Source organism: Budorcas taxicolor, chromosome 3 (assembly GCF_023091745.1).
Source record: "Budorcas taxicolor isolate Tak-1 chromosome 3, Takin1.1, whole genome shotgun sequence".
In the NCBI taxonomy this organism is placed as follows: domain Eukaryota; kingdom Metazoa; phylum Chordata; class Mammalia; order Artiodactyla; family Bovidae; genus Budorcas; species Budorcas taxicolor.
In genome coordinates, this window is record NC_068912.1 from 28,965,505 (window position 1) to 29,096,343 (window position 130,839).

At 38.7% G+C, this 130,839-nt stretch overlaps 3 protein-coding genes across 6 annotated transcripts; all 3 read left to right on the forward strand.

Moving 5' to 3' along the window:
* Window positions 1–2,445: 2,445 nt before the first annotated feature.
* Window positions 2,446–37,734, forward strand: CSDE1 (cold shock domain containing E1). 2 transcript variants are annotated; one of them, XM_052636483.1, is made up of 21 exons: window positions 2,446–2,582; window positions 9,533–9,925; window positions 16,887–17,033; window positions 18,662–18,860; window positions 20,373–20,482; window positions 20,881–20,973; window positions 21,598–21,695; window positions 24,047–24,128; window positions 24,411–24,539; window positions 24,649–24,774; window positions 25,379–25,591; window positions 27,268–27,408; window positions 27,499–27,663; window positions 28,706–28,813; window positions 29,390–29,565; window positions 30,184–30,296; window positions 31,291–31,410; window positions 34,158–34,336; window positions 35,166–35,329; window positions 35,882–36,014; window positions 36,431–37,734. In XM_052636483.1, exons 3-21 carry the CDS (start codon window positions 16,896–16,898, stop codon window positions 36,476–36,478), a joined length of 2,535 nt encoding a protein of 844 aa, XP_052492443.1. In that variant the 5' UTR covers window positions 2,446–2,582; window positions 9,533–9,925; window positions 16,887–16,895; the 3' UTR covers window positions 36,479–37,734. The 2 variants fall into 2 exon arrangements, with proteins under 2 accessions (XP_052492443.1, XP_052492444.1); XM_052636484.1 differs by lacking the exon at window positions 20,881–20,973.
* Window positions 37,735–37,892: 158 nt separating this feature from the next.
* NRAS (NRAS proto-oncogene, GTPase) lies at window positions 37,893–47,654 on the forward strand. The gene is made up of 7 exons (XM_052636810.1): window positions 37,893–37,983; window positions 38,477–38,604; window positions 40,663–40,841; window positions 42,805–42,964; window positions 43,608–43,731; window positions 44,052–44,093; window positions 44,199–47,654. Exons 2-5 carry the CDS (start codon window positions 38,494–38,496, stop codon window positions 43,725–43,727), a joined length of 570 nt encoding a protein of 189 aa, XP_052492770.1. The 5' UTR covers window positions 37,893–37,983; window positions 38,477–38,493; the 3' UTR covers window positions 43,728–43,731; window positions 44,052–44,093; window positions 44,199–47,654.
* Window positions 47,655–59,339: 11,685 nt separating this feature from the next.
* Window positions 59,340–81,970, forward strand: AMPD1 (adenosine monophosphate deaminase 1). 3 transcript variants are annotated; one of them, XM_052638269.1, is made up of 15 exons: window positions 59,340–59,465; window positions 65,269–65,449; window positions 67,225–67,390; window positions 70,420–70,585; window positions 73,422–73,641; window positions 74,105–74,234; window positions 75,289–75,483; window positions 75,769–75,900; window positions 76,596–76,759; window positions 78,624–78,750; window positions 78,933–79,096; window positions 80,194–80,314; window positions 80,980–81,153; window positions 81,323–81,433; window positions 81,795–81,970. In XM_052638269.1, the coding sequence occupies exons 1-15, from the start codon at window positions 59,345–59,347 to the stop codon at window positions 81,951–81,953; spliced, it is 2,331 nt and encodes a 776-aa protein (XP_052494229.1). In that variant the 5' UTR covers window positions 59,340–59,344; the 3' UTR covers window positions 81,954–81,970. The 3 variants fall into 3 exon arrangements, with proteins under 3 accessions (XP_052494229.1, XP_052494227.1, XP_052494228.1); XM_052638267.1 differs by lacking the exon at window positions 59,340–59,465 and adding an exon at window positions 63,989–64,180; XM_052638268.1 differs by lacking the exon at window positions 59,340–59,465 and adding an exon at window positions 63,989–64,143.
* The last annotated feature ends 48,869 nt before the right edge of the window (window positions 81,971–130,839 follow it).

Here is a 130,839-nt window from a genome sequence, read left to right on the forward strand (position 1 = left end):
TCTATGCTTTTCTCTGGCTAACTGACAGATGTTATGGTTATTACTTTTAGTGTGGAGCTTAGCTTGTCCACATAATTCTTCTGTTAAATGCAATGTTGACATTTTAAAGGGAAGCATTATATTAAGCTTTCGCCCTATTCTTATTTAAGCTCTAATAATTGCTATTCTTATATGTTATTCTCAAAAAATCACTTTAACTGTTTGGGGGCTTGCTGATGAATAAAAGTTTTGGATTTTGGGGTTCTAAGATGAAGTCTTATTTGCATTCCTATAGAAGTAATATTCTTTATGAAAGTTTTTGCTCTAACTTGTGTTTTCCTGTTCTGAAATTTTGAATAAAATTCTGATTATTATTCCTTAATGGACTTAATATCTTCCCCAAATCTGTGATTATCCTTTTGTATAGGAAATGATTTTCCAAGTAACTTCACAAGCTTGTGCTTTAATTAACTTCAGTTAAAAAAAAATAAACATGAAAACATTTTGTATTTTTTACTTGGCTTCAAAATTAATTTGAATAAATATTATTGCCTTAAAATGTGATCTAAAAATGAAACCTATCTCTACCTAAAAATGAAACCTATGAGTAGTACTTGTAGAAAGACTAAATCATTTAAACCAGTGACTTAAATCAAATTACTCCATCTGTTACTTTTTTTAATGCTTGGAAGCTAAAATATATGCTTCTGGGTTTATACATATTTGCATGTCTTAAATATAATTTGATACTAATTGTGGATCAAGAGGGAATATAAAGGCAATTGAGGTGTACCAGAATAAAGACGATAAAATGGTTTCAGGTCTTACATGGTTTAAGATCTTTAGAAGTTACGTGTGACGGTAGAAATTGAGAGTTTATTCTCATTAATAGGATTTGTACTTATAGAATTTAGTGAGACTACTATTTTTTACATTTTCCATTGCTGTGATATTTGAGACCTAATTCTACTTTTAGCCTGGCTTCACATGACCTTATTTCTAGTGCAAGAGCCCAGAGCAGTTTCTCTGTAACATTAGATTAGAATATCCAAATGGATCTATTACTGGGGTGGAGAAATCTCAATTTAAGATTCAGACAGAGGAAACAAAACAGCTAGTCTGATGTATTTACATTCTGTACTTCCCAAAAGAACACTCCACTTTCTAACTTCTTACATTGTTGTTCAGTGCTATTCATTCAACAAACTTTCGAAGGTTGTCTTTGTCAGGCATTGTCAGGATAGAGTGATGCAAAGATGAATGTCACAGGCCCTGTTCTAAAGTATCACTAGCTAGTATAAACTAGCAAAAACAGAGTGAGCTTTCATAAAAGCATTGACAGTGCAGCCTGGGAAAGCTGGGGTGGGGGGCGGCGGTGGGGGTGGGGAAGCTTCAAAGAGAAGGGGCATCTTGTGGGATAGCAGAAGAGCTGGAGAAAGCATCTTTGAACATCGGAAGTAAGATACTACCTCCTCTTATAATCCAAGGTTACATACTCTCATAACACTGTGCACCTCTCCTTCATTGCAGTTATTTCAATGTGTATGTTCAGATTTTGGTTTTGTGATTAAATGATGCTAGACTGAAAGTTCCTTGAGGACACCACAATGTCCATTTGTTGTTACTATTATACATCCCAGCGACGACACATATAAGATGCAGGACAAATAAGTATTGAGAGGGAAAATAAAGTGGGTGGGCAAATTCTCAGAAGCATGACTGGTCATTTTTTATCCAATGTTCTCAAGTGAGAGAGCCACAGAATGTGAAAAGCATTCCTCTCACCAAAGGGGACTGCCTGATCTTTCACAAGGTATAATTCATTGAACTTTTCTGTGGCCAGAATTAACATTTCCCTCCTACCCTCTCTCCTTATGAGATAAATCATCCATTTACCCAGATTTCAACCTTTTGGTTACCAATTCAGCCCCTTGGATCACACTATGAACACCTTCCAGTAACTAGAAAGGTCAGTTGAAGGAGTTTAATGGCCATGATACCTCGCTCACTGTCTGTTGCAAGCAACATAGTTTATGGGAGATAAAGTTCTCAGGGTGTTCAAATTAGCTTGCTAAAAATCTAACTCTATACTAAATAAAATTCCAGTCTAATGTAGCAGACAAGAAAGCCTCCACTGTGAGAAAAATGAAACTGCGGTTTGGGAACTTCTGGATTATCGCTGAGGAAAGAGAAATCCTTTATATGACATTTCTGATACGTCCTCCAAATTGTTCTCCCTGGAGGTTCACCCTGGTCTCGCAGCCTAAAGCATATTCAAGTTCGCAAATATCAGAGACACCGAAAGTCACCCGACACCCCGCCCCGTGCGTCCCAGTGGAGTCAGCAAACAGAGATTGATTTCCGCAGCTCAAGGGGGAGGAGATCTAGAGGAATTTTGACACCACCTCCGTTGTGGTTAAGCACAGCGCACTGGCTGGCGTCATTCAGCCCTCGTGCGCAGGCGTACTAAGGATACACTCCCCCTCCCCTTCCTGTGCACGCGCTCGGAGCCTGCAACTCTCGCGAGAGAAGCGAGATTTATTCCTACGTACCGGGCCGTGCTGCTTATGGCGGCGCTGGAGAGGGGGCGCTGAGCTGTTGGGGTGAGTACGACCTCAGGGTCCAATTGGGGGTAGCAGGAAGCCAAGTTAAGGGCGGATGAAAAAATCAAGACAAATGGGAGAGACCTTTGAGTCAGGGTGGGCACTCCTAGAGCTCCGGATAGATAACATCTCGCCCTGAATCCCCACCCCGGGCTTTTCCACCCGTCCCCCGTTCAACTGTCTAGGCCTCACATCAGGCTGTAGAGCCGAAGTGAAGATTGGAGGCCAGGCGCCAGCGCGTGGTGGTGCTGGTGTCTAAAGTGGGGGGAGGGAGCGAAAATGGAGGCTCCGACCGCAGCCAAGATGGAGGCAGGGGTGCGGGGCTCGGGCGCGGAGGCTGCTGGGAGTTGTAGTCTGGCTGTTTCCCCCTCTGCTGCTTGGTGGGAGAAACGAGAACTACAAGTCCCGGCGGGCGGGGCGAGGGGGTGGTGGCGCGGTCCTTTGTGTGAGACTGGAAGAGGCGGAGGCAGAGGAGAGCGGCCTACTCTGACTCTGGACACTATAGTTTCTTAGCCATCACCTGCTTGCGGATCTGCCTGCCAGTACCAGAGCGCAGTGCGGCAGTGGCCCTTCCTTTGTGTATGAACTGAGACCCCGCTCCATCTAAGTTGCTTAGAGACACCTCCTTTCTTCGGCCACTTCTGGCACGCTAGCCCAGCCAAAGTGTCATCTTTATTGCTATTCACCCGGAGCTGTTTATCTTCGGTCTCAACCCCAGCTTCCCCGTCTAACCCTCTCCTTTAGCTTCTTGAGAAAGAGAAGCCTCTGAACTTAGGCACAGGGCTCTCACCCCGCTAATTCTGGGGTTAAAACAAACTATTTTGAGAGCTCAGTGGCGTTCTTCTTACCACCTTCTCTGGTTCTTATGGTGTAAGAGCCTGGCCCATATTGTGCAATGAAAGGCTGACTTCGTCATTCTGTGTAGTTTTTTTAGAGCTCTGGTCGCAGACACTTTGAGGTTCTTACCATTCTATCCTAAGTAGGAAATCTTATTGCCACTAAGAAATCTTAGTTCTTTGTGCTTTAAGGTTTTCCTTTGGAAACACCCGGATAGCTCCTCCCTTGCTTAACTTACAAGTAAGGCAGGGAACACTCTAAAACAGCCTTCATTCCGCAAATACAAAAGGCTGAACGTTGTTGTCCGAGGTAATTTCCTTGTTTTGCACCTACAATGAGCGAAAGAATGTGGTCTTCTTAAACAGTTGGTAGACAAGATAATAAAGCAGGAGAGGACGCCCAGAGATCCTGTGATAGTTAAATCTTGGAATATTTCCTGTGAGAGATCAAGCTTTTTATCAGGATGGTGTGAACTGGCAGCTTTTGACTAGAGCTATTAATCTGTAAAATGTAGAGATCAAATTATTGGCGCAAATATTAAGTTACTCTGTTTAAAAATGCTGAGTAATTTTCATTTTGAGTTTCTAGAAGGTGAGCATTTTCAATACTACATTGAGGGCCAGTATAATGCCTTGTGTCATTTTGGTACTAACCAATATTGGGTATTCATGGTGTGGGTCAGGAGGGGGTTTATATACTTAAGCAGGCATAGGCTTGAGTCATAAAATCTTGAAAAATTTTCAACCTTGTTTTGTTTTTTTCCTTTTAGCCATAGGCCCGAAATAAAAGAGATGGTAGTGGTTTGAGTGATTTTGCAGCTGCTCTGGATGCTTACCATCGAGATGAGTATTTATAGCAGCTGAGTTGAAAAGCAAAGCATTTGAGGCGCAGAAGATAGGTTTTCCTTTTTTGTAAATAAGTTCTGACTTAACAGGTATGACCTTTAGAGTTTGGTTGAAAATTCTGGTAAATTCCTACCAAATAAAAAATGAGAATGTGAAAACTGACTTGTCCTGCTTTATCTTACTCCTATTTTCCCTTCTCTCCACTTACACACGATGTAGGGCCAACATTTTTAAGATTATTTTTTTCTTTCAAATTGTAAAATACAGAACAGAATTTACCGTTTTAATCTTTTTTTCAAGTGTACAGTTCATTAACATTAAGTTCATTCACATTGTTTTGAGGACCATACTTTTAACAAGGTAGTTTAAATATGGAAATGCTCTGTGGACACATTTTTAAGGAGTTGAACTTGAGGACTGTATTACAAAATAAAAATCTTGATCTTGTAAAATACAAGGTATTGGTTTATCATCTTCTTCTCAAAAAACAAAGTGGGAACTACTTTGAGATCTTTAACCCAAACTGTCTTATGGAGAGCTCTAACTTGTAGAATTTTTCATAATAGAGAATTACAGCTAGAAGAATTATAACTATTCTTTAAGACTTAATAGCTGGAATGTCTTCAGTGGTGACATTGCTGTGTTGGGAGTAACTTGTTTTCTTGAATCCCATCATTTCTTGCTGTTAAATACTTTCTGCCAAATTACGATTTTTAAAAATTTCTTTGTCTTGTATTGGAGTGTTTTCCACTTGCATGTGTGAGTGTCTAGTTAAAAAACTGAATAATTCAAAACTTTTTTTCCATTTACCTAGATGTTTCTCTTGTGCTACATTATTTTAGAGGTATTAAACGGAGTATGGTGCATTGAAAGATTATTTTGGGAGCATTATATGTCCTTTTATACTGAGGTAAAACATTAATGTATAGTTGAAAATAAATTCAGCAATTTATTCACATTGAACCTGTGGACTATCCATTGGTTTGCAGTTGCTGCTGGTATATAACCAGTTAGTTGTTTGGACTTCTGCTTCTTGGATGTAATGATAGTAAGTGTAAACTGCCAATTGCAAGCTCTTTCTCTGGGCAGGTTTGCTACGTACTGCTGCTTCTTATCAGCGAAGGTCTTTGGCCAACGGCCTTACATTTGCTTTTGCTTTATTGGGCATGCCAATGCCTTTTCCCCGTAATTAGTCTATACCTGCCCTGGCCAGTGTGGTAGCCACTAGCTTTGTGTGGCCTTCATGCCCTTGAACTGTGCACAGTTCTGAATTGAAATGTGCTGAAATATAAAATAAGCATTCAATTTCAAGGAATGTTAAAAACATGTCAGTTGCCTGTGGGAAGTGATGACATTCGGATTTGGCTAAATAAGATAATTAAAATGAATTTCACTGGTTTCTCTCAGCATTAATATGATTACTAGGATATTTTTAAGATCCATATATGACTTGTACAATATTGCTGTTGGACAGTGCTGGTCTGCACTGTTCTCATGTTTGTGTCTGGAGCATTTCTTCAGCTTCTTTCCACACTGCCGTTTGTCCTATTTCAAAGTATTAGTGTATATAAAAGAAGTTAAGTGATGGGAGGGTATAATTGTAAGTGTCTAGTAATCACAATTGTTTCTACTACAGTGAACCTATACAAAAAGATAGTTGCAGCAATTTGATATTCTTTTATTTCCACTCAACATGGTGATAAATTGTTTTGAGGGAGGTAGTTATCTAAATTTTTATCACTTTCCTTAGATCCCAAAGTGAAACTGAAAACTTATATAAAATTAAACTTGTCTTGAGTTACTGCATCAAGAAATATGAAGTGAGGGGAAAAAAAGAATTGTGAACTTCGGAGTTAAGGCAGGAATGAGTATTGGTCATATAAATCAACAGATAGCCTTTTCAGTTCCCTGCTGTCTATTTGGGTCTTTGCTGTTGTTTTCAATGAAACTAATTTGAAAAGAGTGGATTAGGTGGAGAGACTTATTAAAGACTGGTTTATCATTTCTTTAACATTCTTCCCAAGTGAATGCTGTACACACTTTGAGTATAATTTGTCAAAATGATAAACTAGGTTATATGATAACATTTTAGATGAAGTAATGCTGTAAAAATGTACTGGTTCAGCATATGTATTATTTTAGTACCTACTATGTGCCTGGCTTCAGCTAGCTCTTTGAGATAAAGCAGGTAACTAGAGGAGACAGTAAATAACAAGACAGGTGATGATAATTTTAAGGAAGGTGAAATAGGGCATGACTGTTTGGATTTTCAGTTCAAGTAAAAGATTTGGCGTTAATTGCTAAAACAGCAAGGCATAGTTGTTGATAATTAGTGGTGATAGTGTTCCCATACAGAGCAAAGGGAAAGAAGTTAATTACCTAGTGGTCAGGAAGACTCTCAGATCCACATTTAAATTTCTCCTTAGTTTTTGCGGGTTTTTATTTTTTTTTTTTTGGCCACACTGCAGTATGTGGGATCTTAGTTCCCTGAGCAGGAATCAAACCCACGCCCGCTGCAGTGGAAGCAGAGTCTGAACCATTGGACCGACCACCGGGGAAGTCCCCTAGTTTTTAAAATTAGTGCTCTGTATAGCAAGTGTCTGGGGGGCAGGGGGGTACACTTAGGATTAAAGCAAAATTATTTGTCAGTACCACCCATGAATCTAATAATCTTGGCATGAGTGAATAGCCAGTTTATTTCAATTCCAGGTGGATGTCTGTCTTCAAAGAAGAGGTTACTTCTTGGTTGGATAATTAAGACTATCCAATTCAGTAAAAATAAAGTTTTTTGCAGTTGGTAGAACAGTATACCAACTTGAATTGTCTTTTGCTTATTATCTATCATTGTCTTTTTGCTATATTAGTTTCTGCTGTGGAAAGTTAGCAGTACCTAGTAAGGTGCTAAAGTGGGCTGTGGTAAAGAAATAAACTTGAGTTTGTCTCTCAGAAATTTGAAGCATATTAAAGGGACATGATACATAAACCTGTAAACCAAGTGCAGAAATGATTTGGTACCAAAAAGAATGATGCCAGCAGTGGGAGTTATTGCCTCCTTTAGTGGGAATTAGATAATCTGTGCTAGAATGGTCAAGAAGGGATTTTTTTTTTTTGGTAATATTTAAGATGACAAAATATATACTTTGTGGCAAGACCCATATGCACAAAGACTAGAATTCAGAAATCTCCCAAGAGTTATGTTTTAAGAATTAGGAAGGAAAATGCACCAACCTAGAAGAATTGGAGAGCAGAAGAAAGATGTAAAGTAGAACAAAAAACACCTTGAGTGGTGGTGGTTAAATGCTGGCTGGAAGTCAGAAACACCTTGGGGAAATGGGTGGAGGAGGAAAATATCCCAGTGTCTAGGACCTAACCCCAGTTAAATTCGAATCTCATGTTGGGATCCAGGCTTTGATTCCCCGCACACCCCCCACCCCAAGTTGTCCGGGTGCGTCGGATTTGCAGTCAGGATTAAGAAATTCCCATTTAGAGTGCTGGGAAAGTCACTGAGGTTTTTGTTGAAGGAGATGAGTGAGATGAAATTGGAATTTTAGGTCAGTCAGTCTGGTAGTGTTACATGACAGAATGTGGGAAGAGTTGATACTGAAGTTAGCAAATGTGTTGTCTGACTGGATAAATAGGTCATTGAGAACAAAAGATGAATATAAAAGATAACTTGAAACATTGATAAGACTTGCACCATTGGGTGTGTAGATGGAGAGGGAGGACTCGAGGGTCATTACAGAAGTGGCCCTGAGTCAGGCCAGTCAGATTACTGTTTGAGTGGGGACTGGACATAGGCTTCCCAGTGATTTGAGAACCATTGCTCAAAGAAGTGTCTAGTCTGGGTAATAGCTGAATGATCCAAATAAAACTGAAAGATTGAACAGATGTAACATTTGATATTTGAAGTTACAGTATAAAGTCATGGAATATTTACCCAATGGTGGTAGATCAGCTGTTACTGACTTTTCATTTTGCATTGTAGAAACTGAAATTCAGGGAGGTAAAATAACTTTGTTTGTAGCATTTACTGGTGATTAGTATTGTGCTCTCCTCCTCTAAGCTGTTTTACCAGCTCTGACCTCACCTTGTAGTCATTCTGATTTCTGATGTTCTTCAAATATACTGTCCATTTCTCCACATATCTAAAACCAAATCCTTCTTTACTTTTCCCTGTATGTCATTTTGGTTAACAGCGACATTTTAGCTAACATTTGAGGCACTGCAAAATAATCATTTTTGTACAGCTAATAAAAGCACTATTTTGTGGTGAAATAGAGATTTCATTTCTCTTTTGTTTTCTTCTCAATTGTTTCTCTTCTCAAGACATTTCTTACCTGCTTATGGCAACAACTCAAATGAGATGTCTGTTTCCTTCATGAAGTCATCTCATAGGATTTCAGGACTTCATACTGTTTCATCAAGAACTAACGCTCTCTGTTTCTTGTTATATATCAAGTTGAAATGCTTCATAATCTGGCTCTGATACATCTGTCACACCATATATCTCATTTTCACTTTAACCCAGCACTCTGTTCTAGCCAGGCTAGTCTATTGATTCCTCTGAAACAACAAACCACACTTGTAACAGTCATTCACAAATAAAGCTATAGAAAATCAGGTATAGAAAATCAAATACATGGTCTCTGCTCTCAAGGGACTTATGATTTAATTGCATATTCTGGTTTGGTTTATGTTGTAGTTTACGCCTAGGATACTCAACTGTTTTCTTTTTCTCAAAAATCTGCCTATTTCTCCTAATTAAGCTGAAATAATGCCACCTCTTTAAAAGCCTCTGACCATGTAGCTTTAATGCCCAGCTAGTGATGAATAAACCATAAATAGTATTTCTCAAATAGTATGTCAGTAGTAGATATCCATATATTAGTTGAGCAAATTAATTTTGGACATTCTGTCCTAGGATCTAATTTTTTTCTCATGTGTAACTCTGTTTTCAATAAGAGTATAAATTCTCTGATGACAGGAAATTCGTATTGTCCACAGTTCATAACACAGTGCTAGGTAGTTATAAAACACTACATTAAGTAGAACATTATATGACTGAATTTGTGGGGAGGGCATATCAATAAAGAATGTGAAATAATTTCAGGGTTTGAGTGTACAATACCACAAAAGATATCCATTAACACTTGAGAGATTGCTTAAGTGATGAATGTGTATGCCTCCAAGTTTTCTGCATTGCTTGGTTCTAAGTTAATGAGATGAGCTTTTCTGTTTTTACTTAATGTCTTAATTTCTTATCTCTAGTATGAAGTGTAACAGAACAGACTTTACCACCTGAAACTGCTGCTTCAAGTTCAGATCAGGCAAGGAACAAACCTCGAAACAACCAACAAGACCAAAGAAGAGTACACTTAAGTTGAAGACACAACACTTGATCTGAAACAAGAAGTTTGTGCCTACTCAACAGCTTTGAAAGAGCACTTCCCAACGCTGCTAGTAGTCTTTGTTTTCTTCAGTGCTGTGCTGTGACATTGCCCGGTGCAGCAGCAGTTGTATTCTTTATTAGCTTGATAGATCGTTTTCTCTCGCTCTTTTTTTTTTTTTTAATACTAGCAACTTTCATTCTTTGAAACGTCTGCTGAAAAAGAAGAATCAGCAAATACTACTGAAAGTGCAATATTTGATTATCACTGCGAGGTAGGTTTATCGTTTCCTATTGGCAAGAGTTAGTTTATAATTCTGGATTTCCTAGTTATTTAGTTAAGTATAAAATCTTAATCTACTCGCTTCTAAAAGTATTCTGAAAACAGTTTATATTTTTCAACTCTTTGTCTGAAAATATCAACACTAGTTTATTTTATTTAACTTAATTGTCTTTTCTTAGATGAGGACAGTATTTATGGCCAGAACTGGGATTTTTTTCACCCAAGATGATATTTATTCATATATGCAGGTCTCTTAATTTGTTGGTCTCATAGAAAGAGAACTCCATTGGTACTATTTAGAAATTAGGGCTTCAGAAAGGAAAGCCCCTTGCAGTCTTGTTTGAGGTAATCTTGGGTAAAGAAAATCTGCAGGAAAAGGGATGTTTGAAGGTGAGTAGTACTTTGTTAAGAGAGAGAATGGTCTTTGGTAGAGATATAGAGATAACTGAATGAACCTATCTGGGGAGATCTGAAAGCCCATGATGTATATTGAGTAGTCCGTTATGAACAGAGTAGAGAATACAGTTTTATGGGGCAGAAAGAGTAACTGGAAAGGGATGCTTGCCGGACAGTTCTAGAGGGCCCACTATATTTGGCTTTATTCTTCAGGAAAGATACCAGCTGTTTATAAGCAAGGACTTAGTGGATTTTGTAGTTCAAACCTGAAATAGTTTATTAATTCAGATTTTAAAGTTATATATTCACAAGTGTATCTTTAAAAGACAAACGATACTGCTTTTAAGGGATAGGTTGACAACAGGAAGATGTGTTACAAACAGTGGACAGAGTGGAGGGAAGATAAAAGCTAGGGTAAAGGCTGAGAAAAAGGTAGACACTGCATGTTTTAATGGTAGAAGTAATAGTACTGGTGACCAGTTGAATGTGAAAATGAGGCTGGAGGGAATTAATTTAGTCTATCCAGTTGTCCAAGTTAGAAACCTTTGTTCATAGAAATAGAGAAGTTCAAGTGGGGACTTGTGGAAATCTATTTTGTTTGTAAGATAGTAATCTAAAGTTGAGGAAATATTGTAGTATGAAATGCTCAACAGTGGTGGTTTGGGGGAGGTAGGATTGTGAAGAGCAGTTGTTCCTTTTAAATCTTTAGTTTCTAGATTTTCTGAAATCAGAAATAAAGACTTGGAATTGAGAAAGGAGTCATCACTTTATAGGTAATTCAGGAAGAAATGCCAAAGAGAAGAATGTTTAAAGAAGTAAAGGTAGCCAGGAAGGCAGACCAAGGAAGATAATTCCGGGGAGCACTTGGTAGTAATCCTTGTGTAAAATGCACGCTTTTCTGGCAGCTCAGTGGCGACAAGCTGCCAGCAGTGCAGGAGGCGAGGGTTTGATCCCCGGGTCCGGAAGATCACCTGCAGGAGAAAATGGCTACCCATCCCAGTATTCTTGCTTGGGAAATCCCACGGATGGAGGAGCCTGGTGGGACACAGTCCGCGGTCACAAAGAGTTGAACACGACTGAGTGACCGAGCATGCATGCATTGATCAAATAAGATGGGGAATGAAAACAGATCATTCTTAGATTGCTGTCTTACAAAAGCTTCATTACTGTTTCAAAAAGCACCTGGACCCATATCTACAATTTATTTAAAGGTTGAAAGCTTAATTGTGGTAATCACCTTACTGTGAACCAGCATTATTTCTTAATTTAGAACTACCAGTAATACCAATTTATTTAAATTACCCATAAACAGACATTTAGTTACTTAGTTTTAAGGCTATTTTACCACTTGCTTTTTCTGTTTGTTTCTTCCTCCCTCCTCGTTTGACTTTTTAAAAATAATTTTAGACTGCTACCAGTTGTGCTGAGTTAGATAAAATAATGGAGATTGAAATTGCGCAGCTTTTATCTTTATTCAGAAGGGTAAAAGACAAGATGCTAGAGCTTTGGTTGCCTTGGCATGAATTGTAGAAATGGATTTAAAGTAGAAATGCTTTTTGTCTAATCTTTGTATTCTTTTTACTCTAGTAAGCAGTTTCGTTTATGATACATAGGCTAAGTACTAATACAGTAAGTATTTACAAACAGGCAAATGAGTGGGGATACTGACATTAAAACATGCTCTCATTGCACAGTTGTGAATTCCAGTTAAAAGGAGTGCAGCTAACGAAACAGATTTGGCAATGCAGTAGATCACAGATGCTTTTTAATTTAATTTTTATTGGAGTATAGTTGGTTTACAATGTTACATTGGTTTCTTGCTGTACAGCAAAGTGAATCAGGCATACATATACACATATCCACTCTGTTACAGATTCCCTCCCCATTTAAATCACCACAGAGCATTGAGTAGAGTTCCCTGTGCTATACAGTGGGTTCTCATTAGGTATCTATTTTATATTCAATAAATAGTAGTGTATATATATGTCAATCCCCGTGTCCCAGTTTATCCCACCTTCCCTACTCCCTTGGTAACCATAAGGTTACTCTCTATATGAGAACCACGTTTAAGAGATGTTTTTTTTGTTTTTGTTTTTTTAAGACAGTTTAGAGTAGTACATAATTAGGAGTGAATAAATATTGAAGAATGGGATTGACCCTGAAAAATACCAAAAAAGAATAAGGTTTATAAGAAGTTTGATTGACATGTAAAGATAGACGTGGATTGTTTGGGTGAGTATTTTGATCAAGACAGTTGAAGATGACAGAAGGAAAGCAAAGCTAGAAACATTAAAAGAAAACTAAAGCCCCCAGTGAGTAAGGTGACAGGGTAACTTGCTGGAGTGTGCTAGTAGTTAATGGAGACCCATGACCAGGAACTTCACATGTCGTGATTGATTTTCAAAGTCAGGTGTGCAAACTTTCCAGCTTGCTCTTTGTCCATATCAAAAGTCCAGGAGCACAAAATAAAAAATTTTCAGCAAGGTTTGACAGAGTATCTCATGATAGCATAGTGGTCGGTATGTAGAGACGCAGATTGCACAATAAACACTAAGAGACTTTGAATAATGGACTGATTTCCAAAGGGGTCTCCGCATATGTGCTGCCAGATTCTATCCTCCATTTCAAGACTTAGTAACAAGTAGTTACATGCATATTTATGTATAAGCGTCATTCCAGGCTTTTTGTATGAAGTAACTAACCCTGTTAGGTTTGTTTTTTCTTTAGTAATAAGTGATCAGTTATAAGAAATAGGAGAAGGAGAAAACCTGATTTTACGGATTTATTAAGAAGTAATATAGAGGATTTTTCTTCCTAGTTAAATGAAGTTACTGAAACTTTTTAGTCTACAGAATCAAGAAACATAATCACTCAGCACTGTCTGTATTATATTATTGGTCACAGTACGATAAGAGAAGTAGTGGCATATACCTCAGTGGATAATTATTTAGAACATACCCAGAACACAGCAGTTAGTCTGAAAAACGGTTGCGTTCAGAAAACTGAAAGGAGCAGAGGAAGTTAAGGGAAGGTATGTTTAGATTAAGAAAACAGTCATTTTCTAAAACTGTTGTACAGTGAAATAGATTGGGGTTTTTTTGGTAAGAGTTTTATTTGAATATTTGCTGATTTCATTCGGGCAGTGGCAAACTGGAAGTGGTAAGGAGTGCTCCTACAATAGGAGCAGGGGAGAAGACTTACAGAGAAAAAGTGAAAGCAAGGATGTTGTTATTGTTTGTAGCTTAAAGCCCAGTTGTCTGTGATTAGGTGACCTTGGTTTATTTTTGTTTGTTTTTTAATTTTTAGTGGAGTATAATTGCTTTACAATGTTTAGATTTATTATATTGCAAAGTGAATATATTTAGAAATATCCCCTCTTTTGTATTTCCTTACCATTTAGGTCACCACAGAACATTGAGTAGCGTTTTCTGTGCCAGTAGGTTCTCATTAGTTCTCTATTTTATATATAATATCGATAGTGTAAATGTGTCAATTGCAGTCTCCAATTCATCTGATTCCTTTCCCCCTTGGGAAAGGACTACCTTTTCTAAACTAATTCGAGCCAAGCAGACTAGGTTAGGAAAAGCAGAGAAACAACTCAAGAAATGTTGCAAGAAGAAAAAGTCTAAACTTGGACTTGGCGATGTCTGTTTGTTCTGTTCACTACTATACAAGTAGAACCTAGACCAGCACTGTGACATTGTAGGCACTCATCCTGGTTTAGTGCCTATAGCAGTGGTTAGGAATGGGAGTGGTGGGGTGAGAAGGGAGTACTGGATCCTGTTCCCGTTTACCAATTTTACCTCTGTGCCCTTAAAACGCCCTCCAAGTATTTTCTTGTCTGTGAGTATTAAAGTAGATTTTCATGGTCTTTTCCTTTTTAAAATACCAGTTGAAATCATATAAATATTTTTTGCCATTGTATAAATTACTGTGATTTATTGACCCGTTGTTAAACTTTAGATTATTTCTAGAAATTTGTTATTAAAACATTTTAGTGAACACATTTGTACATAAAGCCTTGTCCGCGTTTCACATTTCCTCAGGATAGATTTCCTGCAGTAGAATTATTAAGGAAAACACCCCCATGTTTTGGTACAAGTGGTTAAATTTCAGAAAGATTGCACCAGTTTACCACCATGGAAAAATATTAGCGTTTTCTTAACCTACTTTCTCAATATTTTTAAATCTTTTCTTTGGTAGTTTGATAAATGAATAATTTGCTTTATCTGAATATTTGCTTGCCACAATTGAAGCTTACATATTTTGTCTTTAATGAGTAATCTTTTAAGACTAATTTATTTGTCTTCCACAGTTCAGCAAATGAGTACTTCCTATGTGCTAAACACTGTAGCACTGGAGATTTAGCTTTGAACAAAAAGTCCCTGTTCTCATGAAGCTTATATTCTAGTAGTTTAATTCTTAACTGATTTGCTTAAATTCTTTAATAGTACACTTACATATTTACATGTGCTTTTGTTCTCTTTAGGTTTGAGTATAAAAGTTTATACTTCTTACATAATCGAATATAGATCCTTTCCCTTGCACCTTTTTCTTTTGACTTTAAATCTAGAAAGTCCCCTTTCCAAAATCTTTATAAATACACGCATTTTTATTTAATATTTGTTAAGACATTTAACAGTTCATCTGAAATATACTTTTTGTATGCTATGAGTTGAACAACTAGATTTTTCCACCTATTTTTTTAAAAAGCCAGATAACATTTATATACTGGTTCATTCCTCTCACCACCACCTCCTTTTTTGTTGTTGTCTTTAATTTTTTATAAATAAGCATCTGTTGCTGAGCTACCTGCTTTTTCCATTGAATTTCTTTTTTTATGTAATTGTTTGGTTTTATGTTTTTTCTTTTTTAAATGACCTACCATTTTGTCTAATGGTGTTTTCTTTAAAGTTTTGTTGGTGCTTGTTTAAAAAAGAATTTAAGTATACTATTAGGAATTTTATTAAGGGTTAACGCACTGTCTTATCTAAAGTTGCTTGAATAATACATGGTTTTCCATTTTTTAAAAGTAGTTCTCAAATTGGATAAAGGGTCGAGAAAAAACTTAAGATACTAGGAGAAGAGAGACGTTCTGTTTTGATGTATTCATCTAAAAGTGTGATGAGACTCAAGCAATACAGCCTAAATTCCAGTACCCTCCCTGGGGAACAGTTTAGCCTTAGAAGGAAATGACAGCTGTAATCCCTTCTGATTCTGGTTCACTTTCCCTTAGGGTGAGAAAAATGAGTTACTACCTCCTACGTTTAGCTAGACTGCTAAGACTGGAGATGTGGTTTTTGCAGCTTGCTGGCCTATGTATTATAGATGATATCATTGCATTCTTTCTTCAATGGTTAGAACTATAGTCTAAACGTGAAAAAAGCAGAGATTGAAAGTCATGATCTAAGTCAGTGATGGTGAGATAGTGGTTTTCAAATTAATTTGAAAATGTACATGTGTATATCTTTATAAATTGTGTGATTATACTTTACTTGCATTACAAAGCAGTGGTACAAATAGGACAAAGATAAAATAAGCAGTATTATAAAAGTAGTTTACCTGTTAACAGAAACTTTCCAGCCTCACTCAAAATACGTATCTGGATGCTCAGTTTGTAAGTGTTTAATTTAAAAATTTTATACTATCATGAATTAATATCTAAGGCACAGTATGGATTTTGTGTTTTATCACTACTATTGCTGGCATAAGTATCACAGTCTTGATCTTAGTTTTTTGTGAGACTTGTCAGATCTCATTAATGGGGATTTATTTCATAATGTGGAAGTACAAGAACTAATGCTCGGGTTAGAAGCGTTGGCTCCCAGTAGTCTGCCTTTGCTTGCTTATCAGCATTATCTTCTGTCTAAGATTCTTCTCTAGGAATCTTTCTCAACACTTTTTCTATTTGTGCGGGCAGTTTAATTAAACCAAATAACTAAATTTGTATGTGCACTTAGTTGGGAAAATGTAAATTTAATATGCTGAAAGTAAATAAATGAGGGCTTCACTGTCAATCTCCTGTGAGGCCCTCCACTCAACCTCAGAATGCGTTATGTTTGACCTGTGATCTGATCTGACAAAGCAGTTCAGCCAAGCCTTTTCTATAAATACCTAATGAGCATTTAAAAAGCTAATTGTTATCTCTGGACAAAATATATTTATTCTAGTTAAGATTCTTCCTACACACCATTGAATTATCCTGTGTATAACCTTCTTTAGGGAGACAAATGATTGAGAATATTGGATTCTGTGTGAAGTTGGGAGACATTTTGAAGACTTTGGGCTCAATTGTCTGAGTGTAGCAACTGCCAGACTTACAGCATCTTAAAAATTGTTAATGTTGTGGATTAGGGATTAAGTAAGTGCTTTAAAAAATGTATTTCAGTTTGACCTTTTAATGTTAATGCTATAATTTATTTTGTTGATAGAAATCTGGTTAAATGATTTCTATTTTGCTAGAGTAACCTAATGGTAGAGGTAAAGATACGCAGGTTGACTGTCAAATGTGTGTTAAATTGTTACTTAGTTATAAACATTGTGTTATGTTATCACAGCTGTTTGAGATGGAGAACCTTTTTACTGTGTCATCTGATCCTCATCCCCCTCCTGCAGCCCCTCCTTCACTTTCTTTACCTTTATCTTCATCTTCTACCTCATCTGGGACTAAAAAACAAAAGAGGACCCCCACGTATCAGAGATCTGTAAGTCAGGGAAGCAGTCATTCTAGCTTTTTTCTTTGTGTTAAGAGCATGACTAAGAAGCGTCACTCAGTTCGATTGAAATACCCTGCAAACTCACTTTCTAACTTCCCTAAGCATTTCCTTCACCTTCAGTCTTGAAAGGTAAGTTTGGTAGTTTAGGGCTTGCTACTCAGAGGGTGTCCAGGAAGCAAAAGCATTGATATCCCCTTGGGAATTTGTTAGAATTAGATAATCTCAAACCCCTGCCAGTGAGTCAGATTTTGTATTTTAACCAGATCACTGGGTAACTTCACTTTGACATGCCCTAGTTTAGAGTCTGTGTTGTGCATATAGTTTTGAATCCTCTGTCTTTGACTTTTGCAGGTCATTTAATCTCAGTGTCTATTTCATCATTAGTAAAATAGGGACAGTATTACATTCTCCTGGGGTTTTGTAAAAACTAAATGAGTTAACACACATCCAGCACAAAACAGTGTCTACCATGAAAGAACCGGAACTAACCACCTATCAATGTGATGGCTTTGTTTTGTATGATTTGGCTATCCCACACAGTGTTTAACTACTTGAAACTTGGGTTTATCTTTCTATAATTTCAGTGGTCTTTTTTTCCTAATGAAAAATATTCTTAATGCCCAACATCAAACAAGTGAAAGTGCTTATGAGTCAAATTTTCAATGAAAGGGTCTAAAACTAGTTGTAAAGATGTGGGTATGTTGCTACAGATCAGTGATAGATCTAACCTTCCCTAGGGATTTTGTCCTGTGTCATGCTTCACTTAAATAAAATGAAATACCCACTGTGATAGACAGTATCAGATGATTAGATAGGTCCCAATACATTGCATTTAAATAGCCACTCTTTTACTGTAAGAGTGTTTTATTTTGCTTTATCCAATCATAGAAACAAATGACAGCATTTGGAGATTTCAAAGGTGTCTGAAACAAATGAAAAGATTTCTTTTAATTGTGCCTATGAAGTGATTGATGATTTTAGGATTGAAGAGCTTTTGTTGCCTTGAAGTTCTTAGAAAACTCTTGTCTAACTCACTGTTTTCAGTCGTCTTCCATTAAAAGACCTGAGCATGCATGCATTTTCTAGTTTGAAATAAATATTGCATAGAAGGTTTCTTTTATTCTTTTTACTAACTTAAGTAATTGCCTCCAAGATGCATGGCTTAGCAAATAGCATCAAGGTTTCTATTTATCTTTCAAAATAAGTATTAATAAATTCCTTAATGATATGTCTTGGTAGTTTGGTTTTCCATCTCTTGAATATTAGTTACCTTTGTCTGATGTTGCTTTAGTAATTTAATTAAAGGCAGATTTTACTTATGTGGTTGTTTTGTCTTAATATTTAAACTCCAGAAATTTGATTTGTGGGAAGTGAAAATCCTACCATAAATTGGGACGGTTCCCCAAAATAATTTGAATTACTTCCTCTGAAATGTTTTATTGGCTAAATTAACATTTCAGTAATAAAAACACATAATCTTCCCTTTACTTGTATTACCTTTATTTTCTTTGCCTTTTCATATTAAAAAAGTTTAGTAATTTGTTAATCAGACGTGGTATGCTACAGAGAGAATGTACAGATCTGTATGTATTGAGTTCTTTCTCTTTTTAAAACAGATGAGCTTTGATCCAAACCTTCTCCACAACAATGGACATAATGGGTACCCCAATGGTACTTCAGCAGCACTGCGTGAAACTGGGGTTATTGAAAAACTGCTAACCTCTTATGGATTTATTCAGTGTTCAGAACGTCAAGCTAGACTTTTCTTCCACTGTTCACAGTATAATGGCAACCTGCAGGACTTAAAAGTAGGAGGTAATTTGTCGGTTCTCCTTTTTATAAAACTGATCCCAAATTTTTCTTGCATATCAACTTATTCCTGACAGTGCTATGGTTTTGGCCTTTTCATTGTACCAATTACTGAAGTTTGTCTATATAAATCAGCAGAATCCTGATTTCGCTTGTGGTGGTGATCTTTTTGAGGGATGAAAGAGTTATTGAGTAAAAGATACCTTTGAATATTTTTTAAGTAAATACTTGGTAGATTTGTTACTCCCCATAATAATGATTGTTTGGCTATTAGGTTTTAAGCCAGTAAAATATTAAACTTTATAATGTTAGTTTTAATTGTTTTGCCAGGTCCTAGTTTGTGTAGTAGCTGAAAAAAAAAAAACAACTCTTAACGATGTCACCATTGAACTATATGGAGATTCATTTTGGCTGACACCATAGAAATTACTTTCATGTGTAGAAAAAGCATGGCTTATTAAAGGACTGAAGTTACAGGGTCTCTGTGTGTTTTAAAATATCTTTGAGAAAAAAGAGCAATAGTTAACTCATTACTGACCAAGGGATTTTTGCAGAACCAGTGTCTGATATTTTTATCTTGACTGGCCAGAAATTAATTCTGTTATTTCACTAACACGTAGTGGGTTATTATGTTCAGTAGTTAACACCTGACACACCTGTAAAGGCTTCTCCAGCACCATGAGTTTCATTTTCACTTTCTGTATCAGAATCGGTCACTAAGGATTTTTGTGTTTTTGTTGTGTTGTTGTGTTTTGTTGTATATATGTCTCTCAGATAGTGAGGGAAATAATCTTTGTAAAATTCACCAAAAACATTCTTCACTCAAAATTCTGCAGTGTCATTTAAAAAATTTTTTACAGGGATAAACTTGCATTTATTATATACACAGGGTTGGCACAAAAAGCAAAATGAATGATAAGAACAGTCGTAACTTGTGTAATGAACCTGTGATAGATTTTAAGATCTAATGACTTTGAACAGTGATGTTGATTATCTTTCTCTAAAAATGTATTGATACATCTCTGGTCAATAATGTGTTAACGTGAATATTTGGCATTCCAAATATTGTACAAGAGTGTTGTATTGGTTAATCCTCATTTTACAGATGAAGTAAGTAAGGGTGTAGAGGGATTTTGGTGGAGGGGGGAGGAAGCTTGCCAAATCATATCATTATGTTGCACCATTTGTAGTATGTGTAAGTGCCATGAAAACTAAGACTGAGATATGACTAACTTAGTCTGAAGCAGTGGTTCTGAAACATTAGTGTGTATCAGAGTTACCTACGAGTCTTGTTAAAACATAGATAGCGGTACCTGATGCCCAGAATCTGTGTTTGAGTAAGTCTGGAGTGGGCCCTGAGAATTTACCTGTCTGCTATGCTTCAGGTGATGCTGCTGCTTCCATTAGTCCAGAGACTACACTTAGAGAAAAAACTCAAATGCAGCATTAAGTTTAACTTTAAAGTGAGATACCATTTTACCAAAATTAGTTCAACAAATATAACACTCTTTATTTTAGATGATGTTGAATTTGAAGTATCATCTGACCGGCGGACTGGGAAGCCCATTGCTGTTAAACTGGTGAAGATAAAACAAGAAATCCTCCCTGAAGAACGAATTAATGGACAAGTTAGTGACTTTGATGTTTATATTTTCTTAGGGCCCTGAATTTGCTTATCTTTCACATTAGAAAAGGAAGATTCACCCCATCTCCTCAGTTTGCACGCAAGAGAGATATAGTATATAAAAGTTACTATTTTAAAATTATATCAGAAGCACTGGCATTTCTTGACCTGAAATAAAAATTTGGTCAAGAGTCATTTGGGTTTTTACATATAACCCTAAGTATATACTTACAGTCAGTTGATGTACTGTAAGTTTGAAATTTGGCAGCATGACATCCTCTGTGGATCATATTAAAATGCATCCCTATGTATAGTATAGAGGATATTAAAATTCAGTTTATATTGCACAGTGCTGCTCCTGAAATGATTAGCAATGGAAATTTTTTTTTTTTTGACTGGTAGGTTGTGTGCGCTGTTCCTCACAACTTAGAGAGTAAATCTCCAGCTGCCCCGGGTCAGAGTCCAACAGGGAGTGTATGCTACGAACGTAATGGGGTAAACTTGTGTATTTTTCTTAAACCTTTGCCTGATCCACCATGTGATCTATAAGCGTACTTTAAAATTCAAAATAGAAAACGTAAGCTGCAGTTGATTAAAAATCAGTTTTAAATTTGGTTTCAAAGAGGCTTTGAGTGCAGCATAATCAAAAAATTTAAAAAGAAAAAAAAATCCATAGGACTTCCAAGTGTCTTTAGCTTGCCCAAGTGTGACCTTAGTTAGAACATTAAGGTAAAATGCTTCTTTTACTTACTTTTTGGGGGGGTTGTGGGAAGGGATCTTTTTTCTGGTTCCTTTTAAGCACTAACTCCAGCTTTTTTGTTTGGAATGCCTTATATAAAAATTGTTTTTTTGAAATGTAACTACAGCCTCTGGGCAAATGCTTCCACGTGTTTAAGCTTTTTGAAGTTGGATTGCTGCTCAGCTGTGGACTCGCAGAAGTCATCAGCACCTTGGAGGGAAAGTGTTTATATGAATAAGTTAATGTACTTGTCAAAAAGTCGTTTAATTTTAAGAGATTCGGTTTTAAATGCCAGTTTAAGAAGTATTTAACAAAGTAAATCACATTATACAGTGAACATGCATCCTGCAATATAGTAATAATAACTTGTTAATTCACAGGAAGTGTTTTATCTGACTTACACCCCTGAAGATGTTGAAGGGAATGTTCAGCTGGAAACTGGAGATAAAATAAACTTTGTAATTGATAACAATAAACAGTAAGTTCTTTTCTCCCATTTAAGTGGATTTTTTCTTTTTGCAGTAAGAAGTTTGAAGTGAGTCAAAAACCTTACTTGTAAATCTGGATAATGTTCATGACCTTTTAAATTGTTATTCATCAGCTAAACATCTGAGCATTAGCTCTATGATAAGCACTATGCAGGGTGTCAGAAATAGGAGGATAATTAAAACATGATCAGAACTTTGAAGGATCTCTGCTGGAGACCAGTGAAAGTTTTGGCCAAACAGCAGTGCTTGAGGCACACTTTGAGATGAGGAGTCACTAGGGAAATGAGAAAAACATTCTGGGTAGAGGAAGTAGCGTTTGGGCAAAATGGCCGAAAGTTTGAGTTGATTGAATTGACTGGATCGTAGAAAGATGAAGTTTGAACTTTATTCATTAGTAACAGGAATCTTTGAAGGATTTTAATTGGGGAAGTATGGTTTCAATTGTTGGAAGTGGTGGGGATGGTAGGCTTTTGGAGAGTAGGGTTGCTCTAGACAAGAGGCAGAGATGTGAGAGTTAATATGAAAGATAAGGGTCTAATATGGATAGGCCAGTGGGTGGTAGGGTATAGAACTCAAATCACGTAAGAGAAAAAAAATGACCAAGTTTAATAACTTGATAGAGGAGTATATTAGATCTAAGGGAAGAGGAGTTCCAGATGCCATTTTTCTTGCTTAGGCTGCTAGACAGCTAATGATAGCAGTAACTGGACTAAGGTACAGCAGAAAGATAAAGGGTGGGAGAAGAATTATGCTTATTTTGGCATTTTGAATTTGAGGTGTCTGTGGGTGAAGATATTAAATATGTAGTTGTATGTATAGATCTGAACAAGCTAGTGACAGGCAGGAGATAGAGCTGTTGAATTCCTTGGCATAAGCAGTTAAGGAAAATGTAGTTAAGAAAGCCCAGTGATGGTTATTTTTACTTTAGACTGAAAAAGATAGATACAAGCACAAAGGGAACTTAAAAATAGGAGAAAGTGCTGGGAATGGACTTTGAATGGCAGTACAGAATAAAGTTCCAGTAGTGTGTGCTGAATTATTAGCCTTGAGCTTTACCTCTTGTAAGACTAGAAGAAATCAGATTGAGTTACAGGTATGGGTATTAGTAGTTCTAGTCTGAGGCCTCAAATTAATCTTAAGTAGGAAACTAGGGAATAGGGCTTGAGGTGGATGGGGAGCCAATGAAAGGGCTTTATTTAATCTTAATAAACTCTTGAATGTGCTAAGCTCTTGTACTAATTATTTATGTACAGTTGTTAATCCTCAGAACAGCCTTACCTAATAAGTCTTCCATGTGTAAAGTGAGGTATGTTCTCATAAAGTAACTTGCCTAAAGGCACACAGCTTTTAAATTGACATTTCAATCCCAAATCTGGTTCTAAATAAGACCTTTTCACTGTAGTGAGTTGCAAAAGCACAGGATTTTTCCAGCATCTTCTGTTACTCTGTTAAGTTTCTGAAATAAAAAGGACAATTGGGCTACACTTTGTCCATGAAGAATTAAGGGAAGTAATAGACCAATATCTTGGTCTGAAGATCTTTAAAAAAACAGCAACAAATACTCTTCCATCTTAGACAGTTTGTGCCATCTTTAAGGGCTTCCTGGTAGCTCAGATGGTAAAGAATCTGCCTGTAATGCAAGAGACCTGAGTTCGATCCCTGGTTTGGGAAGATCTCCTGAAGAAGGGAATGGTTACCCATTCCAATATTGCCTGGAGAATTCCATGGACAGAGGAGCCTGGGGGCTACAGTCAGTGGGGTCACTGTCAGATTTACATGCTGCTGCTCAAAGATGGGGACAGTTTAGCAACATATGACGTCTGTCTTTTCAGTGGAGGTGAATGTCACTTTTTAAAGCTTAGCAAATATCTCCTATAATCACTGCATTTACTCAAGGTTTCTTTGCTGTATAATTGATGAAATAGCTACTGAATTCAGTATTCATTGCAAACAGGACCATCTCTTATTTATCTGTTTCCCCATATGTTTGTTTGCAGTACATAATTCCTACTCAGTGTTTGTTCACGTAATGGCCTTTCTAAAACCTTAGCATTCCCCATCTGATGGCATCCAATTTGTGGACTTATTTTCAACAGCCCAAAAGGAAAATGGTTACATATATTTGTGCCCAGTTTCAAAAGCTAGGAAGTTTGGGCAAAAGTCCTTTGCATGTGAAGCTATATGAAAAGGATTGTGTATTAGGAAATCTTATATTAGTGATGATGCAAAAGTCTTGAGGGCTTAGAAAACTATTGTTTCTCTAAAGTCATATCTAACCAGATCAATGCATTTTCCACCCCTCTTTGTTCCCCACCATCCCCACCTGATTCTTTTTTTCCAGTACTGGTGCTGTAAGTGCTCGTAATATTATGCTGTTGAAAAAGAAACAAGCTCGCTATCAGGGAGTAGTTTGTGCCATGAAAGTAAGTGTCATCAAATTTGACAAACTTGAGTTTTTTTCTTTGGCTGTGTTGTCTTTCAAACCCAAGTCTTTTGATTTTCCTCTTTGTCTATCCTTTAAAAAATGTTAACTTTAAAAGCAATCTGGTTACTAATTCTTTAAAATGGCCATTTCATTGGTATTAATATTAGACTTTACCAAATAATAATGTTGCCGCTTAAAAGGCTTCTTAATTGTAAATTGTAATCATAAATATATATGCTGAATAGTGCATAATTTTTTTTTCATATTTGTTTGCCTCTAGGAGGCATTTGGCTTTATTGAAAGAGGCGATATTGTAAAGGAGATATTCTTTCACTATAGTGAATTTAAGGGTGACTTAGAATCCTTACAGCCTGGAGATGACGTGGAATTCACAATCAAGGACCGAAATGTAAGATAGTTAAATAACTTGATCTTTGACCTTCTTTTAAAGTAAGTAGTTAAAATTTATGAAACACTTGAAATGACATGTGTGCCCCCCATGTTCCCTTCTGGTTTAGGGTAAAGAAGTTGCAACAGATGTCAGACTATTGCCTCAAGGAACAGTCATTTTTGAAGATATCAGCATTGAACATTTTGAAGGAACTGTAACCAAAGTTATCCCCAAAGTACCCAGTAAAAACCAGGTAAATAGTCTTTTTTCAAGAGAGTCATCTTTTGCCTCATCAGAATGGTGTGGTATACAAAAGTTTTATTATATTCAATTAATGTAATTTTAAGTATTTAATGTGTAGAATTAAACTAAATAGGAACCATTGGTACATTCATGAATATGTTGTTTATTAGTTTGTTTTAGCTGGGTGATGTGGAGAAAGGGGCCAAAAAAAAATTGCTAGTTAGATGGGAGGGAAAACAATTCATGTGTGTGTGCTTGGGCCCCAGTTGGGCTTTTTTGTATGTATGGGGTCTGGGGGGAGTGAAGAGATGAGACCAGTGGTATCATTGTTAAGGAAATGTAAAACGTAAGAGATTGGTTTTTTTTTTCCCTTAGGTAAAATCTCTCAGTATCAGAGTGCAGGATCTTAACTGCAGTATCATGAGTTCATGGTTGTGTCATGTGACCCCAGAACACAAAAGCTTTCAAATTGAACATAGGTTTTCAACACCTTTTTTTCCTTTAGGGAATTATCTATTATAAATAACATGGGTTTACTGTGTGTTGTTCTTGTTTGACTTAGAACTAGGAAGGATGAGAAATCTCCAGCTAAAATAGTTTTTCCTTCTCATCAGAATGACCCATTGCCAGGACGCATCAAAGTTGATTTTGTGATTCCTAAAGAACTTCCCTTTGGAGACAAAGATACAAAATCCAAGGTGACCCTGTTGGAAGGTGACCACGTTAGGTTTAATATTTCAACAGACCGTCGTGACAAATTAGAACGAGCAACCAACATAGAAGTTCTATCAAATACATTTCAGTTCACTAATGAAGCCAGAGAGATGGTAAGTGTTAGACATTATTAGATTCGTATCCAATGTGGAAGGTAGGTGGGATGATGTTATATGTGAGTCTGTAATATGGTATTGAAAATTCTTTGAGGCATGACAATATTGAGTAGTTACCTTATTAAGGTGATTAAGAATACAGACGTTGACTCAATCTTGGTTTGACACCTAACTCTCCCAGTTACCTTGAAATAGATGTGAGAAGGTTTTAGAATGGAAGTTTGGAGAGGATGATTTCTAAGGTCTTTTGAGAATCAGTGCTTCTCTGGTCCTTAAATATGAAGACTGAGTTGATTTAAGTTCATCATTGTAGAAAGTAGATTTTTCCAGATTGTTCCATAAAATACTCCACAAAGTAGGTTTTGTTTTTACAGTAGGACTTGGAATTTTTTATTAGTGAATGTATGTCTGGAAATGATGCCAGTGTTGCCCAAACATACTTTTAAAGTTCAGCTTTCATGAATTAGTTTTATCAAATGTAATATACATTTGGTGCTGTTTATCGAGTTAATAGCTACAGCAGGGCGGTGGACTGGTCCTCAGCCTGTGAGGAACCAGGCTGCACAGGAGGAGGTGAGCAGCACGCAAGCCCTCTGCTCCCCATTGCTCGCATTACAGCCTGAACCCCCTTCCTTCCCCCCACCTCTAGGTCCTTGGAAGAGTTGTCTTCCATGAAATGGATCCCTGGTGCCAAAAAAGTTGGGGACTGCTATCTGTAATATTTCCCAGTGTTGTCGGTAGGACTGGATATGTTCAATGAAAATTGAAGTTTCTTGAGACTTTTTTAACCATTAGGAGAGCTGACCTTGTTTGACATTTGCAGTGTTTTCAGAAAAAAGTTTCTTAGATCTGTTTTGCTTTACAGTATGGAGAACATTGTTGAATAACTTGGTTGTCATCAGGATTTAGCGAGGATTAAATGTCAGAATGTAGCTTAGGCTATCTTCAAGACTGATTATAGAGTAATCATCTCTATAATATGTAAATATGCAATATGTAAGTCATTGGTATGTCGATAGTAATTGTGTTTCAGTAACTATTCATGTATCTGTCATGTTCAGTTATTCTGGATATAAGGCCTTTACAGAACTGATAATTTAATATGAAGGAGAAAAACCATGAGGATGAGACTTTATATAGTTTATTTTTCAAACCTAAATTTTAAGTCCTCCTGTGCCTAAACTCAAAAGATTTTTGAAATTGAGATTATAAAGTTGCCTTTAGTTGACTTTTGAGGTATTTGAAGTATTGTTCTGTAGATTTTTAATTTCTGGAAGTTACAGTGTCATAAAGCTTGGGCATTATTTGGAATCCATTATTTGCCACTTAGTAGTTATGTGCTTTGGGCAAATTGCTTAACCTCTTTCAACCTCAGTTTCCTCATCTTGTTAAACAGAATATTTTTTTGACAGTTGAAAATTAAATGGAATATGCTGCATACATTTACTTCAGAAATAATTTTTCTACTGTTTATTGGCCAAGGAGTAGCATCTGGGGAGTCTCAGTTACTTAGAGATTATTTTCTTGAAATCAGTGAATTTGTATTTAAATGGAAATTTTTAAATGTGGATACAAGATTTGGACATTTAATTTCCTAACATTTAATGTGATGATACTTCCAAACTTGAGTGTTGTCTTGACAGTCTTCACAGCCAGTATTATTTTGGTTTCAGGGTGTAATTGCTGCCATGAGAGATGGTTTTGGTTTCATCAAGTGTGTGGATCGTGATGCTCGTATGTTCTTCCACTTCAGTGAAATTCTGGATGGGAACCAGCTTCATATTGCAGATGAAGTAGAGTTTACTGTGGTTCCTGTGAGTAGTTTTTGAGAAAAGTATGAGCGGTTTTCTTGGTCCTTCCTTTTTCAGATTTAAGTTACTTTTTTTTTTTTTTATCATTTGTAGGATATGCTCTCTGCCCAAAGAAATCATGCTATTAGGATTAAAAAACTTCCCAAGGGCACGGTTTCGTTCCACTCCCATTCAGATCATCGTTTTCTGGGCACTGTAGAAAAAGAGGCCACTTTTTCGAATCCTAAAACCACTAGCCCAAATAAAGGCAAAGAAAAGGTAAGTTTTAATCAAAATGATTTTTGCAGTTTGTCTCTTCTCTTTAAAGGAAACCACTGTTCACACAATAATGGAGTGTTAGTCTTTCAGAATTCTCTATAATAGGAACAGTGAATCAATCTAAAGCAAAGTTTTTAATCTCAGCAATATTAATATTTTGAGCTGGATAATTCTTTGGGAAGGAGGAGGTGGGTAGCTTTTCTTTGTGTTTGGGGATGTTTAGCAGCATCCCTCACCGGCTTTTACTCACCAGAGGCCAGTATCTTTTCTCCCCCTGTGTGACAGCCAGACATGTCTCCAGAATCTGCCAAATGTCTCCTGATCACTCCCAGTTTAGAACCACTCATCTGAAATGATAGTGCTTGTCATCCAAGAAAGTTAAAATTTTGAAATTTTGGTAGACTCAATTCATACATTGGGACTCCCCATTTTTTAAAAAACCCACTTAATCTAAATATGAAGCTATCCATAAGATTATTTTTGCTCTTAAGTAACAGATTACGAATTGTATAGAAACAGGTTAATTCAAACAATTTTAAATGCTGCTGTAAAAGGTCAGTAAGGGATCTTTGTCAACAATTAATTCTTAAACTGACAGCATCTGGGACGATTTCACTAAGGACATTGATATTTAATAGGTGGAGATAAATGAGGAAAGGATATTCCTCACGGAATAGAGGTACAGATGAGAAAGTCTCAAGGTTTCTTTATAAATGTAGCACTAATTAATTTAACAGGAAGATAGGGCTTTTTCTTTGATTTCTGATTGGCTGTGAAAACTAGCATAGACCTGCCAGTAAGTTCTCCCTCTCAGCGTTAAAATTAGGATAAGACTTTAAGACCAAATGATACCAGATTGAGTTGGCCTTGAGTTAAGGTAAGACCATGTTTTTATTCATACGAAAAATATGTATTTTAGAGAACCCTAGATAAGAAATTTCTGCCAGTTCTCTGGCTCAGGATTCTATAGTAACCGTAATTGTGTTGATACTGTTTTTTCAGTACTTGATTCTTTTTCATTGTTTTCTGTCTGTATCTCTAGGAGGCTGAGGATGGCATTATTGCTTATGATGATTGTGGGGTGAAACTGACTATTGCTTTTCAAGCCAAGGATGTGGAAGGATCTACTTCTCCTCAAATAGGAGACAAGGCAAGATAGTTCTTCTTACTAGAGGAAGGAGAGGGAGGGAGAGTTAAAGGTCATCATCTTCATCTTAAATCCTGAAAAAATGGTTTCTTTAAATTTTATCAAGTTGTGCTACAATTCTTTTGTGCTTACAAGTTTAATATATGAACATCTTCCTATTTAAAAGCAGTTTACTCAATTAGAATAGGGTCCAGCAAGCTTTTGTTAAAAGCTTTTTGAGGAGTTAAGTGTTTAAGCATTAGATATGTCAAAAGAGTTACCTTATTTAAAATAAATCATATTGGTAAGAAAGTTAAAACATCAAAGTAAAATCATACCAAAGGTTTTTACATTGCGGTTAATTTTTGTTGTACTTGGTTGGAAATGTTTGGTTTCTCATTGACCTCCTTTAGAGAAAGTGAGATTTATAAGGAGTACACACTGGAGAGCAACAACTTGATCCTTGTGAAAAATGGAATGAGAAATAAAAGTAATACTTCTTTATTTATACAGACTATTAAAGTGGAAAGCAAGGTGTGAGGGAGTTGTCATTTCCAGTTAGTGTGGAAATGTCATAGTAAGCATCCTTATTTTTCACAGGTTGAATTTAGTATTAGTGACAAACAGAGGCCTGGACAGCAGATTGCAACTTGTGTGCGGCTCTTAGGTCGTAATTCAAACTCCAAGAGGCTCTTGGGGTATGTGGCAACTTTGAAGGATAATTTTGGATTTATTGAAACAGCCAATCATGATAAGGAAATCTTTTTCCATTACAGGTAAGGATTGCCTTTTAAGAACTCAGAGCTTCCATTCTTTGGCTTTAGAGTCAAAAATATAAATATTGGGTGGTTATGTAGTTTTTAATCTCAAGATTTCATATTGGTAAAATTTTGGCAGTATATACAGTTGTCTACCTCTATATAGAAAACATGTGGTCAAAAGATACAGGAAGACCTATATCTGCTTTGAACATTGTATAGGACCCTGTCTACTTCAGTAAAAGAGTTCTGTTTAATATGTTGCTATCAAGAGAATTGTGTATTTGATTTGGTATTACAGCATAGTGGTTAGCCATAGCCCATAGTGTGGGCTCTTAGAACCATACAGTTTCAGTTTGAATCCAGGCTTTGCCACTTAAAAGCTATGTAACTTTTAATATCTTTTTATTGAATGAAAATAACCTCGTAGCATCTTAGTTTCATTTTCTTAAATCTGGGGATTATGGTACCCCTTCATAGGATATTCTTGAAGATCATATGAGTCAGTGCTTAAAACCATATCCAGTTTGTAAGCACATCATGAATATTATAATAGAAGAAATAAAGGCTGCTTGCTCCCATTGATGTTTGTGGTAAATATTTATTCAAATGTCATTTCCTTCCCCTCCCCTGCAGTGAGTTCTCTGGTGATGTTGATAGCCTGGAACTGGGGGACATGGTTGAGTACAGCTTGTCCAAAGGAAAAGGCAACAAAGTCAGTGCAGAAAAAGTGAACAAAACACACTCAGGTAATGAATTGTGACTTCTGCTGCAGTCAAAGGCCTATTCTTTTGGTAAAAGGGTGAAGGGTAAGGTGGGAGAGGGAGCAAAAACCCTATTGTTCTAGGTCAGTGATCTCCAGGTGTGATCCCTAGACAACAGCAGCATCACCTAGCCACTTGTTAGAAATACATGTTCTTTGACCCCAACCCTACTGAAACTTTGGAGATGGGCACCCTGTTTTACCAAATCCTTCAAGTGATTTTGATGAACACTGAAGTTTGAAAACCACTGTTCTAGATTATTTAGGTCATTTTGAGTTTATTGTCAATTCAATATCTCTTTTTCAAAAATAACCCCAAGATAATCTCCAGGGGGTTAGCGAGGGAGGCTTTCCTCTGGAAGATTTATTTAAATAAGAATGAGTTCAAATGTGAAAAATAATGGGAACTTCAGAAAATTGTTGCTGTTTAGAATCTTTGATTTCTTGCAACTTCCTTTTTGGGTTTTATGTAATACAATTCCCCAAATAACACTTTCTCTTGATGTTTTTCTAGAGAAATGGGAGTTAAGAATGTTCATTCACTTTAACAAATACCTAGATGTATGCTGTGTTTTAGATACTAGGGGTACAGCAGTGAAGAAATAAGACAAATTGGCAAACAAGATGAGGGAAATACTATGTGTAGTATGTTCAGAAAGATAATAAGATAAAATAAGTTGGAGAAGTATATAAGTATTGGGGTTGCCACTACTTCTAGAGACCAGGGAATACCTCACTACAAAGGTGACATCTGGTCACCTGGAAAAGGTGAGAGAGTGAGACATGTTTAAATATGAATACTTATTAATTCTTTGAACATCTTTAATAAAGAGTTTAGAAGTATTTTAAGACTAGCAGACAACCAGCTAGCCCTGTATTAACATTTGTCCTGATGATTTTTGCTTTTTGATTTTTAATCCTATGGAATAGTATTTCCATATAATTATTGCAAAAGAGGTATACATGCTTTTGTTTTGTAGTGAATGGCATTACTGAGGAAGCTGATCCCACCATCTACTCTGGTAAAGTCATTCGCCCCTTGAGGAGTGTTGATCCAACACAGAATGAGTACCAAGGAATGATTGAGATTGTGGACGAAGGTAAGAACATCTTGATCATGTTTTGAAATTTGCCTTACCTTCAGAAGAGCGTGTCGAAGATTTTAAAATGTGGTGTTGCATTTGTCCTTAAAAACTGAATTAAGGAGAAGTGATTTATTTTCCTACCCATGCTTGGCTTTTATTTTTTTTTTATTTCTTGGAAATGAGATCAGCCTGGATTTATGTGAATAAATGACTGATATGTGAGCTACTGACTGAGTTATAATAGACTAAGAACAAAATCTCACACTAAAAATACACATTTAATGGTTGATAATCAGACATTGACAGTTGGCTGGGTTTAGTACAATTTTGTTTCTCTATTATTCATTGGTTATTTACATCAGTGTTGACAAAATGTCCTAGTAACTATTCAATTCTATAAACATTTTTGCTTCCTATAAAATTTTACTAAGTCTGTTACTTACAGGATACTGTGAGGATCCTGCTACTTGTCTCTAGGTCAGGGCTCCCTATTTTTCATTTTTCTGCCTTTTTTTCCCCAATCTTTGACAACTCCCTGAGAACTGCTGTAATGGCTTGCTCTAAACAGTACCAGAAAGACCAACAGGTTTGCAATAGAAATACAGTAGGGAATACTGGATGATTAATATAGCAGAATTACTATAAGGATGAGGTTGATAAGAGGGTTTGAAATGCCAACGAAAGATGATAGCTTGATTTAAAAAGAGAATAAATCTTGTGCCATCTGGGAATCACAGAAGAACATAAAGTGGAAAGAGCAGGTCATTTGAGAGAAGGAAATTAGCCTTGATGAACCTGTTCTTTTATCACATGAGTTCTTAGGAATTTCTTTATTCTGTGAAACCAGTATCCTCATATATGCACATCTCCAAATATGAGTTAACTTTATAGCAAGTCATCATTGAACTATGATGCCATGATGATTATCAAACCCTTAAAAGGGCCATGTGGGTGTGGGCAGCTAACTTTAACTCATGAGATAACATCAAAATACCCTTTTTCCTCTCCTTCATTTTCCCTTTTTACTTCTTTTTGCATTCCCAACCCCTAATCCACTTACTCTTCAACTTACTCTTCTTACTCTTCTTACACTTACACTTACGCTTTAGATACAGTCTAAAAGCAAGGTTTTGTAGAAAAGGAAACTTTCCTGAAATCACCAAGCCTAGAGTTTTTGGGACTATACAGATCACATTTTCCCCACTTGGTGGTGAGAACAGCTCTTTTAGGAAGACAGCTAACCTAATATAAGACCAGGGTTTCAGTGCTGGACAGACCTAGATCTGCACACAAGCTCTTCCACTTGCTAGCTGTATAACCTTAGACAAATTAAATCTTTCCTTACTCAGTTTCTTTATTTTTAAAATGAAGATAATATCTTCAACTTCAAAAGGTTCTATAAAGATTAAGTATGAATCAGTATAGTAAGTGTTTAATAAATGGTAGTTACTACCAATATCACTTAGTCTGCTGCTGCTGCTGCTGAATTGCTTCAGTCTTGTCCGACTCTGTGCGACCCCATAGACGGTGGCCCACCAGGCTCCTCTATCCCTGGGATTCTCCTGGCAAGAACACTGGAGTGGGTTGCCATTTCCTTCTCCAATGCATGAAAGTGAAAAGTGAAAGTGAAGTGGCTCAGTCGTATCCGACTCTTAGTGACCCCATGGACGGCGGCCCACCAGGCTCCGCCGTCCATGGGATTCTCCAGGCAAGAGTACTGGAGTGGGGTGCCATCGCCTTCTCCATCACTTGGTCTAGTTGTCTCTAATACTTCTGTATGACTTGCTCTATTGGCAGTGTCTCCTCAAAGTTTTTAGTTCCTCTCAGTTTGAAAAGAAAATCTTCACTTGCCTCTGTAATCATCAAGAGAATGGTTAAATGCATTCCCAATTTTGAAGCTACTTCTTCCATCTGATATTTTTACCCTCATTTCTACTTTTGTTGATTTAGTGAATTCACTATCCAGGTGAACTGATAGGTAGCTGATTGAACCCTTTGGCCTGGTTTTTATCTGTAGGCTGCCTTGACTTCCAGCCAACTTTTTATTCCAGGGCAAAGCTCAGCAAATAAGATGACTTGTTTTTATTAATAAAATTTCCTTGAAACACAACCACAGCTGTTCATTTACATACTGTCTTTGCTTTCTCACTGCCAACAGCAAAATTGAGTACTTGTGACAGAGACAGGATTCTGTAAGATTAAAATATTTACTATCTGACATTAAGAAAAACTGTGATGGGCCATCTAGGAGAAAAGTGCCTTAGGTTTGAGAGCGCCACAATCAGAACAAAGAAAGGAGGTGGAATGCCAAAAAGATTGTCTACATTGTGTTTTTGCTTGTGCATGGCTTGTTTAATGCCCAGGTGGGTATGGATCAGAAATGTTTTTGACTCGCTCATATTGTGCACTTGGAAAGAAGATAATCCAGTGGATCATGTGAGCAATCCATAGTGCTTTAAAATTAGGTAAATGAGATGGTAAGTGATAGTGTTGTTGGAGTTTTTCATTTTCCCTATAAACTTGGTTTAAAGCTGTTCATTAGCTAGTACAGTGACAATGAGCTACAAGTTTTCCTTCATTTTCATGGTAGTATTTAGCATTCAGGATTTTATTGAAGCTTTAAAGTAGAATTTCTCAGGTACTAAAAATCTTAGTGAATATAATATTTTTAGCAAATTATATATAAATTTATTAGGACCATCAACAGAGAGGGCTGTTGTGAAATATTAGCCTTTAGACTTTGTACCTGTTTCTCCCTACAGGGGATATGAAAGGTGAGGTCTATCCATTTGGCATAGTTGGGATGGCCAACAAAGGGGATTGCCTACAGAAAGGGGAGAGTGTCAAGTTCCAGTTGTGTGTCCTGGGCCAAAATGCACAGACTATGGCCTACAACATCACACCCCTGCGTAGGGCTACAGTGGAGTGTGTGAAAGATCAGGTAAGTGGTAATACCTCTGGATCCAGTTCGATCCTTTTATGAGTTGGTAACCAAACTTGAAAATTTTTCAGCCAAGCAGGAACCATCAACAGTCATTTTGTTTTTATTTTTACTTTATCTTCCTTTTCAATGATTTGAAGAGCTTATTAAAAACTGAAAAACCATATTTTAAAAATGGCAATAGTAGCAAAAGGAAAGTAAAAGTAGTACTAATAACTAACATAATGGGGAAAATGAGTTCAGAGTGAGACTTCCAGAACAGAAAGACATATTAACAGTTTTTCATACTTGAGCTCAGAGCTTCTTTAGTAGACCACACAAAGAAAGAAACCATGTATATAGAAGTTTTCATAAAATAAACTTTGGGCAAACAAAACTATTCCTGGTACTTAAGATCTCAGTGGAATCTGTGAGTCCTTAGAGAAGACTTTTTTTTAAAATTTCAGTACAGTGAATATAAACATTTTGTATGGCTGTTTCTAGTAATACCATAACCCAGCTTGATTTTGGAAGGGAGCAGAACAAGCATATGTTCAAATAACAACTTCTCTGATTTTGCTTAATTCAAAAGCTTGGTTCATGCATTATATGTAGGCACAAGATAACCTTTGTTACTCTGGCTGTGCTCGAGTGAATGGCAGTGATTTCAAAGATACATTTCTTCCCTCAGTTTTGCAGACGAGGCAGCTGAACTGGAGCATCAGCATTGACACCATGTTTTATAAATCCCCTTCTAATTAGGGTCATGCATTGTGCTTCATTCAGAGTGAGTTTCCTTTTCCCTCCTATGGTGTGTCTTTTTTACACTACTGTCTTTTTAAATTTTCAGTTTGGCTTCATTAACTATGAAGTAGGAGATAGCAAGAAGCTCTTTTTCCACGTGAAAGAAGTTCAGGATGGCATTGAGCTACAGGCAGGAGATGAGGTGGAATTCTCAGTGATTCTTAATCAGCGCACTGGCAAGTGCAGTGCTTGTAATGTTTGGCGAGTCTGGTGAGTTTGTTGTTCATTAGTAACCTCCTTTGACTGTATTTTAACTTTTGTAATCTCTGCTTTATCATGTTTCTTCACTTTCCACCACTGCTTTGTGTAATTCGCTTCTGCAAGTTTCTGGTTATTTCTTCATTGTCTACATTTCATAGTTTACCATTTCTGGCACTATTTTGTTTTAATAACACCATTAACATGAGAGGAGTTAAGAGTCTCTGGAAATACTTCTTCATATTTTTCCTTTTCTATGGTTTTTTTTCATACCCAGTACCTTGTTTTATGTGTCTGTAGAACTGGTCTTTCTGATTGTGGACCATTCTAGGGATGAACCTTACCCAAATGATTCTTTCAGCTCCTACACAGTAATAAACCTTGAGTTGGGAATAAAAAGATAAACCAAGTTGTCTGTCCTGTCTTGCTAGCCATTTGGCTAGGTGAGGCAAGAGTCCCCCCTCATTAACACTGAGTCACTTGGGTATTAGGTAGAAGACACATTCTGCATGTACTTACTTCTCACCAAGTGTTGCTTATTCTCATCTCTTGACTTTCTTATAGCGAGGGCCCCAAGGCTGTTGCAGCTCCACGACCTGATAGGTTGGTCAATCGCTTGAAGAATATCACCCTGGATGATGCCAGTGCTCCTCGCCTAATGGTTCTTCGTCAGCCAAGGGGACCAGATAACTCAATGGTATGAGGGCATACAAATTTTAGTGGGGAAATGGGGGCAACTGATAAACCAACCTACTACTTGAGGTCCTATTTTAGTATAGCTCAAAGGGCTTAATTTACGAAAGTGCTTCAAGTATCACTATCATAATCAGTTAGGATTCCTGCCTATTGGGTCAGCCCCTAACATAATGGTTACTTACAATAAGAGGAACATTTCTGATACTTTGAACATAGTTTAGGTAATAGATCAGGAAAGCTTACTATAGATTTCCTCCTCTGCAAAAGAATTGGTGGTGATAGAGTAAACTTTGGTATTATATATTAATATCACATATACATACATGTGATATATATATCATGTTACATTTTGGGATTGTGAATGTATCATGATTGTCACACACCTGGTTCATTAACTGCAATTTTATTTCTTCACAGGGATTTGGTGCAGAAAGAAAGATCCGTCAAGCTGGTGTCATTGACTAACCACATCCACAAAGCACATCATTAATCCACTATGATCAAGTTGGGGGGATTCTGGTGAAGGGTTCTGAATATCTCTCTCTTCATCCCTCCCAAAATCTGGAATACTTATTCTATTGAGCTATTACACCAGTTTTAACACCTTCCTCGTGTTATGTTTAAAAAAATAAATAAATTTAAGAAAACCATTTTAAAATTATGCACAGTTGCAGCCTGGAAAACTTAAGGTGGCGCCTTATAGTATCAATTTTAGGAGCTTTATTTGGTGCATTTAACGCAACTGGTAATTGCAAAATCCACTCCGCCTGTGTAAGAGAAAAATATAGACTGTTAACTTGTTGGCCCTATGAAATTCTGCACTTGATAGTTAGTATATACTCTACCTTCATTACTTCTGGCAAGATTTCTGCCTTAGCACTCAGTTGCATTCTTCTTCCTTTTCTGTTTATTACGCTTTAATTCTGAGGACCATATGAGGGTAGAATATATTAAAAATTACCAAAATTTGTATAGGCAAACCATTTCCTTAAGTTGATGGCCAAATGTTAAAATGTTATTTTTCATATCATTTATAATCTTGTCACAGTCCACTTAACAAAGTTTGGTTAGATTTCAGTGAAAATTATCTTCCAGAGTAGTTTTTTTTTTTTTTTTTCTGGCATGGGGGGTGGGTAACTTTACTACAATTAGTATGTATGGTGCAGAATTTCATGCAAATGAGGTGTGCCAGCAGTGTGATAATTTAAACGTATTTAAACAAAAAAAGACGAATGCACAAACTTGCTGCTGCTTAGATCACTGCAGCTTATAGGACCCAGTTTCTTTTACTGATTTCAAAACAAAACAAAAGAAAAAAATAATAAAAAAGTTGTGCCTGAAATGAATCTTGTTTTTTTTATAAGTAGCCGCCTGGTTCCTGTGTCCTGTAAAAATACAGGCACTTGACCCTTGGTGTAGCTTCTGTTCGACCTTTTATCACGGGAACGGATTGGTCTGATTTCTTGGCCCTCATCTTGAATTGGCCATATACAAGGTCCCTGGCCAGTGGACTGAAGGCTTTGTCTAAGATGACATGGGTCAGCTCAGGGGATGTGGGGGAGGGTGCTTTTATCTTCCCCGTTGTCGTTTGAGGTTTTGATCTTCTCTGGGTAAAGAGGCCATTTATCTTTGTAAACACATAACATTTTGCTTTCTCCAGTTTTCTGTTAATGGCGAAAAGAATGGAAGCGAATAAAGTTTTACTGATTTTTGAGACACTAGCACCTAGCGCTTTCATTATTAAAACGTCCTGTATGGGAGGGGCGGGTCTGGGTGCGGTCTGCCGCGTGACTCCTGGGTCAGTGGCCCACGTGGCCGGGGCGGGGACTTGGGCGCAGACTGATTACGTATCGGGCGGGGCCGGAAGTGCCGCTCCCTAGTGGGGGCTGTTCATGGCGGTTCCGGGGTCTCCCAACAACTTTCCCGGTTGTGGTCGTAATCTATCCGAAGTGGAGGCAGTGGAGCTAGAGGTAAGGCTCCGGCGTGTGTAGCGTTCAGCTTTCGAGCCTAGTGATAATTCCTTGTTGCCAAAAATCGAGCGGAATCTACGAACTGGAAACAAAGGCCCTGGGCGGGGGTGTCCTTCGATTTGAGCCCTACGGGGGAGTTCTCTGGAGAAAGGCGGGGAGCGGGGGTTACTAAGAAAGGGAGACAGCCTGGCGGCCGTCCCCCAAAACAGAAGATTTACAGGAGTAGGAAGGGGGGTTTCCTTTACCTTAGTCTGAGGGCGGGGCCCAAAGTCTTGAAAACGAGGGTGAGGGTAGCTGGAAGATTAATCCAGAATTCTGAGATCCACAGTAACCTGCAAGTGTTTTTGCACTCCTGAATCACTTTGAGAACCAAGTGGAGATGAACGTGTACGGAACCAATCCATTTCAAATTCTGGTTTTAGTTACTGTTGATTACAGAAAGCTTTGAAGTTCTGTGATTCGCCAGTTAACCCTAATTGCTCCTTTCCCACAGGTTCTTGCTGGTGTGAAATGACTGAGTACAAACTGGTGGTGGTTGGAGCAGGTGGTGTTGGGAAAAGTGCACTGACAATCCAGCTAATCCAGAACCACTTTGTAGATGAATATGATCCCACCATAGAGGTGAGGCCCAGTGGTAGTCCGCTGACCGTACCTCTCTGTTTCCATTTAGTCTTACCCGTTCCCTTCCCCGTACCCTTCAGCTGTTCTTTAGATAAAGGAATGATCAGAAGAGAAAAAGTAATTTGGGGCTCTGTGTTTAGTAATACAGTAAATTAAGCTTTTTTTTACATGTTTGTGGGAAAGAATTCATTTTTATTAGCTGCTGAAGATTTTATAAAAAGTTTACAATTTTTATCGTTTTGTAAACTGTTGCAAAGTCATTGTTGAACTCGTTTAGTTTCTTCATATGATAGCTCTGTTAAAAAGAACACAGGTCATAGTATAAATATCTGAATAATAGCAGGAAGGAGAAAAAGGATTGAGAGAGCTAGGTGTTTCTTACATAGTTGGAAGCAACTGAAACTGTGGGTTGAGGTAGAAAGAACATGAGATTTTGAGTCACTGTGCCTTGGAGTACCGTCCTATTTTCAGTTTTAGTTATGTGATAGTGAGCAATCACTCTCTTCCTCTAGTAAAGTACCATAAATTTGTCTTGCCTGACACACAAGCGATGTGAAAAATCAAGTATGTTAAATTTTTGTGGATGCTGATGCAGTGTAATTATTACTTATTTAAGGATTCTGTTGTGTTTGTAGGAGTTCATGTTACAGATTGATTTCAGTAAGTGGTATCTAAAACCTTTTACATAAATAGTTTGTAATCTTATTCTAATCCAATTTAGAAATGTAAAACTCTAGAGATTATTTTAATCCACACCCTGGTCTTTGTACTACCTAACCACTAAGTGTTTAATGCAAGCTATCTCTAATATAGGCATTTTTAAAAATTAGTCCTTGGCAAAATTTTATTTTAGGCTTACCAGCTTTAGTATTAATGGTTATAACGTTTTGATGTTTTTCAAAGTTTTATTGGTTAAAAGATAGTTTACATAAAGTAAGTCTTATAGCTACAGCTCAGTGGCTTTAAATTTGTGTACACCGTGCAACCATCACATAGATAACAATATAGACTGTTTCCAATGCTCAGGAGAGTTCTCTCATGCCCCTTTCTAGTCAGTAAACCCCCTTGTCCTGCCAGGAAATAACCACTTCTCTGACTTGTGTTATCCCATTTTAGTTTGACTAAAACCTATCTTTATCATTTTAATATTGCTTATTTCCCTAGAACACACATACACTTGACCATATTTCATGCTTCAGGGAAATTTTGGCGATGTGAATTCTCTGTTAATTTGAAAGTATATTACAGTCCTGAAATGCAGTAAGTTACTGAGGAGCTGTTGAATAGGCTGGCAAACTGTGTTACACACTGTTTCTGAAGCCAGATCTTTAGTGTGTGATGACGTTATTTTCTTTGAATTCCCAGAACATAAACATTAAAAAAAGTAAAAATTTTGTGTTTGAGCCAAATTGATTTTTTTTAATATGATCTGAGCATCTCTTTCTTCCCAAAGAAGTAGTGTACCTTAACCTTGTTTGGAACTTTCAGGAATTTGATTCATGAATATTTGAAAAATACTCATGGGGATGAATATTCCCAAATATTCATGATAACAGTCTGTCATGATGAGAAAAATAGTTTGGTATTATTTTCTGAAATAAATGATATTTGTGTATATAATCATGAACACAAAAGACACTGTATCTTAGGGCAGGTTATAATTGGTGGAGATATGTTTAGAATAGTAAATTGACAATAGACAACTCAAACGAGAGAAGTGCAGTTCATACTTCAGTGAAATACACTGTGAACCTAATCTCTAGTCTTATCTGCAATAGAACTATCCTTTGAATTACCAAGTTTTCTTCATCTTTTCCAGGAACAGTGACCATATTTTCTTTTCTGCAGGCATATAACATTTGGGACTTCTTCCTAGGGTGACCTTAAGTACTTTCTATGTGATTATGTATATATTAGCAGTTTGAGGGACAAAGCAAAGAGACAGAGTTGGACTTGATTAGAGTTTATTTAACCTTGGCAGTAGCATTGCATTCCCTATGATTTTTAATAAAAATGGAATCTCCCTCTCTCCCTACCCTCCCACCCTCCACACCCCAGGATTCCTACCGAAAACAGGTGGTTATAGATGGTGAAACCTGTCTGTTGGACATACTGGATACAGCTGGACAAGAGGAGTACAGTGCCATGAGAGACCAATACATGAGGACAGGCGAAGGCTTCCTTTGTGTATTTGCCATCAATAATAGCAAATCATTTGCAGATATTAACCTCTACAGGTACTAGGAGCATTGTTTTTTCTGAAAGGATCATCTTTAAGTGTGTTCTGAAGTTTTGGGGTAGGGATGAGGATACCACACTAGGGAAGATACAGATTTTTAATTATGAAAAGAATTTCTTTTAGGTTGTGGTATTGGGAACCTGGGGTTATTACTGAAAGTTAATACTGGGATTTGTTTTACATAATCTACTTTGGCTAGAATGCATGGTAATACATGCATGGGGCTTGCTAATGGTAGTGATTTAGAGCTAGAGGCTTTGTTATGAGAGATCACAAAGAAATCTCGAGAGCAGAAGATCCCTCTGAAAAACATTCTTCAGTAACAGAGACGGTAACAGGAAAAAACAAATGGGGAGAAGGTAGATAAAGATAAAAGCGGGACAAAGGAATGTAAAGATGGCCTTTCTGCACAGAACCTTTAACTTTCAAAGCTCGGTTGGACCATATAAATTCTGGTATGACATTCTTATTTTACAGAAGTAAAGTTCAGAAGGAGGTTTGTTAGGTTTCATAGTCATGATTGTTATTAATAGACCCAGAACCAAAAACCCAGGGCTTCTATTTCTTAGACCTATGTTTTTTAAGCAGAATAATATAGTGGTTAGGAATATAAACTCTGCCTGGGTTGCAGCTTGGCTCCATCATCTCTTAGCCATGGAAGTTTGGGACAAACTACTAAATCTCTGAGCCTCCTTATCTAACAGTATGAAGATAGCGGTACTTACTCAGAGTTGCTGTGAAAATTAAATTAGTTAATAAATATGGGAATCCCTCAGAACAGTGTTTGCCACAGAGTAAACGCTACGCAAGTGTTCTGCTGCAACCTTGAGTCCTGGTGTACACTCCAACCATATGAAGATGGCGACTCTCAGAAACAAGTCCAAAACTGGTTTTCTTCCCCTAAACCTATTCTACTTTCCATTTTCTCTCTGGAATTAATAAAGCACTGAATAAAATGCTCAGCACTTGGCAAGCACCTAATATTTGCTAAATTTCTACAAATCATTTTCCTCTTAAGCTCTCTTGCATTATCCCTTCACATAGGGTACTGCCGTCACCCCAAACAAAGCTCAGTTCTGTAGATAGCCAGTGAAATGGATTTCAAGTTCATGATTGTGTGTGTAATTCAAAGGGAGAGTCTAGACCAGGGCCGTGCAGTATGGTAGACACAAGCCATTTGTGGTTTTTCAAATTGAGTAGAATTAACAATTCAAGAGTCAGTTCCTTGGTCCCACGTTAGCAACTGACTTTTCAGGTGTTCAGTAGCTTCATGTGACTAGTAGACATAGCTGGACAGGGCGGCTGGAGAATGTTTCCGTCATCATGAAAATACCCGTTGGACAGGGTTGGTCCAGAGAATCTGGAGCAATAGTTTCCACACTGCTGTGTCTTGTGTCTTGTCGTTGAAGAGAGTACTATCAGTTGGGAGTTTCAGATCTTTTAATCTGCTGTTAATAAGAGCAGTTATAGTGTGTTCTAATTTATATCTTGGACTTCCAGCTGTAATTTTGTTTGAAGAAAATGTTTGGACACCACCCATCCAGAGAAGTGGATAGACTGTCTTTCATTAAATACTGTCATACTCCAGGAATCTTCGAAAAGTTATTTGGAGGCAGTAAGCTTTACTTTTTATACTTCAGACCTTAATCTAGAGTGTGGTTTTGAGTTACCAGTTAAATCCAGAGCCCAGCTCTTCAGAGAATCAAGAAACCTAAAAGGGGCCTGTGTCAAGATAGAAAGTGAACTGGTACTTGGCTTCCTTGTGGCTATTGCATCAAGTCTAAACCAGTCTTCTTAGTATGCAAGTAGTTAAAAAAACAACAACAAAAAAATAGGGAAACGCAATACTAGAAGCCAATAGGTCTAGCTGAAGTTTGTTAGATTCTATTTTTTACTTCAGACTATTTATTCCTTCCTAAAAGTTTATTCTTATGTTACCATAATACATTCCCTTCTTTTAGGGAACAGATTAAGCGTGTAAAGGACTCGGATGATGTACCTATGGTGCTAGTAGGAAACAAGTGTGACTTGCCAACAAGGACAGTTGACACAAAACAAGCCCATGAACTGGCCAAAAGCTATGGGATTCCATTCATTGAAACCTCAGCCAAGACCAGACAGGTACAGTACAGCTTTCAGCATCTGGCAAGGGCTTAAGGCAGAAAAAGTTTGACTGATGGACTCTTTGCTAGAGATGTGATCTACATTCTTTGTTATTTGGGTTGGTTTTGGTTTTGTTTTGTTTTTTATGAATTTGACTGCATCGGGTCTTAGTTGCTGCATGTGGGATCTAGTTCCCTGATGAGGGATCAAACCCTAGCCACCTGCATTGGGAGCATGGAGTCTTAACCACTGGACCACCAGGAAAGTCCCTGGTTGGGATTTTTTAATAGATTACTATTTTTTTTAATCTGCAGTTTAAACCCAAAATAAATTTATTAATATTCTGATCTGGTTTCTTTTTTACGCCTGCTTTAACATGCACAAGTATTTCTAAATGAAGACCCTTGATTAAAGATACTTAAAACATTAGTCCTTTCTCCATCAACACCAGCTACTGTTTAAGGTATAGGTGCATGAATGTCATTTTTGCAAAAAGTGCTGTTTGCATATCAGCCTGCTAATGTGATACAGTAGGAATGCTCAGCCTATTTTTCAGCTAGTAATTGAATAATTGCAATTTTAAATCCACATAAGGAAATACAAATTAGAGCTTACAACTTGGGTTGTGTAAGCTGTCTTTATCATTCTCTCTCTTTTATAGGGTGTTGAAGATGCCTTTTACACACTGGTAAGAGAAATACGTCAGTACCGAATGAAAAAACTCAACAGCAGTGATGATGGCACTCACGGTTGTATGGGGTTGCCATGTGTGGTAATGTAGCAAGGTGAGCGAGCGCATAGTCTCTTGATGGAGGTAGAAGTACTATTTAGGCAATTGGGAGGAGTATTGCTGTGATCTTTTCTGTGTTGCTATTTAACTGAGAGTTTCACCTCACTTAAAAATCTAAAATTAACTGCTTTCCTTTTGGCAGCCTTTCTGAGAGTACTGCAGCCTAAACTGTTTTAAAAACATATAATTATTTTACAGACAGCGTTACCTTTTCAATAATATTGGAAATTAGAAGATTTTGTTTATGAAAGAGAATACCGGAAGCGTAAAGGATCACTATTTGATGATGACATGATGTGTTTTCTTTTCTCATAGATACTTTTAAAGTTCTCACATCAGAAAAGAGCCACTGTCAAGGTAGGGCAAGTTTGGAAATGAATGTATTATCATTTATGTTGATTTCATAACTTTGTTTTTCCAATATTCTATGTGCCATTTATACAGATTCCATCTTTATTTCAGCTGCACTGACACCCTGGTCCTGACTTCCCTGGAGGAGAAGTAGTCCTGTTGCTATCTTCAGTCTCAAAAAGAAGCTCCTGCTATTTCCCCAACTCTCAGTAGATCAATAGAATATTCTCTGTTTGAGAAGTTCTCAGAATAACTACCTCCTCACTTGGTTGTCTGACCAGAGAAATGAACCTCTTGTTACTCCCAGTATTTTTCCACCCTGGGTTCTCCCCCAGCACACACAAACACACCTCTGCCACCCAGGTTTTTCATCTGAAAAGCAATTAATACTCTGAAACAGAGAACCAAACTGTAGAAACATGAAATTCTGTAGAAAACAATGTCTTGAGCTCTAAAGTAGCAACTGCTGGTGATTTTTTTTTTTTTCCTTTTTATTGTTGAACTTGGAACTATGTTGGTTTTTGGAGAAATGTCATAAATTACTGTTTTGCTGAGAATATAGTTAATGATGCTCTTTGGTTTGTTTGTAATGTTATCATCTATATTCTATAAACTGGCATCTACTCTGTATTTAGAAATACAAAAATGAATACTGAGCTTTTGAGTCTACCCTCATCTTCTCAACTTTCTTGCAATTAAATGTAACTTTCACGATGAAGTGCCTTTTTCCTGGAAGTGACTTGTAGACTTCCTTTACAATACTTCAGTGGAATAGATGTCTCAGAAACTGTTATACATGAAAATGAATGTCTGAGATATGTCTGTGACCCATCTAGCTTTGAGGGAAAGATACACCAATATGATAGCAGATGCCATTTCTTACATCTATAAAGTTGATTTTCTGGAGACCTATTTTGGAGCTCTCCCGAGAGAAAGATGAGACTAAATGATTAGGAATAATTTCACTTAATTTTTACCTAACCTCTACTTTTTTTTTTTGGTAGTTTACTACCTGCAAAACATATCATTTGTTTCCTTTTAACTTAGAGATAATCTAATGTTCAATGAACTTCCATTCATATTTTAATTTGGATCATATCAGGAAGTCTACATTTGCAGGTGTTCAAAAATTGTAAAAGTGTGACGCAGTTTTATTTAATAGCTGTGATCAATGATTTTCATGCCTCAAATATGTTAATAGACACATTTTCACTGTATATCATGGTATTAATAATTATTGATGTATATAATTGTCCTTGGTCCCCTTCTCTGTTCGTCACCTCATGGCAGTAGCTTGATTAATTATTTCAGCTGAGTAAAGCATGGTGCTAATAGACCAGGGTCACAGTGTCAAAACTTCAGTGAGCCAATTAGCATCACAGAGAGAGAAATTCTTTCACATTTGCTCACGATTAACTCCAGCTAATAGTTTTGCCAGATGTGTGTGGTTAGTCCTGCAAGGAAAGGAGAAGTCGGTTAATACAAATTCTTAACCAGGACTGGAAAAACTTGTTTTCCTGAGAAGGGTCAGCTTAGAAGTCTTTATCTGGACTCTATTTTTAGCCACATGGAAATCAAATTAAGCTGATCTTTTTTCTCAAGTTTTTGAGAGTGAGGATGCCTCAGATCAATATTTTTAAAATATTCTTTATTCTTACGTCCTTTTAAGGGTTTAAAACAACGTTGAATAATTAGTCTGGGCATACCAGGTAGCAAGCTGATAAGTTTGTGCTGAACTAGAAATAGCCTTTGTATTGAAATTGCCGTTTTGAGAAGGGATAGAAAATATAATTAATAATTATGAGAATTTGGAGACTTGACTTTTCTATTTGCAGATAATATCCTGATAATTCTAATAAAAATAGCCTTGGATAACTTTTGATAAAAGAATCGTTCCAAAATGGCCACTTTCTGTTCTCGTCTTCTAATGTGTACTTACTGAGGTCCTCTTCTAATAAGAGTTGTCATTTATTAAGCAAATTCTACATTGCCTTGAAATGAATTTGGAAGAGAAGAAAAAATCATACTGTACCCAGAGAATGAAAAATCCAGAGAATTGTGCTCCTTAGTGTTAATTCTGAAGCTTTCGTAGTCCACACCCATAGACAGAAACTCTCTGCCACTTTGCTTCTGCTTCTCTTGGAGCATTGCTCTGTCATTTCCTTGAGGATAGACTGAGGCTTGTCAACTCGGTTGTATTGTCCTCCTCCTCTTCCTCTTGTCTGTGTGAGTGACAGTGTGACTCTTACTAATGTCGGATGCGGGGAGGTGGGGGGGAGTAGCTCATTTTAGGCTCTTGCACCCTTTACTGGTGTATGTTTCTATCTTTTAGTTTTCTCAAGTATGTTCTAAGCACAGAAGTATCTAAGTGGGGCCAAAATTCAGACTTGAAAATGTCCTTTTAATAGCTTAAAAAGTTATACACTTTGGTGGGAATTTTGGCACTATAGAGTGACAAACTTTTAAACGCTGAATAACTTCAGTTAGTGTGTTATAGTTTTTAGAATATGTTTGTGATTGCTGAAAACAATTATAGTTTACCTCAAAATATGAAAGTCTCTTTCCCCAAGTTAAGTGCCTGGCCAGCTGTCATAAATTGCATATTACTTTATGTTTGTTCGTTTTTTAAAGGTTGCACATTCAAGATTGTGAAAATAAGGTGTTCTGTCCGAAAGCTACCATGCCTGTCTGTAAATGAATCCGTTGAGTGCTGTACTTGTTCCAACAGCTTACTACAGAATGCTACTTGGTAATATCATACTTGTTACAGTGTTCACTTCAGAAGTGTAATAGGTGAAATGATCCTAGGTATGTATTGTAGTGGGCCCCATGTTTAGTCTTTCATCATCCTTTAAACTGCTGTGAATTTTTTGTCTTGACTTGAAAGCAAGGATAGAGAAACACTTTAAAGAGATACTTTGGTATTTTTCCATTCCAGATTTGGTGAGCATAGTTATATTTTGCTTTACATTTACAGTCATGAACTCTTAAGCTGGCAGCTACAACCAAGAACCAAAAAAGGGTGCATTCTGCTTCTTGTAATTCATCTCTGCTAATAAATTATAAGAAGCAAGGACAACTAATTAGCGAAACTATTTTATTTGGGTGGTTTCTATAAACAAGGGACTATAATTCTTAAACATTATTTTTCATTTTTGCTGTTTCTTTAAGAAACCTAATGTGCCACGACATTATTTTAAGGTGTTTCTTAAAAGAATTGTTTTTAAAAGTGTTCTCATTTTCAGAGTAATTGTAGATATATTTCAAAATATAACTGATAATTTTTAAAGGCCTGAGTACTGACCTAAGAAGCAGTTGTGTGAATTCTCTGGGGGGAAGGGAGGAGCTCAGTGAAAGCTGTATGACTTTTATATTTCTGTGCCATCAAATAAAGGTAAAAATGTCTATTGTGCAGTTCTGCTGTTCAAAAAGAAACTATTGGCCTCCTTGGCCCTAAATGAAAGGGCTGGTATTTTAAGTTGACTATTTTATTGTAAATTAATCCATCCTAATTTTTTAAAATTTGGTTGAATGTTTCCTTGTTAAATGTTTAAAAAATAAAAACTGGAAGTTCTTTGCTTAGTCATAATTGTTTTTGCCACTGATGTGCCTTTATTGAAAGTTAATATTAAATTCAGACTTTGGATGTGATGTTTGGACTATATTGGAAGGTCTGAGTTCCTCATTTTGTCAGTATAAAATAAGTCAGAGCCTGCTTTAGTATGTCAAGTATGATTCATAGCTATATGTCAGATTCTCACACATTAACATGAAATGCTAGAAACTACCATTGGATCTTTTGATCTATCTTTGTGCTATTGCACAGTCTACCAATCTTGGTAGTTTTGTTTTTTTTTTAATTGGAATATAGTTGCTTTACAATGTTGTGTTAGTTTCTGCTGTGTAGCAAAATGAATCAGCTATACGTATACATATATCCCCTCCCTTTGGATTCCTTTCCCGTAAGATGTGCGCTATTTTTGATGGTTGTGTAAGATTCCACTATATGAATGAACCATAATTGATTTACCTAGTTGTCTGTTGATGGATTGTTAAGTCATTTCTGGTTTTGGGGGGGGCAGTGTGTTGGGGAAGCTATTATAAATAGTGCTGAGATAAACATCACTGCACACATACCCTTGGTTACATCTTCCAGTTTTTCCTTAGGATAAATTCTAAGAAATCGGATTGCAGATTCTGAGGTTTCAAGCCTGAGTCTTGGTGTAGTTTTGAGAGCCAGAGAACATGGGTTCCAACTATAATTTTGCTCCTCTAGCCAGTAGTTTCCTCATTTTGCAAAATAGGGAAGTTGAATAAGGATATTACAGATTTCCCAGTCCTAATTTAGGAGATATAAAAGAGTGATTTCAAATCTAGACTTTTTCAGTCAATACCAGAATACAGCGATTATGAGGACCTTGGTTCATTCTACCAAAGACATCAAATTTATTTTCACTTTTTTTATTTAAGGCAGAGATGTGGATCATTAGTATTTGACTGATTTAATCTTATGGAAACCAAATTTAAGCAACAAAATAATGTTTCTAGCTACTGGGATGAGTATAAATACTTTAGATTGTAAAATGTATATGCCAAACAGAATCATAGACTTGGTATATCTAAAACAGGTTTCCCCCTGAGTCAGTTACCTATGCCTCACATCAGATGTTTTGTTCTAATATTTGACCCCCAGATAACTGAGAAAGAGGAAAGAATATTGTCTTACTGATGAGAGCTGCTGTTTGCTTAGCAAAATGAAGCTATAGAAAAGATAGACGATGAAAAAGCTAAGGAAACTTGTTTATTTGGAATATAGGGGGACCTCCCTTATATCTCTGTGCTGTTAAGGTTTCTATTCTTAGAACTAGCAATTCTCAAGGTCATTAAAAGGTCAACAGTTGCATGAGTTATTTGATATCCATAAATACATGTAAAGGGGCCAGGAGGTCATGCTAGTGATCATTTTGCAAAACCACTTAGGACACATTTCAGATTATGTCCAGCCCATGACTTGAGAGCATGGAGAGAATCAGTGTCTAGTATCCAAATGGAAGGGTATGCTTTTGTAATGCTCCCATTGTACTCTGGGCAATGAAATGTGGTCTTACACCTTAGTAAAGGAAAACTGGAACTCTGGGAGCATCCTAGAACATCCAAAATACAGATAAATAGCCTTTGCAGTGCCAAAGGGAGTATCAATGGTTCAGATTCGGGAACTGGAAGTAGACCTAGTGGATTAATCATTCTTATCTGGAGACGTTGCGTTCATGATTTACTTGGCATTTGCACCGAAATAGTTTACTTATTAACCTATAGTGGAGAGAGGGGAGGTGTTTTCAATTTAATGTTTAATCTCTTAAGACTAGCATAGATACAGATTGCCATCGGTTTGTAGGCGTCATATAAAGAAAACGGGATAGTGCCTGCAGTATTGGGGGTTAAGGTGATGATAAATGTTTCTGAAGACAGAGGCAGCTACATGCCTAACCAGGGAGGATGTGGTTGAAACTGAGCAGTTGCCTGCTAGAGCCTTCAGATGCAGAATGCTGAAATACTATCCTGGTTAGGACAAGCAGTCTTCTAAGAATAGCTCCTGTGGATGTGAGAAAATTGGCACTGCTGACACTTTCTATAGGAGCTCGAGATGTGTGAGTTCTGTATGATACTTGTCTGGGGGAAAACGGCACGTTGTTAAAGTCCAAAATGAAACTCTAGCATAGCCTATGAACTGAAGTTACCAAGGTCTGTGTCCCTGTCGCTGCCTGGTTCTATAGCTTATTCTCTGACATTTCCTCTCAGAGGACCAAGTTCAGGTTCCACTGTAAGACAGCCATGTGGCTTGGTAAGTTTTCCTTTTCACTTTTTCACTGGCTTGGTAAGTTTTCCTTCCTAATCTACTTAGCAGGTTTTTATTGAACCTACTACGTGCCTGGATGCTGCGCTACTCTGAGTGTACAGCAGTGAACCAGATAGACTGTCTCATTCATTTTGTATTGAGAAGAGATCTCAAAAACAAACATTTCTTAGTTGAAATTTGGTGATTATTTCAAAGGAGAACATTGTTCCCTGAGACACAACTTGTCTAGCCTCGCTGATCCAGCTGCCACCCACATGACACTGCCCAAGGTCACCTCCTTCCTAATTTTTCGGAGAATAATCAAGGCTACCCAAGAGGCACTAGAACCTGTCTCAAGCTTCATTGCTTCCTGAGTCTCTTCTTTTCAAGTCAAAGCTCTCAAATAAGGAAATTGTATATTGCTTCACAGTTTCAAAGTGTCCTTACATGCATCTTGTTAAACCTCCCATAAAAGCCATGTGAGAGAGGAATGGTCTTTTTATACTGATGTAAATCGCATAAAAATAGATGGATCTACTCCAGATAATAACCCTTGAACAACACACATTTGAACTGGGCAGTTTGCCTTATACGCAGATTTTTTTCGATAGTAAGTACAGTACCGCACAGTCCAAGGTTGGTTGAGTCAAGAATACAGAGGAACCATGCACACTGAGGGCCGACTGTAGGTTATAGGTGGGTTGTCAACTTCGTGCAGAGTGGGCGCCCCTAAGTCCTGCGTTGTTCAAGGGTCAGCTGTAGTTTTCAAACCATGCTGCTCAAAGCCCTTGAAGTATCATAAAGGAGATGTCTGAGAAAGCCTGAGTGGGTGGGGTCTCCTCTTCCTCCGTTGTCCTTCACCTCAGGCTCCATTTTCATCAATTTTGGGATTTGGGGTGTTTGGGGTTTTTTTTTTTGCATATTAGCGAGATTTTATTTTTATAGGCTTAAATATCAAGAATGACAATTTTTAATTTACCTGAAATTTGGTATGAAATGACCTCATCTTTCAAGTAGTTTCACTAATTTTATAATAGTAATAGAATCTGCCTTAAAAAATTGAAAAGGATTAAAAACCACATGTAGAATTGCAGTTAACCTTTACGCAAAGTTAATCACTTTAAAGTTTTGTTATTGTTGTTCTGTCATCTTTAGTGACAGATTCTTAGGCACAGAGTCATAATTCATATGCACACTGTCATCTCTGTGAAAATTTTGTAATTTTTCACAAACCATCTAGTTCTGTACCTTATTCATTTCACTTAATAATATAAATTCCAACCTTTTCTATGTCAGCATATTTATAGCAACATCTTTCTTTTGAAAAGTATGTAATACTATATATAACCTCTCTACTGACAAATATATAGGCTGTTTATTTGATGATTTTCTCATATCAGATATCATTATATTCAACATATATTTGCCAGCATAGGCATGGAGCAAATTCCCACAAAATAGTTGTTTGTACGTGCGTTTTTTGTTTTAATACGTATAGCCTTACTTTTCCTCCAAATACTTTTTAAAATCATTTATTTCTGGCAGTGCAGAGTCTTTGTTGTTGAGTGCAGGCTCTCTAGTTTCGGTGAGTTGGGGCTGCTCTCTGGTTGCGATGCCTGGGCTTCTCATCGCAGTGGCTTCTCTTGCGGAGCACAGCTCTTGTGCATCCCAGCTCAGGAGTCGTGGTGTGTGGGCTTGGTTGCTCCTCGGCATGTGAGATCTTCCCAGACCAGAGATCGAACCCATGTCCCCTACACTGGCGGTAGATTCCTAATCACTGAACTACCAGGGAAGTTCCAAATAAGGTTTTATGAATAGATTCCTTCCAACAGCACATGAAAGCATGTTTTATCCCAGACCTTGGGCAACTCTGGGACGTATCAAAATTTCAAACTCTCACCAGATCAATATGTAAACTGTGATATTTTGTCTACTGTCCTATTTGCATTTCTTTATCAATATAAGCATTTTCATCTTTTCGTTTTAGGCTTCCATTCAAGATTTAATTTGAACATTTCATAATTAAATGTTTAAACACCCTTCGACTTCACCGGTCTCCTCCTACAACCATCTGTCAAGCTGGAATCACTAGTCACATCCGCATGTCTAGGTACAAAACCAAACACTCTGGGCACAGTTATGGTCATTGCACAACTAAGCAAGAGCGAGGCCATATATAACACCATGGTTAAGACCCCTGACTCAGGAGCCAGAAATCCTGAGCTTAAATCCCACCTCTACCACTTAATAACTTATGAGACCTTGGACAAGTCAGTCTTTGTACCTGAATTTCTTCAACTGTAAAATGGAAGTAATGATACTTCCTCAAAAGATTACTGTAAAAATTAAATGCATTAATATATGTTAAAAAAACAAAAATACCTCAGAACAATGCTAAGCATTGTTGCTACTGCACAGACCCCAGGGCATGCTTCCCGTTCTCCTAACAGAACACAGTATACTGTGACGCTTTGATTGCTTTGTTAAAAGCAAATTGCTGAATTTTCTTTCCATTCGAGAGACAGAAGACAAAGTCAGTTTGTCTCATGGAAAAGGATGAATCTTACAAATTTGACTTCTTCATTTTTAGGCATGTGTGGGAAATTATGACTGACAAAGAGATGAGGCTGAATCCAGTAAAATACCATAAAATTTCATATTTTGATTATGTTCCAAACTAAAACTCATCCCTTAGGTTTAAGTTAACTTTCACACACCTTTAAAAGGTGACCAAAAAAGTCCACAGTTAAAAGTGTTGTTATATTCCAAACCAGAGTTGTGAGGAACTCAGAAGTGCTGCCACTGAAGCAGTGTTACAAAGGATTAAGCTTATCCTGAACATTTACTATGGTACCCTGAGCCCTATAGAACGCTTTGGCACCTGAACTGTGAGTGCCTGTGAGGGCATTGAAGGGGGTGAGGTGAAGAGCAGGTTGGAAAGGGCTGGGAGCTCCCTGCAGGTTTTGCAGCAGGGAGGGAAACCAGCTATAGAATAGAAGAAGGGATTTCTGGACAAAAGCTGTGCACATAGCTGTTAAATGTCTGTTACCTCCTCCCTGTAGAGCCTCAGATTACAGGTGTCTCTAACTCGATAAAATACAAGAAATCTCAGCTTTAAAAAATAGTCTGTAAATCTGTTACTTGGTACTCTGAATGCTTTCCATTGGAATAATGTTCTAAACGATGGGAAGAGTGAGCTCCAACGAATGTAGCCATGATTTGGCTGAAATATTTCACATTAACAATTTCTAAAAGACATAAAATAGTTTTCTTTTGCTAAAAAACTAAAAAAATTAGATGAGACATTTATATACCAATACTTGAAGAAAAAGCAAGTTTAATTACAGAAAATGAGTAGAAAGATTTGTCTCATTTAAGAGGACATCTGGACATTTTTATTTAAGGGCTATACATGATAATAGGACCAGATTATGTTTTGTTTTAAATTCATTTTTTTTAATGATAAAAATACTTGTTCATGGTAGAAATTGCAAATAAGACAAAAGAAAAAACAATCGCCATCATTCCACTGCCCAGACAGAACACTTGTATAAGTTGTCCAGGGTGTTTTCAGTGTCTGTACTGATAAATAAATTAAATGTCTTTCTGGGACTTGCCTGGCAGTCTGATGGTTAAGACTGTGCTTCCACTGCAGGGGCCGTGGGTTCCATCTCTAGTCAGGGAACTAAGATCTCTCATCCTGCGTTGTACAGCAGATAAACACAGAGGTGGGAGAAGAGGCCCTGGTGAACAGCTTCCAGTTTCCATACCTTTTCACATGCAACCTTGTAGCCATGCTCAGCACTCACCCATTCTGCAGTCAGTGATCAAGCATGGTAAGGGTACAGAGTTGGACTGGTTCTGCTCAATCCTGAATTCCTACAGTGGGCAGTCTTTGTGGGAGGTCCCCATTTGGCTGGCTAAGATTTTCTCAGACTTCAGTCTGAGGCTCGTCAGTCCCAACCATACTGAACTAATTACAGTTCCTTAGGTGGGTCATGAATTCTTGAGTACATCCTTGGGACTTCTCTGGTGGCGCAGTGGATAAGAATCCACCTCCAGTGCCGGGGACACAAGTTCAATCCCTGGTCCACCCTGGTCCAGGAAAATTCCACAGGACGAAGAGCAGCTAAGCACTTGGGCCACAACTACTGAGCCAGCAGTCTAGAGCCTGTGAGCTACAACTACTGAGCCAGCATGCTACAACTGCTGAAGCCTGGGTGCTTAAAGCTACGAACCCCAACAAGAGAAGCCACCAAAGTGAGAAGCCCTCGCACTGCAACACAGAGCAGCCGCCGCTCACCACAACTAGAGAAAGCCCGCACAAAGCAACGAAGACCTGGTGCAACCAAATAAATAATAAAATGTTTTAAAAAGTGCATTCTGTGAACAAGGGACTGGACTGTAAAATAGGTGGATTTATAACAAATATCTGAAGAAGCACCAATGGAATAAGAGCATGAAATAGCAAAGATGGTCCCATAGGTTCAAGGAACCTTGTTTTCTCTCTGCTGCTGCTGCTGCTGCTGCTAGCGCTCCATAATCATGAGGAAGTCTACTCAAGAAGTTCTTCCATTCATATGGATAGAGTCTTTGATGATAGAGTAGATAAGTGTTGCTGTTGCTGCTGCTGCTAAGTCGCTTCAGTCGTGTCTGACTCTGTGTTACGCCATAGACGGCAGCCCACCAGGCTCTGCCGTCCCTGGGATTCTCCAGGCAAGAACACTGGAGTGGGTTGCCATTTCCTTCTCCAGTGCATGAAAGTGAAAAGTGAAAGTGAAGTCCCTCAGTCATGTCCGACTCTTTGCGACCCCATGGATTGCAGCCTACCAGGCTCCTCCGTCCATGGGATTTTCCAGGCAAGAGTACTGGAGTGGGGTACCATTGCCTTCTCCAAGAGAAGTGTTGGAGGTATCTAAAAATCTATACTACCAATCTGAACAGTTCTGAGAAATGATCTACTCCTGTCCTCCATTATATTGATAGAATTGACTGAAAACCATCTCTCATCATTAGAAATCACCTTATTTTGTTTCACAACATCCATTACTACCTGAAGTATTATCTTATTGTGCATTGTGTACCAGAATATAAGCAGAGGGCTTTTCTTTCTTGTTCACTAAATGCCAATGCTCAGCACAGTGTCTAGTTAGGTTCAAAAATTGAGGTCACACTCCTGGTAAGAGGAGGAGACGGAATTGGAACTGAGGTCTTGTTTACGTTAACCACTTAAATTTGGTCTTCTTAAGTGCCCAAGAAATTTGTTGAAACAATGAATGAAGAGTTAGCAAATGTTTTTGAACTGAAAATATAATGATCAAAATTATGTTTCATCAAGGTATAGTCTGGCAGCATTTTTGCTGGATTGAAGGGAAAAACAATTAGAACCTATTGCAGTCATCTGAATTTGAAGTCATTCGTGTTACTCAGAATTACATTGGTTGCTAGTAGCTAAAAAAGAACCCTGACTAATCAGTGGGTAAAACAAATTTATTTTTCTCATATGTTAAGAAGTCTGGTAGTGGGCAGTCCAGGGCTACTTTGGTGGCCTCAGGACACTCTGTCCCTTTCTTTCTGCTCAAGCGTTCTTCACATGTGGCTTTTGTCCTGCTTGTAATTTGTGTTATGACAACGGTTGATTTGCCCTTACCCTACTCTAATATTTTCTTATTATAGGCAGGAAGAAGAAGAGCAAAAGGCAAAACATATGCCAACTGAGTTGGCCTCTTTTATTTACTTATTTTTTTAATATTTATTTTTATTGGAGAATAATTGCTTTATCACGTGGTTACTTTCTGCTGTACAACAGTGAATCAGCCATATGTATACATATATTCTCTCCCTCTTCAACCTCCTTTCCACCCACCTACCCCCGTTCCACCCCTCTAGGTTATCACAGAGCATCAAGGTGTGCTCCCTGTCCTATATGGCCTCTACCCACTAGCTATTTTACACATAGTGGTGTATATACATCAGTGTTACTCTCTGAATTCATCCCACCATCCCCTTCCTCCACTACCCTGTATGAGTTGCCATTTTTTTTAAGAGCTTTCCCAGGCAGCTGACCCAGCAATTCTGCTATTCTATTGGTCAGACTGTGTCACATGGCCACTCTCACTGCAAAGAAGTCCAGCAATATAGTTTTTTGGCTGAGCGCATTGATAACACTTGTCAACGTTAGTTAACTTTTGTTAATAAGAAAAAATAGAAATGATTTTTGAACAGACAACTAGGGTATCTGTCACACACAAAAAAATGGGAAAATCAGAGGGCAACAAATAAAGGGAAGAGTCATTTTAAGGGGAAGCAGATTTGAGAAGGAGAATGTTTGGTTTGGATATGTCAATTTGTCAGTTCCATTGGGAAATCCAGGTGGAAATGTCACACACACACAGAGTTCAAAAGGAACAAAAAATATTTTGGTTCAGTAACAACTTTGTAATGTATTCTACTGTTGTTGATTGAAAGCAGAGGATGGCCAAAAAGCAAAGCTACAAAATGGTCTCTTTTGCAGACAAAGAGGCTTATTCCAGCTTTCAGTAGGAAAGCAAAGATAAAAGATTATTCAGTTCAGGCCCACAATTCTGTTCCAGATCCGAAGTTCCACACTGATATTACTGTCTTTAATACACACTGTTACAATTTCATAAATTCTGCTGAGTCTACCAAAGGACTTTATTTACCTAACAGTAATTGTCGCAGTAAATATTGCAAAGATATTGCAGGTTTTGTTCCAGAACACCACAAGAAAGTGAGTATAGCATAAAGCAAGTCACACAACCTTTCTGGCTTCCCAGTGCGTGTAAAAGTTAGGTTTACAGTATCTTATAGTCTTAAGTGTGCAGTAGCATTATGTCTGAAAAACAATGTACATATCTTACGTTTAAAATACTTAATTGCTAAAAAGTGCTAACCATCACCTGAGCCTTCAGTGAGTCTTCATCTTTTTGTTGTTGGAGGATTTGCCTCAACGTTGGTATGGCTGCTGACTGATCAGAGTGGCGGTTGCTGAAGACTGGAGTGTCTGTGGCAATTAAATAAAACATTAATGAAGTTTGCTGCATCAATTGACTCTTCCTTTCAGGAATGATTTCTCTGTAGCATGTGATGTTATTTGATAGCATTTTACCTACAATAGAGGTAGGAGGTTATATCATTTACATCTATTGTTTAATATAGCCACCTTCATTAAATACTTCGGTATATCTTCTGGATAACCTGCTGCAGCTTTTTCATCAGTATTTGCTGCTTTACCTTGTGCTTTTATGTTATGGAGACGGCTATTTTCCCTTAACCCTCATGAACCAATCTCTGCTACCTTCAAACTTTTCTTCTGCAGGTTCCTAATAAATCTCAGCCTTTGTAGAATTGAAAAAAGGGCCTTACTTTGGATTAGGCTTTGGTTTAAAGAAATGTTGGGCTGGTTGGATCTTCCATCCAGACTAAAACTTTCTACATATTAGCAATGAAGCTGGTTTTCTTTCTTACCATTCATGTGTTCACTGGAGAAGCACCTTTAATTTGCTTCAAGAACTTTTCCTTTGCTTTCACAACTTGACTAACTGTTTGGCACACAAGGCCTGGCTTTTGACCTATCTCAGCTTTCAGCTTTTCTAGCTTTTGATTTAAAGTAAGAGACATGGGACTCTTCCATTTACTTGAGCACTTAGAAGTCATTAGGGTTATTCAGTGGCCTAATTTCAATATAGTTGTGTCTCAGAGAATACCAAGGCCCAAGGAGAGGGAGAGAGATGGGAACCAGCCCGTCAGTGGAGCAGTCAGAACACGTACATTTATTAAGTTCTCATTTTATATGAGCGTGGGTTAATGGTGCCCCAAAACAATTACAATGGTAACATCAGAAATCAATGATCACCAAACACAAATAATAATAATGAAGTTGGAAATAATTACCAAAATATGATACAGTGACATAAAGTGAGCAAATGCTATTGGATCATTGGTGCCAGTAGACATGCTCCATGCAGAATTGCCACAAAACAATTTGTAAAGCAAAGCACTATAAAATGAGGTCTTCCTGTATTTAGGTGTAACCCGGACTTTGTGTTATTGTGAAAGGAGCATGAGATTTTGGTCCAGAGAGCCTTAGCTTTGCATTAACAATTGGAATGCTTTGGGCAGAATACATCTCTCCTCAGAGCCTGAATTTTCTCATTTGCAAAATAAAGGTAAGGTACTCCTTGCCTTACAGGGTTTTAAGAACCATCAAATAGATAATATTTGATAAGTGCTTTGGATACTATAAAATGCTATATGTAAGAAGGTTGTTCTCTTTGTAACAATATATTTAGTGAAGGTACCTGAGCACTCTAGGCTGCAGTTGTGTTTCCATAAGATTTGAAGTAGGATTTCCCTGGTGGTAAAGTGGATAAGAATCTACCAGCCAACGCAGGGGCTGTTGTTCAGTCGCTGAGTCATATCTGACACTTTGTGACCTCATGGATTGCAGCACGCCAGGCTTCCCTGTCCTTTACCATCTCCTGGAATTTGTTCAAACTCATGTCCGTTGAGTCAGTGATGCCATCCTCTGTCGTCAGCTTCTCCTGCTGCTTCCAGTCTTTCCCAGCATCAGGGTCTTTTGCAGTGAGTCGGCTCTTTGCATCAGGTGGCCAAATTGTTAGAGCTTCAGAATCACTCCTTCCAGTAAGTATTCTGGGTTGATTTCGCAGGTTCAATCCCTGATCTGGGAAGGTCCCACATGCTATGGAGCAACTAAAACCAGTGCTCCACAACTGCTGAGCCTGAGCTCTAGAGCCCACGAGCTGCAACTCCTGAAGCCTGTGCACCTAGAGCTGGTGCTCCACAACAAGAGAAGCCACCACAATGAGAACTCTACACTGCGATGAAGAGTAACCCTGCTCGCAGCAACTAAAGAAAGTCTGTGCACAGCAGGGAAGACCCAGTGCAACCAAAAATAAGCAAATACTTTTTTTTAAAGATATGAAGTAAATTTACCACTTATTAAGTAAATTCTGTCAGGTGAATTTCTGCTAAGTCAGGGATATATCTTACAAAAGTGTGTGTGCGTGTTGAGAGCTTGATGAATGTATCAGCATATTCACCAACCACAGATGGCTGTTCTCAGGACTGAAATCCTGAGAACCTTGACTTTCCAGAGCCTGCAAGACTTCGTTGTGTTCTGCTAGGGTGGAAAATAGTCATCAGTGGTCCAGTCGAGAAGAATACTACGCGTTGAAAGAATCCAATCCACAGGAAGATTTAGAGATTGCAGTGCAATTCTTGGCCTACCACAGACATCTTGCGTAAAATCCCAGGGTAAACACTGAAGGCTTCACCTGTTATTCACTGTCAGTGCCTAAAGCTATAAATAGGTCTACAGCTCGTCTGTCTCCTTTTAGAGGAGAAGGGTCAAATTACAGGGGCAAAGCAGAATAATAAAATGAATGTCAGCGTGTTTTACAGTGTCAGTCGGTCGTCCGTCCAGTGTCGTGTCTCTTCCTTTCTACTGTGCTGCCCCAGCACACAGGATCCCAGCACAATGCCTCTGTTGAAACTTCCAGGTAGGTGTGCAGAAGTGTTTGGAGAGTTCAGTTCTTTTGATATGCAATCGTTCCTTTAATTATCATTTCAGGTCTGGGAATCCTTTATTTGGGGTTCATAGTATTTTTAATTAATACACTTCAGGAAGAGACAAGACAAGGTTTTCAAAGGGTTTCTGGTGTTTAGTTTTAGGAGGGAGGTAATCTAAAACTGTGTCATGTAGTAGCATCCTTGATGATCCTGATGGAAAACTATGTAAGAGATTGATTATCTAATCTGTTAGTCTAAACAAAACCTGTGCTGCCACACTTCCGAGAAGGGTCATAAATAATGTCTTTAGCAACAGTATTAGCTGAAAATCCTGAGAATAACAGCAGTTTTAACCCAATCTGTATATTCTGATGGTTCACAATCCAGGTTTACACACAGAATAATTTTCAAAATAATAATAAGAGTCTTTTTCATTATAAAAGTAATACACGATTCATGTGAAATAAAAGAAACTTCACTGAAAAATAGAAGTAATAAACACTCATTTAGAGAAATTGGGAAATCTAGAAAAGAAGTAATTTTTTTAAAACCCACAATCCCCATCATCTAAAGATAACACTTTTAACATGTTAGTGTTTTTCTTTCAAACTATATTCTTTGCAAGTGTAAAGAATTAAAAAACACACTCACAGTTGAGATTATATTATACACGTGACTTTGTATCCTGTCCTTTTGGCTTCACATGATAACTTAATCATTTATCATAGTACTCTAAACTCTTCCTAAACATCTCTTTAAATGGTTCTATAATAGTTCCAATTTTCTTAACCAATCCCTAGGTTCTCTATGATTTTTTAAGTATAAATATGCTCTGACAATAATATTCGTACCTAGGCTTTTTCCTCACTAAGGTTTATTTCAGTAGAATAGATTCTCAGAAATAGCTGCTTGGTAGGTGTTACTTGTTTACCAAATTATCTATTTTCATTTACTTGCTACCAGCATTGTATAAGATTTTCCATCCCTCTTGATCATGTTTTTAAAAATCACATTTTACAAAGAGGACTTCTTTAAAATTATAAACATAAATTTAAAGAGAGAAGTTAGAAAGGAAAAGAAAATGAAGAAGTATATGATGACTACATCCCCAGGGTTTTCTAATGGCAGCAAGTTGTAGAAAAATGGAAGAATGAGCTCTAATAACACATCCCACCACCCCCCTTCCTTGTACCAACCTACCTATTTCTATTCCAAAGCACTGATTAGTAGCCATGATTTCTGAAAGTTGTTCACATATTTTATCTTGTTCTATTTTACTTCATACAGCTGAAGGAAAACGTGAGTATCTGGGGCTATTTTCTCTGCCATTTGCCAAAGTATCAATATTTTAAGGATACCATTCTTTAATTCAGAAATATGAATATTTTTCAGCAGTGTTTATTAATGATATCATTGAAAACCAACAAAGATTTATAATGACCATAGATCTTCCAAAGCATAGCAAATGAACTCATGGATTTTCCTGACTCAAAAAAAAACACACAAAAACCTACATTTTTGAAAAAGACGCTTAGACATTAGCTAAGGGGATCTACTGAGTCCTGCCTTAGTAAACCCTCTCATGGTGAATTTTTGTGATCAGATAACATAAAATCCCATTTTTAAAATAAAATTGTAATTTTTTATGTACACTACCTTCCATCTCAGACTTGTCCTTTGACCGACTAAGAGTACTCATGATGCCTCTGAGTTCCTCTGAGATGTGATGTGGCAGATGAGAGGCCTACGACCCATCTTTCCTACATATTAATAAAGCACTGCTGAGAAATAAGCATGTTTTTCTGGACCTGTTAGGTGAAAAAGCAAGCATGATATTCATTTTCTCAAGAGTCTTGCACTTCCCATGTTAATAATAATAATCCCCAACTTCTGCATAGTACTATGCAGTTTCTTGTTTAATGTTTATTAAACAAGTCTCTGAAGTTGACATTGTTATTATTAACATTCCTCTTTTATAATGATGAGCATTGAGGTTCCTAGTGATGCTATGATTTGTCCAAGGCCACCCAGCTGTCACAGATACTTTTCCCCACTTGTAGCCCAGGGTTCCTTCTGCTTCACCACTCTTGTTTCGGTCCTCTTACCTGCTGCTGCTGCTGCTAACTGCTTCAGTCGTGTCCGACTCTGTGCGACCCCATAGACGGCAGGCCACCAGGCTCCCCCGTCCCTGGGATTCTCCAGGCAAGAACACTGGAGTGGGTTGCCATTTCCTTCTCCAATGCATGAAAGTGAAAAGTGAAAGTGAAGTCTCTCAGTTGTGTCCGACTCTTCACAACCCCAGGGACTGCAGCCTAGCAGGCTCCTCCGCCCATGGGATTTTCCAGGCAAGAGTACTGGAGTTGGGGGTCCTCTTACCTATACTCTATCTAAATGTGGATGTCCTAACATCAAGACATTGCCACTCAGATGTTCCATTATCTCAAACATGCTCAAAAAAGAACTCCGCGATTATCTATACAAACCCAAGGGAGCCCATAAATTAGGTTGTCACTCAATCTTATCTACTCACCTTTTGAAATATCAGTTTCACCTTTTTCTTTCTCTAATCACCACCACTCCCTAAAGTATTTTTGGAAGGCAGAGCTCTTGAATTAGGAATCAAATTTCAGCTGTGTTACATGAAGGTAAAACAATTGGTTGATTTAGTGGAAGGAAATATCAATGGTATAATTTTTGGTGTTAATGTAAGCTACTTCTTGAGAGTAGAGTTTCTACTTTTCGACTGTCTATAGTGACTTAGGGAGATACAACCTTAGTAAAAAACAGTGTTTAAAGACATGAAACAAATAGACGTGTGCAGTCCCAAATAATGGATGCTTGTTTTGGAAGAGCCAAATCTCAAGCAAGTAGGATTTGGTTCTTGGGGCTCTGTTTCCATACTGTACTTCCTGAGGCCTCCCAAAGCTCTGACACTGACCCATCATGACAAATCAGTTGCACACTCATCTTCATCCTCCTTCTCTTCATCATCATAGCCAACAGGCCTATTTCCATTTGCTCTGCATGGTGCATGAAACCTCTTCTGACTTCTGCTTGTCATTGGTCCTTGAGGTGCATGTGCTTGCCTGTGACGCTGCGGGAGGAATGATACTATTTCTGGGAAACAGTTGGCTGTGGGATGGGGAGGCAGTCTCAGGCCATCAAATGCATCTACTTGGTGTTTTGTTTGTTCCTTCGTGGATCATGGCGCTTGCCAAAACAGTAGGCGTAGCATCCAACGATGCTTTTCAGTTTCAGGAAGTGCTTGAGTTTAATGAGACAAATAGATGCATGAAGTTCAGCCAACACAGTGGGCTTCTCCATTACTCTGCTGTGACGAGCCAGGTTTGAAAACTGGCTGACCTGACTGTTAGAGTTGGTGAAGTTAGGAGTCAATTACTATCATTTCCAGTGTATGCTTCAGCCTATACTAAGCCATACCATTTATCACTTTCTTAATAACCCAAAGCGAATTCGAAATACCAAATATCTGTCTGATCAATGGTACCGAATCATATCATTCAGTTTAATCTGGTGTTTTATTTTCCTTCAAAAAATGCTTTAAAAAAGCGTTTTCGTAGACATTATCTCACCTGATGTCACAAGACCCTTGTAAGGTTTGTAGGTAATAGTATTGCCACTGTATAGATAAGGAAACTGAAGCAGAAGAAGGTGTAGGAGTTGGTAAGTACCGAACAGTATTTGAATACATTACACTTACCTAAGTTATAATTGGAAATGTGTTATTTTGGAGACTTGTATAGATGTCAATGGGGCAAGAGTGGGGGGATCTATCTTTATGCCTGCAGTTTGCTTTGTTATTACATAAAGAATGTTTTTGTCTGCTACTATTGCTCCAAATATCTAACTGTATGCCATTCTCATTATTTGCTTCCTGCTCTTTTCTGGAAGTACCAAGAGATTTTTATAATTATTGGGTTGACTAGAAAGTTCATTAAGGTTTTTTCCTGAGATCTTATTGGGCCAGCTCAATATCAGAGGTAATGACTACTCATACGGAAACAATTGGGTATCTGGAAAATAGAATGGCACTTAACAGAAAAGCAGATACTTGATGGCATCACCACCCTATACAATAAAACTGGTTCTCTTTTCTCCTAAAAGTCTTGGGGTTGTTCATTGCCAAGCTAAAGATCATTCTTCCACCCATTGAAAGAATGGGAAAATTACAACATGTAAAAGTAAACTTGGCATTCCAAAGATCATTTATTATGGAAGCTACATGTCCACAAGAAATGGGATTCCCAACACTGGGCAGTAAATTTTGGTAACTCCCTCCCCTGACATCACCAAGATGTCAGGATTTGAAAAAAATGAGGTTGTAATGTGTGACAGCAACACAATTTCTGTCTTAGGAGGAAGAAAGGCTCTAAAGTACACATTTATTTCTCAAAACTACTGATATCACTGGCTCTCTTTAGTAAGAAAACACCAAAGATCAACAACCCTACCACATCTTTATTTTACTTGTTTATTTGTCCATGCCCTGCAGCATGCAGATCTTAGTGGCTCAACGAGGGATCAAACCTGTGCCCCCTGCATTGGGAGCCCAGAGTCTTAGCCACTGGACCACCAAGGAAATCCCTCCACATCTTTAAAACCATCAGAAAAATTCTACCAACCTAATGGGAAGGACTATGCTTCAAGGTTACTATGAAATCAAACTTAGTCCCACAAGAAACAGGTGATCTTAGGTGCTAATCATATAAGAGCCCAATCCCATCTTTCAGTTCAGTTCAGTCACTCAGTCGTGTCCAACTCTTTGCGACCCCATGAACTGCAGCATGCCAGGCTTCCCTGTCCATCACCAACTCCCGGAGTTCACTCAAACTCACGTCCATCGAGTCGGTGATGCCATCCAGCCATCTCATCCTCTGTCGTCCCCTTCTCCTCCTGCCGCCAATCCCTCCCAGCATCAGAGTCTTTTCCAATGAGTCAACTCTTCGCATGAGGTGGCCAAAGTACTGGAGTTTCAGCTTTAGCATCATTCCTTCCAAAGAACACCCAGGACTGATCTCCTTAGAATGGACTGGTTGGATCTCCTTGCAGTCCAAGGGACTCTCAAGAGTCTTCTCCAACACCACAGTTCAAAAGCATCAATTCTTCAGTGCTCAGCTTTCTTTATAGTCCAACTTTCACATCCATACATGACTACTGGAAAAACCATAGCCTTGACTAGACGGACGTTTGTTGGCAAAGTAACGTCTCTGCTTTTGAATATGCTATCTAGGTTGGTCATAACTTTTCTTCCAAGGAGTAAGCATCTTTTAATTTCATGGCTGCAATCCCATCTTTAGGACCCTCCTAAAGTGTGCTGTGGGCTTCCCTGGTGGCTCAGACAGTAAAGAATCTGCCTGCAATGCAGGAGATCTGGGTTCAATCCCTGGGTCAGGAAGATCCCCTGGAGGAGGAAATGGCAACCCACTCCAGTATTCTTGCCTGGGAAATCCCATGGACAGAGGAGCCTGGCAGGGTACAGTACATGGAGTCACAGAGAGTCAGGCACGACTGAGCGACTAACACTTTCACTTTCAAAGCCTGTTGTAAGTATCTGACTTGTGATTCTGAGAATGAATTTCCTAGCTACCCACACAGAAACCCACTAAAGAGAAAATAGGCATTAAGCGCCATGAAGTTTCTGGCACACTTGTCAGAGAGTAGGGCAGACATGTCTCCAGGGCAGTCCTTAGCACTGTGCCTTACATGTAGCAGAAACCGTTAGATGAGTTCTGAGAAAGTGCTTGAAGACTAACACATGAAAACCTCTTCTAGCTATTGATGATGCAATGCGTAGCTTTGCTGAAAAAGTGTTTGCCTCTGAAGTCAAAGATGAGGGAGGCCGCCACGAGATTTCCCCCTTTGATGTGGATGATATCTGCCCAATTTCTCAACATGAGATGTTTGCTCACATGTTCCATCTGGAGGCTCAGTCCACCCCTACAGAAGGCAGGAGGTAAGCGGTGTAAGGGGAACGCTTCGTACCCTGGGACACATGGAAGGGGAAGTGTCAGGACCAATGGTTCATTCTGAATGATGATTCAACTTGGAGGAAAAACTCTGCCAGAACTAAAAATCCCCCCATCCACCCAGACACACATACACACAAACACACTATATCCTAGGGCAAAGTGATAAAGACTAAAAAAGAAGAAAACAGTGGCCTTCCTACCTTCATCCTCATCTGCCTTTAGTTGAAGCCTCCCTATCCACCCAAGCCCTATCCAGGTGGCTCAGTGGTAAAGAATCTGCCTGCCAATCCAGGAGACATAAGAGACCTGGGTTTGATGCCTGAGTTAGGAAGAACCCCTGGAGAAGGAATTGGCAACCCACCCCAGTATTCTTGCCTGGAAAATTCCACGGACAGAGGAGCTTGGTGGGCTACATACAGTCCATGGGCTGCAAAGAGCTGGACACAACTGATCTCACACACATCCACCCGAGCAAGAGGAAATGATCTACCATGGGATTATAGTGATTATTCCAAAACAAAGTGGGGGATGGCTGCTGTGCACACATTCAATTTCCGCACTATCAGTGTAGAAACTGGAACTCAAGAGCCTCATCTTCAGACTCTGTTCTTAGTCAACCTTACTGCTGTGCTCCCTGACAAGAATCCTTCTCTCTGGCTAGTCTGACCTCCTCCAGGCCTCAGGGATACAGCCCTTCATTTTTGCCCTCATGTCCTGCCCATCCTATGCTTGCGACGGACCCATAGTTAATACCTTCCCTGAACAGATCCCTCTCCGCAAACTCTGTTTTCCCTTATTTGAATCACTTTAGCACTCACTACCTGTTGCTGTGTGCCACAGTTTAGTCTTCAAACTTACTACTGACCACTTACTTGGAACTCCCTCCTCAGAGCACTCGCCTCACTACCCAACTCCCCCTTCCCAGCCAGCTTCACTGGGAAAGATTGTTCTGCTGTCCTTCCCTTCTTTTGATGTCTTTAAGGAAAGAACGGGCTTCCCTGGTGGCTCAGCTGGTAAAGAACCCACCTGCAATGCAGGAGGCCTGGGTTCGATCCCTGGGTTGGGAAGATCCCCTGGAGAAGGTAAAGGCTGCCCGCTCCAGTATTCTGGCCTGGAGAATTCCATGGACTGTATAGTCCATGGGGTTGCAAAGAGTTGGACAGGACTGGGCGACTTTCACTGTCACTCTCAAGGAAAGAACAGTAATCCACCTCCTTTAGTATCCCCTGTAAGACCTAACACAGGGTATGTGCCAAAGTAGAAACTTAACGCAGACATGTTGATTTGAGGAAGTAACATTGAGTCAGCAACTTAAAAGTTCCAGGTACTGTGCTAAGCATTTTCTAGACATTAAATCCCACAGAATTCCTATAGAGTAGACATTAACACACATTTTTTTAGATAGAGAGACAACTTCACAGAATTTAAGGGACATGCACAAAATGGCACAGGTACTAAGTGACACGGCCTGTGCTAATGCAACACCCAAACTGGCTGTTCTGCACTGTGCAGAACAGTGTCGTGCTGGGAGTCTTCTGGTATATTCCCTAAGGCCCACTATTCCCAGGAAAGAGGAACACTTAGGTGACACCTCCTTCCATTTGGTTAGATCGTATTCCTGACTTCCAGCCCACATGGAATTTTCACTGTTTGTCTTCAAAATAAAATTGTTTCAAAATGATAAAACATCAAATTTATCACTATGAAACTCCCAATGAAGATAAAGTGAAATCTTTTTCTTTTTCAATTTCAAACTCAGAAAAAGGCGCTTCTTCGGACGGAAGACTATTAGTTTGTCCGTTCCACAAACTGAAACATCTTCCACCAAACTGTCCCTCATCGATGAGTACATTTCTTCGTCTCCCACCTACCAGACTGTGCCTGATTTTCAGAGAGTGCAGATCACTGGCGATTATGCCTCTGGGGTGAGTTGCTTCTTGCCTCCCAGATGTAGCTGCTGGGAGATACTCAGCTTGATTGTCTCAGCTTCTTTTCTTCCTCCCCTTCCTTTTGAGGAAGATGTTAGCTCACTTGCCCTTTGTTATACTTCATTATCTCATTCAATAACAATATGCTATGAATTCAGGAAATATTTTATTTTACTTATTTTTGGATGCGCTGGGTCTTCATTGCTTTGCACAGCTTTTCTCTAGTTGCAGCAAGCAGGAGCTACTCTTCATAGCGGTGAGCAGGCTTCTCCTTGTAGCTTCTCTTTTGTGGAGCACGGTCTCTAGGCACAAGGGCTTCAATAGGTGCAGCACACGGGCTCAGTAGTTGCAGCTCTTCGGCTTAGATGCTCTGCAGCATGTAGACTCTTCCCATATCGGGGATCGAACCCGTGTCCTCTGCATTGGCAGGCGGATTCTTATCCACTGTGCCATCAGGGAAGCCCAGAAAATTTTACTGAAGTATTGCTGATTTACAATGTTGTGTTAATTTCTGCTGTATAGCAAAGTGATTCATATATATATATATGAACATACTTATGAATATATATATTTTTCCATTATGGTTTATCACAGGTTATTGAATATAGTTCCCAATGCTATACAGTAGGATCTTGTTGTTTACAACATGCTGTGACATATTGCTATTTTGCTTTGATCATCTCACATAATTTCTCTTCCTTTATCTCATTTGCTTGCCCATGAGAATATGCAGTAGAATGTGGTTGCATACTGTGTGTTACAGAAAACAGTGGACAAATTTTGGCAAAAGAACCAGCGAGAGTAGCTACTGATCTAGTCTCACTGAGGTATCATAAAGCAAGACAGGGAGCCTCAGGAAGGCATGGAGGCTCTTGGTGGAAACATGTACCCAGAGCAGAACTTGGATGGATAGAAGGGCTGCAGGTAGCATAAACCAATCAAAGAAAACAGCTCAGGAGAAAGAGAGGGGAAAGAGGAAAGAAGCATGGAGAGACTGAGAAAAGAAGATGAGAGAGGGGTTAGAACATTCTCATGGGGTTATTGTTCTTCCACCAACCGTCTTCTCCAATTTCACTGCAGATGCTTACACAGTAGATTACTATTTGCAACAGATACTAGTATGCCACAGCGATAGTAAACTCATGTTGCAAACAACTTGATCTGCCTGTCCTGTCCAGAACAGTTGTTCAATTAATAAATCTTTGCCACATGAGCTTGCAGAATCAGCATCATATTGGTGAAACTTCTGTTTAGCCATCAGTCTATGCTCCAAATATAGTTTTAATGACCAGTCCTAAGCCCTCTTATCATGTAACTGACCCACTTAATGTCAGTCCCAAGATATTTAAAAGTGACAGAGCAATCTGAGACAACCTAAAGGGGTGGGGTGGGGTGGGAGGGGAGTTTAAGAGGGAGGAGATATATACATACCAATGGCTGATTCATGCTGATGTATGGCAGAAACCAACACAACATTGTAGAACAGTTATCCTCCAATTAAAAATAAACCAAAAAAGTGACAGAGCAATGAAATGGACACTGTTTTTGTTTATTTGTTTTCTGTGTGGTAACATGGGTGCTCTACAAGTGGCAGAAATTTTAGATGCTAGATAATTGAAATGAAATGTTTGGTAGCAATTTGGAAGAGTCCAAAGTTCCATAAAACCACCAATATTAAGAGACAAACTTGATCCCTATGTGCTTAGTGGAAATGAAAACAGGAATGAAAAGAAAGAAGATGAGAAAAAGGACAAGGTTCACAGAAGTCGGGGAGTAGCTTCTCCTCCTATAAAAGCTGGAAGGCACCTGAAACCTTGGCCTAGAGTTTTTAAAGAACCAAGTATGTGGCTACACCTGTTGGCTGAAGGTGGCTAAACTGTTGAGCTGCACTTCACCTGGTCATGGTCTGTACCTGACCGTGGTCTTCACCTTCACAACTGAACAGAGAGATAAAGGGGAGAATTAGAGTTCCCAAGGCCACTCATCCCAGATAAACAACAATTCAATGTTATCAGTCCTTATTGAGCACCTTCTCTGTGCCAGGCACTGTGCGCTAAGTGCTGAGATGCAAAGGTGAATAAGATCCAGCTCTTGTCCTCAAGGAGCTGATCAGTAGTCTGTTAGATGGCAAAGAAACAAACATGCCCTTGGAAGCAGATCCCTTAGACCTAGTACCCCTGTCAGAATCTCTTGGCTAAGGTCAGCAGGTCTTTAAAAAGAATTCAACTGTTTAGGATCAATAGCTGGACCTCAAACCATCAGGGGCAACCTTATGTTGGGGTTGGTCCCAGAAAGTCGTCAGGCTCTGATTATGAGCATGCAATGATTTCAAATTACAACTTCTTGGGCATGCCAGGCCTGGCCGGGAGTCAGGTATGGGGCAAAAGAAATAGACCAGTTTAGGAAATTTGCTGCAGTTCTAAGAAATTTTTACTCTAAAATCTTTCTATTTGTAATTCCAGATTAAATTTTCTTTGAAACCATCCCAAAGAATGAGTTCTTACAGGATGATGCTCTGTCGGTCTCTAGCTACAGAAAGCAGTGTGTGCATGGCAGGGTTTGAAGGCCATGTGACACCTTATTCCTCCCCCAGTATTTCCCACACTGACCAGCAAGTGGTTTGAGTTCTCAAGTTTGACCAACTTTGTCTTTCAATTGAGGTACTATCTTCAGAAGTGCATACTTATAATGTTTGTCACCGGGAAGAAGTATTTTCCGTGTTAGAATGGGTTCTTTTCATCATATTTGTTGGATGATTGCTTATATCTAACAAAAACCAAAAACAAACACGGGACTTCAAGGAAAGACTCATAGGACAGATATGCCTTGGTAGAAATAGAAGAGCTAGAAAAACTTCTGAACCTGCTCCTGGAGGGAGACCCAGGGTCCAAGTCAAGTGGGAAGCAGCTGGGTGGGCAGGGGAGGCTCAGCAGGGCCAGCTCACCAGGAGAGCTGGGAGATGCCAAAGACAAGCTTTACCCAATTCTGCAATTTTTATAGGTGCTACTCTGAAATTTTCTTGGTAGGTTACAGTTGAAGATTTTGAAATGGTTTGCAAAGGTCTTTATCGGGCATTGTGTATACGGGAGAAGTATATGCAGAAGTCATTTCAGAGGTTTCCAAAAACCCCTTCCAAGTACCTGAGGAACATTGACGGTGAGGCTTGGGTAGAAAAAGAGAACTTCTATCCAGGTAAGTAATTTTCTTATATAATTTCTGGAATATAGTTTGAGGTTTAACTTGTTATTGTTCAGTCGCTCAGTCATGTCCAACTCTGTGACCCCATGGACTGTAGCCCACCAGGCTCTTTTGTCCATGGGATTTCCCAGGCAAGAGTATTGGAATGGGTTGCTGTTTCCTTCTTCAGGAGATCTTCCTGGATCAGGGATCAAACCCAAGTCTCTTGCATTGGCAAGCAGATTCTTTACCACCAAGCTACCAGGAAAGCCCTTAGGTTTAACTACTAATGATTAAATGTGCTCCCATGGTTTTAAGTCTAAACCATAAGTTCATGGTTTATAAACTTAAGGTTATAAGTATAAACAGTTTGAAGTATCATAATCATCTTCGGCTCCATCCTCTCTTCTGCCCCAAAATGCCCAATTATCTGATTCAGTCTGTACAATATCTCTCAGAACCTCCTCTTTTCACCATTCCCCAAGCCTAAATTTAGGCCCATATTTCTCTTTGTCTGGCTCATTGCAGTGGCTTCTTAATTACTCTGTTAAATGCTAATCTTGTTCTCTCTCAGTTCATCCTCACTTTGGTACCAGTTACTATAACACAAATCCGAGCACATCCTGCTCCTGACAAAAAGTCTTTAATGCCTCCTCCAACAAAGTGAAGTCCAGTCTTTAGACTGGCATCAAGGCCTACACCACATCTGGCTTTCTTCTGTATTGTTGTTGTTTTTTTAATTAAACAAATACTTTTTTTTGGCCATGTTGCACAGCATGTGGGATCTTAGTTCCCTAGTCAGGAATCAAATCCATGCCCCCTGCAAGTGTGGAGTCTTAACAACTGGACTGCCTGGAAAGTATCTATCTTTTATTTGTCTATTACTTATTTATTTTTGGATTTGCACACTCAGTTCGGTTCAATCGCTCAGTCGTGTCCGACTCAATCTATTTATAAACTTGCCTTCTTTACGCCTTTGAGCTTTTTGTTCTGGTCGGAAGCCATTTAGCTCAGCACATTCCTGCGCCTGTGCTGTCTCCACGCTGCTCCCTGTGCCCCACTGGCCTTCCCTTCACTTGTTACTATGTGTCCCCGTATCCAGATCCAATGTCATCCTTCAAGGTATTGCCCAAACATGATCATTTCCTGCCTTCCTCTGGATAAAAATAAGCTACACGTTTTGACTTTCCATAACATTTTATTTACATGTCTCATTTTTGACTTTCTGTCTAGTATTAAGTACATATTTAAACATCAAATTTCAATAATTTCACAATTTAATAATTTATATAGTATAATTATATCATGATTTATGTAATCAATTCCTATTTTTAAGCACTTACATTTCTGACTTTTAAAAATTTACTTCCAACAAGGTTACAATAAGCATCTTTATCATTAATAAATCATCTTTGTGCAGTTGCTTTTTAATCTTTAGGATTAGGCTTCTAGAATTGAAATTTCAGACAAGGCAAATATTTAAGGTTTTTTAACTATCAAACTATGTTGTTAAAGATTTCCAGTTCTAGAACCTCTTCTCTTTAATTCCTTTTATTATTAAAATCATATCAAACATGTATCCAGTTTGATAACTGGATTGGTTTGTTCATCTTCTATAATATTGACATTTAGGTTGCTTGTCTCACCTTTGTTTCTCCTAAATTGCATTTTATATCTCTAGTATATTTAAGTGCAAGTATTTGAAAGTTGATATTTGACACAGTAATGTACTATTTTATTTCTTTCGTGTTCCTTATCTCTCAGCTTTGTGTAGAAAATATGCAAGCTTTTTCTTTCTATATTATTTTTCTTACTCTGACCTTTTAGTCATCACTTGCAAACAGCAGATTTTCTGATGTCTTGGACACATACTTGTTGAAAGTAAAAGGAGTGCTCTAAAGGCTATAACAATGTGGAATTTGTCCTCAGCTTTCTGAGGTTGAAATTGTTAGCAGTGGAAAGAAGGGGACTTTCATCCACATTATCCCTTCTCAAATCCTTTAGCAAAAATTGCATGTGCTTTACAAAGTGGGAAATATAAGTAAATAAGAATTATGTTTAGAATTTATTTTATATTTCCATTTGTATTAAAACCACTCTAGATGGAGTACAAAGGATTTTAGGGCAGGGAGACTATTTTGCATGATACTATGAAAGCAGATACATGTTACTATTCATTTGTTAAAATTCATAGAATGTGCACTACCAAGAGTGATCCCTAAGGTAAACACTCTGGACTTTGGATAATAATAATGTGTCAGTGTAGCTTTGTTGATTCTAACAAATGTACCATTCTGACTGAAAATATTGATAGTGGGAATGCACGTTTGAGGATAGGGGTATATGAGGACTCTGCACTTGGTGCTCAATTTTGCTGTGAACCTAAAACCACTCTAAAAAATTAAGTTTATTAAAAAATAGCCATTCTAAATAAAGACCGATAGAGACGGTTTAAATAAGGGAAAAGTCCAAATTCCACTTTTTAACTCTATTTTTATTTCTATGCAATCATCTCATATGTTAATAAAATACTCTATCAAGAAGTCTTTGATAAACAAGTTTATTAAATAATTAAAATGATTTGTAAGTAATGTAGCAAATTAAACAGCATTCTAAAGAACTTGAAAATCATTTTTGCACTAGATAAAATGTTAGGCTTATTTTATACTACTAAATTGGTCACATTTGAAAAATAATGTAAAAATGAACTTTAGCTTAGCTTTGGATAATTACAACTTAATGACGTATAGAATTCCAAACAAATGAAATCTTATAGTATTTAATTTTGGCTATTTTTATGTGGTCATTCATTCTATATGCTGATATATTATTGTGTATTTCATTGAAAAAGTCTTTACCCCTCCTATGAAGAAGGGAGAAGACCCTTTCCGAACAGATAACCTCCCAGAAAACCTGGGTTATCAGCTCAAAATGAAGGACGGTGTGGTTTACGTCTACCCTAATGAAGAAGCAGCCAGCAAAGATGAGCCCAAGCCACTTCCTTACCCAAATCTGGACACCTTCTTAGATGATATGAATTTTTTACTTGCTCTAATTGCCCAAGGACCTGTGTAAGTGTTAAGACCTAAACTACTGCTACTGTTACTACTACTGATAGTAAGACTAAGGATTTATGAAGAGCTTACTATGTTCAAACACACATTAAATGCTTCATATGCATTGTTTCTTTCACTCTTCATAATCATTGTATGAGGTGGATATTTTTTATAACTCTAGATTAATAAGCTGAGACTTTGATGAGTTGAGTAATTTGCCCAAAGTCACACAGGTGGCTAAGCCAGAATTTGAACCCAAATCTTCCCTCATTATCATTTATGTCCAACTTTGATGAAAAGATTAAGTCCTTGGAACCCAACACTTTTCAAATTAGATGAATGCAGAATAAGTCAGTTTCATTTGGAAACAAACATAATTGTTTGTGATAAAGGTGATAAGGGTACTGATGGTTTTGAAATTGACTGTGTTCCTTAAATGTCTGAAATTTTTTACAATTAGTGATTTAATTTTTCACAGTAAGACCTATACCCATCGGCGCCTGAAGTTTCTCTCCTCCAAGTTCCAGGTCCATCAGATGCTCAACGAGATGGATGAGTTGAAGGAGCTGAAGAACAACCCCCATCGGGATTTTTACAACTGCAGAAAGGTAAACATGTTTGCTGCTCAGAGATCATTCCTGGACAAAAACATTAATGCAATTATTTCTTGAACAGGATAAGAAAGATACTGTTTTTCTGATTAATGTAAAATTTCTACAGATTCAGAGGAATTTAGTGAAAGCAAATAGATTATGTCTAAAAGATGCAAATGCCTTTCCTACTGTTTTCCACATAGACAGGGTTACCACATTATTGCCATAAAAGTTATACTTGTCAGCAAAAACCAAAATAACAAAAACAAATAAAACCTCAAAAGCCACTCTTCTAGGATTTAAAAGGTCTTCATTCTAGTGTTTTTCCTTCTACTTCCTGACTGTAAAACATTGGGGGAAGCGATTAAATATTTCTGAGTTTTGGTTCCCTCATTTGTAAAATTGGAAAATATATCTGCTCAATCTAGCTCACAGGAGGATTGTGAATATCAAATGATCCAAACCTTGTGGAAAACTAGTCAACTACAAACATTTCAAAGACGTGCTCTGATCATTTAAATGATTGCAAGGACGTGGGGGTAGGAAATATATGAACAGAGATTTGGGACCAAATCGTGGCTCTGTCATCCGTATAAGCTTGGGCACACTGCTTAATCTATCAAAACTTCCACTTATAAAATTGTTCTTATAAAAATACCTAACTCATAAGTGTCATCTCTGTACCATGAATGCATTATTTCAATCCTTTCTCCTCTTGGGGCTGAAAACTCTGGCAACTACTTCACTTCTAGCTGTGTCTCAGGGGTAGAAAATTGTCCCCAAGAATTTTGTGTGGATCAAATGCAGGAAGTAAACTGGATGTTACAGATATGCAAGAGAAGCAGGCAATATTATTTCATCCAGCCTAAACGTTCACATTCTTACAAGGGCACAAAAAGGTGCTATGTATTCATTCTTGGTTGAACCTATACCAACTGTCAGGTCACACCCCTATCGTTTACTCCTTTCTCTTAGCACAGCGGGATTTGTGGGCACTGTAGCCTCTAACAGAGCAGCATAACGAAGCGTTACGGATTGTTGGTTTTTCTTGACCTGAATGTACACACAGGTGGACACTCATATCCATGCAGCTGCTTGTATGAACCAGAAACATCTACTGCGCTTTATTAAGAAATCTTACCAAATTGATGCTGACAGAGTGGTCTATAGCGCCAAGGAGAAAAATCTGACCCTAAAGGAACTTTTTGCTAAATTAAAAATGCATCCCTACGACCTGACTGTTGATTCTCTGGATGTTCATGCTGTAAGTTGATAACGTCAGTTTCATCTAATACTCAGAACCCACATGCATTTCTCCTACAAACACTCCCTTCTCAGAGCTCTTTTAACCATGTGGGCTTACCGCGCTGACAGAAAGAACCCTTGCACAATTTCAAGGTTCTCTCATTGTCAGCTATCCTGTATTCCATTCTTGGAGCCCGAGCCCTTGCCCTCATACCAGGCCCCGGTTCCTTGCAGTCATTCCCTAACTCTCTGTGTCCAGGCAGCTCTGATAAGGATATACTTGTGTTCTTGTTTCCTGATGCAGGGACGTCAGACTTTCCAACGTTTTGATAAGTTCAATGACAAATACAACCCCGTAGGAGCAAGTGAGCTACGGGACCTCTACCTGAAGACAGACAATTACATTAATGGGGAATATTTTGCCACTATCATCAAGGTGAGGGGGAACCAGCCAGATCTACGGTACCTGGCCTGATTCTTGGGGAGGGGGAAGAAGAGAGGGAACGAAGGAAGAAGGAAGGGGGGAAGGAAGCAGGGAAGAAGAAGGGGAAGGAGGAAGGAGGGGGGAGGGAGAGTGCTATCACTTGGGTCAGGCACTACGCAAATGAATGGGGTCATTTCTTGTGAAACATCCACTGTAATGATTTTTGAAGACCTTGATTCCAAGGACAGAGAAGCTGAGGGTGTGGATTTGGGATTAAGGCCCTGGTTCTTCTAGACTTTTGGAGTTGTAAGTTCGAGAAGAGTCAGGATCAGAACCTGCCCTGATCTTCATGACACTTGAACATTAGGAGGCAGGAATGACAGATGCAGTTGGGAGATGTGTGTTTCGGAGATAAGGGTCATATGAAAGTTGATTCGTTTGCAGCAGTGCCTCAGGATCGCATCATCTGTAGTCCGACGCTTTCTCTCTGTGGACTCCATCAGGTCCCATCAGTCTTCCATTGCAACTAGATGCCCCTCACCTCTCGCTCTCCTTAAATCTTAACCTTGATAGTTCTCCTCTGACTTCCTTTCTCATGACCTCTGTTCTTCTTAGGACCTCTGGTTCCTGTCCCTAGACCCCTAAGATTCCTCTCCCTAGACCCCACAGGTATCGACTCCTGAGGGACTCCTCTCTTGGCTTTGCAGGAGGTAGGTGCAGACTTGGTGGAGGCCAAGTACCAGCATGCCGAGCCCCGCCTGTCCATCTATGGCCGCAGTCCTGAGGAGTGGAGCAAACTCTCCACCTGGTTCGTCCAAAACCGCGTCTACTGCCCCAACATGACATGGATGATCCAGGTCCCCAGGATCTAGTACGTAACCACTCACTGGAAACCCTAAAGCCTGCCTCATCCCACCTGCCCTCACCTCCTCCACACGAACAAAGGCCAGGCAGCACATCTGGACAGATACAAACTTGGTTGACAGCACTCTGCTGGGTCCCCGGTGGGTGCCTGGTTTTGTCCACTCTAGGTTTAGCACTTTTAATCACAGACAGGAGTTAGGAAGATCATTTCAGTTCAGTTTTCTAACCAGGTTGTTTTTTTAAACAGGGCACTTGATGCAGATCACAAAATAACTTACTAAGAATGATTAAAACTTAGCTAGGAGAAAAACTACGTACAGTTTACTATACGTTTTTTTTCTCTCGGTCCTCTTCTCTGTGTCCAGCTCCTTCTTTCCCAAGCACATCTGTACTGGGGTGTAGCTTTCTTGTATCAGAACTTCAACTACTGTCTGCTGATTATCTCATCTACGAGTGCTCAAGTTCTCTGTAATCAATGAATATTTATCAATGGTATTATCACCTGCTAATTACTCATTGCCTTCAGGAATATTCATATCACTGATCTTCTATCTAACTTAAGTGTTGATGTATTGTCTGGCCATCTGCCTCTGTGTTCTGTGTGTCCTGTGACAATGTAGAGCTTTATCCTCTGTCTTTACCAAAAAAAAAAAGAAAAGGAACAGTTAAAAAAATTATTGTTTATTATTTGATTCTTGGTTCCTCTGGGTCTTCGTTGCTCTGTGTGGGCTTTCTCCAGTTGCAGAGAGCAAGGGCTACCCTCTAGCTGCAGTGCATGGGCTTCTCATTGGAATGGCTCCTCTTGTGGCAGAGCACAGGTTCTAGAACATGTGGTCTTCAGCAGTTGCAGCATGTGGGCTCAGGAGTTGTAGTACATGGACTTAGTTGCCCCAAGGCATGTGGAATCTTCCTGGACCAGGGATTGAACCTGTGTCCCCTGCATCGGCAGATGAATTCTCATTCACTGTACCACCAGGGAAGTCCCCAAAGAGTAACCTTTTGAATGGAGTAAAACTTCCTGTCTAATATCATTAAGACAGAGAGGCAGTAAAGTGTGGTGGTCAGAAGCGTGGGCCCTGCCCCTGGGCCGGCTATACTTGAATCATGACTCTACCAGTTACTAGCTGTGTGACCTTTGGCAAGTTTCATGACCTCTCTGTGCCTTAGTTTCATCATCTTTAAAATGGGGTCATAAGGGTACCTAATTTATTGTGTTGTTATGAGGATTAAATTAGCTAATACTTCTGACCACTCAAAAGAGTGGGTGGCAAATATTGAGTGCTATATAAGAGTTTGTTAGATTGCCTCTGGCTACAGCACATCAGAGGTGTTCCTGATAAGCATTTCATGTTCACCATCTTGTATACCACACAAAAAAAAATCATTGACCCTTTCATGACATAGTTCCCATGTTCTTCATTCTCTGTCTGGTCTTAGCTGTGAAGATTAATTTTTTTTTTTTTTTGTACCACAGAGCATTCGTAGAAGATACAGTATAGGTGCATGTGGTCCAGCAAGAAATTTATACCTCCTATGCCAAACCTAAGGTCCCCTGGAGAAGGAAATGGCAACCCTCTCTAGTATTCTTGCCTGGGAAATCCCATGGACAGATGAGCCTGGTGGGCTACAGTCCTGAGGGGTCACAAAAGAGTTAGACATGACTTAGAGACTAAACAACAACAAATGTCAAACCCAAACTGAACCCTTCTTTATGGGTAACCAAGAAGAAGGTACCAGGGTGGACCTAAGATGGAAACACTAGGTCTTTTCTTAAACACGGCATTTTGTCCCTTTGCTTGTCTTTGGCCTTTGCTTTGAACTATCAGTCCCCAAATCATCTCCTCCTAAATTCTCTTCATTCCTGCCTCTAGTGATGTGTTCCGATCTAAGAACTTCCTTCCACACTTTGGAAAGATGTTGGAGAATGTTTTCATGCCAGTGTTCGAGGCCACCATCAACCCTCAGGCTCACCCAGACCTCAGTGTTTTCCTCAGGCACGTAAGTATGACCCTGTGGGCCTTCCTAAAGCTGCACATGAACCAGCCTGCGTACCTAGCCATGATGAATTCTTGATGCTTATCTCTGACGTTTGGTCCTTGCCTCTGGGAGCTGAAAGTCTGTCTGAGGGCTGGGTCTCTGCATTCAGACTAAACCCATTGCCTGCTCATTTTTCCTGACAGATCACGGGCTTCGACAGTGTAGATGATGAGTCTAAACACAGCGGCCACATGTTCTCCTCCAAGAGCCCTAAGCCCCAGGAGTGGACCATGGAAAAGAACCCATCTTACACTTACTATACCTACTACATGTATGCAAACATCATGGTGCTCAACAGCCTGAGAAAGTAAGTAGATGAGAACTGGAAAGAGAATCTATCTGACACACTTCTTTCCTCATACACTTGCACCCTCGGTGGTTGAGGGATGCTGCCAGTTGGCCCAGAGAAGAAATTTATTTCCCTTGACTTTTTCTTCAGTTTCCTTACTTATCTGGGGAGGGGTATGGACATTTTGAGTCTTCCCTGGTGGCTCAGATGGTAAAGCGTTTGACTGCAATGCGGGAGACCTGGGTTCAATCCCTGGGTTGGGAAGATCTCCTGGAGAAGGAAACGGCAATCCAATCCAGTACTCTTGCCTGGAAAATCCCATGGATGGAGGAGCCTGGTAGGCTACAGTCCATGGGGTCACAAAGAGTCGGACACGACTGAGCGACTTCACTTTCCTATGGACATTTTGGCATCTTCAGTAACTTTCACAATTCCTTTTCTTTGAAGTTTAGGAATCTACACTTATCACTGTGCAATTTATGATAAAATTGCATACATTTTGCCCATCTTGGTATATCTGAGCAAGGAAGAAATATAGGACTATTATAAGGGGGTTTTCTGGAAACCTTTCCCCCCTAAAGTGTGAGTAGCAGAAAAAATGACATGGTGACATTGGTAAACTTTGGGTGGTAACTGAAGATGTTTCTGTTCAAGTGATCAAATCTTAACTTTCCTCCATAACCTTATATCCTATATTGCCTCTTTTTCCAAAAACTCTGTGTTTTAGAAAGTGTTTTTGGGCTTCCCAGGTGGCTCAGTGGTAAATAATCTGCCTGTCAATGCAGGAGATGCAGGTTCAATTTCTGGGTTGGGAAGATCCCGTGGAGGAAGAAATGGCAACCCACTCCAGTATTCTTACCTGGAAAACCCCCAAGGACAGGGAAGCCTGGTGGGCCACAGTCCATGGGGTTGCAAAGAGTCGGACACAACTGAGAGACAAAGCAGCAAAGATTATGAATCGGAATTGTCCGGTTTGCTGAATCCTTTGGATGCCCCACTCCCTTTCAGAGTGTTAATTTTTCCTACCAGATTTTCTGTAAATCACTTTAGGCCCAGAATGGTTGTCAGGTTCTGGTCAGTCACCTGTGATTCCTAAAATAGCTCCATCTCCCTAGGGAACGAGGCATGAACACGTTTCTGTTCCGACCTCATTGTGGGGAAGCTGGAGCTCTCACTCATCTCATGACAGCATTCATGACAGCAGATAACATCTCTCATGGCCTGAATTTAAAAAAGGTGAGTTGGAGGCTCTCTTCTCAACCTTAACTTCTATGTGGGAGCAAGAGGGATAGCTTTTTCCTCCTTATCATTTTGTCACAAGTCATTATCAACACTGGGATCAAAATAAAGGAGAGCAAAAAATATTTTTGAGATTATTTACTGCATTTCATTTTACAGTGGTCCGGAGAAGTGAAGGAACTTGCTCAAGATTACCTAGCTAGTCAGTGTCAGGGAGGGGTTAATGCAGATCTTCTACTTTTCATTTTAGAGCTCTGACAAGGGATAAATGCGAGGCAGCTTGGCCTACCTTCAACTGGTTTTTGCCAGATTTCATGTTGTAGCATGTTTCGAAATGCCTTTTTTGAGAGTCAGAACTTTCTTGTAGAGAAAAAAAAGTTTCACGGTGAATTCTTTTGCCTAAGATGGACCATTAACTTAGACAATTAAAACTTCAACAATTTGGTTTGACTCAATGTTTCTGAAAACTGATCTCATAAATTTATTTTAAATAGTATTTAGATTTAAAAACTATTCTTTTTTTTTTTTTTACAACAGGATTTAAAGAATAGGTGATAATTTTGTTGAAAGCCAAAACCTGAAGTAGATCATGGGGTTTTAAAATTTCTAGTTTGCATACCTTTTCCAATATTTTAAAATATTTTTTCACTTTTCCTTTTCAGAGTCCTGTGTTACAATACTTGTTTTTCTTAGCCCAGATTCCCATCGCTATGTCACCATTAAGTAACAACAGCTTATTTCTAGAATACGCCCGAAATCCATTTTTAGATTTCCTCCAGAAAGGGCTAATGATCTCACTGTCTACAGATGACCCAATGCAATTCCACTTCACCAAGGTACACATATGGAATTTTGAGCAATACAAGTATATTTTGCTGAACTGTTATTTACCATCTAGAATTTTAAAGTTGAATCAATGATATTTCACTATTCTTTTGTGCAGGATATGTGTTATTTCTTTTAATGCATCCCTTTTTCTTTCCCTCTTTAAATAAATAACCCAAGGAGCCCCTAATGGAAGAATATGCCATTGCTGCACAAGTCTTCAAGCTGAGTACCTGTGATATGTGTGAAGTGGCAAGAAACAGTGTTCTGCAATGTGGAATTTCTCATGAGGTAGACCTGCCTTTGACTGATTATCCTTCTGAGTCTGGAATTTGGTAACCTGAATATTAAAAACTTAGTTGAAGAAACACTTGTTGAAAAATTATTTCAGGAATCATGTGCAGTTACTATGGACAGGGTCTAGAAAGAATTATTCTTTCTCTGGCCAGGACCTGTGGGCAAGGAAGATAAAATACACTTATTTCTTAGCAGATCATGCACATTGAGGCACTGGATGAGTGTGCTTAGCGGTTTATTGTTTGCCTCTTGCCTGCAGCTAATATAAGGAAGGAATCTTTGTGGAGGATGTAATTATTGTCCATATCAGGGTAAAAAAGTGACAACAATCATTCTGTTTCCTTTTTTCTTATAGGAGAAAGCAAGGTTTCTGGGCAACAATTACCTTGAAGAAGGCCCTGCTGGAAATGATATCCGAAGGACAAATGTGGCCCAAATCCGCATGGCCTATCGCTATGAAACCTGGTGTTATGAACTTAATTTGATTACTGAAGGCATTAAATCAGGAGAATAAAACAAACAAAATAATGACATGGGTGAGATTTTCATTGTAAGGTATAAATAGCAATGGTCACTAGTTAACAAATCCCTACTATAAGCCGAAGATTGTATTAGATGTTGGTCCATTGACATTATTTCATTTAATGCTTTGCACAACTTTATAGATATTATTGTCCCCATTTTGGGGAAAATAAGTAAACTGAGATTAGTAACCTATATAAGGATATGCCTAGTAAGAGGTCAGAGAAGACAATGGCACCCTACTCCAGTACTCCTGCCTGGAAAATCCCGTGGACGGAGGAGCCTGGTAGGCTGCAGTCTATGGGGTGGTGAAGAGTCGGACACGACTGAGCGACTTCACTTTCACTTTTCACTTTTATGCATTGGAGAAGGAAATGGCAACCCACTCCAGTGTTCTTGCCTGGAGAATCCCAGGGACGGGGAGCCTGGTGGCCTGCCGTCTATGGGGTCGCACAGAGTCGGACACGACTAAAGTGACTTAACAGCAGTAAGAGGGAGCAATGGAGACCTGGGTTTGTCTGACTCTAGAGTCTCCATGACTTTCAGGCAAAATAGTTATTAAGACAAGGCAAAAATACAAGCAAATGATTAGTTATAGGGAGAATGCAGGCTTTTGGTTTACAGAATGGAACTTGCTAAAGGCATTTAGACCACTGAAAAGTCCTTTTGACAGGATACAGCTGAAGAGTGACTTTCTTAGACAAAAACAGGAGTGGTGTAACCCAATATAGAAAATCTGTAATTATGATTTGTTATACTTAGGGAGAATTTATCTTACAAAAGGATTCTTAGTTTTAAGAATGTAATTCACAATTAAGTTATACTCAGCAGCAGTGGTACATTTTAAATGATTTCATTTACCAAAAGAAAAGCTACACCTGTAACTTTTTAGAATCATTCCTGTTACTCAAGGTCAAGTGGAATTCCAATTAACCAGACTATACTTCTATACACATACAGTTGTGTTGCCATCTAGTGGTTGGGCTGTAACTTCATTCACCTTATTCAATAAACAGTTACTGACCAAACACCTAAAATATCAGTCAGGTACATACCTAGACAGAAAAGGTATAAGGAATAAGATCTCATTCTTTTATAGACTACAACTAGTATCAAATTGTTCGCAGCATGAAGTTACAGCATGAGTAGGTACAAATGTGAAAAGGAGCATTTTGTGAAATATCTTAGAAAATAAAGACATTTCAAAAGGAAAAAAAAAATTAAAAGCAAATTCCTACATGCTTCCACATTCTGTACAGGTGGTCATAAGCATAGGTGTGATCCCAACAACATGTTTGTACTAGCCCTGGTGTAAGAAATCTCTCCCTGGTTTCTGAAGTTGAAGTTCTCTTTGCTGGGTATTTTTAAGTCCCTTAGACAACCTGATTTTTCTTTTACCTTGACCTCTTTGTTATCAAAATAATACAAACTGCCAAATAAAACTTTCTATTCTCAGATTTAAAAAGGCATGAACTACCATTATGTATATCTCCATCTTACCCATGAGAGGGCAGTAGAATACATACACGTCATTTATTACATCCATAGAGAGGATGAAGATGAAGATTTGGTTGCACATTTAGTACTTGGAATTTGATCTACTCATTTTGGCTTATAATCTTCCTGAATGCAAAGTTTGGAATAAATTTGAATTTTGAAATAAATTTCAAAACCACACTATTTTAGCCCAACATTTAATCTTAATTGTTTGGGGAGTTTTCTAACTACACAAGGATTTTTTTGGTGGTGAGAGGAAGGGGTCCGATCGTTGTTCAAAATTTACTACAAACAATATCCACAATATTCACATTTATTTCCTCATTGAGAAGTGATTAAAAATGTCTTGACATTCCTTGCCTTCCCGACCCCACCATTATAGAAGATAATTCCTGTTTTATTCCCCATAGCTCATGGTTTCACAACGGTTTGGGATATGCAGCTTTTACTCCTTTGGCTAAGTTGGCCTGTGACAGTCATCTGTGATGTGTGACCAAACACCGCTCTTCCTGGTCTTCTATTTTGGTACCTTCTTGTGAACAGATGTGGGAAGAGTTTGGTCACCAGATCCAAGAGGCTCCGGTAGGGTGGCGTGGGGTAGGGTGGAATCGGGCCGGCCCAGGCGGGGTGGGGTAGTTAGCAAGGGCCTGGGAAACAGGCTCAACTCATCCTTGACTAGCAGCCTTAGTGAAACTGGGCTGCTGCTCCAGTAGGCGCCGCGCCATGCACATACCTGAGGACGAGCGTGTTGCCGGCGCAGCGCTTAATCATGTCACAACAGGGCGTGGGAGCCGACCTCAGGCACTGGGAGTATCAAAGGCAACTCTGCTCTGGGATTTCAAGCCTCAAGTGTCGGGAGCGTTATATGCAGCAGTACATTTCAAGTCGGGGCTGTATTGCAACTGCCGGAGACATTTTTGCCCCCCTGAGCTCAGCCTGAGAAATGATGCTGCTCTTTCACTGGAGACACCAGGCCTTCTACACTCGTTGGCAGGAGACTGTTGTACGGTTTCCTTGAGTGAGGTGCCATTTGAATTTCTTCATTAGGCTTTGTCTCACGGGTAGCTGTGAAAAGTCAACATTATGTAAAGTTCTTGTCCATCGCTGTGGAGCCTGTTGGACGGCAGGCACGGTGACTAAGGAGCTTTGTCTAGAGGCCTCGGCCGGACGACAGCCGTGCCTGCCGCTTGCCTGCGGGAGCCTCATCCTCTTGGAGACCAGGCTCCTGGGCAAGGTTCTGGCCCCCACACTGGACTCGAGTGGGGGCGGTTGCCCCAGGAAGGTCCTCGGGCGGTGCCGGGGGCGGGTCCAAGGGCGGGTCCAAAGGTGAGGGGTGGGAACATGAGCCAATAAGAACAGGGCTTGGCCGGGCCGGGGCGGGGCCTGTGGCCGGGTCTGCGGGGGCGGGACAGAGCCCACCCCAAGTGGAACTCAGCCGACCTGGCGCCTCTGCTGAGAGGACTAAGCCCCGCAGCCAGAGGCGGAGGCGGCCTCGAGGCCCAGCGCAGGTAAGAGCGCGGTGACCTGGGGCGGGTTGTGAGGCCGGGGCTTCGGCCCCTCGCAGCAGAGGTTGTCGCACGTTGGAAGCCGGGCCTTGGAGCGTCGGAGCCGTCCGGCCGCAGAGCGGGAGCGGGCTGGCGGCGGTGTCGGCACCTCCCCGGCCTGGAGGGACTCACGAACGTGCGGCCCCGCGCCCAGCGAACGCTGGATTTGGGAGCCCGCTGGTCGGTGGAGGCGGCTGTGATGGAGCCTGACTGAGGGTCTCTTCGCCGCTCACCTCGGGGCGCGGGGACCGTCGTCCGGGTGGCGCTCGGGAGCGCTCGGCATTCCTGGGGAAGAGGCAGGGAGGAAACGCCGGGCTTTCGTCAGTATTAAACCGCGGCAGGCTGAGACGGTGGGTTTTTCAGACATTTTTGCTTCTCTGTGTTTTGAGGCTTAACAGAATCTGACGAGCACAGTAAAGTCGTCAAGTAGGATTTTGATTTAAAAAGTCTGACAGTGGAACATCCAAGAGTTACTATTATAGTATGACAGAAGATGATCAGAATATGAGTCAGGGGCGGGAGTTTCGGCCAGACCCACGTACCAGATGTGATACCTCGGTTAAAGTCGACTTTTCTGGGCCTCGTTTCCTTAGCTGTAAAATCGGGATGCGTTTTCCAGGCGGTATTCTTAGGGTCAAATGAAATGAGTGAGAGTGTTCTATAAATGTTAGGTATTGTGTATTCTGTTAAACAACTGTTAAGCGCCAGGCACATAGTAGGCTCTTTGTAAACCTTTACCCTAAAGCTAGCGGTTCACCTAAGGTGCTTTAGATGAAGTCCTACATCTCGGTTTACTGTGTAAATTGTTTAAGCTCATTTTTTACAAATCACCATTGTTGGAAGTGTGGTCCATTTTTCAGTGATTAATGAATTTTTCTAGAATGGCACACTACACTGTTCCTGAATCGTTTACCAAGAAGTTTGGTAGCAGTTAATCTGTGTCTTTGCTTTAGGTAAATATTTGTAGTTTAAGTTACCTGGTAAAGTAAGCTAGGAGTATTGCTTCAAATAGAGACTTATATTAGCTTTTGTAAGATTTAAGTCGTCCAAACAAAATATATTAATATATAGCTGCATTTTTTGGTACAGCTTTTATTATAGACATTTGAGTTCTTTTCTGTGGGTTTGTGAATGTGTGAGGAGTTTTGGGGGAAGACTGGAAAGGAAAAAAGGAATACCAGTTTGTAACCAGTACACTTCGACTAGGGATAAATGTAGGCGTGTTCTGAAGTTGTTTCCCAGGCAGAAACCAGGAAATGTAGTAATTGTGTCCCTTGGCTTTTCATTAGTTTGTGTGTGTGTGTTGATAGATTTTATTAAATAAGGATGTAAAGGAAGAATATTAATTTTTCTGATGTGACAATAGACAGTTTTCTAAAACTGGAAATTATATTTTATTTTGTTATTTAAATAATTTCTTAATTTTTGGGTGACTGTGCCCGGTCTTCCCTGCTGCACAGGCTTTTCTCTAGTTGCAGCAAGTGTGGGCTACTCTCTAGTTGCAGTGCCTGGGCATCTTTTGGGGGCTTCTCTTGTTGTGGAGGACCAGCTCTAGACTGCACGGGCTTCAATAGTTGTGGCGCATGGGCTCAACAGTTGCAGCTCCCAGACTCTAGAGCACAGGCTTAACAGCTGTGACACATGGGCTTTGTTGCTCCATGGCGTGTGGGATCCTCCTGGATCAAGGATCAAACCCATGCCTTCTGCATTGGCAGGAAGGTTCTTTACCACTGAGCCACCAGGGAAGCCCTGGAAATTTTATTTTAAATGATCTGTAGTAAGTCTTACATTATAGACAAGAGTTTTAGATCACTGGAGAATGATTAAATGGAGAAGTAGAGGGAAAGTTTCTAGTGAATATAATTTTTGTTTTGCTTTAACAGTTTTACATGTTTCAACAGTTCAGTGCAAGATGGATGTTTTGAAACACCAATTTCAAGCATGTACTCCATATATAAAGCTTGCTGTGATTTCTAATTTGTTGATCTTGGCAGACTGAAATCTTATATGCACATTATTTATTAAGCATTAATATATTCTAAGGCACAGTTTTAGCACTTATGTTCCTATATGGGCAGCTTCCCTGGTGGCTCAGTGGTAAAGAATGTGCCTGCCAGTGCAGGAGACGTGGGTTCGATCCCTAGGTTCGATTCCTGGGTTGGGAAGATCCCCTGGAGAAGGAAATGGAAACCCAGTCCAGTATTCTTGCCTGGGAAATCCCGTTGACCCAGGGCCTGGTGGGCTACAGTCCATGGGGTTACAGAAGAGTCTGACAGGACTTAGGAACTAAACATCAACCTCTGAGTCACCAGAGAAGCCACCCATACATAATGTAAGTGCTAAAACTGTGCATTGGCATGTATTAGGTGCTCAGTAAATAATGTGAGTATAAGGCTTCAGTCTGCCAGGATCAACAGACAGTAAAGAATCTGTCTGAAGTGCAGGAGACCTGGGTTCAATCTCTGAGTCGGGAAGTCAGTCTCTTCTCCCTTGAGAAGGGAATGGCTACCCACTCTAGTATTCTTGTCTGGATAATTCCATGAACAGAGGAGCCTGGCAGGCTACAATCCATGGGGTCACAAAGAGTTGGACCCAACTGAGAGACTAACAATTCTTGTATGGGCAGGATTTAATTCCTTCCATCTAGGAGATTACATTTTACCCCATGCTGCTGCTGCTGCTGCTAAGTCGCTTCAGTCGTGTCCGACTCTGTACGACCCCGTAGACGGCAGCTCACCAGGCTCCCCCGTCCCTGGGATTCTCCAGGCAGGAACACTGGAGTGGGTTGCCGTTTCTTTCTCCAATGCACAAAAGCGAAAAGTGAAAGTGAGGTCGCTCACTCCTGTCCGACTCTTAGCTACCTCATGGACTGAAGCCCCCCATAGGCTAGCATAAGTACAGAGAAAGTTTTTTTAACAACTGATGATAACAGTAACATCAACCAGCATTTATTGGGATGTGCTTTGGGCTAGGCAGTGTTCTAAATTCTTACATGCATTAGCTTATTGAATCCTTAGAACCACGTTGAGGGGTGTTATTACTATGATCTCCTCTTTGAGCAACATAGAAAGGTTGAATGACTTTCCCATATCAAACAGCCTAGGTGCCAGAGCTAGGTAGGATTCAAACCAGACACTTGGGCTCCAAAAATCATGATCTTAGCCCTTTCACTATACTGAGTTTAGAATTCTGGGCATGAGATACAGTGAAATCCAAGGAGTACTTAAAAGAAAGTTCTGTGAAGAACTTCTTCAAAAAGAAGGAAAGAGAGAGAGAAACTGATATTGCAAGATATAGATGAAGGCATATCCAAGCTTCAACTTAATTATGCTTTATACATATATGAAAATTATTTTTCCTGGTGAATGACGTGAGATTCTTTTTGTTTTTGAGCTCTCAGTCACTCAATTACTGCAATTATGGCATTATCTTAATACTGTGAGAGGTGATTATTTTTCAATAAGAAGTTTAAAATGTCTTTTTGCAGAAGATAAGTTAAATGTTAGAGTCAAGAAAATGTTTCCCTGACTTCAAGATGCTTATAACCAGACATATAAATAAGCCCCTACAATTTCAGGGTGATAAGAGTTATAACAGAGATACATGCCATGCTGTGCTTAGTCGCTCAGTTGTGTCCCACTCTTTGTGACCCCATGGACTGTAGCCCACCAGGCTCCTCTGTCCATGGAATTCTCCAGGCAAGAATACTGGCTTGGGTTGCCATACCCTCCTCCAGGGGATCCCAACCCAAGGATTCCCAAACCAAGGATCAAACCCAGGTCTCCTACATTGCAGGGAGATTCTTTATTGTCTGAGCCACCAGGGAAGCCCAAGAATACTGGAGTGGGTAGCCTATCCCTTCTCCAGGGGATCTTTCTGACCCAGGAATTGAACCAGGATCTCCTGCATTGCAGATGGATTCTTTACCAGCTAAGCTAGCAGGGAAGCCCATAACAGAGATATAGTTAAGAATTTAATTGGACCATTGATGAGGGAAGATAATTCTGTATATGGTAAGAGGAGGCTTAGTGAGATGATATCATATTTGAATTTGGCTTTGAAGGATGAATAGGAGTTTACTGAGTTAGGGAAGGGAACAGAAGATATGGATGCAAACCAGGAATATTAGGTGGAAGTATATGGTATGTTTCAGGAATGTGTTTTGGTCCACATTGTCACTAAACATCAGAGTGTATAGAGATGAGGGGCTGGTCTAAAAAAGATGGTGCCTGGAAATAAACTGGAAAAAACAAAAAGGTTGCAGAGCTTGGTTGCCAGTCATATTAGGATTGCTGAAATTTCTAGAAATTAGGTTAAGTATAGGATTTCAGTACCTTTTGTTTGAAATAAAGAAGATTTTTTCCGTTTGACATAATCTTTCACTATAGAACATGGTGTTAAAGGTGGTTTTAATACTTTGAAGTATAGGATATGCTATAAAACAACATACAGATTAGGCGTGTAAAAAGTTGTGACTCAGAGAAAGGGAGTCTTCATTTGGTGAAGGGCCTGTGTATCATGTTGAGGACTTTGGACTTGATTCTAAAGACAATGGCGAGCTAGTGAGGGACTTGATGTAGTTAGGAAAGATAACATGGTGATGGTATGATGTAGATGCTGGAGCTGGTGCTATTGAAATAGCTCAGATAAGAGAGGATAAGAGCTGAGCAGGAAAATAGTAATAGGAATGAAAATGAGAGGACAGATGATAAAAATGTAGAATTTACAAGTGAATTTACATGTAGAATTTACATTTACAAATGTAGAATTTTAAAAGTGATTGGCTTTGAAGGTCAACAGAAAAGTAAAAACTTAGTTTCTCAGCTTGGGGAACTGGATAGAAGAGCTTGATTTAATTTTTAATGGGAGGGGGAAGTTAATTGTTTAAGATTTGAACATGATGAGTTTGAGGTGTCTGTGGAGCCTCAGATGGAGATGGCAAGAGAGGATCTAGAGCCCAGAGGGGAGGCTGAGATTGGGGATTCAGATTTAGGAGTTAGCCAGAGTAGGAACTGAAGCCTAAATGCAGATGAAATTGCTCCGGGGCAGGGGCTGCAGGGTGGGGACACAAAGAATTTTGCTTTGTATGAATGGAAGGGATTATTTATTCATTTATACTTATTTTCTTATTAATTATGACTGTAAAACAATTAAATGGGTTTTATTTGAAGATTAAATAGCTTTTACATCCAAATTAATCCTGTTCTTTTAAAATTTCACTTGACAGTCATTCATTTATTCCCAAAGTGTTTTGCCCAAACTATTATTGGAGTATCTCTTTGTAAAAAAAAAGCAAATTCACAGCCAGTCAAGAAAGTAGATCCTCTTTATTATAGAATTATTTTTCATCCTCTGTACTTTGTAATTCCATGCTTATCTAGATGGGCCCCAGTTTCAGTTGGTTCCACTTTTGTTATTTCAACTTTTGGATGGTGCAAAATTGGTGCATATTCAATAGAAACTATACTTGGAATTTTTCCTGGGCTAGCAATATGCTGTGTGATACTCTCTCTTAATGCTGGGCAGAGGCAGGGAGTCAGCTCTTGTCAGCCACACAATCAGAAGGACAACCAACTGATACACTTATAACCATTTGGTACCCATGCAACAATTCTCTTTTTCACTTCCAGTTCAGTAGTCAATAAACGACATGAGATATTAACGTTTTATTTTTAAATGGGCTTTTATCAGATCTTCCTGAACTTACTGTGGGGTTATGTTCTGATAAACTCATGATAAGGTAAAAATATCATAAGTCGAAAATACATTTAGCACATCTAACCTACCAAACATTGTAGCTTAGCTTCAGTTCAGTTCAGTGTTAGTCGCTCAGCCGTGTCTGACTCTTTGCAATCCCGTGGACTGTAGCCTGTCAGGCCCCTCTGTCCACGGAATTCTCCGCAATTCTCCAGGCAAGAATACTGAAGTGGGTTGCTATTCCCTTCTCCAGGGGATCTTCCCAACCCAGGTATCCAGCCCGGGTCTCCCACATTGCAGGCAGATTCTTTACTGTCTATCTTAAATATGCTCAGAACTCCTACTTTACCCCAAATTAGGCCAAATCATCTAACACAAGACCTATTTTATAATACATTTATTATTTCATGTAATTTATTGAATACCGTATATGAAAAACAGAATGACTATATATACAGAAAGGTTGTAAGTGATTGGATTTTCAGCCTTATGATCCTGTGGATCCTAAGGGAGCTGCTGGGAGCTGCAGCTGTGCCCAGCATAATGAGTATCACCCTGCAGTCACTGCCCCTGGAAGTTTGTACACTATCAGAATCAAAAATACGTTTGAAAATATTTTTCTGTGTTCAGTACTCCTTATTGAGCCAGTAAAATGGCAATCTTTTTCCTTAGTGAAAGTGAGGACACTGAAAGCTAGGTGGAATAAAAGACCAAAATTGGAAGTGTCTTGCACTGGTTCCCAGAGGATTGGACAAGATGGAATCTTTTGTCTTTTTTCTCTTAAAGCTGCATGAATAATTTTTCTCTAAGGAAAAGGGAACATGAAATTTTTCTTCACTTCAGGGACATTAAACTGGATTATAAGATTGAAGAATTAAAAATAATGGTGAGATAAGAGAAAGTAGTTCAAAGGACTTACTTCTTCACATTTGGCATCTGAGATGTTTCTCTTGCACCTCGTGTTTTTGAGGAGGAAATTTATGATTTTTTTTTTGCTTATAAATCTTAGATTCCCAGCTAGCAACCTGAAAGTATAATTTTAACATTCAGTTCAGGCAGTATTAATCCATTTATATCAGTTATATATTTTATTTATGCTCTCCTGTATTTCTTTAAGTTAGTTTTCTGATGTTCATGGTTTTCATAGCAGAGATAAATGTTTATAACAGAGGACATGGGGGACAATTATTAGTTTTATTTCAAAGTGTAAATTCATAAAAGTGACATATTTGTGATTTGTTTTTTCCTTGTGTGGATGTTAATGTTAGAGGATAGTTTTGAGGAGGGTGAGATTTATTCTTGGTGCTACTTAAAAGAAGTGTGCTTTTTTTCTTTCTCTCTCTCTTTTTCTCCATTAGAGTGAAAAAAAATAAAACAGTCCAGCTGTCTAGGATATTTTTGAGTTGGTTACTTAGCAATATGAAGCATAATTTTGTATTTAAATATTTATCTGTATTCTTTGATACTCTGATTAAATAAAAGTCTATTAAGGCTGATGATATTAGAGCCTGCTGGGAGGAAATGACACAGCCTGGTTTTCAACAATATTTACTGCAAATCATCTTTTCCCTGGTACCTACTTAAACTGTAAGGGGTACCATGGAACAAAAGAACAATATTATTTTAATTAGAGTGATGGTCAGTTTGGCGATTATCATAATGCAATGGTTATTGCACAGTTAATTTATATTAATGTAATTAAAGGTCAAGCAGAATGTAGCAGGATTTTCTTTGCTGTTGGTAAAAATGGTGAGACTCTAAGTTTTATTTATTAACTTTAAATGCGTTCTTCAAGTGTGATATTTTTGAGTTCAGTGATAATTGTTGTTCAAAAAGAAATTAGACCAATTTGCCCTCTAAATGTACTGTCTAATTATTAGGAGAAGAAAGAACGCATAAAGTGAAAAAATACAGAGGCTTGCTGCATCTGGAAGTACAAAAATGTTGAGGAAAGGATGACTCAAGAAAAAGTGTAAGATATCTTACATGAAGATCTTCTCTTTCACGAAGATAATTTTAAAAATGGGTTTATCAAATGTGCAAAACCTCATGAAAATGACTCCATGTATTTGTGTTAATGTTGCAAATGAAAGTTATGATCTTTTACATTGAACAGATTTTTGGAAGCAGCATTCTGGACTTTTCAGTAACGTTTTCAAATATTTTCAAAGAAAGAAAAGTATATAAAACTATGTCAATTTCCTTTTTATTTCAGTCTCATTGTTATTTTATTTAGTTGCATTATCAGTGGGATGAGAGAAAAAGTGCTACATATTTATTGAAAAAAGGTTTTGTTTAAAATGCATGGATGAAAAATAATGCATGGATGTTACACGTATGATGTTTGGTGTTTAGTTGGTGGAAAATCAAAAATTTCACGTTTTCATATTGACATATCTCTGTTCTATCATTATGGGACATTTCAACAGTGCTTATAAGGTGGCTACAATCTGATACAGACTTTACAATCCAAATTGATGGGATCTCTATTATAAGTTTCTGATATAATATTATTTTAAAAATACTTTTAAGTAGTAGAATCTCAAAAACGACAGAATGATCTCTGTTCATTTCCAAGGCAAACCATTCAATATTACAGTAATCCAAATCTATGCCCGAACCAAACGCCAAAGAAGCTGAAGTTGAACGGTTCTGTGAAGACCTACAAGACCTTCTAGAACTAACGCCCAAAAAAGACATTATAGGGGACTGGAATGCAAAAGTAGGAAGTCAAGAGATACCTGGAATAACAGGCAAATTTGGCCTTGGAATACAAAATGAAGCAGGGCGAAGGCTGACAGAGTTTTGCCAAGAGAACGCACTGGTCATAGCAAACACTCTCTTCCACCAACACAAGAGAAGACTCTACACATGGACATCACCAGATGGTCAGTACTGAAATCAGATTGATTATATTCTTTGCAGCCAAAGATGGAGAAGCTCTATACAGTCAGCAAAAACAAGACCGGGAGCTGACTGTGGCTTAGATCATGAACTCCTTATTGCCAAATTCAGACTTAAATTGAAGAAAGTAGGGAAAACTACTAGACCATTCAGGTATGACCTAAATCAAATCCCTTATGATTTATACAGTGGAAGTGAAAAATAGATTCAAGGGATTAGATCTGATAGACAGAGTGCCTGAAGAACTATGGACAGAGGTTTGTGACATTGTACAGGAGGCTGTGATCAAAACCATGAACAAGAAAAAGAAATGCAAAAAGACGAAATGGTTGTTTGAGGAACCCTTACAAATAGCTAAGAAAAGAAGAGAAGCTAAAGGCAAAGGAGAAAAGGAAAGATATAACCATTTGAATGCAGAGTTCCAAAGAATAGCAAGGAGAGATAAGAAAGCCTTCCTCAGTGGTCAATGCAAAGAAATAGAGGAAAACAGTAGAATGGGAAAGACTAGAGATCTCTTCAAGAAAATTAGAGATACCAAGGGAACATTTCATGCAAATATGGGCACAATAAAGGACAGGAATAGTATGGACCTAACAGAAACAGAAGATATTAAGAATATGTGGCAAGAATACGCAGAACTATGCAAAAAAGATCTTCGTGACCCAAATAACCACGATGGTGTGGTTACTCACCTAGAGCCAGACATCCTGGAAGGTGAAGTCAAATGGGCCTTAGGAAGCATCACTACGAACAAAGCTAGTGGAGGTGATGGAATTCCAGTGGAGCTATTTCAGATCCTGAAAGATGATGCTGTGAAAGTGCTACACTCAATATGCCAGCAAATTTGGAAAGCTCAGCAGTGGCCACAGGACTGGAAAAGGTCAGTTTTCATTCCAATCCCAAAGAAAGGCAGTGCCAAAGAATGTTCAAACTACCGCACAATTGCACTCATCTCACAAGCTAGTAAAGTAATGCTCAAAATTCTCCAAGCCAGGCTTCAGCAATATGTGAACTGTGAACTTCCAGATGTTCATGCTGGCTTTAGAAAGGGCAGAGGAACCAGAGATCAAATTGCCAACTTCTGTTGGATCATCAAAAAAGCAAGAGAGTTCCAGAAAAACATCTATTTCTGCCTTATTGACTATGCCAAAGCCTTTGACTGTGTGGATCACAACATCTGAAAGAGATGGAAATACCAGACCACCTTACCTGCCTCCTGAGAAATCTGTATGCAGGTCAAGAAGCAACAGTTAGAATAGAACATGGAACAGACTGATTCCAAATAGGGAAAGGAGTACGTCAAGGCTGTATATTGTCACCCTGCTTATTTAACTTATATGCAGAGTACATAATGTGAAATGCTGGGCTGGATGAAGTGCAAGCTGAAATCAAGATTGCCGGAAGAAATATCGATAACCTCAGATATGCAGATGACACCACCCTTATGGTAGAATCGAAGAACTAAAGAGCCTCTTGATGAAAGAGGAGAGTGAAAAAGCTGACTTAAAACTCAACATTCAAAAAACTGAGATCATGTCATCCAGTCCCATCTCTTCATGTCAAATAGTTGAGCAAACAATTGAAACAGCGACAGACTTCATTTTCTTGGGCTCCAGAATCACTGCAGATGGTGACTGCAGACATGAAATTAAAAGATGCTTGCTCCTTGGAAGAAAGCTATGACCAACCTAGACAGCATTTTAAAAGGCAGAGACATTTCTTTGCCAACAAAGGTCCATCTAGTCAATGCTGTGGTTTTTCCAGTAGTCATGTATGAATGTGAGAATTGAACTATAAAGAAAGCTGAGCACCAAAGAATTGGTGCTTTTGAACTGTGGCATTGGAGAAGACTTTTGAGAGTCCCTTGGACTGCAAAGAGATCCAACCAGTCAGTCCTAAAGGAAATCAGTCCTGAATATTCCTTGGAAGGACTGATGCTGAAGCTCAAGTTCGAATACTTTGGCCACCTGATGTGAAAGCCTAACTCATTGGAAAAGACCCTGATGCTGGAAAAGATTGAAGACGGGAGAAGAAGGGGACAAAAGAGGATGAGATAGTTGGGTGGCATCCACCGACTTGATGGACATGAGTTTGAGCAAGCTCTGGCAGTTGGTGATGGACAGGAAAGCCTGATGTGCTGCAGTCCATGGGGTCACAAAGAGTCAGACATGACTGAGGGACTGAACTGAAGTAAAGCAGTAGAATTGCAAATACGGTTAGAAAACATAGAGGAATTATTTTAAACATTGTTTGAAGCTACTGATAAAAGTGCTTTCTCCCACCCCCAAAGATCCACACTTTATGTTTTATTATTTCCTCAAAGCACCTTCCCAACACTCGAGCAAAGGGAGGAAGGGAGAGACAGAGAGACAGAGACAGTGATAGACAGAGATGGACATAGAGACAACAGTCAAAGCAGCACAACGGACAGTGCAGGCATCCTCCTACTTTCTTCTGAACGTCCAGGGCAGCTGTTCTGCTGGTCCTTGAAGGTTTAGGCAAAAGCAGCAGACTGATCATGAGTGAGCACACTGCTCAGCAGGTCATCACTGGACTCTTCTTTCTGTCTCATTTGTTCTAAGTACTTAAGAGTCCTCTCTGGAATCACTGTTTTATGTATACAGAGCTTTGGTATATGCGGAAAACTCTCTGAATCTCTTGGATATATTGAAAAACATTGCAAGTTATTCATTATTATAAAGGAGACTTGATGAGTAGCCAAGATTTTAAAATGTGTTATTCAGAGCTAATTGTACCCATTCACTGGGTGTACCCATTCACCCAAACAGCAGAGTTTGATAGCTGTTAAGAGATAAAGAGCTAAGCAGATTGTATGGATCTAGAATTTTTCTAGTTGAAAGACATTCTCATTTGGCAGATGTTTTCCAATATTTTTGGATAAAAAAATTGCATATTTAGCTGATATGTTTGGCAACCTAGTGAACTAAATTGTGAGCTCTATATCTCAGGGTTCCAAAACATTGTTTTTGCAGGTAATACGCTTGCTGTTTTACTCTTTCAAACATGTTGCTACATCTGAAAGAGAGCACTATCTCTGAAAAAAGCTTGAACAAAATAAAATGTAGAGATATAGAATTTTCTCTTGTCTCCAGACTGTTAATTATTATTTTCCTGAGGGGAAGTTTAAAACATTGAAGAAAAACATTTGGCTGAAAGATCCATTTGCCCTGCATCAGTAATTGAGTTCAATGTGTATTCCAAGGAGAAAATGAATTCTTACAACTTAGTTCTTAATTTACTCTGAAGTGGTTATGAATAATACTGCTGACCATCATTTTGTATTAAGACCAAAGAATTTCCGTTACTAAATAGAATAAGTTCAGTACTATTTTTACCTTTCACAACAACTTATTGTTTCATCTAGGGTTTTCAACCCTGACCCAATTTCAAGCAAGCGTACAAGACTCTATTGTGAACCTGCTAAGTATGTAACATGGTCCTTGTGTTTTCCAGACTGGAATCAGTTTATGAACGGGAAAGGTCACTCACTGCGTTACATAGACTCTTCTCTAATTTTAATGTTTATATTGTGTATTAATTTTGGAATTTTAAATGTATTTAAATAATGATCAAATAATATTTGATGTTAACTTTATGTTTTACCTTATCATATGTAGTAAGGTTAATTGTTTTGTGAAACCTGTTTCAGTTGTGTGTGTGCATGTTTTGTGACTCGAATGTATTTCTTATCATGGGTTTTGGTGATAACCCATGGTGATAACTTCTTTGCACACCAAGAAGCAAGGTATTCCACCTGCTGGATTAATTGCTAGTTTTCCTATCTGTGACTCCAGTTTGCTTTGTTCACTCTTGTGCCCAGGTTTAGGAGACAGATGAACAATCATGTAGGCCAGACCCTCTGTGAATCATGGTTTCAACTTCAATTGAATATACCACCATTAATATATTAATTACTGAGCTTGTTGTTGAGCAACTCTTAAAATTTTTATCCTCAAGTAGATGGGCTTTTTCTCTAAATCTTAACGTGGTTGTTGTAATTTTTATAGATTGAAGTTATATAATACGACCTTAACTAATTTGGCTTGGCTTTTGTGCTGTGCTGTGCTCTGCTTAGCCGCTCAGTGGTGTCCAACTCTTTGACCCCATGGGCTGTAGCCCGCCAGGCTCCTCTGTCCATGGGGATTCTCCAGGCAAGAATACTGGAGTGGGTTGTCAGGCCCTTCTCCAGGGGACCTTCCCAACCTAGGGTCGAACCCAGGTCTCCTGCATTGCAGGCGGATTCTTTACCAGCTGAGCTACCAGGGAAGCCTGGTTTGGGTCTTAAGCATGCATAAACCTTATCTTTTTTCCAGTTCCATAAGAACTGTCATCTTTCCCAAACTCCTGACACATCTTTCTTCCATGTGACTTAACTTTCCCCTCCCTCTTCCTTGTATTTATTATATCCTTCATTAATTGTTTGCTACAGTTTTAAACTACATAGTTTTTCTCCCCAACTTTAAAGCATTGCATTTATTTTTATTGGACTATCATTGCCTTACCGTGTTGTATTAATTTCTGCTGTACAGTGAAATGAATCGGCTCTGCGTATACATGTATCCCCTCCCTCTAGGGCCTCCCTCCCACCCCCACCCCATCCGCTCCTTTGAGTCGTCACAGAGCTCTGAGCTGAGCTCCCTGTGCTGTGCAGCAGGCCCCCGCGATCTGTCTTACACATGGTGTGTGTGTGTCAGGCCTAACCTCCCAGTTCGCTCCGGCCTCCCCTTCCCCTTCTTGTGTCCACGTGTCCGTTTCTCTACGTCTGCATCTCTATTTCTGCCCTGGAAATAGGTTTGTCTATACTGTTTTTACAGATTCCACATATGAAAGCTTTGTATTTAAAATTCCTTCTCTTTTTTGACCTTACTCTTCTCATTGACTTTACAATAAATGTTGTGTTCATACTTGACCCCTTTTCTCCCTTATTTTCTCTCTAAGCTTTAGCTGTTATCTCTGTCCTCACTGCCCTTTTGGCATTTATTTAATGTTCTGTTACCAGATACAAGGACGCTTTCTTAGTCTTTATTCTCCTCACCTTTCTTTTCTTTGTAGGACCTTTTCCTTTAATGATTATCCATGATTCTTATTTTCCTGGTTCTGTTACCACTCACTACTCTTTTTTTCCACTCTTTATCTGATTCTCCCTTTTCTTTTCATATGTGGTCCCTAATAATGATTAATGTTCTCAAAGGTTTAGTCGCTAATTCTTTGCCTTTTAAAAACTCTCTGCTTATGTAATGTATATGTAAGTAACTGTATGTCTTACTTTTTTTCTCCAAGATGTCTATTTTAAACTTTCTTTACTTTCCTTAACCCTTTGACTTTTCTCTCACTTTACTCTCAGCGAATAATTGCACATTATTATTTCAAAGAGAAAATAGAATCCATTAGGGGGCACGTTAATAAGCATGCAGACCCCAAACATGTAAATATACCTGCGTCCTTACCTTTCCTTCCTAATTACCTTCTGTCCCAGTGGAGGAGCTGTCCCTCTTCCTGTCAGATGCTGATTCCTCCGGTTCTGTTTGGAGGTCTGTGCCTTCTCTCCCATTTGGGGTTTGCTCTCTACCTTTATTTCTTCTCTTTCCTACCAACTCCTTCCCATCAATGTTTAAACAAGCATTTTAAGAAAGGTATTTTCTTTCTTAAAAAAACAAAAACAAAAAAACTTCCCTGGACCCCATGTTCCTCTCTAGCCGCTACTCTGATGTCCACTTGCCTACCTGGATGAACTCCTTGAAAGGGTTTTCTGCAGGTGCTGTTTCCATTTGTCCTTTCCCATCAGCTTCTCAATTCACTATGCTTGTCCTTCAGTCTTTTCCGTGCCACTGAACCTGCTCTTGCCAATGTCCTAAGGACCAATAGACACTCAAGTCTTTATCTTATTTAACTTTTGATGGCACTGTTGACCTTTCTTTTCTGTTTGAAAGGTTTTCTTCCTTTGGCTCCCATGATTCCACATAACCCATGTATTTTTCTCTCTTCTGTTATCTATTTCTATGACTTAAATGGCTATCTGTGATAGAAGAGGTCTGACCCGAATGTTCCAGAACTGACCTGTTTTGGATTAGTAATGTTTCTGGAGTTTATAAAGCCTAAGTCTTAACAGAGTATGCGATCTATGAAAGTCATTTTAAAAGCAAAATATATATAGTTATTTAGTAATAAAGGATTTGTGACATGATATGGTAAGAAACAAATTTATTTTTTAAAACTTAACTGTTGTTCTATTTTATTTCCCACAATGCCTTTTATGAAGTGATTGCTCAGAACGAACAAGTGCTATATGAGTAATTTATATTTATTTTTTAAAATTAGATAAGCCAAAGGAAAACTCAGCCATAGTTCTAATACCCAGAGATAATCACTGTTAACATTTTGGTATATATACATATTTACCTTTAAATTTTATTTATTTATACATATAAATTTTTTTTTTTTGGCCACAGCACATGGGTTGTGGGATCTTAGTTCCCCCACCTGGAATTGAATCCGAGCCCTCTGCCTTGAAAGTGTGGAGTTCAAACTACTGGACTGCCAGGGAATTTTTAATTAACTTATGCTGCTGTTGCTGCTGCTAAGTCTCTTCATTCGTGTCCGACTCTGTGCGACCCCACTGACGGCAGCCCACCAGGCTGCCCTGTCCCCGGGATTCTCCAGGCAAGAACACTGGAGTGGGTTGCCATTTCCTTCTCCAATGCATGAAAGTGAAAAGTGAAAGTGAAGCCACTCAGTTGTGTCTGACTGCTAGCGACCCCATGGACTGCAGCCTACCAGGCTCTTCTGTCCATGGGATTTGCTAGGCAAGAGTACTGGAGTGGGTTGCCATTGCCACAGTGTTTTATAGCATTCTTCTTTTACTATGAACATGTTATGATTTCATAATATTTCATTATACTAGAGATCTCTTCAAGAAAATTAGAGATATCAGGGGAACATTTCATGCAAAGATGGGCTCAATAAAGGACAGAAATATAGACCTAACAGAAGCAAAAGATATTAAGAAGAGGTGGCAAAAATACACAGGAGAACTGTGCAAAAAAGATCTTCATGACCCAGATAATCACGATGGTGTGATCACTCAACTAGAGCCAGACATCCTAGAACGTGAAGTCACGTGGGCCTTAGGAAGCATCACTACGAACAAAGCTAGTGGAGGTGATGGAATTCCAGTTGAGCTATTTCAAATCCTAAAAGATGATGCTGTGAAAGTGCTACACTCAATATGCCAGCAAATTTGGAAAGCTCAGCAGTGGCCACAGGACTGGAAAAGGTCAGTTTTCATTCCAATCCCAAAGAAAGGCAATGCCAAAGAATGCTCAAACTACCGCATAATTGCACTCATCTCACACGCTAGTAAAGTAATACTCAAAATTCACCAAGCCAGGCTTCAGCAATACGTGAACCGTGAACTTCCAGATGTTCAAGCTGGCTTTAGAAAGGGCAGAGGAACCAGAGATCAAATTGCCAACATCTGCTGAATCATTGAAAAGCAAGAGAGTTCCAGAAAAACATCTATTTCTGCCTTATTGACTATGCCAAAGCCTTTGACTGTGTGGATCACAATAAAGTGGAAAATTCTGAAAGAGATGGGAATACCAGACCACCTGACCTGCCTGGAGAAATCTGTATGCATGTCAGAAAGCAACAGTTAAGACTGGACATGGAATAACAGACTGGTTCCAAATAGGGAAAGGAGTACGTCAAGGCTGTATAGGGTCACCCTGCTTATTTAACTTATATCCACTGTACATCACAAGAAACACTGGGGTGGATGAAGCACCAGCTGGAATCAAGATTGCTGGGAGAAATATCAATAACCTCAGATATGCAGATGACACCACCCTTATGGCAGAAAGTGAAGAAGAACTAAAGAGCCTTTTGATGAAAGTAGGAGAGGAGAGTGGAAAAAGTTGGCTTAAAGCTCAACATTCAGAAAACTAAGATCATGTCATCCAGTACCATCAGTTCAGTTCAGTTCAGTTCAGTTGCTCAGTCTTGTCCAACTCTTTGCGACCCCATGAACTGCAGCACGCCAGGCCTCCCTGTGCATCACTAACTCCCAGAGTTTACCCAAACCCATGTCCATCGAGTCGGTGATGCCAGCCAGCCATCTCATCCTCTGTCATCCCCTTCTCCTCCTGCCCCCAATCCCTCCCAGCATCAGGGTCTTTTCCAATGAGTCAGTTCTTCACATCAGGTGGCCAAAGTATTGGAGTTTCAGCTTCAACATCAGTCCTTCCAGTGAACACTTCAGGACTGATCTCCTTTAGGATAGATTGGTTGGGTCTCCTTGCAGGCCAAGGGACTCTCAAGAGTCTTCTCCAACACCACAGTTCAAAAGCATCCATTCTTCAGTGCTCAGCTTTCTTCACAGTCCAACTCTCACATCCATACTTGACCACTGGAAAAACCATAGCCTTGACTAGATGGTCCTTTGTTGGCAAAGTAATTTCTCTGCTTTTTAATATGCTGTTTAGGTTGGTCATAACTTTCCTTCCAAGGAGTAAGTGTCTTTTGATTTCATGGCTGCAGTCACCATCTGCAGTGATTTTTGAGCCCAGAAAAATAAAGTCAGCCACTGTTTCCCCATCTATTTCCCATGAAGTGATGGGACTGGATACCATGATCTTCGTTTTCTGAATGTTGAGCTTTAAGCCAACTTTTTCACTCTCCTCTTTCACTTTCATTAAGAGGCTCTTTGGTTCTTCTTCATGGCAAATAGATGGAGAAACAGTGAAACAGTGGCTGACTTTACTTTTGGGGGCTCCAAAATCACTGCAGATGGTGAGTCCAGCCATGAAATTAAAAGACACTTACTCCTTGGAAGAAAATTTATGACCAACCTAGACAGTGTATTAAGGTTTTTTTCCAGTAGTCAGGTATGGATGTGAGAGTTGGACTGTGAAGAAAGCTGAGCACCGAAGAATTGATGCTTTTGAACTGTGGTGTTGGAGAAGACTCTTGAGAGTCCCTTGGCCTGCAAGGAGATCCAGCCAGTCCATCCTAAAGGAGATCAGTCCTGAAGTGTTCATTGGAAGGAGTTATGTTGAAGCTGAAACTCCAAAGCTTTGGCTACCTGATGTGAAGAGGTGACTCATTTGAAAAGACCCGAATACTGGGAAAGATTGATGGCAGGAGAAGAAGGGGACAACAAAGGATGAGATGGTTGGATGGCATCCTGAGTTTGGGTAAATTCCGGGAGTTGGTGATGGACAGGGAGGCCTGGCGTGCTGCAATTCATGGGGTCACAAAGAGTCAAACACGACTGAATGACTGAACTGAACTGAATTGATGTATTTCCCATAATACATTTAAGTCCCCTACTGGAAATATTTATTTTAAATTATACAGTATTCTAAATCTCCTCTTGTGTGTGTGTGTGTGTGTGTGTGTGTGTGTGTATGTATATATATAAAGCTATATCTAGAATGCAATTTATTTGACCATTCAGATAGGTCCTGTTTTAAAATTAAAAACAACATTAAGAAATACATAACCCTAGTTAAAAAAAAAAAAGGTCAAACATTGAGAAAAGCTATAAAATGAAAAATAAAAAACTTTCTCCCCTACTCCCAAGTTCTTGTCACTGGTCACACTGTTGTTCTTCCATATTCACTTTAATTCAATAAGAAGGATTTATAAAATTCAGTCCTGTAAAACACTGAGTCATGTTGTTATAAGGATAATCAAAAACAATATTTTTAAAAATATGGTCTGATTGTATTAAAAGCACCAATGTGAAGATAATGGAACTTCTGTGGACACAATCAGCCATATACAGAAGTGAGAATATCCAGATGATCATAGAATGATCACTTCCTAACCACCTTCTTCTTTCACTTTGAGGAAGATAAGAGATCTATCCCACCCACCCCCATTTCAGAAAAGGGGACTCTACATGGTAGAGGTCAGCTGTGTAACATCCAAACTCACATTATTGCAAGATATTTGTGTGAGTGGATATGTATAGATATATGTGTATCCTTTTTTAAATTCTATAGAAAAGGAACCATAATTGAGAAATGTTTTTCCCCACTGTTTTGGGGACATCTTTCCATATCTGCACACAAATCTCTACCTTATTCTTTTAGTACTTGTGTACTCTTGCCTGGAAAATCCCGTGGACGGAGGAGCCTGGTGGGCTGCAGTCCATGGGGTCGCTAAGAGTCAGACACGACTGAGCGACTTCACTTTCACTTTTCACTTTCATGCATTGGAGGAGGAAATGGCAACCAACTCCAGCGTTCTTGCCTGGAGAATCTCAGGGACGGGGGATCCTGGTGGACTGCCGTCTGTGGGGTCGCACAGGGTCGGACACGGCTGAAGCGACTTAGCAGCAGTAGCAGCAGCAGCAGTATTTAGTCAGGATGTCCTATGTAATTGAGCAGTTTGTGTATTACATGTAGACACCCAGGTGAGGGGTTGAAGGTCCACTTGTCAGTACTCTTGACTAGCTGCCCCTTCCCACAAGGGTCCTCTCTTCACCCTGCTCTGGCTCTGACGGCCCACACCATCCCACCCATCAGGCTGGTACCCCCTTGTTCTGCTCCAGCACTGACATTTCACAGAGGCGGCCCCTTTGTGGAGTCATCCCCTCTACCCTTTGAGAGTCCTGACAGCCCGCATTCACCGCCCTCGGGCACAGATGCTTTTCCTGCTCCTCCTGCTCTAGTCCTTTGGGGACCTGCCCCGCCACTGTGGCTCCATAGCATCAGGCAGGGCGGCCTAGCTCACTCTGTTCCACTTAATGACTTTCAGCTAAATTGTTCAGGAGGAGAGGGAAGAGCTGGTGATAATTTTTTATCTTAGTAATAACTTCATTTCTAAATGATATTGTTGGGCCTGAGGGTTAATATATTGCAGAGTTAATACTTTTATGTGTTTTAAGTGGTAATTTGGAGACTAGCGTTTACATTTAATAACCACGTGAATGCAGTTTTACCCAATGAATGTGTAATTTGGTAATGTGATTTGAAAATCTGAGAAATCTGTCTTCTTGTTTTTTGAAAAGCGTCAGTATAAAATGGGAATTTGCATTGTACAGTGGATATGAATGTATGCTTTTAGGAGAGCTTGTTATGTTTCAGTTTTAAACCTTGAAAAGTACATCTTTTTATACAACTCTAAAAAGAAAAGCAGGATACAATTATATATATACTATAATTGCATCTATATAAAAATATCTTATGAAATAAAACAGGAAGGAAATATACCAAAATATACCAGCGATTATGCTGGATGTGGTAGGCTTATAGATATTTCCCCCCTGTTTTCTATATTCTCAAAATTTCTGAAAAGTAACAGTATTACTTTATGACTTTTAAAATTCCTTTTTGAAAAATTGCTTCTTTTTAGTTTTTAGAAATTTGTTCAACCTTTGAACACTCTAGGAAGTGAGAATTTTGCTTTTATTTTCTAATGTCTTACTGAGAACTTAACCAAGTTTGAGTTTATGATTTAAAAACTAGGTTATTTTAAGCATTTACAAAGGTGAAAAGTTCTGGGACAGTTATTTCTTACATCAAGATTTTTTAAAGAATAACTAAGTCAAACAGATTAAGATAAAACTTAATTTAGAAGATATACAGATGGTCAACAAGCACATGAAAAGTTGCTTAACGTCACTAGTCATAAGGGAAGTGCAGGTCAAAACCACAATGAGATACCACCTCAAATCTCTTAGAATGGCTGTTATCAAAAAGATAAGCAATAACAAGTGTTGGCAAGGATGTAGAAAAGGAACCCTTGTGCACTGTTGGTAATAATGTAAATTGGTGCAAACTCTATGAAAAATAGTGTGGAGGATTCTCAAAAATTAAAAATTAAACCACCATCTGCTCTAGCAATTCCACTTCTGGGTATTTTTCTGAAGAAAATGAAAACACTGATTCGAAAAGATATCTTCACTCCCATGTTCATTGCTGCATTGTTTGCAATAATGAAGATATGGAAACAACCAAAGTGTTCATTGATAGATGAATGGATAAATAAAATGTGGTATATACATACACAGTGGAATATTACTTAGTCATTAATTTAAAAAAGAATGAAATTCTGCCATTTGCAACATAGATAGATCTTGAGGCATTGTGCTAAGTGAAGTAAGTCGGACAGAGAAAGAGAAATACTGTGTGATCTCATTGATATGTGGACTCTAACAGACAAATAAGCAAAACCCAAGCTGAAAGATACAGAGAACAGATTAGTGGTTAGGAGAGGGAGGGATGGTGGGCAAAATGGGTGAAGGGATCAGAGGTACTTATAAACTTACAGGTATAAAAAAAAGTGGTGGGAAGGTAATGTACAGCATGAAGACTATAGTTAATAATATTGATTGCATATTTGAAAGTAGCTAAAACTTCTCATAACAAGAAAAGATTTATTAAAATATTGTAAAAATGTATGTGGGTGGATGTTAACTACACTTATTGTACTGATCTTTTCACAGTGATAGACATAACAAATCACTGTGTTATGCACCTGAAACTAATGTTACATGTCAGTTATACTGCAATAAAAAAGAAAAGATAAACTTCATTTAATTATGCAGATAGTTACTAGCATTGCATTAATGTAATGAAATTCTATAGTTTCATGCTCTTAAAGTTAATTTTATGTGTGTTTTTCCACATGTGGCATTCTGTAAAACTTCCTATTCTATTGAAACATTTGACTGTGGTATACCTAAACAGTTTTTAAAATTTAGCTCTGAGCCAGTTCTTTTCTTACCCACCCCACCCCCGCCCCCAGCCAGGTTTGGTACTTGTTCCATCCCTGCTACTTCAGGATACATGTTAAAACACTCTGAGTGGTTATCTGGTTTCAGTTCCTTAGCTTGAGGTGGGCAGGAAGTATCTCCCCCTTTTCCCTCAGGAGGCAGAGAAACATACACCACCTGGTTTCTTTAAAGAAGTCCTCTCTATTGTCCCTTGAAATCCTTATAATTAAAGAATTGAAGTTCATCTCATATCATCTTGGCAAGGGTAATGTACTGATGTTAGCAGAGCCAGGTTTTGGCCGCCCTACTTGTAAGCCTTGCACTTCTCTTTAGAATAGGGAAGTACTTGACTTCTATTGTTTTGATTTTGGCCTTTGAGGCCCCTGCTGAACAGAGAGGACAGGAAGAGTTGAATTTGACATCCTGTTATATTAGCTGATATTGTTATGTCTACAAAAGCAAGTAATATATAGTCATTAAATGCACAAGCTTTGGAGTAAAGCAGAACTAAGTTTGTATTACCTTCAGTAACCTTTTAATACTTAACCTGTTCAGTCTCAGCGTCTTCATTGACAAAATGGAGGTGATAATGACTGTCAAGAGTTTTGAAAATTAAATATAATAATGAAAATAGGTACTAAGCACAGTTCTTGACAGATACAGTCACTTAATAAATAATTGATTATCTATATGTCGGGCTTCCCTGGTGGCTCAGAGGGTAAAGAATCTGCTACAGTGTGGGAGACCTGGGTTCCATCCCTGAGTTGGAAAGATCCCCTGGAGGAGGGCATGGCAGCCCACTCCAGTGTTCTTGCCTGGAGAATCCCCATGGACAGAGGAGCCTGGTGGGCTACAGTCCATGGGGTCTCAAAGAGTCCGACACAACTAAGTGACTAAGCATAGCATCAATATTTAAAATATTACACTACTATACAAATGTATCTTTTCTGTATCACCTGGATTTTTCCTCTATATTTTCTTTTTTTGTTGTTGTTGTTGTTTTTAATTTATTTTTAATTTATTTTGCTTTACAGTACTGTATTGGTTTTGCCATACATTGACATGAATCCGCCACGGGTGTACATGAGTTCCCAATCTTGAACCCCTCTCCCACCTCCCACCCCATATCATCTCTCTGGATCACCTCTATATTTTCTTATTGAAAATATTTAAACAGTGATAATTAGGTTCTACTGCAGATCGAAAATATGTAGGAACTAAATTAGACTGAGAGAACTGCTTTGACCTCAACCATGCAGTTAGGGAACATTAAATACTTGCCTGTTAAATTATAGCCTTATTTATAGGAGAGGAACATTGATGTAGATGATGAGCCATGTCAGTAGATTATTTAAGAAATATATTTTAAACTTAAATTATATGTTTTCCAGTTTTTCAAATTAACTTTATAAATTCATTTTTCTTGGATAAATTTAGTTGAATATCTTCAAAACACTGGTATTTAGTAAAACGTTATAGATTAGCTGCATTACACTAGTCTTTTATTCAATATAACTGTTATTTTTCAGTTCAAGGATGTGATTTAATCTATTTACTAAGTAGCATATATAACACTGGTTCTGCAACAAGAAAATTAGTTTTTCTGTAAATCCTGATACAGTCTTGGCTAACCTGGTGTCTCAGTGGTAAAGAACCCGCCTGCCAATACAGGAGATGTGGGTTCGATCCCCGGAGAAGGAAATGGCAACCCACTGCAGTATTCTTGCCTGGGAGATCCCATGGACAGAGAAGTCTGGTGGGCTACAGTCCACGGGGTCACCAAAGAGTCAGACACGACTTAGTGCCTGAACAGCAGCAACAACAACAACAAAAACCATCATAGTATAAGAAGCAGGTTTGGGAAGTTAGCTCTTTTCCAGCTTTATTTAAGGTCTCTTTCCCCAGTGGCCTGTATGGCCTTTTGGGACCAGCACATTTTTGGATAGGGCCTAGTTTGCAGTCATCATACTGCATTCTCTCTAAACTAGATTACTAACTGGAGCACTAGATTAAGGTCCAGCTGCAGTGGAAGTATCGCTACTGTTGTGCTTTCTAACCTCCTTGATATTTAGTTCTCCTAAATCACATTCATCTTTTCTTCTGCCTGTAGTGTTTCAATATATCTCCCCTATTATAGACTTCCTTTATGTTTCACTGTCATTCAGGAAAGCCTGAGACCTATCCAGATGTAAATGACCTCTGTGGGCATGTACACCTTTCAAAAAAATAGTTCTTGGTGACTGTAGTTAACAATGCTGTTTTAAGAGAGTAGATCTTACATGGTCTCTCTAAAAAAAAAAGAGGTTATGTGAGGTGATGAATATGTTAACCAAACTTATTGTGCTGATCATTTCACAGTATATATATGTGTATATATACTATGTATGTATCAAGTCATCACGTTGTACATCTTAAACTTATACAGTGTTTTATGTCAGTTATATCTCAATAAACCTAGGGGGGTGGGGAACAGTTATTGCTTCTCCTGACTGTTCTTGCTTGATTTTCAAAGGGAAGAGTGTTTATATTGTCTATTCATAGAGTTTGGAGCCACCTGGTTACTTTAGCAGACCCCTAAATAGCCTCAGGTTCCTTTGTAAAATGGTAAGCATCAAAGCAGCTAATGCATGTATAAGTTGGAATATCTTACTCTGTACTCAAGGTCTTCTGGGGGTGTGTAAGATGATATATTAGGATGTGAAAAGAGCATTCAAGTTGTTACTTACATTTGTTTTCACCTTAAAAAGTAGTCAGTTAAAAAAGAAAAATGTAATAAGCTAGGCTTTGTCAAATATTTAATATACACATTGACACTGCTGCATCCAGTCTTACCAGATTTCATCTAAAGCATTAATCCCGAGGGGGATATGGTCATTCTCCAACAAAAAGGACTCGACAGTGACAGCCTTACTTGTCTTTTACCTATTGTTCACTTTTAGTTATTGCAAATAATAATGGGTTTAGAAATTATATTTTAAATGATAGGGTCACTATAGTCCTAGAACATAAGAAGAACATTGGCATGAAGTTGCCAGACATAAAATGTCACACAGTTTTCCTTTGCCATAAGAAAGATTCATAAATTGTTGGTTTTCTGTGATAAGTCATAATCAGCAAAAAATTGAATATAAACACATTTAATGTCTTCCTTAAAGACAAAAGTTAATAATCACTGAGAAATCATTTGTTTCCTAAAGAAACTCAGGAAATTTAGAGAGGGAATTTTGATCATTGAGAATATTCCCATTGCTATTTATTGTTGCCCAAGACAAAGTATGTTTGTCATCTGTAAAACTTCCATATCTGCACACTTAGCATGCTTGGAAACAATTTTCTAGTCTGTTTTGAAATCTTTCGAAGTAATTTCAGTTCAGTTCAGTTCAGTCGCTCAGTTGTGTCCGACTCTTTGCGACCCCATGAATCGCAGCACGCCAGACGTCCCTGTCCATCACCAACTCACGGAGTTCACTCAGACTCACATCCATCGAGTCCGTGATGCCATCCAGCCATCTCATCCTCTTTCGTCCCCTTCTCCTCCTGCCCCCAATCCCTCCCAGCATCAGGGTCTTTTCCAATGTGTCAACTCTTCGCATGAGGTAGCCAAAGTATTGGAGTTTCAGCTTTAGCATCATTCCTTCCAAAGAAACCCCAGGGCTGATCTCCTTCAGAATGGACTGGTTGGATCTCCTTGCAATCCAAGGGATTCTCCAGAGTCTTCTGCAACACTACAGTTCAAAAGCATCAATTCTTCAGTGCTCAGCTTTCTTCACAGTCCAACTCTCACATCCATACATGACCACTGGAAAAACCATAGCCTTGACTAGACGGACCTTTGTTGGCAAAGTAATGTCTCTGCTTTTCAATATGCTATCTAGGTTGGTCATAACTTTTCTTCCAAGGAGTAAGCGTCTTTTAATTTCATGGCTGCAGTCACCATCTGCAGTGATTTTGGAGCCCCCCAAAATAAAGTCTGACACTGTTTCCACTATTTCCCCATCTATTTCCCATGAAGTGATGGCACCAGATGCCATGATCTTCAGATTGATTATATTCTTTGCAGCCAAAGATGGAGAAGCTCTATACAGTCAACAAAAACAAGACCAGGAGCTGACTGTGGCTCAGACCATGAACTCCTTATTGCCAAATTCAGACTTAAATTAAAGAAAGTAGGGAAAACCACTAGACCATTCAGGTATGACCTAAAGCAAATCCCTTATGATTATACAGTGGAAATGAGAAATAGATTTAAGGGACTAGATCTGATAGAGTGCCTGATGACCTATGGACGGACGTTCATGACATTGTTCAGGAGACAGGGATCAAGACCATCCCCATGGAAAAGAAATGCAAAAAAGCAAAATGGCTGTCTGAGGGGGTCTTACAAATAGCTGTGAAAAGAAGAGAAGCAAAAAGCAAAGGAGAAAAGGAGATATAAGCATCTGAATGCAGAGTTCCAAAGAATAGCAAGAAGAGATAAGAAAGCCTTCCTCAGCGATCAATGCAAAGAAATAGAGGAAAACAACAGAATGGGAAAGACTAGAGATCTCTTCAAGAAAATTAGAGATACCAAGGGAACATTTCATGCAAAGATGGGATCGATAAAAGACAGAAAGTAGTCTCGGGATTTTTAATCAGTTTCTTAAAAATTTAAATAGTATAATACTGTCCAATTAGTTTGCAAGTATAGTTGACAAACATTGGATAAGATGGAGGTTACTAATCAGATTTCAATAAAAACCCTCTCTTAATTGGTGAATGAAATTGACTGATGAGTATTTTGATTCTGTCCATGAAGCTCTTCTTTCATTGACTCTATGTATTGTGGGGAGTTAATCCTATTCAGTTACTGTTTATGTAATTTATGTTAGTCAGATCAGGCTGCCATAACAGAGTACCACAGGCTGAATGGCTTAAACAGCAAAAATTTATCGTCTCACACTTTTGGAGGCTATAAGTCTGAGATTAAGGTGTTGGTATGGACAGTTTCTTCTGAGGCCTCTCTCCTTGGCTTTAAATCAGTAAATGACTGCCTTCTCCCTGTGTCTTCACCGAATCTTCTCTCCGTCTGTAACCAAATTTCCTTTACTTACAAACACACCAGTCATATTGGATAAAGGCCCACCCTAGTGAATTCATTTTAACTTTACTACCTTTTTAAAGGCTCTCTTTCCAAATATCCATATTCTGAGGTATTAGGGGTTGGGACGTCAGCATGTGAATTTGGACATAATCAGCTCATAATACCCTTAGGACCAGGAATTGAAATAAACTGAATTTAGAACTAGATCTTTGGATTGCTGTTTCAAGGCAGAATCATCATGTTTAATCACATTGCTTTTACTAATATTTGTAATTAATCATATTTTATTGAGTGATATGGTTATTTTACCCTCCTTTTACATATTTAATTTTTAAGAAAACTAATAACATGATTTATTAAATACCTCATGCTTTTAAAGTTTTTATTTTTATGTTTATAATATGCATGATGTGATTATAGTTGTATGTGGAAAAGATCAGTTCTCATTCCAATTCCAAAGAAAGGCAGTGCCAAAGAATGGTCAAACTACCTCACAATTACACTCATCTCACATGCTAGTAAAGTAATGCTCAAAATTCTCCAAGCCAGGCTTCAGCAACACATGAACCGTGAACTTCCAGATGTTCAAGTTGGTTTTAGAAAAGGCAGAGGAACGAGAGATCAAATTGCCAACATCTGCTGGATCATCGAAAAAGCAAGGGAGTTCTAGAAGAACATCTATTTCTGCTTTATTGACTATGCCAAAGCCTTTGTGTGGATCACAATAAACTGTGGAAAATTCTGAAAGAGATGGGAATACCAAACCACCTGACCTGCCTCTTGACAAACCTATATGCAGGTCAGGAGGCAACAGTTAGAACTGGACATGGAACAACAGACTGGTTCCAAATAGGAAAAGGAGTACATCAAGACTGTATACTGTCACCCTGCTTATTTAACTTAAATGCAGAGGACATCATGAGAAACGCTGGGCTGGAAGAAGCACAAGCTGGAATCAAGATTGCCGGGAGAAATATCAATAACCTCAGATATGCAGATGACACCACCCTAATGGCAGAAAGTGAAGAGGAACTAAAAAACCTCTTGATGAAAGTGAAAGAGGAGAGTGAAAGAGTTGGCTTAAAGCTCAACATTCAGAAACCGAGGATTATGGCATCTGGTCCCATCACTTCATGGGAAATAGATGGGGAAGCAGTGGAAACAGTGTCAGACTTTATTTTGGGGGGCTCCAAAATCACTGTAGATGGTGGCTGCAGCCATGAAATTAAAAGACACTTACTCCTTGGAAGGAAAGTTATGACCAACCTAGATAGCATATTCAAAAGCAAAGACATTACTTTGCCAACAAAGGTCCGTCTAGGCCATGGTTTTTCCAGTGGTCGTGTATGGATGTGAGAGTTGGACTGTGAAGAAAGCTGAGCACCGAAGAACTGATGTTTTTCAACTGTGGCGTTGGAGAAGACTCTCACCCCCCAGAGGATGAGATGGCTGGATGACATCACCGACTCGATGGACATGAGTTTGAGTGAACTCTGGAAGTTGGTGATGGACAGGGAGGCCTGGCGTGCTGCGATTCATGGAGTCGCAAAGAGTCGGACATGACTGAGTGACTGAACTGAAGTGAACTGAACTGAATGTCTATAATTTATAACATAAATCATTCTTTCTTGTTGATAGGGGTTTAAAATAGAAATTTAGAGACCCCTGACTTACTTATTGCCCCCCTTTAATATGTCTATCACGAAGGTAATATGTTACATGTTATTAATGATAGCAAGGGTTTTGGGGTTCACATTCTACTTTTCCTACTTACAGTAATATATGCTGTGCTGTGCTTAGTCGCTCATTCATGTCTGACTCTTTTTGGGTCCATGGATGTTAGCCCACTAGGCTTCTCTCTCTGTGGGGATTCTCCAGGGAGGAAAACTAGATTGGGTTGCCATGCCCTCTTCCAGGGGATATTCCCAACCCAGGGATCGAACCCAGGTCTCCCACATTGCGGGCAGATTCTTTACCATCTGAGCTACCAGGGAAACCCAAGAATACTGGAGTGGGTAGCCTATCCCTTCTCCAGGGAATCTTCCTGATCCAGGAATCAAACTGGGGTCTCCTGCATTGCAGGAGGATTCTTTTCCAGCTGAGCTACCAGAGAAGCCCCTATAAGAACATATATGAGCTTAAAAAGTTATCTAACCTTCTAAGCCTCAGTTTCTTCATCTAGAAAATGAAGAAACCTTCCTCTAAGTATTATTGTAAGTATTAAATGAGATTATACATGTAGTCCTGGCAAGTAGGAAATGTACAAAAATTCTTTATTGTGATGCTTATAATTATTTAAGTAACTTGTTTTGGTATTATTCATTTATCTTTAAGAGCTTCCCTGGTGGCTTAGCAGTAAAGAATCTGCCTGCAAAGCAGGAGCTGCAGGAGACATGGATTCGATCCCTGGGTGGGGAAGAAGCCCTGGAGAGGGCATGGCAACACACTCCAGTGTCTTGCTGGAGAATCCCATGGACAGGGGAGCTGGCAGGCTACAGTCCACAGGGTTGCAAAGAGTTGGACACAACTGAAGCGACTTAGCACGTGTGCACATTTATCTTTAAAGTATACTAAGATGTTTTTGTATTCTATGAATGGGGCAACTTCAAATCATTAGAGGCCCTTAAAGTAATAGGCATTGCTAATTTTCATAAACCTTTCCTTATTATATATTCTTATAGTCAGGATTTAGTCATTCATTTAACAAGTATTTACTGAGGGGTTACTGTCTGGTACATAGTCTTCTAGGTGCTGGAATATAGTAGTGAAAAAGCTTCTGTTCCAATAGAGGAGATAAACAAGTAAACAAATAACAGAATTTCAGTTAAGCGATAAGCTGTATGGAGAAAATATAGTAGAGTGAAGGCATAGAGAAATATGTGAGGAAAGAAGCCTTTGAGATAAGATGGACATGGAATATGAAAACTGAGTAAAAATTGAAAAATGAGAGAGGGAGAAGTGACAGTGACATGGATTAATGTGATCGCAGTGAAGATGGTAAGTGGTTAGAGTTACAGATATGTTTGAAGGAGGAGCCAATAAGAGTTACCATTTGTCCTAGTAAGTTTGGGCCACTGGATAGCAAAAATTCCGTAGACTGGGTGGCTTGAACAACAGGATTTTAGTTCTCACAACTCGGGAGGCTTGGAATTCCAAGATCAAGATGCCATCCTATCCAGTTCCTGGTGAGGGTCCTCTTCCTGGTTTGCAGATGGCTGTCTTCTCATTGAAACCTCCCAGAGTGGAGAGAGAGATCGTCTTTATTGTGTCTCTTTTTGTAAAGACACTAATCTCATTCATGAGGACTTCAACCTCATAATTACCTCCCAAAGTCCCACCTCCAAATACTGTCATAATGGCACTTACGGCTTCAACATATGAATTTGAAAAGTGAAAGCGCTCAGTTGTGTCCGACTCTTTGCGACCCCATGGACTACACCAGGCCAGGTTACTGGAGTGGGTAGCCTTTCCCTTCTCCAGGGGGATCCTCCCCAACCCAGGGATCAAACCCAGGTCTCCTGCATTGCAGGCAGATTCTTTACCAGCTGAGTCACGAGGGAAGCCCAAGAATACTCGAGTGGGTAGCCCATCCCTTCTCCAGGGATCTTCCCCACCTAGGAATGGAACCGAGGTCTCCTGCATTGCAGGTGGATTCTTTACCAACTGAGCTATCAGGGAAGCCATGTGAATCTGGGGGAAATAAAAACATTCATCATTGGGTTAGTTATAGGGATAACCCCTAAGGTCACACAGCTGTGGCAAGTAAAACCTCCGGTAGTACCCAGTAAAATCAGTGAACAGCAAAGAAGAATTGTAATCATTTGAAAAGTTTTTGAGTAATGTGGATAACCAACTATATAGCACTATCCCAAAGTTAATATTTTCTGTCTTTGGCTTGTGCCTCAAAATTCTGAATATAATCTACATCAAATCAACTATCATTTTTTATTCTTTCATTTTAGAAAAATCTCAAAAATTCCCATGACAGATGTCTCAACAGAGTTTATAGAATTCTTAAAATTCAGTTTTTTTTTGAAGAATCATATTTCTTGCTTTGTAGTTAGGCGGAATAACTACTGGAGATGTTTATGTTGTCTATTATTAGTAATGTTGGTGTTTTTTACATTTCTTTGCTATTTTGGGAATCATTTTTAGTTACCTATAAGGCTGTTTCCTCTGATAGGAGTGAGATAAAAGGCTGATATCCACCCCCCCCCCAAAAAAGAGGCTAATATCCTGTATGTGCTTGCTTTGAAGATTTGTTTTTCAAGAAACAGCAAAATGGTAAAAGTTTTGAAAGGCAGAAGCCAGTCTGACACTTAATTTTTTTTTCCTTTGTTGCTTTATTCCTTTATCATTTGCTTTAAAATATTTTTTGCTAAATTTAATGACAAATTTTAGGCAAGTTTTTTCCCTGTGAGTGTTACTAAAAATTTATCTTCAGGCTTTACAGATTAAATGCTATATTAATATTAAATATATTTAATAGAAGTTTTAAAAAGCAAATACCATGAGCAGTTCAAATTCCTACCCATCTTCCTGAGCAGATTTTATTATGTTCAGTTTTCTCTGATGCATGTCTTAGCATCCTCTGCTGTAACAAGTACCAGAGTGACTTTCTGAGATTAAAGACATTAGGTCTTTCAAGACAGAATTGCAAGAGCTTCTCTGGTGGTCCAGTAGTTAATAATCTGCCTGCCACCCAGAGAGATGGTGTGGGGAGGGAGGAGGGAGGGGGTTCAGGATTAGGAACACGTGTACACCTGTGGCAGATTCGTGTTGATGTATGGCAAAACCAATACGGTATTGTAAAGTAAAATAAAATAAAATAAAATAAGCAAAATAATAATAATAATAATCTACCTGCCAATGCAGGGGACATCGGTTTTATCCCTGGTCTAGGAAGATCCCACATGCCATGAGGCAACACAACTACTGTTGTAAGTAAGCCTGTGCACCACAACTACTGAGCCCACACGCTAGAAATAAGTAAATCTTAAAAAAAAAAAAAGACAGCATACTAGAAGCATTTGCTCCTCTTGGCTGTTAATGCTATCTCTCTTTTCATTTTCATCCCTGAGTTTCCTTTTTTTCCTAAATATACCCAGGAAGAATGACTCCAAAATATTAAGACTCTTGAGGTCATGGAGCAGTATAAAGAAGTATTTGTTGTAAGGAGTATTCAATATTGTGAAACAATTACAGAATGCCGTTAAGTGTAATTGGGAGCACACAGCAAGAGGGATTAACACTGGGTAGAGGGCTAAGGAAGATTTCACAGGAAAAGTTTGGAACTGGTCTTAAAAGTACATTGTATGTTCATGAAGTCATTAATAGTAACTATCATTTACTGAGCAGTTACTAAATGCCAGGAACTGTTTTAAACATTTACATTATCTCATATTTAATCCCCACAAGAACTTTACAGAACAAATAAATACTTCTGTCTTTTGGAGCAGAGAGTGCTAAGATATATCAGTTACTTAACCTCTTTGTGCCTTGTTTCTTCATCTGAAAAATGAGAAAAAACAATACTGCTAACCTACTTATGCGTTGTCACAAGAATGAAATGGATTAATACTGATAAAGTAAGTAGAACTATGCCTGGCTCATAATGAGTGCCCACTATGTTATTACCTATAATCAAGAAGAAAGCTGAGCACCGAAGAATTGATGCTTTTGAACTGTGGTGTTGGAGAAGACTCTTGAGAGTCCCTTGGACTGCAAGGAGATCCAACCAGTCCATTCTGAAGAAGATCAGTCCTGGGTGTTCATTGGAAGGACTGATGCTAAAGGTGAAACTCCAGTGATGCGAAGAGTTGACTCATTGGAAAAGACCCTGATGCTGGGAGGGATTGGGGGCAGGAGGAGAAGGGGACGACAGAGGATGAGAAGGCTGGATGGCATCACCGACTCGATGGACATGGGTTTGGGTAAACTCCGGGAGTTGGTGATGGACAGGGAGGCCTGGCGTGCTGCGATTCATGGGGTTGCAAAGAGTCAGACAGGACTGAGCGACTGAACTGAACTGAATGGTGAAATGAAGAGAGATGAAGGGAAAAAAAAGAAATGAAGAGATGCATTCAGGAGGTTAGGTTGGTGAGGTTATGTACTGATTCCCATACACATACAGTATTTAAGTAAGTTGTGACAGTAATATCATAGGCTTTATTGCATACTTTGTGCAAGATACTTTATATTAATGTATTATTTCATTTTATCCTTCCAATAACTGATGGTAAATCTTATTCCTTTGTTAGAGATTAAGGCTGAATTGGTTAAGAGTACAAGGCCATACCATAGAGTAAATTGCAGAGAGTTTAAATCCAGATGTCTTCCTCCAGAGTCTGCCCTCTTTGTACCATAAGCCATGATGCTGCCCATATAAATCAAATATTGTAGTCTCCATATACGTTTGTGACATTTCTGTGGCTAATTTCATTGATTGCTGAGTTAAAAGCTATTTATTCTCTTCACCAGGAATAGCTTTCCTACATTGAGAGAATATGCTTGGCTCTTTCTCCCACCCTTAAAAAAGAGATTTTGAAAAGATTTTTATTAAGGAAGCAAAATATAAAAAGAGCATATTTTCTCTCCAGAATCTTTCTTTGCACTCTTAACCTAATAATAGGAATCAGTAACAACAAATTGAATTACTATACATAGGTCCAGAAACTGCATTTAATTAAAAAATCAAAGACTGTTTATTATTAAAATATCTGAATGTGTTTTAGTCTCCTCTAACAGCAGTTGCCTATTATGGTAATTTTGAGTTTTATGTATTTTTACAGAGACTTATTTTGTTCTGTGTTGATACGTAAAAGCCTTTGGGTTTCTGAAAAGTTTGAATGCAGGAAGTTGATCTAGCTCTAGACTGTTCTTTTTGCACATTGGTGTCCTAATATCCTTTTTCTAAACTTGTGCTTTATTCTGAGGCAGACTTCAATGTCTCTAGAGAAGAAACTTTCCAAAAACATGATAAATACATTTGTAAACTATTACAAACACACACACATCTGAAATAAACATATCTGAAGCGATATTTTTCCTTATTTACATGCAGCATATTCTGATTTTTTCTATTTTGTACTATTCTATTTCATTAAAAACATTTTATGACTTTCCCTTCTAATTAGGTTTAGAAGGACTCAGAAAATATTTGCTCCCATAGTAGCAAGAAAATCTTGAACAAAATAAAAATCGCATATTTTTCAGGGGCTTCCCTGGTGGCTCATCTGGTAAAGAATCTGCCTGCAATGCAAGAGACCTGGGTTCGACTGCTGGGTCGGGAAGATCCCCTGGAGAAGGGAATAGCTATCCACTCCAGTATTCTTGCCTGGAGAATTCCATGGACAGAGGAGCCTGGTGGGCTACAGTCCATGGGGTTGTGAAGAGCTGGACATGACTGAGTGGCTAACATAGGTAGAGAAGTGCATAATGAAACTTCAGTGAACTGAATTCCAAAATGAATTGTTTATAAGTGAGTGGAAAGCCACAGCAACTTTCATACCTGGGAACAAGCATGTGGTTTGGATATTGGAACCCTGACACAGATGGTGAAGCTTTACAGAGTCAAGGGGAAATCTTAATTTTCCCTTAGTTAACTGTATGGACTCTTGGAATTGGAATGTGGATTGGAAATTGGAAGAATCCCAAATGCATCAATAAACCAGTTGGCCCAACACTTATCTGCTGTGTCTGCCATCTACAAATTTTTACTTAGAAAGCAGCATCTCAGGTGAGTGTGGGAGGCATAGAGAAATTGTGCGTTGATGCTCTGCCAGAGTTGAGTCCAAAGGTGAACCAAAAATACCTGAAACTATAACCAGGGGGAGAAAAGCAGATAGAAAACACTAACTCAAGATCTGAGAATCTCTATAGACCTCAAGCAAGATAAATATAACTGAAACAATACTTGGGCCACTGAAAAGCAAAGATAAAGAGTAAATCTTAAAAGAAGTTAGGAAAAATTAGCTATATTATGTACAGGGAAACAACATAAGAATGGCTGCAAAATTCTCGTTCTATAGAAACAATGCTGACTGCAAGTCAGAAGAATGATAACGAAACTAACTAAAGAAAAATACTATCAACCTAGAATTCTGTATCCAGCAAAATTATCCTTCTAAAAAATGAAGGTGAAATAAAGTTATTTTAGATTAATAAAAGGAGGAAATTTGTTCACCACAGAACTGAACTACAAGAAATATTAAAGGAAGTACATGAAGATCAGTGATAAATCAGAATTTATAGATGAGAAAACTGAAGCCCCAAAGGTAAAGTCACACAGCTAAGGTCACACAGCCGATTAAGTTACAGGGTTAGGACTGTACTCCATTTCTTCTAATTTCAACAAACTCTTTGTTTGCGGAACAGTGTAATATACTGAGTGGGAAAAGCAAATGACTTTGGGATAGCCACAGGCAAGTCTGAATCCTAGCTTCTCCAGCTGTTGAAACCTTGGACTGTTGAGAAAATGGCTCATCTCTAATTTTCAAATGGATAATATGCAGAGAACAATTAATATCTCCTTCATATAGTTGAGAGGAGCACTGTAATTGTTAAAGGACCTTGTACACTGTATGCATAAAATGAATCTTAATTTCTTCACCTTTTTGTAATATGATACCTTTTTGAAAAATCAGTAGAGGTTGTTTCTGGGTGGGGGAGGGAATCATCTTTCTCAGAGATTTTATCTTTAGTTTTATCTCTACTGAAATAAGCCACGCTTCTGACATCAGTAGTGATTCTGTTTTCATTTGGCTGTGTTCCTTCTAGTGTCTGAGTAGCTAGAATCTTTTTGGCGTCCATTTTCTTCATATAGCCGTAGTCATTCTGGCATTACACCTGAAACTGGTATTTAAAAAATAGGCATCTATACCTAAGCCCCCTCTTTTCTTTGGACAAAGGAATAGCTAAAAGCTTAACGGAAGTTTTGCAGTGAATAGTGTAGTATTATTGGGAGCCAAATGCATTTATGAGAAAGAAATGTCAGATTATTTAAATGTTTAAGAATACGGTTGTATGACAACTCGTTTTAGATTTCCTGACCAGTCTGTTGTTCAGAGAAAAGTAATAGTGATCCTATAGAATTTAGGCTTGAATACAAAGAGTGATTTTTGTTTATAGTTATTAGCATATCTTATTCATCATATAGTCACTGTTTCCAAAAGGTCTAAGATTCATTACACATGGGTCTGCAGTTCAGTACAAATATGGGCCCTTATTAAGTAGAGAACTTCCTTTGCATCCAAGCAGTAAGCCTTATGTGAAAATTGAATAGAAGATTATTTTAGTGAAAGTTAAATTGTTCCTAAATTGAAATTCATTGTATTTGGGTTTTGTTTACTTTAGTAACAAATTTAACACTGTTTAATTAAAAGATTCTGACTTCATTATTAAGGATAAAGAAGATCAGTAACACCTGTTTTGAGGGGCATTAACTTCAAAGAGAAGAACTTTTGTTTTTAAATTTGATATTGGCAGTGTTTTCCCCTAAAATATTCAGATTCAAGAGGTTAAATCTTGTTGGCTTTTTTTTTTATTCTGGAATGGCATACTATGAGAGCTCAGTCTCTCTGGCTTTGACACAGGAAAAACAGGTTGAAATGAACTGAACTGTCAAGTTTTTAATAATAGCTGTGATATAGAAGAAAACCTTGGACTTTGTGACCTGGGCAATTCATTTATCTTCTCTGAGCACTAGTACCCTCACCTACAAAACTGTGTCCAGTAATATAATAATCAAGGTTGTTATGAGGAAGAAAGGAGATAGGCTAACTGAAACTGTTTTGTAACTGAACTACTATGCAAATTAATTTTGAATTAAATGACATGTCTTATCTTTTTTGTTTTTTTTTTTTAACTTTTTATTTTGTATTGAGGTACAGCCAATTAACAATGCTGTGATAGTTTCAGTGAACAGTGAAGGAACTGTTCACATACACATATGTATCCATTCTCCCCCAAACTCCCCTCCCATCCAGGCTGCCCTGTAACATTAAGCAAAGTTCCATGTGCTATACAGTAGGTCCTTGTTGGTTATCCGTTTTAAATATAGCAGTGTGTACATGTCCATCCCAAACTCCCTAAGTCTCCCTTCGCCCCATCCCTCCCACCAGCAACCTTAATTTCGTTCCCTAAGTCTGTGAGTCTCTTTCTGTTTTATAAGTCAGTTCATCTGTATCATTTCTTTTTAGATTCCACATAGAAGGGATGTCATACGTATTTCTGAAGTAAATGACATGTTTTAAATGTTTTAAAAGTCAGGATGATTTTTCTCATTCAAATTAAGAACAAAAATTCATGGGATTTTCAGTGTACTAAATATTTTACCATTCACCTTTTTTTTTTCACATTTAAAAACTAACTTCACTGAGATAAAATTTCAAGCAGTAAAATATACCCATTTTATAACACGTATAAGATCAGTAACTTTAACAGATGTATACAGCTATGTAACTGCTATCCAAATCAAGATGTGTAATATTTTCATCACTCCACAAAGTTCCCTTATATGTCTCTGTGGTTAGTTCTTACCCTCCTGGCCCTAAGCAACCACTGATCTGCTTTCTTTCATAATAGATTAGTTTCGCCTGTTCTTGAATTTCATATGAATGGAATCATACTGTATGGACTGTTTCGTTTATGCATAATGCTTTTGAGAGACATCCAAGTTATTGCTCATATCGTTAGTTCTTTTTAATTGATGAGTAATGTCCTATTGTATGATTATATCACAATTTGTTTGTGTATTCACTTCTTAATGACCTTTTTGGTTGTTTCCAGTTTGGGACTAGCATGAATAAAGCTGCTATGAATATTCATGTAAAAGTATTAATATTTGTGTGAACATAATATTTTCCTTTCATATGAAATGCCTAAGTGAGATTGTTGTAGAGCCTGGTTTTTGGACTCTTTAATCAATAGAGAAGTTGATGAGAGGCCAGATAAGAAATTCGGGCAAGGCTTTAATGGTCCTCAAGAGGCAGCACAAGGAAACAAAAACAAGTAGGTTTCCTTGCTTTCTCCCTGAGGTTGGGGGATGGGGTGAGGGAGTGAGCTGGTCCCTTAAATAGGGTGTGAGGGTAGGGGCGGCTTCGGTGGTCTGCCCACCCCTTTGGTGATGCCTTGTGTAGGGATCATGCCCTGTACCTTGCTTTTGTACCTTGGATGTGGCAGTTACATATTTGCTCATTTTGTATCTTGTTCATTATTTAACCCAACTGCTTATGCACACAGTTATTTTTAGTTCCTTATAATTTCTTTGTATTCTGTTGCTCTAGGAGACGTTTTTCCAGTCCTAAGGACTGCAGCAGTGTCCCAGGTCCCAGCCCCCAGCCTGTCTGATAATTATCTCATATGGCACTCATTGGGCTTCCCAGGAGGCACAGTGGTAAAGAATCCACCTGCCCGTGCACGAGATGCAAGAGACATGGATTCGATCCCTGGGTGGGGAAGATCCCCTGGAGTATGAAATGGCAACCCACTCCAGTATTCTTGACTGGAAAATTCCGTGAATAGAGGAGCCTGGTGAGCTACAGTCCATGGGGTCACAAAGAGTCAGACATGACTGAGCGACTGAGTGCGCATGCACAAACAAGGCAATCATGTTATTAGTAATGTTATAAGCAACTGCCAGACTGTTTTCCAAATAGTTGTACCATATTACAGCAGCAGTGTTAGAGTTACATGAGCTCCAGTATTTACTACTGCAGTTACTTTTAATTTCAGTGATTCTAATGGGTATGCAGTGGTATCTTGTGTTATAATTTGCATGTTTTTGATGACTAACGACAGTGTACATTTTTCAGGTGCTTTATTGTACTTACTGGCTACTCCTAAAATCTTTTGTAAAGTGTCTCTTCATATCTGATGCACATTTTAATTGAGTGAGTTATCATTCATTTGTTATAGTTCTTTATATAGTGAATTTAAATCTTTGCCAGATGTATGTATTGTGTATAACACTTCTCACTGTGGTTTGCCATTTCATTTTTAAAACATCTTTTGAAGAGCAGAAGATTTTCATTTTGATTAAGTCCATTTTAGCAAGTTTTTGCCTTTATGGCTAGGACTTTTTGTATTCTAAGAAATCCCTTCCCTTCCTAAAGTTACAGAGATTTTTTTTTCTGTTTTTTCTTCTAGAAGGTTTATAGGTTTAGCTCTTAGGCTTAGGTTTATGATACAGTAATCCTCCCCATCTGTGGTTTCAATTTCTGCGATTTCAGTTACACACAGTCAATTGTGGTCCAAAAATACCAAATAGAAAATTCCAGAAATAAACAGTTTATAATTTGAAAACTGCATGCTGTTCTGAGTAGCATGACGAAATCTCCCACCGTTTTGCTCTGTCCTTCAGGGAACATGAATAATCCTTTTGTCTAGAGAATCCACACTATTTCTGCTACCCATCCATTATACGACAAAACAATATATATAGGGTTTGGTATTATCAGCCATTTCAGCATTCACTGGAATGTACCCTTCATGGATAGGGAGGGGACTCCTGTACATTTCAAATTAATTTTGGTACATGGTGTGGGTAAGGGTTGAGGTTCATTTTTTCCATATGAATATCCATTTGTCCCAGTGCCACCTACTGAAAAGATTACTCCTTTCCAGGTCTGTGGAAATCAATTGTCTGTATACGTGTGGGTCTATTTCTGGGCTCTTTGCTGTTCTATTGATCCATTTATCTCTGCTTTCACTGATGCACATAGTCTTCATTTCCACAGCTTTATAACGCCTTGAAATCACTTTGTTATTTTTGAAAATTATTTAGGCTATTCTAGGTCATTTGAATTTCCATATATATTTGAAAATCAACTTGTCAGTTTCTACTACAAAGCCTGCTATGAATTTGATTAGGATTGTGTTGAATCTGCAGCTCCATTTTGAGAGAATCAGATATCATAACAAAATCAAAGCTTTTAGTTCATTAATGTGGTATATCTCTTTTTAAAATTATTCTTTAATTTTTCTCAGCAATATCTTGTACTTTTCAGTGTGTAAGGCTTTTACTCCTAAGTATTTATCTCCTGTTTTACATCCTGCTATAAATGTTATTTTAAATTTTATTTTCCAGCACTCTCAGTATCTATGCTGCTGCTGCTAAGTCGCTTTAGTCGTGTCTGACTCTGTGCGACCCCACAGACGGCAGCCCACCAGGCTCTATAAGTACAATTAAATCTCAGTATCTAGAAGTATAATTAAATCTTAAATACTGCATGTATCCTGAAAAGCAAAAGCAAAGGCATTCAGTCATGTCTGACTCTTTGCGACCCCATGGACTGTAGCCTACCAGGCTCCTCTGTCCATGGGATTTTTGAGGCAAGAATACTGGAGTGGGTTGCCATTTCCTTCTCCAGGGAATCTTCCCAACCCAGAGATTGAACCTGTGTCCTCCCGCATTGTAGGCAGATGCTTTTACTGTCTGAGCCACCGGGGAAGTCAACTGAGACCTTGCTAAATTCTCTCATGAATTCTACTAGCTTATAATAGTGGATTTCTTGGGACTGACTAAATATATCATCATGTTGTTTACCCCCAAAAATGTTTTACTTCTTTTCCAACCTTTAAAAAAAATTTTTCTTGCCTTATGGCATTAATTAAGACTTCTCATACAGGGTTGAATAAAAGTGGGGAAAAAAGACATTGTTGCCGTTTTCCCCAATCTTAAGGGAAACGTGTTCAGTCTTTTACCACTTAGTATGATATTACCGGTTGTTTTTTTCATAGATGCCCTTTATCACATTGTAGAAAGTTAATTACTCATTTTCTAAAGAGTTCTTTTTTTTTACAGTTATGGATGGGTAAGAATTTTTTCAAATGCTTTTTCTGCATCTGTTTGTTTTAATTGAGATATAGTTGGTATATAATATTATATTAATTTCAAGTGTGAAACTGATTCAAAATTTTTATACATTATACTCCATTTATACTTATTATGGAATATTGCCTATATTCTCTGTACTGTGCAATATAACCTTGTAGCTTATTTATTGGAGAAGGCAATGGCACACCACTCCAGTACTCCTGCCTGGAAAATCCCATGGGTGGAGAAGCCTGGTAGGCTGCAGTCCATGGGGTCGCAAAGACTCGGACACTACTGAGCGACTTCACTTTCACTTTTCACTTTCATGCATTGGAGAGGGAAATGGCAACCCACTCCAGTGTTCTTGCCTGGAGAATCCCAGGGACGGGGAGCCTGGTGGGCTGCCGTCTCTGGGGTCACACAGAGTCGGACACGACAGAAGCGACTTAGCAGCAGCAGCTTATTTATTTTATACATAGCACTTTATGCCTCCTAATTACCTCCTTTTATTTTGCCCCTCCTTCTTCCATCTCCTATTGATGTTTTCTATATCTGTGAGTTTGTTTCTGTTTTGTTAGATTCATTCGTTTCATATTGTAGATTCTGCCTGTAAATGATAGCATACAGTATTTGTCTTTCTCTGTTTGATTTATTTCACTAAGCATAATACCCTCCACGTCCATCCATGTTGTTACAGATGGCAAATTTTGTTCTTTTTTATGACTGAGTAGTACTCTATTGTGTGTGTGTGTGCGTGTGTGTGTGTGTACACAAAACATCTTTTTTATCCATTCATCTGTTGATAAACACTTAGGTTGTTTCTGTATCTTCCTATTATAAGTAGTGCCACTATGAACATAAGGGTACATGTATCTTTTTGAATTACAGCTTTACAGAAGTGGGATTGCTGATGCATATAAGTCTGTTTTTAGTTTTTTTAAGAAACCTCCATACTGTTTTCCATAGTGGCTGCACCAATTTATATTTCTAATAACTGTTTACAAGGATTCCCTTTCCTCTGCACCCTCTCCAGTGGTTATTATTTGTAGGCTTTTTGATGATGGCCATTTTGACAGTGTGAGTGTTTTTTATTCCCTTTATGTCATAAATGTGATGTCTTTTGCATCGTTGTTAAACTGTACTTGGTCACTTTTTTATATTTATGGATTTTTTTTGGCTCATACTTTAGAATTTTTGCATTTTTTTTCATGAGTCTTATTATTCTTGTAAAATCTTTGTCTGGTTTTCTAACAGGGTGATGCTGGCCTCATAAGATGAGTTGAAAAGTGTTTCTCTTTGTTTTATGAGAGAGTTTGTATAAGATTGATATTATTTTTTACATGCTTAATGAAATTCACCAGTGACGCTCTCTAGACCTGGAGTTTTCTTTATGGAAAAGTTTTTAATTAAAATTTTTAAATTGATTTTAAAGTAAGTATAGAGGTCAGAGAAGGCAATGGCACCCCACTCCAGTATTCTTGCCTGGAGAATCCCATGGACAGAGGAGCCTGGTAGGCTGCAGTCCATGGGGTCGCTAGGAGTGGGACACAACTGAGTGACTTCACTTTCACTTTTCACTTTCATACATTGGAGAGGGAAATAGCAACCCACGCCGGTGTTCTTGCCTGGAGAATTCAGGGTCGTGCAGAGTCAGACACGACTGAAGCAACTTAGCAGCAGCAGCAAGTATAGAGATGTTCAGAATGCCTGGATCTTCTTACTTCAGTTTTGTCACTTTGTTTCTTTCAAGAAATTTGTCTAAGTTGTCAAATCTACTAGCATAAACTTATTCATAGTAGTCCTTTATGTCCTTTAATGTGGGATCTGCAGTGATGCCCCCTTTTCATTCCTGATATTGCTAATTTGTCCTTTTTTTCTCTTTTTTATTTATTTCATCTGCCTAGTGGTTTATCAATTTATTGATCTTTTTAAGTAACTTTTTTGTCTTATTAATACTTTTCCATTATTCATGTGTTGCTGTTTCATCAGTACTCACTGTTATTTCTTTTCTTCCATTTGCTTTGGGTTTATTTTTTTCCTTTTTGAGGGAGAACATTAAATCATTTATTGTTCATGTCTTAGGTGAAATGAATACACCCAAATTTCACTGCATGGTTTAGAAAAATGTAACTTTGAAAAGAACAGTAGATTTTGTGCTGAATTGGCTGTAAAATAATTTAGACAAATGTTAAGCTAGAGCATTTAATCTGGAGAGAAAATTAAAATATAACTTGAAACTTAATGGGGTAAAATGTGTTCCAACTTAAAACACCAAGAAATAATATCCTCATTCATTGTTTTTAAACTTCTTCCTTTTGTAATATAAGTGTTTATTTCCAAGTATTTGGGGATTTTCCTTTTGGTTTGTAACTGATTTCTAATTCAGTTCCATTGGGGTTTAGAAAACGTTCTCAGAATGAGTCAATCCTTTTAAAATTATTAAATCTTATTTATGGCTCAACATATGGTCTGTTGGTAAATGTTCTATGTGTATTTGAATTATATTGTTGGGAGTAGTATTCTAAAATATCACTTATAAGTCAAGTTGATTGATAGTAGTATTCAAGTCTTTTATATATTTCCTGATTTTCTGTTCTTCTGTCAATTACTACTGATGAACAGTGATGAAATACTTACTAAACTTGTGGATTTGTCTATTTGTCATTTTTAGCTCTGACATTTTTGGTTCTTGGATTTTGAAATTCTATCAAGTACGTAAACATTTAGGACTGTAATTCTTCTTGATGAATTGACTCTATTATTTGTTTGAAATGTCTCTTTTTATTTGTGCTAATTTTCTTGCCCAGGAGTCTGCTGTTAATATAGACAATCCAGTGTTCTTATGATAGTATTTAGAATTTGTATCTCTACTTTAACTTGATCTATGTTTTTTTATTCAAAGTGCAATTTATAGAAGTGTAGAATTAGGTCTTGGTTTTTTATCAAGTTTGATCATCTTTGCCTTTTATTTAGAGCTTAGCTTATTTATACAACATAATTATTGGTATGGTCATATTTAAGTATATCATCTTGTTATTCATTTTTTGTTTGTCCCATGTGATTATTTTGTGGTTGCTGTTTTTCTTGTGTCTCTTCTCACTTCCACATCTTTTTTTGCATTGAGTATTTTTTAGAATTTCATTTAATATTTCTTATTAACGTCTTGGCTATTCCTTGTTTTTCTTCTAGTGGTTGCTCTTTTAGAATTTACACCATACTACTTCAACCTATCCCCTTCAAGTAATACGCCACTTAATACGTAAAGTAAGAAGCTTAGTGTTCTACCTCTATTTTTCTTTCCCTCCTTTGTGTTCTTGTCTTACATTTATTTTGACATTATTTTAAATTCCACAGTACCTTATTATATTTACTGTAAATAGTCTTTAGAGATTAATAATGGCAAAAATGTGTTTTTCTAAATTTATTTATTGATTTTTGGCTGCGCTGGGTCTTCTTTGCTGCACAAGGGCCCTAGAGCACAGACTCATTAGTTGTGAAACCCGGGCTGAGTTGCCCTGAGACATGTGGGATCTTCCCAGACCAGGGATCAAACCTGTGTCCCCTGCCTTGGCAGGCAGATTCTTTACCACTGGGCCACCAGGGAAGTTCCATGTGTTTTTTATTTACCTATGTGTAGCATTTTTTGGTTCTCATCGTTTCTTTGTTTATATGCAGATTTCCATCTGGTATTTTTCTCCAACTTGGATAACTTTCTTTAACGTTTCTTATGGTGTAAGCAGGTCGAGCTTCATGGGCATATGATCAATATAGTTACACAGGTTCCCACACTTAGAAGAGCCCTGTGAGATTTTATGCTGTGCAGTAGCCATCTAGAAATTCTGATAAATGTTATCTTTGAATTTGAGTTTTGTAAGTAAAGTCTGATTGGACAATGTAGTGTGCACTAGGGGCTTGGAGTCATAATTCATAAACAGTCTGACTTCCTGCCATCTCCTTAGTATGGATTCTCAGCTGTCCTCTCTCTGACTCCCTGGCATATCTGGCCCTGCCCTATTGCCCCTTTCTCACCTGTACCGTCTGATTACTGCCACTCTACTCTCAGCAGACGCTTGGGTGTTTGAGGGTTGAAATTGGATGTATAAATGGCTGTCCCACCCCATACTGACAGTACCGTGGTATATCTGGCGAGCCACCAAGCAGAGTTGTTGGTTTTGCAGGGGCAAGTCTATTGCCCACCACCATCCAGAAATCAAATGTGTTCTGGCAGAGGTTTAAAGACTCTCAGGGGCTGCTTGTCTGTCATGAGTTAAAGAGACAGGCCTGTGAAATGGGGAGACACCTGACTGCACTTGCCCAGACCTTGCCTCAGCTAGAGCGTGGCCTCTTGGTTTGGTGGGTAGCAGGCGGAGGGTTCCAGCAGCCATCGGGCGAGGTTAGCCTGTGCATGCCCCACGTCACAGGACTGGGCTCCCAGGTTCTTGTGAGGATCTGTACTCGCCTCCCAAGTATCCCTAGGCTTGAGAACATTCTCTTGGCTAGATCCCATGCCTGAGGGGACGCTCTCATCCTCCTTCCAACTTTCCTGAATCTGGCTACATTTGTCTCTTGTGGCCAGCTGGACAGGCCACAAAATAGAAATTGTTTTACGTTCATTGATTCTGCATTCAAGTCACATGCTCTGATATTTGCATTTAAAATGGTGTTCTGTAATATATAGATGAATGGAAAAAGCTTGCAAATGATTTAAATTTAAAATTTTTTTACAAAAACATTAAGTAATCGATTTAAAACTGAGACAAGTTGAAAGGGAGACTTCTAGGAAAAAGGGAAAAGCTTTGTATATACCTTTAAAGTACTTTGAATAAGGGGCCTCACATTTTCAACTTGTCCTGGGGCCCACAAATTATGTCACTGGCCCTGAGTGCAGATCGGCAGTGACAAATTCACAAGTCTTGAAGGATTTGTCTAGAATTCTAGATTCACAGTTTTTTTTTCCCTTAGCATTTAAAATTTTGTTTCGAGTGTTTTGGGGTCGGGGAGGGGTGAGCTGCGTGCCTTGTGGGATATTAGTTTCCTGACCAGAGATTGTACAAGAGACTCAGGTTCGATCTCTGGGTCAGAAAGATCCCCTGGAGTAGGAAATGGCAACCCATTCCAGTATTCTTGCCTGGAAAATTCCATGGGCAGAGGAGCTGGCGTGCTGCAGTGTGTGGGGTCGCAGAAGAGTCAGACACGACTGAGCAGCTGAGCACACAGGACAGGACAGGACCAGGGACTGAACCCAGGCTGCGGCAGTGAAATCGTCAAGTCCTAACCACTGGACTTGTATGAAAGTCCCTAGATATTTTCCATTGTTTTCTTTAAAAAAAAAATTTTTCTTTTTTTTTAAATTATCTGTTTGGCTGCACCAGGTCTTAGTTGCAGCATGCAGGATCTTCAGTCTTCCTTGTGGCATGCCTCATCTAAAGATGAAGTTTGGAGAGATCTAGGACTGGAATGCTGGGCCAGCACTTAGGGATTAGAGTGTCTAATGATAGTGGAGGTCAAGGCAAGAAACTAGAGGAGTGGGGGAAGGGATATAAATCTTGCAGGCTAGGAGAGCCATGAGGGAGGAAGAGGAGGGTAGCAAAGCAACTC

Excerpts from the sequence above, each read along its gene's own strand:
- CSDE1 (XM_052636483.1), top strand. The coding sequence starts at position 16,896 with ATGGAGAACCTTTTTACTGTGTCATCTGATCCTCATCCCCCTCCTGCA. Across the intron at positions 24,540-24,648 it reads TCACAATCAAGGACCGAAAT|GGTAAAGAAGTTGCAACAGA; the intron begins GTAAGATAGTTA and ends CTTCTGGTTTAG. Across the intron at positions 27,664-28,705 it reads CAAATAAAGGCAAAGAAAAG|GAGGCTGAGGATGGCATTAT; the intron begins GTAAGTTTTAAT and ends CTGTATCTCTAG.
- NRAS (XM_052636810.1), top strand. The coding sequence starts at position 38,494 with ATGACTGAGTACAAACTGGTGGTGGTTGGAGCAGGTGGTGTTGGGAAA. Across the intron at positions 38,605-40,662 it reads AATATGATCCCACCATAGAG|GATTCCTACCGAAAACAGGT; the intron begins GTGAGGCCCAGT and ends TCCACACCCCAG. Across the intron at positions 42,965-43,607 it reads CCTCAGCCAAGACCAGACAG|GGTGTTGAAGATGCCTTTTA; the intron begins GTACAGTACAGC and ends TCTCTTTTATAG.
- AMPD1 (XM_052638269.1), top strand. The coding sequence starts at position 59,345 with ATGAATGTCAGCGTGTTTTACAGTGTCAGTCGGTCGTCCGTCCAGTGT. Across the intron at positions 67,391-70,419 it reads CTGGCGATTATGCCTCTGGG|GTTACAGTTGAAGATTTTGA; the intron begins GTGAGTTGCTTC and ends TTTTCTTGGTAG. Across the intron at positions 75,484-75,768 it reads ATTCTCTGGATGTTCATGCT|GGACGTCAGACTTTCCAACG; the intron begins GTAAGTTGATAA and ends TTCCTGATGCAG.